The sequence below is a fragment of the Lutra lutra genome, chromosome 13, assembly GCF_902655055.1.
Source record: "Lutra lutra chromosome 13, mLutLut1.2, whole genome shotgun sequence".
Classification (NCBI taxonomy): domain Eukaryota; kingdom Metazoa; phylum Chordata; class Mammalia; order Carnivora; family Mustelidae; genus Lutra; species Lutra lutra.
The window spans coordinates 23,889,386-24,033,564 of record NC_062290.1 but is presented as its reverse complement, the minus strand read 5'-3'; the positions used below and the strand labels follow the sequence as shown (position 1 = coordinate 24,033,564).

Genomic DNA, 144,179 nt, shown 5'->3' with positions numbered 1-144,179 from the left:
GGATGCAGAGAAAGGGGAACCCTCCTACACTGTTGGTGGGAATGCAAGCTGGTGCAACCACTCTGGAAAACAGCATGGAGGTTCCTCAAAATGTTGAAAATAGAACTACCCTATGACCCAGCAATTGCACTGCTGGGTATTTACCCTAAAGATACAAACGTAGTGATCTGAAGGGGCACGTGCACCCGAATGTTTATAGCAGCAATGTCTACAATAGCCAAACTATGGAACGAACCTAGATGTCCATCTACAGACGAATGGATAAAGAAGATGTGGTATATATACACAATGGAATACTATGCAGCCATCAAAAGAAATGAAATCTTGCCATTTGCGACGACGTGGATGGAACTAGAGGGTATCATGCTTAGCGAAATAAGTCAATCGGAGAAAGACAACTATCATATGATCTCCCTGATATGAGGGAGAGGAGATGCAACATGGGGGGTTAAGGGGGTAGGAGAAGAGTAAATGAAACAAGATGGGATTGGGAGGGAGACAAACCATAAGTGACTCTTAATCTCACAAAACAAACTGAGGGTTGATGGGGGGAAGGGGGTTGGGAGAGGGGGGGTGGGGTTATGGATATTGGGGAGGGTATGTGCTATGGTGAGTGCTGTGAAGTGTGTAAACCTGGCGATTCGCAGACCTGTACCCCTGGGGATAAAAATATATATTTATAAAAAATAAAAAAAAAATAAAAAAAAATTATGGCAAAAAAAACAAAAACAAAATCCTTACCAAACTCACAAAGCCTTCCTCTCCCCAGTCCTTTACACAGCCCCTGCTCTTTGTACCATGCAGAACTATTTGCGAGTCTCAAAACATGCCTCTCCCTCTGCCCTTTGTGGGCATGCATCCATACTGATTCTTCTGCTCCCAAAATGATTCCCTACTTGTTTCCTGGCCAGTTGCACCAACTCAACCTCAAATATCAATTTATATTTCCTCCTTCTGGGTCAAGTTTCTGAATGGTCTCACCCAAACTCAAAGAAAAGCATGGGCTAGCGTTCTCATCAGGGTCTACAGCCCAAAAAGGTGTCAAGAACTCATTCTGCAGTCATACAGCAGTGTTTGAACTATCCCTTACCACTTAACAGCTGAGTCAACTTAAAGCAAGTTACTGACTTCTCTGTACCTCAGTTTCCTTGTCTAGAAGATGGTTATTAATAGGACCAAACTCAAAGGTTATTGTAAGGTTGAATGACAACATAAAGAACTTAGCACGGCACCTGAATCATTATAAGTTCTCCATAAATATTAACTAATAATCCCTGATCAGTAACACTACATTGTTTTAGCATATTTATTGTCCTATCTCTCACTAAACTGTGAGCCAGTGCAGGTCAGTAACTGATCAGGGATTATTAGTTAATATCTATGGACTTGGTTAATATTAACCATTAGTTAACATTTTGTCTTGGTTTTCCTTTGTGCTCAGCACATAGTAGGTGCTCCAAAATGTCTATTAAATGAGTGAAAATTAAATATCATGAAGATGATCAATGAATGAACAAGATACCCATGCTTAAATATGACAGTTAGTTAATTATTGTGTTAAACATGCCTAGAGTTCTTTAACATTCTCCAAAGGTATGCTCACCTGGTGGAACTTTGACTTGATCCACTTCACATAAGTCGCATCTTTAACATGTGAGCGTGAGAAAATGGCCTCTTTATCAAAACAGTATAGGGACACCTGGGTGGTTCAGTGGGTTAAAGTCTCTGCCTTTGGCTCAGGTCATGTTCCCAGGGTCCTGGGATCGAGCCCTGCGTTGGGCTTTCTGTTCAGCAGGGAACCTGCTTCCCTTCCTCTTTTTCTGCCTGCCTCTCTGCCTACTTGTGATCTCTGTCTGTCAAATAAATAAATAAAATCTTAAATAGATAATTAAATAAATCTTAAAAAAAACAATATAAATCTAACTGATATGGAAGCAGGGAACAGCTTCAGGATTAGAGCTTCTAGGTGGAAAAGGATCATTAGTATCCTGGTCCCCAATTCTTTTCCCCTCTCCCCTGCACTATATGAGATCATTTCTACTGCCACAAACCAGCATGCAGGGTCTCCCACCTGAAAACCCCACTACCTCTTGTAAACACCAACCTGAGCTATATGCTGAAACCATTCTTTGCATACTCACAGTAGCTGTCCAAAACGACAAAGAATATGAAAACCCCCAAGTTTCTCTAGTATAGGTTTATGATAATAGAACTAAGAAGTCCTAATGTCCTAGTACGCTTTGCCATCCCATAGAAGCTGTGGCCAATTGGTTATTTCGTTCAATGTCTGCCCTGATTTCCATCTATACTGCAGAAATTAAGAAGATATGAATTACGTTTCCCAGATGCTGTTGCCTCTGGGTTACAGATGTGACTGCAGTTCTCCAGTCAGTTTCATTGAATTCAGAGAGGGGAGGGTAGAGAGAGGACTGGCTCAGGCAGTGTCCATTTTGTCTGCAAGGTTAAAGCTCTCTCATGCCTAGAGGCCAGCACTGGGGCCAGTGATGTTCTTAGTTCCTGGATATCTAATGGCAGCAGAGCAGTGTTATTTGTGCAACATTGTGTTGAGAGTCATTACTAGGGGCCTGGTAGGGAGCCCACTTCCTTCAGCCCAACCACACTTCTGTAAGCATTTTAAGTCTTGGGATTAAATACTTTTCTGCCTAAAATAACTAGACTTGTATGATACAATCCCCTTGGCAGCCTTTCCCCCAGCTTTGTTGTTGCTGTGGTCTTGTCCTCTAGCCAACATCTTCCCCCTTCCTGACTCCCCTTCCTCCTTCCTCCAACCCTGTGCTAGAAACTGACTTAAACGGCATTGCCTTTCTCCAGATAGAGTCTCCAGATATCTCTTAGTTCTCAGATCCCAGTCAAGATTATAACCCATTGCATTCTGATTTCCAGGCCAAAGTTTCACCTTCTCATTAGGAAGGACACTGCTTTTTACAAACAGCCTGCACACGCTCACAGAACCCTAGGGAATACCTTGCCCAGGGAGGGCTTCTGGATCTACTCACTTTGGGAAAAGTTTTTCCCCTTTTTATGACATCAAATAATTTCACCCACTACTAATCCCTCATAGAAGAATACACCAAAAACACAAGCCCTGAAGGATTCCAAGAACACAAACTCAGTCACAGGCAGTGATAACCACCACGTGTAAAACCACAGATGGCCACAGGAATAGAGCTCCAGCTTTTTATTACAATGTGTTTATTCATTCATACATGCGAACACCAAGGGGCTTTTGCTTTCTCCTCACATTTCACTCTTCCCTTTCCCTTCCTAAGAGAGGAGGTTTACTCTCTACTGCTAAGATCACATTCTGAGAATGCTAAAACGTCACACAGCCAGGATGTGAGCACTTTGAGAACAAGAACTGTCTTAACCGTCTATCCAACCTCAGCACCTAGCATTGACCTACTGGACCACAGTAGCCACACACATTCCCACAACAATTCTGTGACACCCAGTGGAGGTCCTACAACTTAATTAAATTCTGACACTAACTCCTTGGAGTTCACACAGAACCCACAGGTTAAGGACTCAGTCCCATAAGACTGACCCAATTTCAGGTGCTCGTCAAAAGTCTCAGCTGTCTAGAACATACCCACACTACTTCCCATTGGGCTACAAATTCAAGCACTCTCACAACACCCTTCAGGTTTGATCATTCACTCAGGAGCTACAGACTCACAGAATGCACTACACTAAAAATTAGCATTTTGTTATAAAGGATAAAACTTAAGAACAGCCAAATGGTGAAGATGAGCAGGGCCAGGTCTGGCAAAGAAGAGTACAGAGCTTCCATCCCTATGGACTTGGGGTGGGGGGCGGTGGACACCACTCTCCTGGTATATTGATCAATATGATCACCACCCTGGAAGTCTTCTGAACTTTATTTGAGTTTTTATTGGGGTTTTACTAGGTGGACATGACTGATAAAATCAACAGTCTGACATCTGAATTCAATCTCTAGTCCCCCTTCTCTCCCTCAAGGTGTGGAGCTAAAAATGCCAACCCCCTCACCAAGTGCTTAGTCTTACAGGTGGGGCCAGCACCACCCTTGAAAGATCCAGGGGCTCCCCTTGAGTCACCTTCTTAGCATAAACTCAGGTGTGCTGGAAAGGGGCTGCTTAGGAATAATGAAAGGGACTCCCATCAGGAAAATTCCGAGAGTTTTGAAGCTCCATGGCAGAAAGCAGGGACAAAGACTGATACCATCTTTGTTATTTCACACTATCTGAGACATTTACCAAATTGAGTTTAGCTGGCTACCCCCAAGTTTCCGTTAGTCACTTTATAAAAATTAAAAGAAAGGGTCTTCAATTCTAGGATTAAAATTCTCCCATTGGAAGTAATGGTCTTTAAGCTCTTCCCTGAATATTCATTTAAAACATAGTTAAATAATCCCCAGTTGAAAGCCTGAATTTAAGTCCCTTTTTAACTAAGATGATAGGAGATGAATTCTGCCACCCCAGATGGGCATTTAAGGCTTTAGTATATTTACTACTAGCATTTTTATATCACCTTTGAAGTTGCTATTGTAGGGATACCAGATAACTTTATGGCCAAATTCTGGGTGAAAATACAGCCCTGCCAACCAGAGTAGGTATCACCCAGTTTGAGTTTTATCAAGGTAAGCACACAGTAGAATAAAACATTTCTTCGTGTATCTGACCAGTGTTGTTTTTAGCAATGAAAATGGAATGAGGGTAGAGATGTACAGTTACTATGCTTCAGGTTTGTACTACTTTGATTAGAAGACAGAAAATCTGCCAGGAAGGGTTTGCTTTTGTATATAAGGAAAATTTAATGGTAGATAAATAGTAAATAGATCCATAGGTAGATGATAGATAGATATTTATGTTTACAGATATACATATATGTGGATATATATAAATGCATGTATTTGAATATACAGGGAGTCAATGAGCTGTTTTACTACAAAGGGACAAATAGTAAATATCGTAGGCTTTCTAGGTCATACATCACAATTACTCAACTCTGCCATCATAGTGGGAAACCATGCCTAGACATTACATGAAGGAATAGTCATGGTGGTGTTCTAATAAAGCTTTATTTATGAACACTGAAATCTGGATTTTATATAATTTTCATGTTTCACACAAGAATATTCTTCTTTTGATTTTTTTCAACTATTTAAAAACATAAAAACCTCTCAGCACAAAAATGCTCTCAGACAATTACTGTAGACAATCTGATGATGTCTCATCGCTCTGGTTGCATGACCTGAGTGAAACTGCTTAACCTGGGGACTCTTCTTCCAGTTTCACTCCTCTATCTCATTCTTGAAAGACAAGATGGGTTTAATGGCAAATGTGCCCCAGATAACTTCCAACATTGACTGTTCATGCTATTAATATCAAGGCAACATAGCTGGTGACAGTTTCTTTCATTGATTCATAATTCATGTCCCCATTAAAGGGTATCTGATCTGATGAGCTATACATATTTCAGTCAGAATATGCTTAATGGTGTCAGCTGATATAAAAATAAAACTACAACTTATTTCTTTCCTGACTAGGGAATTAAGGGAGAAAATGCCACCGTTGGGGGTGGGTGGGAAATCCCATGGCCTGGAAAACAGCTCTGATTTTTGAAAGCTCAAATCTTATTCAAATCACAATCAAACTGCCTCTTAGAGATTATGCCCAAGTCAGTGGTGGGTGTCCTGTGGCAATATGGCAGTATTTCTTATGTACTAGCTTCATAGAGTTTCAAGCTTTGCAAATATATTTCAGAAAGTGGTTGTATTTTTTAAAGCAATTTTAAAAATTCTCTGTTTAAGTGAATAGGTTCATCAATCAGAAAGCCCAAAGGCAGGTGGGAAAAAAAGGGCAATTTTTTATTGTTATTAAAGTAGGAGACATAATATCTGAGGCCCGAGGCTCAATTTGCAAAGAGCATGATCCACGGGACTCCTGTTCAAGGTAGACAGCCGCTGAGACACTTCAAAAGATCATCTTTATTGCAGAACAATTGCCTGACCCAGTTTCCTGGTCAGCAACACGCTTTTGCAGAAACTTCAGGAGCTGAAGAAAAAGCTCAGCAAAGTTAGCATGTGTACTTTCATCTGGGGCTACTGGGAGGGGAAATATGAAAACGTTTTCAGGTCCCTTGGATTTCGTGCTGACAGGTCTATGGCCATAGGAGCAAAGAATGAAACAAAAGACATGAGCCTGTTTTAAAAGACAGTGTCTAATTTCTTGGCAAATGGGCTTGCTGTTAGGGTTTGTAGAACACAGAGGTCTTTCTGTATTCATAGTCTTTTGCCTATCAAGATATTTTTATATTGAAATAAAATCCTACTGTAAAGTACATTTTGACCATTGACTAAGGACTCACTGCCTCGGTATAAAAAGATATTCTTCTACCCGGTTTTATGTCTTCTTGAGAAAGAATTCTTGGTGCATAAGCATCTAAACAGTATTTAATTTGGAATCCCGACATGCATCATAAAACTAACATAAAGAGCAACAATGTATGTTTTAATGATTTCAAGGGGGAAAACACATTTTCTCAAATGGCTCTAAGTTAAGTTCCATTCATTTCATTCTGGAAAATATGACATCTTTAAGCAAAGAGCTCTTCAGCTTTTTATTTTAAGCATCTGTGTACTTACATTTATCAGCAAAAAGAATCTTTCAAAAGAGCTATTCGGTTTTAGAATTTCCTCTTCCAGTTTTCTTTCCCCCCTTTAGGTTGTTTTGGAGAATATCATTTTAATTCATTTTTAACCCTACTTTTTGTAGTATTAGTTTCCCAGGTTGCTGTAACAAAGTACCAAAAACTAAGTGGTTTAAAACAATGGAAAACTACATCTCATGGTCCTAAGAGCTTAAAATCTAAAATCCAGGTATCTACAGTGCCATGGTCTCTTTGATTGCTCTAGGAGACAATCCTTCCTTATATCTTCTAGCTTATAGTGTTTTCTGGCGGTTCTTGGTCTTTCTTTCTTATAGCTAGCTCAGTACAGTCACATGGTCATTTTCTCCTTATGTACCTTCACCTGGTCTTCCCTCTGTGAACACTGTGTCCAAACTCCCCTGCCCCCCTTTTTTTTATTTTATTTTTTCAGTGTTCCAAGATTCGTTGTTTATGCACCACACCCAGTGCTCCTCTTGGAAACACACAGTCTGAATGAGCCAGTGTGTGCCCTCCTTAATGCTCACCACAAGGCTCACGGTCCCCGCTCCCTTCTCCACTCCAAAACCTGTTTGTTTCTCAGAGTTCACAGTCTCTCATGCTTCATCTCCCCTCCAATTGACCCCAGTTCACTTTTCCTTTCCTTCTCCTAATGCTCTCCATGTTCCTTATGCTCCACAAGTAAGTGAAACCATATGATAATTGGCTTCCTCTGCTTGATTTATCTTACTCAGCATAATCTCCTCCAGTCCTGTTGATGTTGATACAAAAGTTGGGCATTCATCCTTTCTGATGGCTGCATAATATTCCATTGTATATATGGACCAGATCTTCTTTATCCATTCTTCTGTTGAAGGGCATCTTGGCTCTTTCCACAGTTTGGTGATGGTGGCCATTGATGCTATGAACATTGGGTTACAGATGGCCCTTCTTTTCACTACATCTGTATCTTTGGGTTAAATACCCAGTAATGCAATTGCAGGGTCATATTGTAGCTCTATTTTTAATTTCTTGAGGAATCTTCACACTGTTTTCCAAAGTAGCAGCACCGACTTGCACTCCCACCAACAGTGTAAGAGGGTTCCCCTTTCTCCACATCCTAACACTTGTTGTTTTCTGTCCTATTTATTTTGACCATTCTAACTAGTGTGAGGTAGTGTCTCAATGTGGTTTTGATTTGAATTTCCCTGATGGCTAACATTCTATGAGCCAAATCAGGCCACAAGATCAAGCTCAAAGTCAAGGATGATTAAATATACTCCGCCAACCAAGGCCAAGGTAATGGTGTGAATATACAACAGTATTTAAAAAGGAGTGAAAAATTACATCAGTTATATGATCTACCACACTCAAGTTCTATCAGTATATTTTTAGAGGTTGATTGGTCATGGATTTATTCTTAACAAATGAACTTCAGACTAGGGACTTACCATCAGGCATATCTAGAATAACTGTATAGACAACATACTATGAAGCAGTCACTTGCCATTGCTGAGCCTTAGTTTCTGTAAAAAAAATATTTGTCTAACTAGATTGGCAATTATAGCAACCACTTGGCCCACATAGTGTTTTATTTGTTTAATTAGTTGCAAATAGTCCAAAGGATTTTGCATTAAAATCCTGTTTCTCTCAATAAACTGAAGACTCTGACTACCATGTGCATGAAGATAACAATCGCCAGGAGTAGAGCTGCAGTTCCCCCTTGACATGTCTGCCCTTTCCTGATGCCACAGTCCCCACCAGACTTCTTTTTTTTTTAATAGTTATATTTTTATAAACATATAATGTATTATTAGACCCAGAGGCACAGGTCTGTAAATCGCCAGGTTTACACACTTCACAGTGCTCACCATAGCACATACCCTACCCAATGTCCATAACACCACCACCCTCTCCCTACTCCCCTACCCCTGACCACCCTCAGTTTGTTTTGTGACATTAAGAGTCTCTTATGGTTTGTCTCCCTCCCCATCCCATCTTGTTTCATTTATTCCTTTCCTACCCTCCAAACCCCCTATGTTGCATCTCCACCTCCTCATATCAGGGAGATCATATGATAGTTGTCTTTCTCTGATTGGCTTATTTCATTAAGCATAATACCCTCTAGTTCTATCCACATCATCGCAAATGGCAAGATTTCATTTCTTTTGATGGCTGCATAGTATTCCATTGTGTATATATACCACTTCTTCTTTATCCATTCATCTGTTGATGGACATCAAGGTTCTTTCCATAGTTTGGCTATTGTAGACATTGCTGCTATAAACATTCGGGTGCACGCGCCCCTTCGGATCACTACGTTTGTATCTTTAGGGTAAATACCCAGTAGTGCAATTGCTGGGTCATCGTGTAGCTCTATTTTCAACTTTTTGAGGAACCTCCATGCTGTTTTCCAGAGTGGCTGCACCAACTTGCATTCCGACCAACAGTGTAGGAGGGTTCCCCTTTCTCCACATCCTCACCAGCAACTGTCATTTCCCGACTTGTTAATTTTAGCCATTCTGACTGGTGTGAGGTGGTATCTCATTATTGTTTGGATTTGTATTTCCCTGATGCTGAGTGATGTGGAGCACTTTTTCATGTGTCTGTTGGCCATCTGGATGTCTTTTTTGCAGAAATGTCTGTTCATGTCCTCTGCCCTTTTCTTGATTGGATTATTTGTTCTTTGGGTGTTGTGTTTGCTAAGCTCTTTATAGATTTTGGATACTAGCCCTTTATCTGATATGTTGTTTGCAAGTCGTCTTTTGGTTTTGTTAACTGTTTCCTTTGCTGTGCAAAAGCTTTTGATCTTGATGAAATCCCAATAGTTCATTTTTGCTCTTCCTTCCCTTGCCTTTGGCGCTGTTCCTAGGAGGAATTTGCTGCAGCTGAGGTCAAAGAGGTTGCTGCCGGTGTTCTCCTCCAGGATTTTGATGGATTCCTGTCTCACAATTAGTTCCTTCGTCAATTTTGAGTCTATTTTCATGTGTAGTGTAAGGAAATGGTCCAATTTCATTTTTCTGCATGTGGCTCTTCAATTTTCCCAACACCATTTGTTGAAGAGGCTGTCTTTTTTCCATTGGACATTCTTTCCTGCTTTGTCAAAGATTAGTTGGCCATAGAGTTGAGGGTCTATTTCTGGGCTCTCTATTCTGTCCCATTGATCTGTTTCTGTTTTTGTGCCCACCAGGCAACTTCTGTCAGTTAGGCTGTGGGCTTGCCTTCTAACTGAGCTTGGAACCCAGTCTAGAGTGTCCAGCTACAACATTCTGATATTCTGAATTGACAGGTTATACTTCCAATACAAACTCACTCCCAGTATTGCTCTTCAAATAGTCTCTGTTTTTGTCAGTGTTTAAGTCTGGGGAGAATTTCTTACTACAAATTTAATCTTGCACATAAAATCCATTCTCCACACCCTTTATTCACAGTCAGAAAGGAATGCCTTCTGAGTCACCAGTGTTCCAGATTTCTGTGCAGGGATGTTCTCTTAAGGACTGAAAGCTGTGTGGCACTAACGGCATCCTGTTTGGGGACTAGTTGGGAGCTTATCCTGAATAGAAACACAGCTTCTCTTTCTTTCTTTCTTTCTTTCTTTCTTTCTTTCTTTCTTTCTTTCTTTCTTTCTTTTTTTTTTTTTTAAGATTTTATTTATTTGGGGCGCCTGGGTGGCTCAGTGGGTTAAGCCGCTGCCTTCAGCTCAGGTCATGATCCCAGGTCCTGGGTTTGAGCCCCACATTGGGCTTTCTGCTCAGCGGGGAGCCTGCTTCCTCCTCTCTCTCTGCCTGCCTCTCTGCCTACTTGTGATTTCTCTCTGTCGAATAAATAAATAAAATCTTTTAAAAAAAAGATTTTATTTATTTGACAGAGAAAAACAAACAAGAGAGGGAGCACAAGCAGGGGGAGTAGGAGAGGGAGAAGCAAGCCCCCTGGTGAGCAGAGAGCCCGATGTGGGGCTCAATCCCAGGACCCTGGGATCATGACCTGAGCCAAAGGCAGACGCCTAGTGACTGAACCACCCAGGTGCCCCCACAGCTTCCTCCATCCACTGGTTGTTTCATCAAAAGACTCATATCCAACCAGCTGCCCTACTGGCTTGTCTTCAGGACCAAGTCGGTGGGCTTTCAGGCATGCTGTGCTCCCCCACAATTTATCACGATGAGCAAAGCTCTATGAGGGGTGCCTCTCACAAGAGAACCTCAAAGAAAAGTTGTCAAAAGCTGGAAATAAAACAACAGACAAGAACTCTGTGGTAAAAGTTGAGAGACTGAAAGGTAGGTGATTTTGTTATTGTTGTTTAGTGTTTTGGGCTGGGCAGGTGCTCTAGAAGACAAAAAGGAGAGAAAGAAGAGAGTCCCAGGAGCAGTACATGAAAGAGAGCATGAGAACTATAGCAAGTGAGAAACCCAGGCAAGCCAGAAGTACCATGAAAAATAGCTAAAGAGATTCCATCCATCTTTCCTTCTTTGACCTATCTGAACACTGAAAAGTACCCTTAGGTGAGGGCACCATTACTGGGGCTTGAAATAACATTTGCAAAGTCTTTCATAGTTAAATATATTCATATATTTTTACCTTATTTAACCTTTTTTAAATGTCTGATCTTATTTTTTGTGTGTGTTACTCTTAGAAAATCCTATTTTTAGCTGGACTCAGACTTAGATATAAATGCTCTCAAAATTTGGCCTCCTTCATTCTCTTCTCCAAAAATTTATCAAATTCTGCAGCCCTGCCCTTATTTTTCTTAGTATACCATTTCTTCAGAGCAAATCACTGATGTTTGTGTTGCAGGACAAGTGGAGTAACAAAACACTGAATCTTGAATAATTTAGCCCTCAGTTTCTTACCTTCTTTGTGCAGGGGCTTCCTTATAACACACCAGTGGGCATCATTTTCTTTAGAGAATTTTTGAAAATTTGCAAATTCTGCTAGTTCTTTTGGGGCCACAGTGACAAAGAGCAGTATATCAGTATCAGTCAGTTCAGGGATAGAAATCTTATTTTTTTAAAAACAATAACCAAGTTGAGAACAGTCAGATTGGTGTTTACAATGAAAGCTTGAACCGATTTGTGCTTCCTTTCTCCAGTTCTCCTGGGTCTAGAACAGGAATTCCTCTACTCAGTGACGAGCAGACATAGTTATGGTCAAGACAGCCTACTTCATGGGGAAACCTTGTTTGCTGAACTGGACCATACTTTCCACTCTTCACTAGAGCATCAGCAGCAACTTCTGTGTCCATACCTTTTTCATAAAGGTATGTTGTTTGCATTCATCATCCACTGCAGCAAGTTTCCAGCAGCTGGTGACTGGGAAGGAGATTTTCAGTTTCATCCTGAAACAGCTCATCATCTCCAAGATGCCCTGAAAAAGAGACGACCTCATTTCATCTCTACTACAGTCCTTCACTGTACATCATTATCTCTCTTTATACATGAGAAACAGAAGCAGAAAGAGAGATTTTTCTCAAAATTTTTCATTCCATAAATGGTAGAAACAAGATTTGAAACTATGTCTCTGCTGCCCCAGACCACGCTCCTTCCACTGCATGAACCTGCCATCTTTAGATAAATAGGTGGGGATGGAACAAAGGCCTAAAACTGTTAAAACACTTGCCAAAATTCACACAGCTACCAAATAACAAAGCCAGGATTTGAAGCCAGTCTTTCTGACTCCAGGCCCTAAACTCTTAAGCACTTTGATGACTAAGACTTCAAATCTTTCCACATAGGTAGATATCAATCTGGAGCTTAAATATATCCTGGGAAAGGAATTATATAAATTTATAATTATTGAGAGAAAATAAAGGAAAAATTATTAATATTCCTAATTAAAATGAATCCTCCTAGCATACAAGCATACTCCTTGGCAGTATGCGGGTGTAGTTTAAGGGAAGGAACCTCTGTGTGCACTCCAACACCGTGTGTGTGTGTGTGTGTGTGTGTGTGTGTGTATGTATGCATGCACGTGTATTGTGTGTGGTACTGTGTGTGTGGATGGATGTGGATGTGGATGTAGGAAGGGAGCTGAGGTGCTCTGATGGAAACAGGGGTGCTGAAGTCAGGAAACACACCTGGGTCTGATACCTGATGTACAAACACAAGCAAGTCCAACTAGTGCAGTGGAAAGGAAGGTCCAAGCTCCAGTAGGATCAGAAACCAAGAATTAGGTTAAAAATTTATGATCATAACCAAATTGAAGAGAATTCTCTGTGTATTATTTTGTAAACATTTTGTGTTCTACTTTGTGGATATAGAAATTGAAGTTGAGAAAATATAGACACATTGCCCAGTGCCAGAGACAGAATGTAGCAGAACAAAGATTCAAACCTCCTCAAGTAGCAAGATGAAGACAAACGCTTCCATGAGTAGGAGAGTTCAGATGAATCTAAGCTATTAGGAAATTTACCAAGGTTCAGTGAAAGCAGAGGGCCAGTTGCCCTTAGCATGGCCTTCAGAAGGAAATACTCACATCTAGCATCCTATTGTCACATTCTGAGAAAGGAGAGAGCACTTGTTTTTAAATGAAGCCACTTAAATTTCAGAATAGGAAGACAAGGAGAACAAAACAGTAGATTAAAAGCTTTACTATCTTGGAGGGAAATGTTCAAACTATTCAGGCAAAAAAAAAAAAAAAGAATAAGATGGAAGTGGGGAAGAAGGAGGGAAAGAAAGGAAGGTGTGGGGAAGAAAAAGAGCAAGCAACAGAGGAAGAAATGGTAAAATGAAAGAAACAAGGAAAAGACAAAAAAAAAGAAAGGAAGGGGGGACAAAGGAATGAAGGAAAAACAGTGAAATGTTAAAGGATATGGGCCCACCACAAATTAGAGCCCTGAGCAGTGAATCTATAGACAGCTGTCACTGAAGGTTATTTTCAGATACTGAAATAAAATATACCCTTACCTTCTGTGCCGCTGTAGATCATGAGTTCTGGAGATCATGGTCTATAATACATACAAATTTTGATAATTCTCCAAGGACTTAGAACTATACTGTGCATACACTGGGTGTTGAATAAAGGGTTGACATTGATTGATAATCTCTTCCCTAAAGGAAACTGATCTCCAATTCAAATCTCCAACATAACACTGAGCAAGGTTAATCTTCATATCCCCACAGATGGAGACTAATGGGATAGGCCTAAGTAGGCAGAAGTGCATCAGGAAACCAAATTGGGAAATGATAGCTATTGTCACCCAGGGAATTGCCAAAAATGGACGTCAGTCATGGCCCCCAGCTCCAATGCCTGAACACTTTTATCCCTGCAGATATAAATACACTAGTGAAAGAATACTGACCAAAATAAAAAACGCATAATAAATAAAGTTTTAAACAAATTATTGAGAACTGACTTTCGGGGCACCTACGTGGCTCAGTTCATTAAGCATCTGCCTTTGGCTTAGGTCATTATCCCAGGCTCCTGGGAGCCAGCCCCATACCGGGCTCCCTCTGCTTCTCCCTCTCCTTCTGCCTTCTGCTCCCTCTGCTTCAGCTCTCTCTCTGTCAAATAAATAAATAAAATTTTAAAAAAGAAAAGAAAACTGACTTTAGCAAGTTGGTCATGAACAGCTCTTAGGTTATGAAAAGCTCTTAGTTTCTGAAAGATGGCAGTTGCCAAAATGCTAAAGGAAGGTGACAGGCACTTCCTCCTCATCATCCTCAAACCAAATCTCAGTCAAAACACTGCAATACATGCACACAAGTATTGAACAAATGCATGTCAGCAAAGTGGTTCAGGTCCTCCGTAAACAAACCTCACTTAGCAAGCTGACACTAAGCTCATACACCCTGCTCTGTAAACCTGAAGAAGCCCTAACTCTCTATCCTTTCAGGGACTCCTAAATACTTTAGCCAGTCCCTGCATCTTAATTAGCATTCATTTCACCAATGAGAGCCCATTTCTAATACCCAGTATGCTGACTAGAAGTTGCCAGTTTCTCCAAAAAGCATTTATTTCTAATATCCATTATGCCAGTTAACAAATAAGGACATAAGGATAAAAACTATGACTTTAATACTTACCTCCCGAAGTGTGGCCTTTGTTATATAATGTTAGAGGATCACCTCTGAAGTGTGGATTCCTGTTTATAACAACTGACTGCCCCTTGGGGGTAAGACCAGCACTTATGTTTACATTATACTAGCTTTCTGTTGCGTATTTACAGTATATAACAACATAACGTAAATGATGAACCATATTAAAATACTCTACTTTTCTTTTTAATAATAATGATTTTAATAACTGGCAAGTAAATACATTCCGATTTTCACATTAAATATATTCAATATTTTCTTCTTCTTGAATGGGACAGAATATGAGACATAATTGTCTATTATTCATATATACACAAGAAAACCCACCCCAGCCACTGCAAGATAATTTCATACCCTGTGATACGACCTATACAATATTTTGAGCAGCTACTTTCATGTTTGTCTTTTCAGTTGAGGGAACACACATCAACAGGAATCACTCTGCTTTCTAATTTCTAGGTGTGGCTTAGTCCCCAAGACCACAGGCCTTGGAAAGCCCATTGTCCTCCATAAAACTTCCGTAAACTCCAAGAGAACCTTATAGTCCTCTGTCCCCTCAGGCTCTTGCAGGCACATGAAGCTATATGCCTGGACTCACTGTGGTTTAGGTTATGGGTCTCACCTGCCCCTGTATCCCAAACCTTTTCTCATCACTTGACCCTAATATGGAAGTCAGTTCCTTGCACCGATTTTCAGAATATGCCCACATGCATTTTCTTATTCATTCACTTACTCACTCATTCAATGTCTTTACTGAAGATCTGGAAAAATTGAGATGTTTATATTTCCCAAATACAAAACTATAAAGTTTAAAAAGAATACTTATTTTGGCCATTCTACCACACAGACCAATGTCCCACATCTGGCTGCTTACTGGTCCTCTGCGACAGTAGAGTTACTGGTTTTATGACATTTTACATTATTTTATAGAGCAGGGTTCCATACTGTCCTTCAAAATCTCTCTTCCCTCAACCCCAGTCAGTGCTTTCAAATTTTGCACCATTGGGTGGTCTTGATTTTTCCAGGAACACATGACTTTTCACAGTTGGAAGGAAAAACAAACAGCAAAGATATGCAACATAGTGGCCATTTGAAAGTCACAATATATGTGAGAAAGAAATACCAGGAACATTCAAATCACAGGACAATTATCTAGAAATCTCTAATACACATTTTCTAACTTTCAATCTCTGAGTTATTCACATAAGAACTATTCTCCAGGAAGGGTCATTTCTCCATTCTTCTCCTCTAATGTTGAAACAGTACATTATTATTTTTTTCCACATCTAATTTTGTGATACATGACCTTTCTTCAGTTTTCTAAAGAAGAAAGATTACTTTACTTCCTACATGATGAAGATCTTACTCTCCTAGAGACAGCTTTTCTCATTCTATTCAACTCTCTGAAGATGAAAAACCCTTTGAGATTATAAAAATCCAAGAGTATGTTTATATTCCCCCTGGGGTCTGGACTATAAGGGGACACAGAAGAAGGCTGGCATATTTATTACCAATAAATTTCTCAGGTTTGTTCCCTTTATTATTATAAAAAAGATGACTCTGAGGTCCATTTGCCTATCCAGATGCAAATGAGGGAAATGTGTGTGGGTGCCTGTGTCTTCTGATGCCCGAGTAGTGCAGAACCAGAGAGCTCTAACCCAAGAGGCATGGGGAAGCCATGTTTGCTTCAGAGCAGTCCTGCCCAGATGTGTGTGAGAAGTTTGGGAAGCATGAGTTGCCTAGAACTATACTTTCGACTGTGTATAAATATGTTTTGTGAAAGATAAGCAGCAATGAAATACCAAATTTATAGAGGCACTACTTCTCAAACTCTAATGTCTAAAGGAATTAGCTGGGATCTTATTAAAATATAGTTTCTAATTCATCAGATCTAAGATGGGGCCAAGAGTCTGCATTTCTAACAGACTCCCAGGTGACGTCAAATGCTACTGGTCCAAGACATTAGAAACCAGTGGAAGTCTTTGCATGGACTCCAGAGGACATTCTAAACACAAGTTATTTTGAGTTTTATTTCGCTGTTACTAAGGACCTCAATAGCTATATATATTTTTTAAATGTCTGGATGAAGTCAAACTGTTTTAAAGGTTTTTGTGGAAGCAAATGGCCTATGTAAAAAGTGAGGAAATCATGTTTCATGGATTTTTCAGAAAGCCATTTAACCACCATCCAGACCAAAAAAGAGCACATTACCAGCATCCCTGAAGCCTCTTCACACCCACATCTAAATCACTACCCTCCCTTCCCCCTTCTCGAAGGCAATTAGCATCCTGACTCCTGTAAGCAAGATTGGTTTTTGCCTCTTGTAAACTTTGGAAAACAAAATTGTGCAGTAAGTCCTCATATTTCTGGTGTCATTCACCATTATGTTTGTGATATTCATCCTCATTATTGTATGTAGCTTGTTATGTTTGGTTCCTCTGTTACAGGGGTTCAGCAAACTTTTTCTTTACAGAGCCAGATAGTAAGTAGTTTTCGTTTTGACTGCCATAAAGACTCTTTCAAAATTACCCAACTCTGTAGAATAAATACAGCCCTAGATAATCCAGAAACAGACCTGGGTCTGTTCCAGTTAAACTTTATTTACAGAAGCAAGGTCATAGTTTACTGACCCCCTCCTCTACTATACTCCATCCTAAGTATGTATCATCATTTATGTCTCCATTTCCTTCTTAATGAGTAAATCAGTTTTCTATTGCTGCTGTAACAAATTACCACAAATTAAGCAGCTTAAAGGAAAACAAATTTACTATTTCCCACTTCTGTAGGTCAGAGTCTGTGTGGCCTCAACTAGTTCCCCCGCTCTGGGTCTCACAAGGCTGGAATCGAAGTATCAGGGGACCGGGGATCTTATCCAGAGGCTTTGGGAAGAATTGCTTCTGAGCTCATTCTTGTAGTTGGGAGAAGTTGGCTTATTGTCATCATAAGATTAAAGTCCCTGTTCCCTTCTTGGCTATCAGCTGGAAGCTGCCTTTAGCCCCTCAAGTTCTCTCTTTAGTCCTTGTACACGGCCCCCTCCATCTCAGAACTGGAAACAACACAGCAAATGCATCTCACACTTGGAATCTCTCTTCCAGGGCTTTCATTTTTTTATGTTTTACCTTTAAATTATTTTCCTCGTCAACAGGTTTAGGGTATGGTATGAAGGACAGATGAACAATTACTTTTTTGTGGGGGGGAGGTCTGGATATCCAACTGACCCAGCACTGTTTATTGATAAGATTGTCCTTTCTCCTTTGCTCCGTGGTGTCCAACCGCAATAAGTCAGTGGCCGTGTATATGTGAGTTTATGTTTGGACTACTTGTTGATTGGTCTACTTCTCTATCCTTACACTACTGATGACTATAGCTTTATTACAAACTATCTGATAGTGTAAGTCTTTGAATTTTGTTCTTTGAGATTGTGAGTCTGGCAGAGTTTGACCTGAGACTGATTTTGATTGGCGCGTGCCACCTGGTAGAGGGATTGTAGGGATGGCTTCCGTCTGCCTCTTACCACTGAAACCACCAATACTCACTGTAAAGAAATGAGGATTCACTCTATGAATTGGTTTGCTATGCATTGCTAGGTAATTTTGAACTTTATCCTGAAGGCAAACAGGAGTCAGTAAAACAATTTAGGCAAACAATTAAGTTTTTTAATTGCTTTTTTTATAAAGAAGTTAGGTGAGAACAACATGGTTAAGTTTTACTTTAAACAAATACACTAATAATCATAAAGTAGATGGGTGAATCTGGAGTTTATTGAAGTGGTTAGATTAGAGATGACAGGACCCTGAGATAGACCTGTGACAAGAATAGTATAGGAAGGTGGTAGAGGTAAAAAAAAAAAAAAAAAGAAAAGAAAAGATTTAATGAATGCTACTTGGAGATTAATTATAACTGTAGTGTTGACTCCAGTAATGAGGGACATGGTTCTTAGCCAATACTACTGACAAAGAATTCAGGAAAAGTTATATATAAAGGTAATGGGTTGAGTATTGAGTACATTGAGATTAAGTTGCCTACAACCTATCTAAATGGGAACATTTATCAGAAGGAAGGGTTGGTGCTCACCAGAGAACTCAAAGCTGGAAATACGTTTTTGGTGGGGTGGGTTTCTGCAATTAGGTAATAATTGGAGCTACGACTAAATCAGATCACCCAGCAAATGTGTACAAAGCAAGAAGAAAAGAGTACTGTGGATAGAATCTTGGTGAATTTCAACATCTGTATAACATGCTAACACAGACAGAGAGAGAATGACTTGTTTTAGAAGTGGAGAGGGAATCAGGAACAAACAATAATCTTCGACGCACCTCATGTTACAACTTACTCTACAATAATAGAACTATTGCCATCTCTACATAGCAGCTACTCTACTTAAAATACATAATGTTGGGAGGAGTCAAGATGGCGGAGAAGTAGCAGGCTGAGACTACTTCGGGTAGCGGGAGATCAGCTAAATAGCTTATCTAAAGATTGCAAACACCTACAAATCCAACGGGAGATTGAAGAGAAGAAGAACAGCAATTCCAGAAACAGAAAATCAACCACTTTCTGCAAGGTAGGACTGGTGGAGAAGTGAATCCAAAGCGACGGGAAGATAGACCGCGGGGGGAGGGGCCGGCTCCCGGCGAGCGGCGGAGCAACTGAGCAAAATCAGGACTTTTAAAAGTCTGTTCCGCTGACGGACATCGCTCCAGAGGCTTAACTGGGGTGAAGCCCAGGCGGGGTAAGCGCGGCCTCAGGTCCCGCAGGGTCGCAGAAGGATCGGGGGTGTCTCAGTGTCGCAGAGCTTACCGGTATTAGAACGGGGAAGCCGGCTGCAGAGACAGAGCCGAGGAGTGACTCTCAGCTCGGGGTTGCCTTGAACCGGTCGCAGGCTCGGTCAGCTCGGAGCGCGGCCGGAGGCCAGGGTGACGGGAGTCATTTGGCGCTGTTCTCTGAGGGCGCACTGAGGAGTGGGGCCCCGGGCTCTCGGCTCCTCCGGGCCGGAGACCGGGAGGCTGCCATCTTTATTCCCGTCCTCCGGAATCTACGGAAAGCGCTCAGGGAACAAAAGCTCCCGAAAGCGAACCCGAGCGGATGACTCAGCGCGGCCCCGGGTAAGGGCGGTGCAACTCCGCCTGGGGCAAAGACGCTTGAGAATCACTACAACGGGCCCCTCCCCCAGAAGATCTACGGGAAACCCAGCCAGGACCAAGTTCACCTACCAAGGAGAACAGCAGAATTCCAGAGGAGAAGAAAGCAAAGCACGGAACTCATGGCTTTCTCCCCATGATTTTTTAGCCTTGCAGTTAATTTAATTTTTTTTTTCTTTTTCAATTTTTTTTTCTTTTTCTCTTCTTCTGCTAAATTTTTTTTAACTTTTACCGTTTTCTTTTTTTAACGTTTTTTAAATAGTTTATCTAATATATATATATTTTTTCCTTTTTTTATATTTTTTCTTTATCGGCTTTCTTTTTTTTAATAGTTTTTTTTTTCTTTCTTTCTGAACCCCTTTTTATCCCCTTTCTCCCCCCTCACAATTCAGGATCTCTTCTGATTTGGCTAAAGCATATTTTCCTGGGGTTGTTGCCACCCTTTTAGTATTTACTTGCTCCTTCATAAACTCTTATCTGGACAAAATGACAAGGCGGAAAAATTCACAACAAAAAAAAGAACAAGAGGCAGTACCAAAGGCTAGGGACCTAATCAATACAGACATGGGTAATATGTCAGATATAGAGTTCAGAATGACGATTCTCAAGGTTCTAGCCGGGCTTGAAAAAGGCATGGAAGATATTAAAGCAACCCTCTCGGGAGATATAAAAGCCCTTTCTGGAGAAATAAAAGAACTAAAATCGAACCAAGTTGAAATCAAAAAAGCTATTAATGAGGTGCAATCAAAAATGGAGGCTCTCACTGCTAGGATAAATGAGGCAGAAGAAAGAATTAGCGATATAGAAGACCAAATGACAGAGAATAAAGAAGCTGAGCAAAAGAGGGACAAACAGCTACTGGACCACGAGGGGAGAATTCGAGAGATAAGTGACACCATAAGACGAAACAACATTAGAATAATTGGGATTCCAGAAGAAGAGGAAACAGAGAGGGGAGCAGAAGGTATATTGGAGAGAATTATTGGAGAGAATTTCCCCAATATGGCAAAGGGAACAAGCATCAAAATCCAGGAGGTTCAGAGAACCCCCCTCAAAATCAATAAGAATAGGTCTACACCCCGTCACCTAATAGTAAAATTGACAAGTCTTAGTGACAAAGAAAAGATCCTGAAAGCATCCCGGGAAAAGAAGTCTGTAACGTACAATGGTAAAAATATTAGATTGGCAGCAGACTTATCCACAGAGACCTGGCAGGCCAGAAAGAGCTGGCATGATATATTCAGAGTACTAAATGAGAAAAACATGCAGCCAAGAATACTATATCCAGCTAGGCTATCATTGAAAATAGACGGAGAGATTAAAAACTTCCAGGACAAACAAAAACTGAAAGAATTTGCAAATACCAAACCAGCTCTACAGGAAATATTGAAAGGGGTCCTCTAAGCAAAGAGAGACCCTCAAAGTAGTAGATCAGAAAGAAACAGAGACAATATACAATAACAGTCACCTTACAGGCAATACAATGGCACTAAATTCATATCTCTCAATACTTACCCTGAATGTAAATGGGCTAAATGCCCCAATCAAAAGACACAGGGTATCAGAATGGATAAAAAAACAAAAACCATCTATATGTTGCCTACAAGAAACTCATCTTAAACCCGAAGACACCTCCAGGTTTAAAGTGAGGGGGTGGAAAAGAATTTACCATGCTAATGAACATCAGAAGAAAGCAGGAGTGGCAATCCTTATATCAGATCAATTAGATTTTAAGCCAAAGATTATAATAAGAGATGAGGAAGGACACTATATCATACTCAAAGGAACTGTCCAACAAGAAGATCTAACAATTTTAAATATCTATGCCCCTAACGTGGGAGCAGCCAACTATATAAACCAATTAATAACAAAATCAAAGAAACACATCGACAAGAATAAAATAATAGTAGGGGATTTTAACACTCCCCTCACTGAAATGGACAGATCATCCAAGCAAAAGATCAACAAGGAAATCAAGGCCTTAAATGACACACTGGACCAGATGGACATCACAGATATATTCAGAACATTTCATCCCAAAGCAACAGAATACACATTCTTCTCTAGTGCACATGGAACATTCTCCAGAATAGATCACATTCTTGGTCCTAAATTAAGTCTCAACCGATATCAAAAGATTGGGATCATTCCCTGCATATTTTCAGACCACAATGCTCTAAAGCTAGAACTCAATAACAAGAGGAAATTTGGAAAGAACCCAAATACATGGAGACTAAACAGCATCCTTCTAAAGAATGAATGGGTCAACCAGGAAATCAAGGAAGAATTGAAAAAATTTATGGAAACAAATGATAATGAAAACACAACAGTTCAGAATCTGTGGGACACAACAAAGGCAGTCCTGAGAGGAAAATATATAGCGGTACAAGCCTTTCTTAAGAAACAAGAAAGGTCTCAGGTATACAACCTAACCCTACACCAAAAGGAGCTGGAGAAAGAACAAGAAAGAAACCCTAAACCCAGCAGGAGAAGAGAAATCATAAAGATCAGAGCAGAAATCAATGAAATAGAAACCAAAAAAACAATAGAACAAATCAACGAAACTAGGAGCTGGTTCTTTGAAAGAATTAATAAGATTGATAAACCCCTGGCCAGACTTATCAAAAAGAAAAAAGAGAGGACCCAAATAAATAAAATCATGAATGAAAGAGGAGAGATCACAACGAACACCAAAGAAATACAGACAATTATAAGAACATACTATGAGCAACTCTACGCCAACAAATTTGACAATCTGGATGAAATGGATGCATTCCTAGAGACATATAAACTACCACAACTGAACCAGGAAGAAATAGAAAGCCTGAACAGACCCATAACCAGTAAGGAGATTGAAACAGTCATCAAAAATCTCCAAACAAACAAAAGCCCAGGGCCAGACGACTTCCCGGGGGAATTCTACCAAACATTTAAAGAAGAACTAATTCCTATTCTCCTGAAACTGTTCCAAAAAATAGCAATAGAAGGAAAACTTCCAAACTCATTTTATGAGGCCAGCATCACCTTGATCCCAAAACCAGACAAGGATCCCAACAAAAAAGAGAACTACAGACCAATATCCTTGATGAACACAGATGCAAAAATTCTTGCCAAAATACTAGCCAATAGGATTCAACAGTACGTTAAAAGGATTATTCACCACGACCAAGTGGGATTTATTCCAGGGCTGCAAGGCTGGTTCAACATCCGCAAATCAATCAATGTGATACAACACATTAATAAAAGAAAGAACAAGAACCATATGATACTCTCCATAGATGCTGAAAAAGCATTTGACAAAGTACAGCATCCCTTCCTGATCAAAACTCTTCAAAGTGTAGGGATAGACGGCACATACCTCAATATTATCAAAGCCATCTATGAAAAACCCACCGCAAATATCATTCTCAATGCAGAAAAACTGAAAGCTTTTCCGCTAAGGTCAGGAACACGGCAGGGATGTCCGTTATCACCACTGCTATTCAACATAGTACTAGAAGTCCTAGCCTCAGCAATCAGACAACAAAAGGAAATTAAAGGCATCCAAATCGGCAAAGAAGAAGTCAAACTATCACTCTTCGCAGATGATATGATACTCTATGTTGAAAACCCAAAGACTCCACTCCAAAACTGCTAGAACTTGTACAGGAATTCAGTAAAGTGTCAGGATATAAAATCAATGCACAGAAATCAGTTGCATTACTCTACACCAACAACAAGACAGAAGAAAGAGAAATTAAGGAGTCCATCCCATTTACAATTGCACCCAAAACTATAAGATACCTAGGAATAAACCTAACCAAAGAGACTAAGAATCTATACTCAGAAAACTATAAAGTACTCATGAAAGAAATTGAGGAAGACACAAAGAAATGGAAAAATGTTCCATGCTCCTGGATTGGAAGAATAAATATTGTGAAAATGTCTATGCTACCTAAAGCAATCTACACATTTAATGCAATTCCTATCAAAGTACCATCCATTTTTTTCAAAGAAATGGAACAAATAATCCTAAAATTTATATGGAACCAGAAAAGACCTCGAATAGCCAAAGGAATATTGAAAAAGAAAGCCAAAGTTGGTGGCATCACAATTCCGGACTTCAAGCTCTATTACAAAGCTGTCATCATCAAGACAGCATGGTACTGGCACAAAAACAGACACATAGATCAATGGAACAGAATAGAGAGCCCAGAAATGGACGCTCAACTCTATGGTCAACTCATCTTCGACAAAGCAGGAAAGAATGTCCAATGGAACAAAGACAGCCTCTTCAATAAATGGTGTTGGGAAAATTGGACAGCCACATGCAGAAAAATGAAATTGGATCATTTCCTTACACCACACACGAAAATAGACTCAAAATGGATGAAGGATCTCAATGTGAGAAAGGAATCCATCAAAATCCTCGAGGAGAACACAGGCAGCAACCTCTTCGACGTCAGCCACAGCAACATCTTCCTAGGAACATCACCAAAGGCAAGGGAAGCAAGGGCAAAAATGAACTTTTGGGATTTTATCAAGATCAAAAGCTTTTGCACAGCAAAGGAAACAGTTAAAAAAACCAAAAGACAACTGACAGAATGGGAGAAGATATTTGCAAATGACATATCAGATAAAGGGCTAGTGTCCAAAATCTATAAAGAACTTAACAAACTCAACACCCAAAGAACAAATAATCCAATCAAGAAATGGGCAGAGGACATGAACAGACATTTCTGCAAAGAAGACATCCAGATGGCCAACAGACACATGAAAAAGTGCTCCATATCACTCGGCATCAGGGAAATACAAATCAAAACCACCATGAGATATCACCTCACACCAGTCAGAATGGCTAAAATTAACAAGTCAGGAAATGACAGATGCTGGCGAGGATGCAGAGAAAGGGGAACCCTCCTACACTGTTGGTGGGAATGCACGCTGGTGCAACCACTCTGGAAAACAGCATGGAGGTTCCTCAAAATGTTGAAAATAGAACTACCCTATGACCCTGCAATTGCACTGCTGGGTATTTACCCTAAAGATACAAACATAGTGATCCGAATGGGCACGTGCACCCGAATGTTTATAGCAGCAATGTCTACAATAGCCAAACTATGGAAAGAACCTAGATGTCCATCTACAGACGAATGGATAAAGAAGATGTGGTATATATACACAATGGAATACTATGCAGCCATCAAAAGAAATGAAATCTTGCCATTTGCGACGACGTGGATGGAACTAGAGGGTATCATGCTTAGCGAAATTAGTCAATCGGAGAAAGACAACTATCATATGATCTCCCTGATATGAGGGAGAGGAGATGCAACATGGGGGGTCGACGGGGTAGGAGAAGAGTAAATGAAACAAGATGGGATTGGGAGGGAGACAAACCATAAGTGACTCTTAATCTCACAAAACAAACTGAGGGTTGATGGGGGGAGGGGGTTGGGAGAGGGGGTGGGATTATGGATTTCGGGGAGGGTATGTGCTATGGTGAGTGTTGTGAAGTGTGTAAACCTGGCGATTCGCAGACCTGTACCCCTGGGGATAAAAATATATGTTTATAAAGCTGTAAAAAAAAAAAGAAAGAAAGGATGAATCCCCAAGTTTTGTAGCAACATGGACGGGACTGGAAGAGATTATGCTGAGTGAAATAAGTCAAGCAGAGAGAGTCAATTATCATATGGTTTCACTTATTTGTGGAGCATAACAAATAGCATGGAGGACAAGGGGAGATGGAGAGGAGAAGGGAGTTGAGGGAAATTGGAAGGGGAGGTGAACCATGAGAGACTATGGACTCTGAAAAACGATCTGAGAATTTTGAAGGGGTGGGGGGTGGGAGGTTGGGGGCACCAGGTGGTGGGTATTGTAGAGGGCACAGATTGCATGGAGCACTGGGTGTGGTGCAAAAATAATGAATACTGTTATGCTGAAAAAAATAAAATATTAAAAAAAAATACATAATGTTGTTTGGAAAAAAAATATTAACCTTGTCTTTGTCCTTTCCAGAAGAATTCATTAAAATAGTGTTTTCTATAGTTGAAGCATTACCTCTAATGTTAATCAAATTATATGACCACACCAGAGATTAACTGAAGAACTATTATAATTTTCATGATGCAGTGAGGTAGCCTCATTTTAATTAAAAACTAATAATGACAGAGAAGTGGGAAAGGAAATTTTTCAGCTGGAATCATGTGCTCAGGACTACAAAGAATAAAGGAGGATTTTCTTGGAGCATGGAGATGGTTAAGGGGAGATGCTTAGACTGAGAGTAAGTTGGGGTACCCTGTCTTCAATCCAGGGTTCTATTTGCATGTACTGATGAGTACTGGGTATCTGCAACTTCTGAAGATGATGTCGCTAGTTCCTAGTGATCTCCCTGCAGTTTCCTAGCAGGGCCCCTACAATGAAATGCAAGGCATGCTGGGACAGGAAAGCCACTCTGCCAGCCAAGCTGTCCTCAACCTGTGAAGAGTCTGTTGCCCTCTGGGCTCTTGAAAACAACAACCAAAGGCTATCAGTTCATGGGTTTCATGTTCATTTCATCCAGTAAAGGAGTTGCTTCATCTACAGGGCAGCAACACAATATAAAATTAGAGGAGGGAACCAAATCAATAGTCAGTCCAGCAGGAGACAGTGAGTGTTCTCCTTTGAGCTGTTAGCAGGTGCACTGGGTGAATACAGATAAGTTGATAAATGTCTGATTCGATAGACTGGTAGCAAACACATGCTTTGCCAGAGATGACTTTTTAAGTCACCATACCTCAAACAGTGTCAGCCTTTGAGGATAAACCTGTGAAGGCTTGTTGTGCTCTTTGAACTACCTCTGAGACCCATAGACTGAAGAAGGGCCAGAGTGTTCCTCTGAATCCATTGGGAGGATTGAAAGCTTCAAAGAGAAGCGCCATCATATCCAAGGGGAAATACACTGATTGAAAGAACCAGTGTGAAATAGTCTTTAATAACTACCAGAAAGCTGGAATCGACTGGTGTTTTGCTGAGCTATATTTTATCTTTATTGGATTAACTGTGACACAGTAGGTTATGTCAAAGGGAATCTACATGAATATTAAAAGTAAATGTGGTGTGAATAATAGATAACTTACATTAGATGCACCAGCATGCAGTAATTTTTATTCACCTACATAATTAGATTAAAGCAAATCTGCTGAATAAAATACATTGTCTTACTATAATCTGGTTTGAAAATATCCAAAAGTTATGGACATAAGGATGTTTGTTGGTATTTTACATATAAATACATAATTCACCCTAAGAAATGTTTTCCAAAAGGTCCTTGATAGCTACAAGAGTGGGTAAGAGTGAATATTAACAATCTGAAGCCAGTAAGAAATACCCTTAAGGTCAAATAAGACTTCCACAATGTTGCTAACGGAGTAAAACCACCAATATGTAAATTTTATGTTCATCTCTGGGAAATTATGTGGGATAATAAATTACCTAGGAAGATTAACTTCCAAAAGGCCCTTATCTGCAACTTAAAAGCCCGCCATGATTATTTTTGTATATCCATTTTCCTTTGTCTACTCTAGATCTGGAAGATAAACCTTATTTTTAAATGAAGCTACACTCCTCTTTTGAGCTGGACAAAGCTGACATCGAGATTCTTCTGGTAGATCCCAAAGCCTCCTGGTCTTTAGGCTGGTAGCTTCCCATCCTCCACCATCATCTCTCCAGAGGGTATTTTCCATTGCTGCAGAAATACAGCGAGACTCTGTTGTTAACAATGGGCAGGTTCCAACGTGGATGCTGGGGACTCCCCCTCCCGTCTTTCTCTCTGCTCCTGGCAACTTCTGAATATCCTGGGCCATTGCAAAAGAGTGTCCATAAAGAGGAGTCTAAATGTGGCTAATGTGGCTAAAATGTGGCTCAGCAAATATGTGGGAGGAACGGACATCACTTCTCCTGGTTATGCTGGCAGTTGTAGCGGGAAGCTCTCCCCAGAGGCCACATGGCTCATCAAGCAGGTGATGTGTGGGCTTTATGCTCATGCTGAAGGCTGGGCTGCCTGTCTTCCCTGGTCCCCACAGCTCTTCAGTGTGGCGAAGAGATGGTGCTGGGCTCTTTCCGCTGATCTTGCTTTCCTCCACGTAGTATCCTGGACTTTATTTAGTTCCCTCCCTCACCCAGCTCCTGTTCTCCCTTCCCACCCCAGTGCCCTTGGACTAGGTGGCCACATGCCCTGATCTGTCTGAGTCCTGGCCTGGCCTACTCACTTGGTACCAGCATAATAAATAATAATGCTTCCTTTCATACTTATCTTTTTTTTTAAACATTTTATTTATTTATTTGACAGAGATCACAAGTAGGCAGAGAAGCTGGCAGAGAGAGAGGAGGAAGCAGGCTCCCTGCTGAGCAGAGCCCGATGCGGGGCTCGATCCCAGGACGCCAGGATCGTGACCTGAGCCGAAGGCAGAGGCTTTAACCCACTGAGCCACCCAGGCACCCCTCATCCTCATCTTTTACCTCTGTGGGCATTAAGTGTTGCAGTCACCCTAATTTTGCCCAGTCTTGCCAAGAAGGTTGTTTTCTGGCCCAGTCTTCCCTTGCAATCTGCTGTTACAGCACAAACCTGATTCCTTGTTTCTTGTCCTATGCTCAATCCTTAAGAGCCTTTTTCACACCCCTCTTCACAAAATCAACTCTTGCAAATGAATGTTTCAGTATCAAAGTTAGGTTTCTGAAGCTAGCAGCACACACTTATGGTGGAAGTCCAAGACAGAACATTAACTGCTCTGCTCTCTCTTTATGGTCTACCACTATAATTCATCTTGAGACAATGGAGATGGTGGATAGTGGAAATGTCATATACAGAAAAGTCCAGAAAGGAAACCCCAAGGGTTCACATTAGAAGCTATTTCCTCACTATTTTCCCACTTGCAGGCCCTCATTCTTGTCATGCTTTCTGTGCCTGCTGTAAATTTTGGGGAAAAAATAATAATCGCTGTTAATTCTTGAGTATTTACTAGTACTCAGTGCACAGGTAACCTCCAGTACTTGCCGTAAGCCTGTAGGGTGGATATTATTATCAGTATCCGTATTTAACAGATGTGGCAGCTGGTAAGCAGAGAAGCTAACTCGGCTGTAAAAGGTTATGTAGCTTGTCAGTGGTTGCGCCAGCAGGTAAGACTGTGCAGTCTGACTCCAGAGCTCATGCGCTTAAATCAAAAGGCATTCCTAAAGACACAAAGGTTGCAGATCTATAATGTGGCATATTAATCAAAATACAGTATAAACTTTCATTCCTGAGAGAGAAAAGGATATAGGAAGTGCTGTCAGAAAACCCATTTTCACTTGTGTAGTTTTCCCCAAATGACCCTAAAATCCTCCCAAGAGCGGCTTCCAAAGAAGCCCTTGCCTATCCTCTTCTGACAGGATGGGCCAAAAGTCTTCCCCCAAGAATTGCTCTCGCCTCATAATTATTCAAATCTGTGTGCATCTCAGCTCCGAAGCAAGCTCTCTGCATGGAAAGGGTCAGTGGAGGAGACTGGTTAAAAGCAGCAGCAATTATCATATGGTTTCACTTATTTGTGGAGCCTAACAAATAGCATGGAGGACATGGGGAGTTAGGAGAAGGCAGTTGAGGGAAATTGGAAGGGGAGGTGAACAATGAGAGACTATGGACTCTGAAAAACAATCTGAAGGGTTTGAAGAGGTGGGGGGTGGGAGGTTGGGGGAACCAGGTGGTGGGTAATAGAGAGGGCACGGACTGTATGGAGCACTGGGTGTGGTACAAAAACAATGAATACTGTTATGCTGCGAGCAGAAATCACTGAAGCCAGGCTCTCATGAGAGTTGATTATAGCGTGTAACAGATAACTAGCCATTATAAACGGAGAGTGCTTTAGGATTGTCAAAACAATCGCACCGAAATGACCCCGGTGCTATCTAATCTCCATCGTACATTCAATACATGCGTGGATCTGTATCGATAAGAGGGAATTAATATCTCAAAGGCAGGGCTGTTTTTTCCCTGATCGAGTTAGGTGTTTTTCAGTGACCGGCAGAATTTGTCAGAATTAACACAGATGTTCCTACGTGTGGCCTTTGGGTTGCGATTTTCATTTGTGGTTTTATTGTTCCCTTCTCAACATTTCATGGCACTAGCAGATGTTTCCTAAGTGCACACCCCTTGTATTATGTTACATCCCTTTGCAGAATGATATTGGGCCACGGCATCCCATGAGGTTACAGCTAGTGAATCTTGTATAATTTTTTTCCCCTTGATCAATGTAATGTATGCATGTAGTAGAAAATCTAGTAGAATAGACTGGCTTATAAAATACAGTGAGTGTCTGTCAACTCCCAACTCCCCACTCCACTCTCCGAGGGCAATCATGTTTCTTCCTGTTTCTTCTTCTTTTGAGAGTTAGACCTAAAAACAAATTATTCAGATCCTTGTCTAATTCTTGATGTAGAAACTTCATGTATTTTCAGTTTAACTCCCTGATTGAAAAGGATCCTCTTTAATATCACCTTCCATACTCTTTTCCCCTTTTCTCAATTCTTAATTGTTATATATTGTTTTTAGTGCTTTAACAGTTATGTTTGAAACTGAAAATGAAATACACAGCCCCTGATTTTATGTTCCACAGAATTTTGAAAATATAGAATGAATCCGAGGCGCCTGGGTGGCTCAGTCAGTTGGGCGTCGCCTTTGGCTCAGGTCATGATCCCGGGGTTCTGGGATCCAGCCCCACATTTGGCTCCTTGCTCAGTGTGGAGTCTCCTTCTCCCTCTGCCACTCCCCTGGCCCATGCTCATATAAATAGATGAAATATTTTAAAAATATATAGAATGAATCCTAAGAGCAAATTTGTAAAATAAGAATTTTAAATGTGTCTATCCTTCCATCCCTCTCCCGCCCACCCTTCCACTTCCCAATCTATTTTAAACATTTAATTGTAGCTATTGTTTTGGCTACAGGTTGGCTACAAAAGTTTACAAGCATGGCTGTAACAATAAATATTGCTCATTGTGAAGTTAGAACATGCTAGAGTTAAACTTCATTGTCTGCAGTTCCTATGACACCACCATCCCCCCCCCCGGCCCCCCAATCATTTAAATCACAATGCTCCTAGTAACAAAGTCACTGACTGGTAAAATTTCTCCTTTCTTTCCCTCTACCTCTAAATCAAAACCATGCCATATTATGGGCTGTTTTGTATTCTGGCCATGAGTTGTATTTTTTTTTCCTGGGCATTTCCTACTGCCTTTTTTTTTTTTTTTTTTTTAATAGTTGAAAGAATTATATCCCTTCATTGTGTGTCAAATGTTTTGGAGATTCTCATTCTCTTTCACTTAATATACATCCGTACCTCTTGAAGATATTTTACTTGGATCACTAACCCATGTTCTAATTTGGACTTTTATAAGCTTACTACTCAACTAGTCTTTTAGAATTTTATTTTATTGGATTTGTAATGTCAAAAAATTCCCTCCATTGGGTGTTGGGGTATATCCACAAGTAATTTCCTCAGATATGGTAAATAAGAAATAAAGTTCTTGAGTTCTTGCCTATTTAGAATGATTTTGTTTTGCTCAGAATGTGATTTGATGTGGGTTAGGGTTTTTTGTTTGTTTTATTTATTTTTTGTTTATTTATTTATTTATTTATTTATTTATTTATTTTCAGCATAACAGTATTCATTGTTTTTGTACCACACCCAGTGCTCCATGCAGTCCGTGCCCTCTCTAATACCCACCACCTGGTTCCCCCAACCTCCCACACCCCCACCTCTTCAAACCCTTCAGATTGTTTTTCAGAGTCCATAGTCTCTCATTGTTCACCTCCCCTTCCAATTTCCCTCAACTGCCTTCTCCTAACTCCCCATGTCCTCCATGCTATTTGTTAGGCTCCACAAATAAGTGAAACCATATGATAATTGACTCTCTCTGCTTGACTTATTTCACTCAGCATAATCTCTTCCAGTCCCGTCCATGTTGCTACAAAAGTTGGGTATTCATCCTTTCTGATGAAGGCATAATACTCCATAGTGTATATGGACCACATCTTCCTTATCCATTCATCCGTTGAAGAGCATCTTGGTTCTTTCCACAGTTTGGCGACCGTGGCCATTGCTGCTATAAACATTGGGGTACAGATGGCCCATCTTTTCACTACATCTGTATCTTTGGGGTAAATACCCAGTAGTGCAATTGCAGGGTCATAGGGAAGCTCTATTTTTAACTTCTTGAGGAATCTCCACACTGTTCTCCAAAGAGGCTGCACCAACTTACATTCCCACCAACAGTATAAGAGGGTTCCCCTTTCTCCACATCCTCTCCAACACACGTTGTTTCCTGTCTTGCTAATTTTGGCCATTCTAACTGGTGTCAGATGGTATCTCAATGTGGTTTTAATTTGAATCTCCCTGATGGCTAGTGATGATGAACATTTTTTCATGTGTCTGGTAGCCATTTGTATGTCTTCATTGGAGAAGTGTCTGTTCATATCTTCTGCCCATTTTTTGACATGATTATCTGTTTTGTGTGTGTTGAGTTTGAGGAGTTCTTTATAGATCCTGGATAACAATCTTTTGTCTGTACTGTCATTTGCAAATATCTTCTCCCATTCTGTGGGTTGCGTCTTTGTTTTCTTGACTGTTTCCTTTGCTGTGCAGAAGCTTTTGATCTTGATGAAGTCCCAAAAGTTTATTTTGGCTTTTGTTTCCTTTGCCTTTGGAGACATATCTTGAAAGAAGTTGCTGTGGCTGATATCGAAGAGATTACTGCCTATGCTCTCCTCTAGGATTCTGATGGATTCCTGTCTCACATTGAGGTCTTTTATCCATTTTGAGTTTATCTTTGTGTACGGCGTAAGAGAATGGTCAAGTTTCATTCTTCTACATATAGCTACCCAGTTTTCCCAGCACCATGTATTGAAGAGACTGTCTTTTTTCCACTGTATATTTTTTCCTGTTTTGTCGAAGATTAACTGACCATAGAGTTGAGGGTCCATATCTGGGCTCTCTACTCTGTTCCACTGGTCTATGTGTCTGTTTTTATGCCAGTACCATGCTGTCTTGGTGATCACAGCTTTGTAGTAAAGCTTGAAATCAGGTAACGTGATGCCCCCAGTTTTATTTTTGTTTTTCTAAGCAGTATTGGTTACTGATTTCTTTTATTGCAAAGATTCCTTGTTCTCCATAGCTTTGGGGTTTTGTTGTTGTTGTTTTGCTTTCTTATTTCTTTAATACTTTCCTCTTCTCTTCTACATTCTCCCTGCTTTCCCCCTCTCTGGATATCCTATTAGATAAAGGTCTGAACTTCTGGGCTGATCTTCCATATCTTTTATTATTCACCTAGTATTTTCTTTGTCTTTTTTTTGCTTTATATTCTGAAATCTTCCAAATTTTCTATTAAGTTTGTTATTATGGCTATCATATTTTCAGTTTCCAAGAGTATTTTGTCTTCTCTGATCATTTGTTTGCAACCTATTCTTTTATGGGTGGCATCCCATTTTGACTCGGAGAATCCCAATCACATTTTTTCAAAAAATATTTTATTAATTGAAATGTTTACTGAGATCTTTGGGATTCACATGCAATCATAAAAATAATATTCACAGATCCCAACTATACCTTCATTTCCCCTAAAAACATTGTGAAACTATAGTATAATATCACAACCAGGATAATGATAATCCACTAATCATATTCAGATTTCCCCAGCTTTATTGAACTCATTTGTGTGTGTATGTTTAGTTCTATATGATTTTATCACATGTACAGGTTTGTGCATCTGTTAGCACAGTCAAGGTATTGACTCATTATCACCACAAGGATCCCTCTAGTTTCCTTTTTACCCTCCACTTCCTTTCCTACTCCCTTCGTCTACTAGATAACCACTAATCTCTTCTCCCATTTCCACAATTTTGTCATTTTAAAATGCTATATAAATTAGATCATGTAACTTTTTCCTTTTTTCACTTTGCATAAATTACCTAGAAATTCATCTAAGCGGTATGTATTTTTATTGATCTCTCGTTAATTTTTTTTAAAGATTTTATTTATTTACTTGACAGAGATCACAAGTAGGCAGAGAGGCCAGGCAGAGAGAGAAGGGGAAGCAGGTTCCCTGCTGAGCAGAGAGCCTGATGTGGGATTCGATCCCAGACCCTGAGATCATGACCTGAGCCAAAGGCAGAGGCTTAATCCACTGAGCCACCCAGGCACCCCCTCTCCTTCATTTTTGAGTAGTATCCCATGATACGTATGTAACACAGTTTAACCATTCTCCAGCTGAAAGACATTTGGGCTACTTCCAGCTGGGGGCTACTGTGAATAAAGCTGCCATGAAACACTCATGTATAGGTTTTGTATAAATATACCTTTTTATTCCTATGGGAAAAATACCTAAGTGCAATCACTGGGTCATATGGTAGTTGCATTTTTAGTTTCATGAGAAACTGTTGAACTCTTTTGCAAAGTGGCTGTGCCATTGAACATTTCTACCAGTAATGTATGAGTATGCTGGTTTCTCTGTATCTTCACCAGCATTCTGTATTCACTTTTTTCTTTCTTTAGCTGGTCTGATAGTTGTATACTCATATCTCATAATTTTTAAATTTGCATTTCCTCAATGACTAATGATGAATATCATTTCATGTGCTTATTTGCTATCTGTATATCCTAGTGAAATATCATGACATATCTTTGACCCATTTTCTAATTGGGTTCTTTGGTGTTTTTCCTGCTGAGTTTTGAGAGTATTTTATATGTTGTAGATATTAGTTCTTTATTGGATATGTGGTTTGTGAAAATTTCTCCCAGTCTGTAGCTGGCTTTGTCAGCCTCTTTAAATGGATGTTTACAGGACAAAAGTTTTAAATTTTGATGAGGTTCAATTTATCAACTTTTCCTTTTCCCTCCCATTGTTTTTCTTATTTACTGATTTATTTATATTTATTAACATATAATGGATTATTTGCTTCAGGGGTACAGGTCTGTGAAGCATCAGGCTTACACATTTCATAGCATTCACCATATCATATACCCTCCCCAATGTCCATAACCCAGCCATCCTATCCCTCCCTGCTCACTCCCCAGCAACCTCAGTTTGTTTCATGAGATTAAGAGTCTCTTATGATTTGTCTCCCTCCCTGATCCCACCTTGTTTAATTTTTCACTCCATACCTCCCCCAAACCCCTGCCCGGCCTCTCAAATTCCTCATATCAGAGAGATCATATGATAATTGTCTTTCTCTGATTGACTTATTTCGCTTAGCATACTGCCCTCTAGTTCCATCCACATCCTTGCAAATGAAAAGATTTCAGGGTTTTTTGATGGCTGGATAGTATTCTAGTGTGTGTGTGTGTGTGTGTGACTCACATCTTCTTTATCCATTCATCTGTTGATGGACATCTAGGTTCTTTCCACAGTTTGGCTGTTGAGAAAATTCCTGCTATAAATATTCAGATGCATGTGCCCCTTCGGATCACTACATTTGTATCTTTACAGTAAATACCCAGTAGTGCGATTGCTAGGTCAGAGGATAGCTCTATTTTCAATTTTTTGAGGAACCTCCCTGCTGTTTTCCAAGTGGCTGCACCAGCTTGCATTCCCACCAACAGTGTAAGAGGGTTCCTCTTTCTCCACATCCTTGTCAACATCTGGCATTTCCTGACTTGTTAATTTTAGCCATTCTGATTGGTGTGAGGTGGTCTTTCATTGTGGTTTTGATTTGTATTTCCCTAATGCCCAGTGATGTGGAGCACTTTTTCATGTGTCTGTTGGTCATCTGGATGTCTTCTCCGCAGAAATGACCATTCATGTCTTCTGCCCATTTCTTGATTAGATTATTTGTTCTTTGGGTGTTGCGTTTGCTAAGTTCTATATAGATTTTGGATACTAGCCCTTTATCTGATATGTCATTTGCAAATATCTTCTCCCATTCTGTCGGTTGTCATTGGTTTTGTTGACTGTTTCCTTTGCTATGCAAAAGCATTTGATCTTGAGGAAGTCCCAATAGTTCATTTTGCCCTTCCTTCCCTTGCCTTTGGAGATATTTCTAGGAAGAAGTTGCTGTGGCTGAGGTCAAAGAGGTTGCTGCCTGTGTTCTCCTCAAGGATTTGGGTGGATTCCTGTCTCACATTGAGGTCTTTCATCCATTTTGAGTCTATTTTTGTGTGTGGTGTAAGGAAATGGTCCAGTTTCATTCTCTTACATGTGGCTGTCCAATTTGACCAACATCATTTGTTGAAGAGACTGTCTTTTTTCCATTGGACATTCTTTCCAGCTTTGTTGAAGATCAGTTGACTATAGAGTTGAGGGTCCATTTCTGCACTCTCTATTCTGTTCCATTAATCTATGTATCTGTTTTTATGTCAGTACCATACTGTCTTAATGATGACAGCTTTGTAATAGAGCTTGATGTCTGGAATTGTGATGCCGCCAACTCTGGTTTTCTTTTTCAACATTTCTCTGGCTATTCAGGGTCTTTTCTGGTTCCATATAAATTTTAGGATTGTATGTTCCATTTCTTTGAAAAAAGTTATGATATTTTGATAAGGATTGCATTAAATGTATAGAATGCTTAGGTAGCATAGACATTTTCACAATATTTGTTCTTCCAATCCATGAGCATGGAACGTTTCTCCATTTTTTTTTTTTTTTTTGTTATTTCCTCAATTTCTTTCATGAGTACTTTACAGTTTTCTGAGTACAGGTTCTTTTCCTCTTTGGTTAGGTTTATTCTTAGGTATCTTATGTTTTGGGGAGCAATTGTAAATGGGATCAACTCCTTAATTTATCTTTCTTTTGTCCTGCTGTTGGTATATAGAAATGCAACTGATTTCTGTGCATTGATTTTATATCCTGACACTTTATTGAATTCCTATATGAGTTCTAGCAGTTTTGGAGTGGATTCTTTTGGGTTTTCCACATAAAGCATTATATCACCTGCAAAGAGTGAGAGTTTGACTCCTTTTTTGCTGATTCAGATGCCTTTTATTTCTTTTTGTTGTCTGACTGCTAAAGCTAGGATTTCTAATACTATGTAGAATAGCTTTTTATCTCTCTTTCTATTTTCAATGATAGCCTAGCTGGATATAGTATTCTTGGCTGCATATTTTTCTCGTTTAGTGCTCTGAATATATCACACCAGTCCTTTCTGGCCTGCTAGTTCTCTGTGGATGGGTCTGCTGCCAGTCTTTTGATTTTGAGGGGAGCTCTCTTTGCCTCCTGGATTTTGATGCTCATACCCTTTGCCAAATTAGGGAAATTCTCTGTTATAATTTGCTCCAACATACCTTCTGCCCCTCTTTCTCTTTCTTCTTCTTCTAGGCTCCCAATTATTCTAATATTGTTTTGTGTTATGGTATCACTTATCTCTCAAATTCTCCCCTTGAAGCCCAGTAGTTGTCGATCTCTTTTTCCCTGCTGCTTTATTCTCCATCATTTGTTCTATATCACTAATTCACTCTTATTGCCTCATTTATCCTAGCAGTAAGAGCCTCCATTTTTTTATTACACCTCATCAATAGCTTTTTTTTTTTTTATTCAACTTGGTTAGAGTTTAGTTCCTTTATTTCTCCAGAAAGGGATTCTCTAGTATCATCCATGCTTTTTTCGAGCCCAGCTAGCACCCTGATAATCGTCATTCTGAACTTTAGTTCTGACATCATACTAATGTCCACATTGACTAGATCCCTAGCTGTCAGTAATGCCTCTTCTTTTTTTTGAGGTAAGTTTTTCCACCTTGTCATTTTATCCAGGTAAGAATAGATGAATGAGAGAAAATACTAAAGGGTGTCAATGACCCCAATAAAATATATACTAACCAAATCGGTAGAGACCCAAACCCAGGTGGCAAAGAAAGGAAGGGGAAATAAATAAATAAATAAATAAATAAATAAATAAATAAATAAGACTGGTGAATAGAACAGGGCCACACACCTGATTTGGGGTGTATTTTAGTCTGTTAGAAGAAACTGCATCCCAAACATTAAAGAAAGAAAAAACATATATGTCACACAAAAAAATAAGGGTAAACATGACAAAGTGATGGAATATGACTGTAAAGATGAAAATTTTAAAAGATTCTAAAAAAGGAATTGATGATAAGTTGGTTGAAAAAAGGAAAAAAAAAAAAACAGGGAAAGAATGTCATCATGCTGGAGACTAGAACAAAGCCATGCACTAGATTTAGGGTATATTTTGATCTCAGAAGAAACTGTATTCCAAACTTTTTTTTTTTAAGATTTTATTTATTTATTTGAAAGAGAGACAATGAGAGAGAGCATGAGCGAGGAGAAGGTCAGAGAGAGAAGCAGACTCCCCGTGGAGCTGGGAGCCCGATGTGGGACTCGATCCCGAGACTCCGGGATCATGACCTGAGCCGAAGGCAGTCGTCCAACCAACTGAGCCACCCAGGCATCCCTGTATTCCAAAAATTTAAAGAAAAAATTGTATGTATACAAAAATAAGGTTAAATACAATTAAGGGATAGAATATGACTATAACAATAAAAATTTTAAAAGATTTTCAAAAAGGTATTGATAAGATAAAATAGTTAAAACATTAAAATAGGAAAGTGGAAAAAATTTTAAAATTAGAATAAGAAAAAATAAAATTAAAAAAAATTTAACTTTGAAAGACTAAAGAATCATGGCGGGGGGAGCCATGAATTCTATGTGCTGTATTCCTGTAGCTCTGAAGTTTTGCAGTTCTCATTGATCAGTGAACTTGCTCTTGGCTGAATGTTGCTGTTGACCTTCTGGGGGAGGGGTATGTTGCAATGATTCTCAAATGTCTTTATCTGAGGCAGAATTACACTGCCCTTGCTAGGGGCCAGGCTAAGTAATCTGCTCAGGTTTACTCTCCGTAGCTTTTGTTCCCTGATCACTTTCTGTACTGCTTTGGAGGAGGAGAATAAAATGGTGGCCTCCTGATCTCTGGCCCCATAGGGGCCAAGAGCTTGGGACCTCACTCAGTGCACCCTCAGAGAAAAGCAGTCAATCCCTCCTGTCTCCCTGGTCTCTGGCCACGCTCCAAGCTCATCCAGCCTGTGACCGATCGTTTCTATCTCTGGTGCACAGCCCCATTTGGAGTCTCCAAACCTAGCAGATTCCTACAGTGCACTCCTGCACTGCTCCCCCTTGGGGAGGAAGGTGAGTCTTTCTGATCTGCCACTTGTGGGGTCCCTGCTCAAAGAGCAGTGGTCCAAATGTGCCTTGGATCACATTTGGACCCCGAGCTGAAGGCCCATCCCTCATATCTGTCTCTGCAGCTGGCTTTCTCCCTCTGATACCTGGGGGCTCTGCCACACTCGGGCACTCCTGGTCTTTTTGTGAGTCCTGAGTCCATACTGTTTGAGGGTCCTGAGACCATACTATCCCCTCAAGGGCTCCACCACGCTGCTTAGCCTCTGGAGTGACATCCCTCAGGGGAGAAAACTTATAAAAGTTCTGATTATGTGCTCTGCTACTCTACCGCTTGCCAGGAGCCAGCCACGCCCCCACAGTCTATCTTCCTGTATATCACCTCACATTCACTTTTCTGCACATCCTACCTTCCAGAAAGTGGTCGCTTTCTGTTCCTAGAGTTTCTGCTCTTCTTCTCTTCGATCTCCTGTTAAGTTTGTAGGTGATCAGAACGGTTTCATAACTATCTAGCTGGATTCCTGTGACCTGACGAAATTTAGGTGTCCTACTGCTCCTCCCTCCCATTGTTTTTCATACTTTTTGTGTCAAGTCTATGAAAGGCCTATCTCTAATTCTTATAAATTTACATTTTACATTCATATCTATGATCTATTTTAATTTTTAAAATATTTTATTTATTTGACAGAGACAGAATGCACAAGCAGGGTGAGCAGCAGGTGGAGGAAGAAGGTGAAACAGGCTCCCCGTTGAGTAGAGACCCTGACATGGGGCCCAATCCCAGGACCCTGGGATCATTACCTGAGCAGTAGGCACATGCTTAATGGACTGAGCCACCCAGACACCCCTATTTTGAGTTAATTTTTATACAAGGTGTGAGGGTTCAGTCAAGGTTCATTTTTTTTTACCTATGGATATCAATTACTCCAGAACCATTTGCTGAAAAGGCTGTCCTTCCTTTAGTGAATTACTTTTGGATCTTTGCCTAAATCAATTGGGCACATTTGTGTGGATCTATTTCTGGGTGATCTTTTCTGTTCCATTGATCTTTGTGTCAGGTATCCCTCTGTCAATACCATACTGTCTTGATTACAGTAGCTATATAGTAAGCATTAATATGTGATACAGTGACTCCTCCCACTTTATCCCTTCTTTGTCAAGGTTGTTAGCTATTCTAGGGCTTGTGCCTATCCATATAAATTTTAGAACAAGCTTGCTTATGTGTACAGAAACACCTCCTGGGACTTCGATAGGACTTGCATTAAGCTGACAGATTAGTTCAAGGAAAATTGACATCTTTACTATGTTGAGCCTTCCAATTCATGAACACTGCATGTCTCTCCATTTTTAGGTCTCCTTGGTTTCTTTCATCAGCATTTTGTAATTTTCAGCATACAGATCTTATATATATATTTTAACTGTATACCTAAGTATTTCCGTTTCTTTGGAGTGATTATAAATTGTATTGTGCTTTTTATTTTGGTTTCCACATGTTCATTGTAGTATACAGAAATGGGGTTGATTTTTTTTTAAGATTTTATTTATTTCTTTGACAGAGATCACAAGTAGGCAGAGAGGTGGACAGAGAGAGAGAGAGGGAAGCAGGCTCCCTGCTGAGCAGAGAGACCGATGCAGGACTCCATCCCAGGACCCTGAGATCATGACTTGAGCTAAAGGCAGCGGCTTTAACCCACTGAGCCACCCAGGCACCCGGGATTGAGTTTTTTGCACGTTAACCTTATATACTGTGACCTTGCTGAACTTATTAGTTCTAGATGTTCTTTTACAGATTTTCTGGAATGTTGTATATAGAATCTGTGAGATAATTTTATCTCTTCCTTCCAAATCTGTATGCTTTTTTACTTCATTTCCTTCATTGCAGTAGCTAGAATTTTCAGTACTGTTGAGTAAGAGTGGTAAGAAAGGCCATCTTTGCCTTGTTCTTGATCTTAGAAGGAAAGCATTCTGTCCCTCACCGTGATATTAATTGTGTATTTTTTGGTACATGCTGCTTATCCAACTAATTCTGCTCAATTCCTAACTTGCTGAAATTTTTATATCATTAATGTGTGTTGAATTTTGTTAAATGTTTTTTCTGCCACAAAAATATTTTTTTTTTCTCATATAGCTTGTTGATATGGTGGATTACATTGATTAATTTTTGAAAGTTGAACCTGTCTTCCATACCTGGAATATATCCAACTTAGCCATGGTGTATATTTCTTTTTATATATTAGTAGATTCAAATATTAAGGATTTTTGCATTTAAGTTCAGAAGAGATATCAGTTTATAATTTACCATCTTTGGCATTGATATCAGGGTAAGAGGGTCTATGTCATCTTGTCCAGAATGGAAGTCTTCAATCACAATGCTGGGGGCGCCTGGGTGGCTCAGTAGGTTCCTCTGCCTTCAGAGGCTCCAGTCATGATCCCGGGGTCCTGGGATTGAGCCCCACATCAGGCTCTCTGCTCAGCGGGGAGCCTGCTTCCTCCTCTCTCTTTGCCTGACTCTCTGCCTGTTTGTGATCTTGTCTGTCAAATAAATAAATAAAATCTTAAAAAAATAATAAAAAATAAAGTTCTATTCTGTTACTTACAAATTTCCTCATTTGTCTATTTTTGTCTCTCCTCTTCCATACTTCAAGATTTCTTAAATGCATAGTGATTCTTAATTTTCTATTCATATTAAGTATGGAGTATGAGGCAGCCTGAAAAGACACTCCATGTAAGTGGGTGGGGCTTGTCTACTTCACTTTATCATGTATAGCCAGAGAACAAGCCATCAGTACATGAAGTATTATTAACAACTTTCTGAAGGACAGAAGGCTATTTTAAAACTCAGAAAGAACAGAGCAGAGATGCTGGCCCTGTAGTATGCACAAGGAAATCTGCTGATCAGAAGGAAAATGAGAGGTGTGAGTCACAGCAAGTGAGATGGAAAGGAGAGGTGAGAAGAGGTCATGAAAGCACAGGATTATTTCAAGTTCTACAGTTGCAGTTGTCCACTTTTTCTTCTACCTCTTCCCTTTTCTGTTTTATCTGCAGATAAGATCATCTCAAAATTAGGTGACAATATGATTGACAGAACTTAGGGCAGCTATCTTAGTGGCTGGGCTCAAGAAAAAAAATTCTACTGCATTACAGCTTTATAGATATCCAGATATTAAATGGCTATCTCCTAGCTTACACACTCATGTTTTCAGGTTGCTATTTTGAATCAAAGTCTAGTAGAATATGTTACAAAATTTCTCTTAGGAAATATTGATCTACCCCAATGCCTGAAGAGAATGATAGAGTTTTCATCCAGTTTTCCTCTTTATAGCAAGAGTAGGAAACATCCCTCCGATTTTTAAAGCACTAACCAATTAACAAATTCTCCTACTGTCTCATCTGTAAATAACATGATACTTAAAACTTTACCTTCATGGTGCCTGGGTGACTCAGTGGGTTAAATAAGCCTCTGCCTCTGGCTCAGGTCATGATCTAAGGGTCCTGGGATTGAGCCCTGCATGGGGGGGGGGGGTCTCTGCTCAGCAGGGAGCCTGCTTCCCCCTCTCTCTCTCTGCCTACTTGTGATCTCTCTCTCTCTCTCTCAAATAAATAAATAAAATCTTAAAAAAAAAAAACAAAAACAACTTTACTTTCAATCTCCGATCTTAAGGTCCTCATTTATTCTCATCTTTGTGATTCTAGTTCCATAAGGCTGGGGAGTGCCTGGGATAGACAGCTGAGGCTATCCAAGCCTTGACCAATGGCAGAATGAGTCTTCAGTTATGGAATGTGCTGAAACCTGAAAAAGACCAGAAACAAGGTTATCAAACACCAAGAACTATATCTATCAGCGTTGCCATTATTGTTGTTGTTGTTGTTGTCGCTGCTGTAATGAAAAGGGCTTTTTATAGCCAAGCAAGACGCTGGAATGCTGTAATGGCTTTACGTGTGTTTCAAGAAGCAGTGCTCTTGGAGATTGAAAAGGGGTTCTCAGATGTCATCATATCATTGCTGAAAGTCTGATTGAATACTTCCAATGTCAGGGAAGTCATGATAGTAGGAGATTGCTCACACTGTCAGAAAATATTTCATAAATACATCAACACACACACCTCCCTAAAATAAGGGTGCCTAAATGTTTTGGTTTGCCCAGAGCAGTTCCAGTTAATAGTCGTGTCAGGGTGATGGGTATAAAGTGTGCTCTCTTTCATTCTCAAAAGTTTCCTGGTCATCTGCCTACAATTGCCATATTTTAGTTCTAGTTTTGTCCCTGAAAGTACAGAAAGTTCTCAGTATATGAAGATAATCATTACTCAAAAAGAAGACCACCTTAAAGTGAATCCACTTTAAGTGGGCACCAAAATCTCACGGTGAAAATGAAAAAAAAAAAAAAAAAAAAAAAAAAAAAGATTGGGCCAGTACTATGAAAATGAAACTTAACAATATAGAAAAGAGGTGTGTTTATCTTGTGCCATTAATGAATTTAGGTAAGAAATGCATCTCTATGCTAATTCTTAGAATTAGTTTTTCTTAAGAGGCAAAAAAAAAAAAAAAATCAGAGGTAAAATATTGATAGAAACTATCAATCAGTGCTCAATCAGCACTGCCCTCACCACCACCTCTAAACTATGATACTGAGGCACTATCTTAAAGTTTTCTAACCTACTATTTCTTTATTAGGTCACATCTTACTTTTAAAATATTACTATAAAGTGAGTAATTTTTCCAAAAGTACTCAAAAGATTCAACCATTTTTCCAAGGGATTTTCCTAATCTTTATTATTATACTAATTATTCTTACTTGAATTATCACTCAAACTGTCTTTGCATTTATCTTCTTCTGTCTTCATTTGTATGCCATGCTTTTCAACAGCTTCACACAGAATCTAGTAGTCCTCTAACATCACTTTCATCAATTCTATGAAATCCTGTATGGTTTGCAAGGTAATCTGCAATTTCCCCATATGGTAAATTACATTGATCTGCATCGTATTGTGGACTACTGATAAATATCAGAGAATGTGGTGAATAAAAGACAAAAAAAAATTGATGTGATAGGTATGGTTTTATGTCTGTAAAAAAGTGCTTTATGTCTGAGCTTTTGAAACTGGCAGAACTTAATTAAAATTCAGGTATGTGCTCTGTGTCCACTTTTAAATAATAATAAGCACCATTTTTGAACAATTACTTTATGTTAAGTTGTTTGTTAGGCAGTATGAGTACAGAACTGAATATACATTCTTTAACATCAAACAAACAACTTAGAGCAATTCAGATAAAAGACAAGGCTCTGGGCAAACATAATGCAATGGCATGTATAGGTAATCAGCAATTTCCTAGTGGGTGGGATATCTCATGAGTGAGTGGAGTTTGGCCATACAAAAATGTGAGCTAGCTCCAGGCAAAGGGAGCCTGTGAACCTGTGTGAAGTTTAAAGATGAAAATAGTAGGGCACCTTCTGAGAACTGCATTGACATTTTTCCAGAAATGGATGGAGCATAGCATACAAAGGAATAGTGCCAAGAAATGTGACTAGAGAGGTTGTCATAACCAGGCATTATTAGGCCCAGTAAGTGCAACAGAATAAAGCCAAGTTATTGTGGATGCATAAGAATTTAGAAGGAGCAGCCCACTCAATCAGCACTGCCCTCACCACCACCTCTAAACTATGATACTGAGGCACTATCTTAAAGTTTTCTAACCTAGTATTTCTTACAGTGTATTACTGTGTTGCTTTCTCACTAGCAATAGTTATGTTAGCCTAGTAAAAAAGAGCCTGTGTGAGTATAAATACATGCAAAACTAGATAGATTAGACAGATCAACAAATAGGTAGACAGAAAGGCATTTTTTTATACTCAAAAGATTTTTAAGTGCTCCAATTTTTCACTCTTTATTTGCTAATACCTGCAGAGTGCATTCCGTAGTCTTTAACTATTTCCAATTCTTACCTTCAGTTAATTAAGATAGCCTCAGACCCACCATTCAAACATAAAATTATTTTGGCAAGTTACTTGGGCTAAAATTTCCATATAGCAGAGTTACAATTAGTGAAGAAAACAGAATCCTCAAATATGACCTTGACTATGACTGACTATAAAATATGATATGAAAAAAAACCTTTTAAACCATAATTTTGACTTGTCCTATCTTTTGAGGAAATGAGAAAATGACCTTTTTTTTACTGTAAAACTATGTAAATCTCAGAAAATAACCTACCTGTGTAATTGAGTGTCATAGGTCAAATTCCCTTGAAGCATACTCTGTGACAGGGATTTGAAGATGCATGAGTTGAGGGAGTGCTCTTGAGAAAAAGTCTTGTAAAGGAGGAAGTGAATCAGGATAGAGAAGAGGTTATAACTGAGCAAGGATATGGTTTCACATCCACAAGAGCTCTGGAACATAAATTGTACCAGAGTGCTGTACTTCCTTGAGGCAGGAGCTGATGTACTCTCCTATCACTCAGCCTTTGGCTATGGCTCTTCCTTGGGATGCAGGATGATATTTAAGAACCCACCAGATAAAAGTAATTTCTACAAAGTAGAAAGTCATCTGTGAGCATTTACAGCATCCTGCTAAAGAAGGTGGGGTGGGGCACCAAAACGTCTAATACAGTCCACCCCTTGTACTGAGCAAATGTACTTGTTTCTCACGTTCCATTCACTCTATCCAGCATTTAGGTGCAGCTACTCCAGGATTCTATTGCCATAGTTCCTAAGAAGATTTACAAAAGGGAATTTGTGGGTCAAACTACCATACCTGATGTTGCATTTATAATCCGAGATCATGCCGATACTATTTCCATCCCTTGCCATCTAGATTTCTCTCACTCTTAGTTCATCATTCTGATACTCTAGATGGTTTGTCTGATAGGATGACCCAGATCTTCACCACTAAGGGATCGAAGGCCATTATAATGCTATGGTTGCCAATTTACTGAACATATGAACACGAGGACCCTAATGGATTACTTTAATACCAAATGTATTCTTCCTTGCCCAATATATGGCACCATTTACTACCTATGATATTCAGAGACAATTACCCATGCCAATGGGGTAACTCATTTTTGTGTCTACTGGACTACTAGCACAGGAACTCAGAGTGATGAGGTGGCAACCTTAACTTTAAATTGAATGAGACTCTGGCTGTGTTTTCTGGTGGAAGAGTTTCCCCATCTGGGAACTGGAACCACGAGACTGACAATCTCAAGTTGTGGGGTAGGGAAGCACAAAGCCTCTTAAAGTCTCTGGGAGTAATAAAAGCAGGACCTTTTCTACTTCCACCTTTTGGTTCCCAGATCCATTTATCTACCTATTTGGAACTCAAACCCATATAATAGTCACCCCTCCACTTGTGTCTCAATGTTCTATGAGCCAGTGGTATTTAGATGTAGGGGAAACTGGAAAGGGAGTATCTTGGACTGATCCCTCCAAAACAGAACTTGAGATGTGTCCAAAAGCAAGGGGCTTATGTGGGTGGTAATTATAGGAAGCTGTCATAAAGGAGTGGGGAAATGAAACAGGAAAGAGAAGGAAACCAATACACATGCATTAAGGAACATGTTAGAGCTGTGGGCAACTCTGAATCAATCCCAATAGGAACCTGTGGAGAGACTGTGAAATATACCTTAGTTTTCTACCTGAGGGACTAGGAAGCTAATGTACTTATTTTTTAGCTCTCATTTACAGTTGGCTGAGGGTTATTCCATTTTGCCCTCTATGTGGGTGAGAGAGCCCTCAGGTAGAGAGCTGTAGAAGTTGGCATATGGGAATGGTGAGTGCCAAGGGGCTGTGGTGGGAGCACTGATACAATTTACTGGTAGGCATCCTAAACACCATGAAATTAAGTTTCTAGCGCCCAGGGGAACGGGGGCTTATAAGAGATATTTAGCCAGAGTTACCTAAGGGGAAATATAGTTACATTTGTTATAGACTGGATTTTGTGGATGAATGTTTATATACCTTACAATTACATTCATAGTTCACTTTGATATGGGAAAACCAATCCAAAATGTTGCTATGTATACCAACCAGAGCCATGAGAAGAACAACTGGTCGGGAGCTGAGAATCTGCATTACAGTTCCTAGTGGACCTCGTTTTCTCCCTTGGTAAAAAGGCAAACACCTAATTCCAAGGAGTTTAGTTTCTGTAAAAAGCATGAAAGTTCTGGGGTAAGAGGAACTATAAAATGACACCATAAAAGTTGACAGATCTCAATTTACTGGTAAAGAAGTACAAATGGCACATATCAAAGCTATGTTAGCCAAGACCCTGTAATTACAGATATTTAATAAAATTAATGGCCAATAATCCCAAATTTTAAAAGCACATGTGAGAATCAAATAAAATGGAATAAAAGCAGAGTTAATTTTAGACTTTTAAGGAAATTATGGGCTAATGATTTCTGCAGCAACCTTGTGAAAAAACAACTCCAGACCTCATAAATACTAAATGAAGTCTGAAACTCTAAGGCAAACCAGATACAGAATCTTCCATGTTTAAGGGTACAATAGTAATTTTAATTTACTTATTTGAGAGGAATAAGCATAAAGAGCTCCAACAAAGACAGTAGTATGGTATAGTAAAATGAATATGAGGTGTTAGTCAGATTTGGGTTTTAGTCTTATCTTCAGCACTTACTTGACTAGGAAAACCTGGAAGTTTCTAAGCATTGCTGAGTCTATTTCCTGACAGCAATCATGATACCCTTCTACACACATTATTGCAGGGTTATATTAACTGAGATAATATGTAAAAAAGTACTTTGGAAATGACATATGTTCAATACAACTAGGCCTTAGTTTATGTTTCAATGATAAAAATGCAGAGCAGAGACAATTTACCAAATATAACAAAAACCACCTACTATCCAATCATAAAGAAAAGGTAGATGCTAGGTAGGAAAAAAAATTTTGTGTAAAATATTGAAGAAAGGAAATTTTGTCTGAATCACTGTAGCAGGTGGTAAGACTTCTAGTCCTCCCATTTATCTCGTCCTCTCTCCTCCTGATTGATTACCTTTCCCTGCCACTTTCAAACTGGGCAGAGCGATGTGACTGTTCTAGGCCAACAGTCTGCTAGCAGAAGTGCTATCTAGTCCAGGGCCAAAGCTCTAATTACCAGTGCAAAGCACCCCCCCCCCAACCCCCCGGCGACATTTCCTTCACCTACAAAGGTGACTGAGAAGCCTTAGTTGAGACAGTGGAACCAAAAGATCCAGGCCACTTGGGTAAATGATGTGGGTAAATAAGGAATATTACCCTGAAGAGCCATCTGGACCCACAGTAGATTTTGCATGAGCAGGAAACAAACCTCTATGACACTTTTGAGTTTGTTTTGTTTATTGGTTTTTGTTACCACTGAATAACTCAGCCTATCCTGACTTGTATAATCACTGAGGTAACTGGCAGGGGTTTCTACGCTCCTACCTATGACACAACCACAGAATTCCGCTGATGTTAAACTTTAGATATCAGAATCTCCTAAGTGCTATTAATCAAGAAAACTTTGTTGAATATATTCAAACCCTTCAATTCACTAACTTGCCTTTCAGCTGCATTTTAACAATGCTAGAAAAATTGGTTGGTTTAGCAAATTCAGGAAATATAAGTTACTTTCCTTCACTCATGAGTGTGCTTCCACAGAAATGTTTAGTCACTACTGAATTCTTCCACCATCTCAAATTTATATTATATACAAACTACATAGAAGGAATGGAATTAAGTATAAGGATGGATGTGTCCATTTATATTATAAATTATGGATTATAAATCCATAGAATGAGCACCCACACATATAGCTGCCATTACCACAAAATTTCCATGACTTTGGGTAAATTATTTATAGTCTATTGCCATTTCTCTGTCTATGAAATTGGGAATGTTGGTCATTCCAAACATACTATATTGACAGACAGGTAGCCTTGGGGAAAGGGAATGTGTATAGAGAACACATTCCAAAGGGCACTCAGCTCCCTAGGAAAGAGACAAAGTAAAATAAAAAAGAATGTGTATGTTTAAAAATTTATTTATTTATTTATTTGAAAGAGAATAAGCATGAGCTGTAGGGAGGGGCAGTGGGACAAGCAGACTCTCCACTGAGTGAGGAGTCTGAGATCATGACCTGAGCCGAGTCAGATGCTCAACCAACTGAGCCACCCAGGCACCCCAAGAATATTTCATTTAAATTGCAGTGGCTCATCAAGTATATAGTTGGTTTTTAATTTCCCTTTTATTTTGAAAGAACGGACTAGAAAAGACTCCCTGCCACTTAGAGTGGAGAGGAGTCACAGGGTGGATTTCTGCAGAGGACGCTTTGTTTCCTACACGACATTGGATTAGTTTTTCAAATACTAATCAATGTCACTAACCTCTGAGATGTGTGGTTCTGTGATTTGGAATTTTGTTATTGATCCTTATCATGGTTGTCAAAGTGTGGTTACCTGGACCAGCAACAGAAGCTGTTTTCCCAATCACTTGGGAAATTTTTAGAAATGTAAACGTGGCCCTACTCCACCTATTGAATAAGTACTTAGGTGGAGCAAGGCAGTCTGTTGTAACAAGTCCTTCCTGTGGTCGTTATGCATGCTCAAGTTTGAAAAACATTGGGCAAAAGGGGCTTTCCTTAGAAATCTGCAAAACATAAAATGCTTTAAATGCATTCTAGCATTCAGACATCAGATACAAATCAAGCACCTGTTAAGACCTTTTTCTACCAGAGAGTCTATATTTTCTGATTCTTTTAGATTAAGATCTGACTCCCTAAATTTCAAAATGGAGCTAGTTTTTATGTTTAAGTAATAAACCCTTGAAAATATGCGATGTATATTGGAAGTGCTGACACAATCTTAATGATAGCATTGCAAATGGCGATGCTATAATTAAGCTTCGATCTCCTTTGGAAAAAAAAGAAGGGAGAGAGAACGTGAAGAAGGAGGTTACTGTTCAATGAACTGCTCTGTCACTTGCTGCAGTGATTCTTAATTGTGTCTCATTACGGCAGGATGATCATTACTCTACTTGTCTGTCTGATTTAGAGACCACTAAAAGTGTCTTGTAACACGCAGCCGTCTCCCTTGCAACAGTCCTTTGGCTCTCACCCTCATTACTCAGAATCTGTCCAATTATTTGTCATTAAAGTAATAAAAAGGACTGCAGCAGAAAATGTGGGAGGTAACTGCTGGAGGTCTGCTCCAGGGAGGAAGAAAAAAATGCAAACTGTTTTCAAGGCGCTGGGAAGGTGACATCGTTAATTAAGTGTTAGGGAATATGCAAATCAGTCCCACTCTCAAGAGACTGTAATAAAACTGAGAAAACATTATTATCACTGCAAGTAAAAGAAGGCCACATTACCCCATCTGGAAGGCGATGTCATTTTCTACTGGAGACTCAGGAAAGGAAGGGAGGGGGCTGGGAAAGAGATGATGAAGGTGGAGTTGTTCAGGGCCATTGAGTGTGCTCAGGCTGTTAAGAGTTCAGAATTAAGGTGTCAACACAGAAGGCCAGTGGATTACAACTTTTAATGAGGGATGTTTGTCTAATCACAGGATTTGCACACCCAATTTCCTCTGCAAAATGACTTACAACTCATCAGCAGGCAGTGTTTTTGTAGGTGAAAGGAAGGGGAGAGGAAGTGAGGGGGAGGCTGACAGCTGGCATAGTAGGCATCTTGGGGGTTGTTCCTAAGATGGTAATGAAGCAAAGTACTAAGAGGTACATGGACATTTGCTTATTTATTAAAAATATACTGAGTACCAACAAAGGACTCGGGGACTTTTCTCAAGCTAAAGCCTCTCCTGTCCTCCTATAACTTGTTGCCTTGGCCAACTCATTGCTCATCTTTGGACTTTGTAGTTAATGTCAATTCCTGTGAAAACTATCCCTTATTCCCACCCCCAGATAAATATACCAAAGCAAAAAAAGTATGCTTGCTATACATACACAGTTTCAAGGCAAATTCTCTTGCTTCCTTATTCCATCCAGTTTCAGATATTTATATGAAACCTTATATGGAAATATTGGAGCCATACCTGACCCTAGAGTTTCTCAGGTGGACTTTATTTCATCACAAGGAAATTAAAGTCTTCTCAATAACCTTTAGGAAAAGTCTTCTTGCATACTGCATTAGTTAACGACTCCTTCATTTAGATACTTAATTAAAACTCAGAAGTCTATATGTCAGCTGGGCTTACTCATGAGCTTTGGTGACCTGGAGATTGGGTTAGGTGACCCTGCTGTTGGGTAGGCTGGGCTTGCTCACCTACTTGGCTCTAAGTTGGCTGAGGAAAGCCTTAGTTTGGACAATTGGGCTCTTTTTTCCCAGGGTCTCTAATCGTCTAATAGGCTAGCATATGTTTGTTCACAGGCTGGGGATAGGGTTCTGGGAGAGAGTAGAAATATGCAAGAGGTTAAGGCATAGGTTTGGAACTTGTGTGCTCTCACTTTTGTCCCATTTTATTAGCCCAAAGATGAATTCTAGAATCAAGGGATGGGAATTAACTCTACCACTTGATGGGAGGAGCTACACCGTAACAATTCAAAGGGCTTAGAGGCAGGCAGGGTTGAAAAATCAAGGTACTCAATTCCTATCTGTGGGTGTGGATAGAGCTGAATGTCCTGTGCTATATGGATCATGGGGATATGGGGGTATCTTATGGTAACTTATGCCAAAAACCACTGTCAAGAGATTGTGATAAAACTGAGAAAACAGGTTCCTTCCAACCACAGAATGAACTTCCTTGCTATATTAATTTCCTAAGCCGCTATAGCAAATTATCATGCACACAAGAGATTTTAAAAAGGTAAATTTATTTTCCCACAATTCTGGAGGATAGAATCCTGGAATCTTCCTCTTCTGTCTCTTTTAAGTATATCTGTCATTGAATTTAGGGCCCAACTGGATAATTCAGGATGGTATTCTAATTCCAGAATCTTCAACTAAATTATATCTGCAAAATAAAGTACTATTCACAGGTTCTGGGATTAGGAATAGACATACATTTTCAGAGGTCGCTATTCAGCCCACGGCCACCTACTGTCTGGCTCCATTCAAAATATGCACATCATTTCCACATGCAAAATACATTCACCTCATCTCAAGATCCCTGAAAGTCTCAGCTCATTATAGGCATCAGCTCAGATTTAATTCTCATTGTATATCATCAACTCAAACGTCAAAAATCACATCAAAATCACCTAATCATGTCTGCATGAGACTCAGTATGAGCCATGATGGGACAAAATTCCACTCTTATCTGTGGACCTGTGAAATGAGTAACCACAAGTTGCCTGGTTCCAAAACCCAATGGTGGGACACACATAGGGTATAAGAGTTAGAGACATTACCATTCCAAAAAAGAGAAAATGGAAAGAATAAAGGAGTCACCAGTCCCAAGCAATTTTAAAGTCCAGAAGGGAAAAATTCCATTAGGTTTCAAGACTGAGAATAACCCTCTATGGCTCAAGGTTCTCTGCTCCGGGCCAGAGGCTCTGCCCTGCAGGCCTGTGGCAGCTCAGCTGGCTTCTGCACCTGCTCAGCTCAGTAGACCTGTGCCTCTCAATCTATCAACCTCTTCAAGTCATTCTGCTTTTTGGTGTTGTTTTATTTGAAGACTAGCACAGGCTGAGCATTATAAAGTCGCTCTATCAGCTTGTTTCTTTTCTATAGACTTTTGTGAGCCCGAAAGACCACTTTCACTTTGTCCCGTCTCTGTCCCCTTCAGGATTCCCCTTCAGTTAGCAGTGTTTCTGCTGATACAACGGTCTCAAAAACCTTTCAGGTCTTCTGTGTACATCACAGGATCCACACCATTAGACAAGAGGATTCCCAACACATCTTTCCTGGAAAACCTCATCTCTATTACTGGATTCTGCTGAGATGATTGAATGTGTGAGTCACATGCCCAATCTCCTCAGCAAAAGATTGTTCAGACACACCCCTGGCCTTCTCTCCAGGACATTTTCTTAACAGCGAATCTCCCAAGTTTAGAATCTTTTGCAATGAGAATATGCTGAGAGTTTCCCAAATAAGAGCTTGCTCCTTTTTACTTAACAGTTTCTTCCTTAATTTATCTCTTTCCCCTTGCACTTTACTATAAGCATTAAGAAGAAAACAAGCCACACCTTCAACACTTAGATTGGAAAACTCCTCCACAAGTAGTCAAGTTCATCCCTTAAAAGTCTATGTTCTACAGATTTAATGCAATCCTTATCATGATACCAACTGCATTTTTCACAGAACAAGAATAAACAATCCTGATATTTGTATGAATAGCCAAAGCAATCTTGAAAAAGAAAAACAAAACTGGAGGGATCACAATTCTAGACTTCAAGTTATATTACAAAGTGGTAGTAATTAAAACAGTATGGTACTGACATAAAAAAAGACACTTAAATCAATGGAATAGAATAGAAAACTCAAATAAATCCACACTCATATGGTCAGTTAATCTTCAACAAAGGAGGAATGAATATGCAAAGGAAAGAACTCTCTTCAGCAAATGGTGTTGGGAAGACTGGACAGCTACATGCAAAAGCACCAAACTGGACCACTTATCTTACACCATACACAAAAACAAACTCAAAATGGATCTGAGACCCAAATGTGAGACCTTAAACCACAAAAATCCATGAAGAGAGCATAGGCAATAATTGCTATGACATCAGTTATAGCAACATTTTCTGGATACGTCTCTTGAAACAAGGGAAGCAAAAGCAAAAATAAACTATTGGGACTACATCAAAATAAAAAGTTTCTGCACATCAAAGGAAACAATCAACAAAACTAAAAGAATGGTAGAGGATATTTTCAAATGATATATCTAATAAAGGGTCAGCACCCAAAATATATAAAGAACTGATATATCTCAAAACCCAAAAAACTAATCCAATTAAGGTGGTCAGAAAACATGAACAGATGTTTATCCAAAGAAGTCATACAGAAGGCCAACAGACATACAAAATGATGTTCAACATCACTCATCAGGGAAATGCAAATTGAAACCACAAAAAAAGTATCTCAAGTATCTCACACCTGTCAGAATGACTAACATCAAAAATACAAGAAACAATGTGTTGACAAGGATGTGAAGAAAAAGGAACCCTCCTGCACTATTGGAATGCAAACTGGTGCAGCCACTGTGGAAAACAGTATGAAGGTTCCTCAAAAAATTAAAAATAGAACTGCCGGGGCACCTGGGTGGCTCAGTGGGTTAAAGCCTCTGCCTTCAACTCAGGTCATGATCTCAGAGTCCTGGGATCGAGCTCCACATCGGGCTCTCTGCTCAGCATGGAGCCTGCTTCCTCCTCTCTCTCTGCCTGCTTCTCTGCCTACTTGTGATCTCCGTCTGTCAAATAAATAAATAAAATCTTTAAAAAAAAAATAGAACTGCTGTACATTCCAGTAATCACGCTACTGGGTATTTACCCCCAAAATACAAAAATACTAATTCAAAGGGATACATGCATCCCTATGTTTATTATAACATATGCTACAATAACCAAACTATAGAAGCAGCTCAAGTGTCCATTGATAGATAAATGGATAAATATGTGGTACACACAGACACACAGGAATATTATTTGGCTATAAAAAATGAAATCCTGAAGTTTGCAACAACATGGATAGACCTAGAAAGTATAACATTAAGCAAAATAAGTCAGTCAGAGAAAGACAAGCACCATATAATCTCAGTCGTATGTGCAATTCAAGAAACAACAACAACAAAAAATGAGCAAAGAAAAACAGAGAAACCAAGAAATAGACTCTTAGCTAGAGAGTATATACATGGTTATGAGAGAGGAGGTGAGTGGGGGAAAGGTGGGGGTAATAAGTGATAGGGATTAAATAATATACTTATCAGGATGAAAGAAAAAAATCTATGTTCTACGCAAGTATAGAACACAAGTCAGCCATGTTTTCTGTTACAATATAACAAGGATTGCCTTTTCTCCAATTTCCAATAACATGTTCCTTATTTTCTTCTTAGCCCTCACTAAAGACTATCTTTAACATCCAGATTTCTTCCAATAGTCTATACAAGGCAATTGATTTATCATGCATCTCGAGATTTTTCCAACCTGTACCCATTATCAAATTTCAAAGCCACTTCTGCCTTTTAGGTGTTTATTTACATTTTAGCACCCCATTTCAAAATCTGTATCTATTTCCTACAATAAATTACCACAAACTAGATGGCTCCAAACTACAGAAATGTATTTTCTGATGGTTCTGGAAACTAGAAATTCAAAATCTAGTAGGATCATATTTCCTCTGGGGATCTTGGGGAAAATCCATTTCTTGCCTCTTCCAGCCTCCGGTGGCTTGAAGCATTTCTTAATGCGTGTAGCCACATCACTGCAATCTCTGTCTCCATGGTCAGAGTTGTCATTAGGTTTAGAGCCTACTATGATGATACCCTCATCTCAGATTCCTTAGATTAATTACATTTGCAAAAACCTCTTTTCCAAATAATTTGACACAAGTTCTGAGGACTAGGATATGGACATAGATTTTTCAGGGCCACCAACCAGTCCACTACACTAGTCACCTCATTATTATAGCTAATTCACTTGTGAGGCTAGTAACAGCTCTGGTCATTTGTGCCCCAGTTCTCATTAATCCATGTGAATTTCTTTTTAGTTAACTATTATTTTACAAAGCAACCCACAACTTTATGTCTTAAATAATATTATCTAATGATTCTGGGAGTTGACTACATAGGTCTATTTCACTTCAGGTCAGCTGGGGCACTAGGATGGTTGGAAAAATCCAAATGACCTAATTCTTATGGGTGCCAGTTGGTACTAGCTATTCGCTGAAGCTCAAACAGGGTTGTGGCTGGGGACCACAGTTCTCCACTGTGTGGGCCTTTCCTTATGTTTTTTCGGGGTTCCTTATAGCATGATGACTTGATTTCCAACATGGAGCATCAAAAGGAAAGAAGGATAAGTTGACAGTTCTTTGAAGGCCTGGGCTTAGAAATATTAGACTAATTCTGACAGAATTCTCTCAGTCAGAATAGTCAGAATATCAACCCATATTTAAAGGGAGGAAAAACAACCTTCAGTTTTCGATGGAAGTACATCATGAGCATACAGAAGTGGGAGTAAATGTTGACAACTATCTTTGGAGGCCAGTTCCCACAGTCCTCCTTCCTTTACCCCACCAGCCAGTCTACCATGAGTGTTTCACAAGCTTGTCTGGCTGAAAGGGTAAATGAGAGCTGAAATCTAGCTCATGCTCCACTTGCCAAACCAATTATTGGCTACAGCAAGGCTATTTCCATTCACAGAAAAGCATGCTTTCCCCCACATTTTCCCTATGGAATAATAGTAGCTTTGTCTACCAACAGATCCAGAAGTTAGCTCTATAGCTTCCAGTATGATTACTCAACAAAACCAAGACTGCTAGCACAGGGATTTTGTATTTGAATGGAAAGTATGTTGATCTTTTTTTTTTTTTTTAAAGATTTTATTTATTTGTCAGAGAGAGAGAGAGAGCGAGCACAGGCAGACAGAGTGGCAGGCAGAGGCAGAGGGAGAAGCAGGCTCCCCACAGAACAAGGAGCCCGATGTGGGACTCGATCCCAGGACGCTGGGATCACGACCTGAGCTGAAGGCAGCGGCTTAACCAACTGAGCCACCCAGGCGTCCCGAAAGTATGTTGATCTTAAAGTTGGAAGTCCTTTACTTGAGACTGGCACCTGCTACTTACTAGCTAAGTTGACCTAGACAAGTCACTTAACTCTTTACAGTGGAGTTTCTTCATCTGCATAATAGAGATAGTAATTATTGCCCTTTATCACTCTCACAGTGTGGTAAGGGTCACGTGATAATACATGTAAGACTACTGTGGAAAATACAGGCTACCGTGTAAATTTAAGTCTTCATCCAGAAAGTATGCTTACTCCCACCTAGTTTTGCAGATGCCAATCCCCTATCTTCATTTGGGAATTAGAGCAACAAAGGGCCATGAAACACTGGCCCACAGAAATCTAACTAGAGGAAATTAGTAAGAAGGCACCTTTTGTGATGAAAAGAACTTCTTATTGGAACAAAGATCATCAGATATTATCACTCCTATACTTCATTTGCCAGGTCCTCCCAACTATGGAACATGAAGAGCTAAGAAACAGTCCTAGTTCCTACAGTGTTCTGTATTTATTTTCCAAGCCCTCCAGGAGGAAGAATACCACCTGCTCACTTTAAATGAGCGCAGTGCATATTGAAAACACAAGGCACTAGGTAAATGATAGATAATTACCAAGCACACATTGACATTATGTAAAACACTCTGGCATTTTTCTGTGCTGCGATCCATTGAACTGTATCACTCTGATGACCAAATAATGAATTACAGTCCATTTATGAATGCTCTGTATTTAATGCTAACCTTCTGCTACGTCTCCTCAGTACCTTGACCATGACGACAAGTGCACACACAGGGTGGGTGTGAATGCATCAGATTTCTCATTTTTATAGTTAATGAATATGCTTTTCAGACTGATGCCTCCAAGAATAGTTTTTATACCCAAGTTTGACACACAAAAAGGATTTATCTGCAGAGTTGCCTTGTTACACAGTTGTGTGGTAGAATGAATTCAGTGTCAATACATAGCTATAGTTATTCTTGGGAGTAGGGACAGATTCCATCCATTGTCCAGCATCATATTAATGCTGCACAATAGGACTTTGTGTAGTCCAATGCTGTAGTGTTGAACTTATTATCACTTATAATTGATAAAAAGCTGTTACTTACTATATGCCAAAGTCTGTGACAAGTGAACTATACATATTTAGTTACTTAACCCTCACTCTAAACCCTGCAAGGAAGTTTCTCTATCTGCAAGGAATATCTCTATCTATGTTTTATAGATGAGGAACTGGGAGGTAAGAGTTCACCTAGCCTGTCCAATGTCACTCAGGATAATAAATCTTGGAACTGGGGTTCAAATCTGGGTCATATTACATCTAAACCCCAGGCTCTTATATAGCACTGACTTCCAGGAAATAATGTTAGTTTTTCCAGTAAGCTTCTTATGGATTTCCAAACTCTATAGTCTTTGGGTTAAAGGAAGTAACAAGTCCCATTCAGTTCTATCATTCCGCACCTTATCTCTAGACATGAAGTTCTAGGTATTACCTCTCATCTGAATTTTAGTGATTCCATGTGACTTAGACTTTCCAAACTCAAAAATGCAAAAAATTCTTCAGAGAAGCAGAGAATGTCTCAAACATGCCAGCCCTTTGGGTAGTCTTTGTTTGGACTACTCAAGTCCATTTTGAGGCCAGAATCAGTAGTGTTTAATATCCCAGAACAAACAAATCCAACTCTAAAAGCACTAGCAAGTTGATGCTAATTTTACTAATTTTTTAAAAAGATTCTATTTATTTATTTGACAGAGAGAGATCACAGGTAGGCAGAGAGGCAGGCAGAGAGAGAGAGGGGTAGGGGGAAGCAGGCTCCCTACTAGCAGAGAGCCTGACACGGGGCTTGATCCCAGGACTCTGAGATCATGACCTGAGCCGAAGGTAGAGGCTTAACCCACTGAGCCACCCAGGCACCCCTAATTTTACTAATTTTTTATGGGGTGGAGAGAATTCACATCACACACCAGATGGCCATAACCTAGAAGAACAATTGTATTAGACATCTTTTTTTGACCCCAGAGTTCTCTCCCCTTTATCATCCAGTTTCTGACTTGCTTCTCCCCCTTTCTCTAGTTCTCTCAATTTAGTTCTCCCCTCAGTTTGAGTACCTAACTCAGTAAAATAAGGCCATGTTAAAAAGGAGAGTTGGCCACTAAATAATAATTTTGATTTCTTCCCTCTCACGTAAGTTAGTGATGATACACAGACTCCATTCTACCTACACACACACACCACATCCCCCATGAGCACAAGCACACACCCTATATAGCACATACTTTGCACATACACACAACACACACACCTGACACGGCCCATTGTACATACACCGCATTCCACACAGACGGGCACTCTCATTGTACATCACACGTTAAACACACACTGCACCACACGCACATCCCGTCTGTATCACAGATGCCATACACATGAAACACACACACCACAGTATACCAGGCAACATCCCCCAGGCTAGACCAAACCTATTAAGAGGAGTGAGTTAAGATCGGGTGTGGCTTCCAAAACATATGAAAACTTCCATTTCTCCAATATCAAGTTTCTCAAAGTAAAAATTACTTTAAAGCAACTATAGAGTCCGGATAATAAAGCTAAAACACTGTTACTCCCTTACAAAAATATAAAATGATCAGGTTAATTAAAATTCTTTCCTAACCTTGAATTTTGAATTTATTGTTATTGTGCCTATTCAAAACCATTTGGAATTTAAATAAGAATAAAATAAGAATAAGAATAAAACATTCATGGGTGCCTGGGTGTCTCAGTGGGTTAAAGCCTCTGCCTTCAGCTCAGGTCATGATCCCGGGCTCTCTGCTCAACTGGGAGCCTGCTTCTTCCTCTCTCTTTCTCCCTGTCTCTCTGCCTACTTGTGATCTCTGTCTGTCAAATAAATAAATAAAATCTTTAAAAAAAAAAAAAAAGAATAAAACATTCACAAAGGATATCATTTGCCCCAAAGCCAAATGGCCCAAAAGAATAACTATAACTGCATTAATTTGCAAAATGAACTGAATATAGCATAATACTCATTTCACTGACAAGGACAGGGAACAATGAGAAGGTAGAGTGATAGGAAAAATCAGGTATTGATTATTTTTTTTTACAACTCCCACATGACTTGCAGTTTTGTTTTCTTTCTTTTTTTTTAAGCTAATTAAGCTATCAGAATCTTAGGCTCTTCGTTTTCAAAGTCAGTACAGACATATAAAAGCTTTAATTATTTAGCATTTCTCTAGAGAAAAGAATCTGTATTATTAAACAACCTTCTGGTCACACTCATTCACAGAGTGAGTATCTTAAAAACAACTTTTCTCGCAGGCTGAGCTGTGATTTACATCTCCTGGGGTTCATCTTGGTTTCACCTTTGCCGGACAACCAGAGCCTGAGCTCTCCGCACACTGTGGTTCCCAGAATGAACCAAAAGGGGTTCATTGACTTAAAACCCAGTGACTCTTGCAGCCTTCTCCACACTGGTGTCTGCCACTGGGGTCACTTTGGTGACCCCCAAACTGCTGTGACTCCTGACCTTCCTAGGCACCTGGGGATAGTTCTGAGCAGTACCCTAACCTAGAGACAATGAGGAATGTAAGTTAAAACCCATGTGGTGATTACAGTGGATAACACTGTATGTATTAATTCACTTTTGCTAAGAGTAGAACTTATATGGTCTCATCAAAAAACAAATTTTTTTAAGAGAGAGAGAGAGTGTGTGTGTGTGTGTGTGTGTGTGTGTGTGTGTAGTGATGAAAAGACTTAACTAGACGGAAGAGATCCTTTCACAGTGTGTATGTATGGCAAATCATCGCAAGGTACACTTTAAATATTTTACAATGTTGTCAGTTACACTCCTATTAAGCTTAAAAATACACACCCAAGCCCTGACTCACTTGGGAGACGACAGAGGCTGAAGGCTGGGATAAATGACTTTATTTAAAAGAACAAACAAGTATCATTTTGCTTCTTATTACCAAGATAAAACATCCACTGTGGAAATTTTAGAAAACTGATGAGTAAAAGGGAAACAAGGACTACCAAGCTGTAATTTTCTGCCAAAAGATAACCACCACGGGCCTCTGGGTAATATCTGTCTCATCCCATTTTTTCCCCTTTACTTACAAACATATTAAGTGGCCTTAACTGTATACCTTAGGCAAAGGGCATTTACTATATCGTCATCTATTTTACTAAAAATGAATAACACAGGGTGCCTGACTGGCTCAGTCAGTGAAGCGTCTGCCTTCTGCTTGGGTCCTGATCCCAGGGTCCTGGAATCCAGCCCAGCATCGGGCTCCTTGCTCAGCGGGCAGCCTGCTTCTCCCTCTGCCTCTGCCTCTCTCCCCTGCTTGTACGCTCTCTCTCTCTCTCTCAAATAAATAAATAAAATCTTCTAAATAAGTAAATAATAATAAATAATTTTATAAAGAATTAGTGAGGAAAGTTTATGGATCTGGAAATATTCTAAGATACCCAGAATTATGTCCTACGATATAAAGAGAAATAAAACTTTACAGGACTATATTTAAATGAACTAGAAGAGAATCTACCACCTTTCCCAGAGGAAAAAAATCATATTTATAGACAGCATTATATTAAAAGAACATTTAATATTTCATACCAAAGGGTACCTTCACACATGAGAACTCCAAATCAGGAGCAACGAAGCCCTGTGAGTGATGCTGAGTGCCTGCAATTTATAATACAAAATGCTCACCCCATGCAAGTTTCAAACGAACAGGGTTTGCTTTTTTTTTTAACCACACTCAAAATTTAGTACGGCTTATAATTTTTATATAACTCAATATAAAAAACAGATTAGTTTCATATAAAGTACTAGAATTGAAAACTGAGGGGCGCCTGGGTGGCTCAGTGGGTTAAGCCGCTGCCTTCGGCTCAGGTCATGATCCCAGGTCCTGGGTTCGAGCCCCACATCGGGCTTTCTGCTCAGCAGGGAGCCTGCTTCCTCCTCTCTCTCTGCCTGCCTCTCTGCTTACTTGTGATTTCTCTCTGTCAAATAAATAAATAAAAATCTTTAAAAAAAAAAAAAAAGAAAACTGACATCAGTCTTAACAGTGGTGAGGCAGCCTTTCATAAGCATCTCTGTGTTGATTTTCTGCTTGGAGCTACTGAGGGAACAAAAACGCAGGGTCAAGAGAGCCCAGGAAAGGGGGGCTAATGGAAACACAGTTCATAAGTCCTGGTGACCACAGAACAGGGGCTATTATAAGAAGCCCGGCCCACAGCAGGATTTGCCTGGGGCTAGAAATACACAGAGAACACACAGGCAAAAAATGGCACGGTTTCTGTGTCATCTGCTTATCCATTGACATCACATGGTCTCCACACACGAAGAACTGATGAATAGATTTCATTTATTTTTCTTGGGTGTATGTGAGAACATTTGGATTCTACTCTTAGCAAATGTCAATTATATAATACGAGGTTATCAACTAAAGTCACCATGTGATAATTAGATTCTCAGACCTTATTTATCTTACAACATAAAGCTCGTACTCTTTTATCAACCTCTCCCTACTCCACCCTCCCCACCCCAGACCCTGGCAGCCACTTTTCTACTCTTAATTTAACTTCTTTTATCTTTTTTCTTTTTTTTTTGATTCCACATATAAGTGATACCATGCAGTTTTTGTCTTTCTGTGCCTGGTTTATTTCACTCAGCATAATTTCCTCAAGGTTCATTCATGTTGTTGCAAACGTGTCAAGATTTCCTTCTTTCTCATGGCTGAGTAATTCATTCATAGACATATAATATTCATTCATGTATATAAACAATACAGGTTTGCACTGTGTGGGTCCACTTATATGAGGATTTTTTTCAATAAACAACAGTTCAGTACTATAAATGTATTTTCTCTTCCATTTGATTTTAAAATTTTCTTTTCTATAGCTTACTTTATTATAAGAGTATATAATACATATAGCATACAAAATATATGTTAATCAACTGTTCATGTTATCAGTAAGACTTCTGGTCAACAGTAGGCTATTAATAGTTAAGTACTAGAGGAGTCAAAAGTTATATGGAAATTTCTTCTTTTTTTAAAGATTTATTCATACATATATAAATTTATTTATATATAAAATATATATAATAAATATATAAAAATATATAATAAATTTATTTTATTTATTTATTATTTATTATTATAAAACATATATAAAATAAATTTTTATATATATAAATAAAGGAAATTACTTCCCATTTCCAACTTACTAGGAATGTCACGGCAAAGGGAGGATTAATGATTTCTGCACTCTGGCTGGCAAATGGTCACTTGCAAGATAAGATCTTGGCCAAAAGATCCCGTTCTGTTCTCGGATTTTCTCCTGGCCTCACATGCATGCTTCAAAGGAGAAGTGTTTTAGATGTCATTTGCAAGACAAGGATGATATGAAATAACCACGTGAAGGAAGTCCCATGAATGCAGCCAGTAACGGCTCCAAAGGAAGCTCCATGTTTGGTCACACAAACATTAGGTTTGCGTTTTGATAGATTTGCTAGCGGAAGGCATTATTGCATGTACGTAATGGGCTTCTGAAGTCTTTAGCAGATCTTTTGCCAGATCGCCTTCCTTACAGGCCTGGATTTGGAGAAGTGTCCCCCGAATCTCACCTCGGCAGGAGAAAGCTCCCTTGTACTCCACCAGAGTGCGTGGCCAGCTAAGGCTCGTCTCCCAACAGAGCATGACCCCCCCTTGGACACTGGGTGAGTGATGAGGGCAGCTCAGCATCCCAGGGGTACCGAGCAGTTGTTTCTGGACTCACGGAGCCAGCAGATTCAAAGAGCAGCCCTAGGCTGGGATCTGAGAGGGTGAGATGAGCGTCAGAGACCCAAGAGGTCCATCTCTCCACGGCCCTCGTCCTAACAAAGAGAAACTGAAGTACACAGAGTGTTGAAGATGACATTGTCAAGGTCAAAATCCAAGTTTCCTCAATGCCACTCTTGGGATGTTTCCAGCTGCTGGGAGATAGAGAGTCGCTCGAAATGACACAACCTGTCATATACCAGGCTTTGCTGCAGAATTCTGTTCCTATCAGCCAAATAATTATAGACAACCAATGCCATCTTTGGCCCTCCACCCTTCAGGTGTCCACTTCCCCAGGCTGCTCGAGACAGATGTCCTCAGGGAGTTCTTTCTAGCCCCTCCTTCTTGGCCCCACAGCGAAGAGCCTCCCGCATCCCGCTTTGAAAAAAAGAAACTGTGTCAAACTATCTTCCAACTGTCTTTGAAGTGGAAAACAGCATATGGAGATGGTTTAGTTTGGGTTCTGAGTTTTCAGAGAAATGCTTTTAGAACATTTCTAATTGGCCTCCACATGAAAGGAGTTATGTCCCTCAGGAGAGGGAGCAGGAGAGAATAATGGAAGATGGCGGAGGTGGTGAGGTGTCAACCAGATGGGGCCATGGCGACACCACTAGTAAGGCCATCATCTTAAAGGACCATCCAGTGCAATATCATAGAGGGTGTCTTGCAGGACGCTGCCCAAAAAACTCTGCTCTGAAGAAAGGTACCAAATATACTTGGTTAGTACCATAGCAATTCACTAGAAAGCTTCCCACCCACTAACAGATGTTAACAGTCAAAATACTAATAATACACTGGAAAACCCTGAATGTCCTTCAGTTGATGAATGGATAAACTGTGGCATATTCATCCCAGAGAATACTGCTCAATGATAAAGAAGGGATAACAGATATATCAACAATGAAGATGAATCTCTAATGCCCTATGCTAGTGAGACTCGCAAGGGACAGATGCTATGTAGGACTCCATTCCTATGTCATTCTCAAAAAGGAGACTACGGGAACAGAAAACTGATGAGTGCTTGCCGGATGCTGGGGGAGACAGGGTGCTGGCTACAAAGGGCACAAGCAAATTTGGGGAGATAAGGGAACCGCTGTGTATTCTGACTATGCTATAGGTTACATGACAACATGCATTTGTTAAAACTCTTGGAATGGCACAATAACTAGTGTAACGGCACTGCATGCAAATTATACCTGGAAAAAAATGCAAAAACAAACAAAAAAAACTAGTAATCAGGAAAAAAAAACAAAACTCAACAAAGAATTTAAATATTTAGTGTGTCCAGGTAAATCTCATTTTAATATTTCAAAACAAACGTATATCTCTGTACAGTTATGGCTCAACTTACTGGTCATGTCCTTCAGAACAACTGACTTCTCACCCTGTGGTGAGAGCAAAAGGGACAGGGAATTAAGCTCCTCAAACATTCAAGCTTCCAGGGGTGTCAGGCACCGTGGGCAGGAAGCTGGACAATGAGCAGAGAAGCCACAGTAACAGACCTTGAGAGCTCTTGGGAGGGAAGATATGAAAACATACTGAAAGGGAGGTAGACCAGAAGTCCCCAACCTAGACACAGCTGCCTGGACAAAAGAACCACTTCTGCTTTATTTTGGAACTTGGCATTTTGTCATTCATTAATTCCACTCATTTCTGAGCTAAGCACAGTGAAAAATAGAAACGCAGAAAGTCCTAGAACTCCCTGCCCACACAATTGCCCACAATCGCTTCCTTCAGACGACCTATAAGTTACCAGGGGATAAAAAGGGACTCAGGGAAACCACAGGATATACCAGTCACACCGTTGGGGATGTGAATGGATTGTGACTGGTGCCCCCTGGAATTCTTTGACGAGGTGCTTCTACCAGGAAACCCACCCCTCCTTCATCTCAGGCTTCTAAGAAGGAATGCAAGTTCAAGGCTTCCCAACCTTTCCTACCCCACCTCATGGAACACACAGAAATGATGTCTCTGCTGCCTGCCACCTGAGATAACCAGCTTGAGGGAACTGATGCCCTAGCCCTGACACCTACGCCAAGGGTGAAGGGTTCAGCAGTCCAGCACACCTGGAATGCAAGGTTGCCCCTGGATGCTCCTCTCAAAGAGCCTGGGAGAACAGATCCAGAAGGGTCCTTGCTAGTGGGTCTAGAGACTCAGGAAACTGGGTCAAGGCATCTCTGCACTATTCAGAGCCTTTGGGTGAATGACAAACAGGTGCTGCCTCTTCCAGGCAGAGGTCCCTGATCATCAGCTGGATTTGAGCCCTGATGCCCGCCCGTTCCTAGCCTCCTTTAGAGCCTCTGGCAGGACACGAAGTGCGGTCCTTGCCTGAGAGATGGGAAGTTCTGTCCTGTGTGCTGCACAGATCCTATCCAACTGTGTTAGCAGGGATACAAATAGACCATCTTTCAGCAAGTTCAGACAAAGTACTGACGAGCGTGTCTGGGATTCTATTTGAGGTTAGCAAACATAATACCCAGGAGCTCGAATTTTCCTAGAATGAGATTTCCTCAATCTAGGTCAGGCTTATTTCTGAAGCCCCCCACAATTCACATGGACTACTCCAAAAGGCTTCTTTGTTGCTTCCCTATAGCGACTGAGGTGCCAGACACCACCCCCCCAACCCCTCCCCAACTGAATCCAGTTTGTTTCTCAAACTGCGTTTGATGACCAAATGGCAAAGGGCTCACTATCTGGAAAAAATGTATTTGGAAACATACCTCATCCTTAACACCCGAATGAGTTCCAGATGGATCATATATTTAAATTTAAGTAACACACCACAAAAGTACTACAAGAAACTATGGAGCCCATTTAATAAACTCCAAGTGGGAAAGGCCTTTCTAACTGTGAGACAAAACCCACAAATGATGAAAATAAACAATTTGATAAATTTGACATGTTAAAAAAAAAATCTGTCTGAGATGATAAAAAAGTTCTGGAGCTGCTTAGTGTGATGGCTACACAACCAATGTGACTATACTTCATGATCTGCACACTTAAAAACGGTTAAAATGGACGGGGCGCCTGGGTGGCTCAGTGGGTTAAGCCTCTGCCTTCGGCTCAGGTCATAATCTCAGGGTCCTGGGATCGAGCCCCACATTGGGCTCTCTGCTCAGCAGGGAGCCTGCTTCCTCCTCTCTCTCTCAATCTCTCTCTGACTACTTGTGATCTCTCTCTGTCAAAAAAATAAATAAAATCTTTAAGAAAAAAACAAAAACAAAAAAAATTGGTTAAAATGGAAAATGTGATTTTATGTAATTTTACCATAATAAAAATGTATCCGTGGGAGGAAAAACACTAGAAACAAAGTCATAAGACAAATGACAGCCTAGAAATAAAGATGTACAAATCATGTCATAGACATAAAGCTTTTTTTTTTTTTTTTTTTTTTTTTTAGGGAGGGAGAAAGAAAATCTCAGGCAGGCCCCACGCCCAGCACAGAGCCTATCTTGGGGCTTGATCTCATGACTCTGGGATCCCCACCTGAGCCAAAATCAAGAGTTGGACGGTTAACCAACTGAGCCACACGGGCACCAATGAAAGCTCTTTTTCATATATAAAGAGCCCCTACAAATGAATAGAGGTCTACAGAGCTATAAAAAAATTAGCAAATAGTATGAACTGAAAGTTCACAACAAACACAAACAATTCTTAAACACATGGAAAGAAGCTTCCACTCCTTCATATTTAGAAATTAATGAAACCATGCTCAACAAATGGCAAGAACCCAACAGTTGTGGGAGGAAGTAGGGAGATCGGTTCTCGATTGTGGGTAGCAGCATAGTTAAAAACAACAACAACAACAACAACCGGGCAATAGCTACCAGAATGACAAGGGCTTATAATCTTTGACCCAGCATTTCCACTTTCAGGAACTTATCCTACAGGTAACTACAACATTTTACACAAGGGTATTCATTGCAGCATTATTTGTAATACAAAACTTAGGGGGAAAAGTGCATAGATTGGGAGAGAGACAAATACAGTACATCCATAGAACAGAAAGAGGCATTCCTTTTTGTACACTAACAGAATGATTTCTGAGATATGTTGAGGTTAAAGGAAACAAAACAAAACAAAACAAAGTGCAGAACAAAGTGAACAGCATGATACCATTTCAGTAAAAAATATGAAAATATTTAAATGTTTATTGACTTAAATGTGCAGAGACTATACCTGGATGGATCCCTAGAAGCTGAGTTGCTGGTGCCTGGAAGACAGACAGACAGATGCCACTTCTCCCACACACACACCCCCCCCTTTGATTCCATGATATGGGAATGCACTAACAACTCCAGAAGACATAAACGGATCTAACTCTGTGTTCCCGAGAACTGGTCATCCCCATTGGCTTACTGATGACTAATGGAAGTCACCACCCTGCTGGACAAGAAGGCCTCCCCTTACCTAGAAGATGGGGAGGAAAAATGTCAGTCTCCATGATCTGGAAGAAAGGGACACAGAAGAAGACGCTGTCTCTCCCTTCCTGTTTGACTGCATCCCACCAGAGGGCAGGACTCTGTCGGCCTGTTCGGATGACAGACACAGTCTCAGTTTCTGGAACCCCTTCTTTCCTGAGTTTCCTCATTGCCCACCAGGGACAACGGGATACAAACTAGAGTCTCAGGAACTGGCTCCCAGTCCCAGCTTCGAAACCTCACTCACCGAAGCTACCCCATACTTCCTGAGTCTCAAACCAGACACTCACTCAGCACTGGGGACTGAGTGAGACAGGCAAGCACCTCCTTCTCAGATCTGAACAATGGAATAGGGGAAGTGTTCCAGCCAGCCTTTGCCAGCTCACGAGAGGGCGCTGTTCATTTCGCAGGAATCTGGAGAGCTGCTTGTTGAACATAGCCACTGTTATAATAATATAGAATCAAACAAAGTCACAATCCCTGCAATTTCACCAAAAGCTAAAAAGATAGTTAGCACGACTGTAATTGGCAGTGAAGTTGAAAAATGGCTGAGTGTAATGAATATAATTTGTACCAGGAGGAGAGAAGGTCCAACAGGAGATCACATGTCAGATTTAATGGTGATAAATTTATTGGGAAAAGAATTAGCGGACAGGGATGCAACTCCATTTTGTCAAAACATTGTGGACTGGAGGTCAGCCAACACAAAAATCAAGGAAAGTGTTCATGAGACTCGACTGGCTATATGGAATTTACAACACACTATGCATATTTCACTGTTTGTAAATTGCATGTTATGCATCCTTTATATCAAATTTATAATACATGTGTGGACGTGTATATGCATACATGTGTACCCATATTACACGCATTTATGTGTGTACGTGTAAACACACATGCCCACATTTTAATCATCGAATTGAACTCTGCTGCCTTGAGCTCTGTTTCCCAATCAGTAAAAGCAGCATAAAAAAAACACTTCCCACCTACCTTCAAGGGTCCATAAAAAACAATAAAGTTAGAATTCCAGTTGTTACCAATATCCTGACTCTTCCCACCCTTCAGGGGCTGATTTTAAAATACCTGCTCTCAACCGCTTCCCCCTTGTTGTGGGGCTTTCGAGCACCTGTCATCTTGCCTGTAATGTCTCACTGCAGAGGAAGTACAACCCGAGGAACCAGAGCTGTACCCCACTAAAAACGGGTCTCAGGCGGGGCCCCGTCCCCATCTGCTCGGGGGTCCCCCAGGGGTCATCTGTGGGTGCTTTCATAGCCCCTGCCCCGGCTGTCCCCCCACTTGCCCCAAGCAGGGGAGACGTGTGTGGCCAGTGCCTGTTTTCCCATCAACCCTTTACACAATCCTACCGGAGCTGCCGTTTCGTCTCTCAAAGTGGGATTCCAAGCACTTGCCGTAAAATTAATTTGAAACCGGAATTAAACCCTATCCTTTCAGAACAAACGACACACCTTTCTACCGGTACTAGAATCAATTCACATCGGCTGAGGAAGAAGTCAATTCTAGGTTAAGACTTCCCTTTTTCCTTTGTGAAGCCCTAGTTTTCAAGCATTATAAAAGCATTATAAAAAGAGAGCAAATTTGACAGACAGATAGACGGGCAACTGCAGACTGCAAGAAGGTTTGACTCCAAGTCCCTTAGGTTTTCCCTCGGAAACTGCTAATATTCCGGGGCACACAGCTGGGCTGGGGAGGCTCCATTCCCAGGCTTCACACAGCCTGGTGCTGCTTTCTCTGAGAACCACACTAGCTGTGACCGGGGACAGGTCGGTACCTGGTACACACGGCCTCTGCTTCCTAGCTCCCCTTCTGTCACTGAAACGGGGTCAACCCCATTTTACTCCCACTAGACTCTCACATTTTTAAATACATAGGACACTGAGAATATGCTGCATGGTCAAAGCACCGGCAGAGTCTGGGGACATCATCACTGCGCTACGGTAGAAAAGATATAGCTCTTCAGTCCACGTCCTTCCCTGCAGAGAGCAGTGTGATATGGGGACCTTTACGGGACTGTTCCCTGTCAGTGTTATCCCAAGGATGAAAACACACGATGCATCTTCAGGAACTTTTTCGTGATTATTTGTCCGCCTTGGAAACTCCGGAACTGTGGCTGCAGTCCTTCCCTGCAGAATTTTGTGATTATGACAAGTTAAAGGAACTGATCATCAAACAAGAGATATTTCTGGAATACCTTCTTGCAAGATGCTGCGAACAAAAGAACTGTGACATCTTGAAGGGGTTCCAATCCAGGGCACACGCGCACACACACACACACACACACGGAGAGCCAACAGTGCAATGGTGGGGAGTGTAAACGTTGTATGAATGTGCTAGAGAGGAACTGCCCCCAAGGTTCGCAAAAGGAGGGCATTGCTTTGAAGTGGGATGCTCTGCTCAGGATGACCCCCTGGGGGAAAGAGTAAATACATCCAGAATCAGGAGGGGCGATGAGGGTCCCCCACAGTGACGGGGGGGGGGATACTGACCACCTGCACCACACAGGGGAACAGGGACACACAAGCCCATCATCAGTCCACCGCTGCCACTGATGGATGTCCTTTTCCTGATTATCCTCCATTGCCTCCATCTGTCCACCTCCACCCGCACCCCCAGTGCATTCTTCACTCTTCTCTGCCCAGGCAGGTAGCTGTCCCCCCCCCACATACTGCATCACTGGGTCTCCCCGCAGGCGGTTAACAGGAGGTGCTGGCAAGAGGTTGGAGGGGAAGAGAGGGAAGTCAGGGTGTTTCTTCCCTAAAATGGTGTGTGCTGGTAGCTCTCCTCGGGGGTCCAGCTCAACCTCGGCAGGTATGAGACCCCCAGACTGTTGTATACGTGGCCATTCCATAACCTTCACCTGAACCCTTGGGAGTGGACTCATTTCCTGCCAGCACCCTGACGGACACATTTCCTTTTTCCACAACACCCCCAAGCCACGGCCCTTTCACACCCTCCCCCACTGGCAAGCTTCCCCCAGGTGACTTCTCCACTAGTGGCCCTGTCCCCAGGGAGCTGGGAGCCCTGGCAGGGCACTCGCCACACCTCCTGTCAGGGAAGCTGCCAGACCGGATCTTCTACCTTTAAAAGCCCCTGCTAGGAGGAAGGGATTTAGGAGCCAGTACTCAGCCATAGGGGCCCCCCACGGTCACACAGCACGCCATACTATCCACTCCGCTAGAGAGGCAGAAACCGGGGGCTACAAGAAATGAAAAGAAAAGTAGGAATTCTCTAGCTTTGATTTAAAATTAGCGACCAGTATATTTAAAAAAAAAAAAAAAAGCCAATACCTATTAAGCAGGTTAAAAACAGAGTCCTCAACACAGGAGCAGAAAGCCTCCCCTGGGAGAGAGCAGGGTGGACAGGGGTCAGGCAGCAGGGGGAGCCTGGCTGTGACTCCCAGCAGCCTGGTCAGCATGCAGGGGCACAGCGCAAACCAGGGCATTAGCCACAGGTGGCTCCCACGGCCAAGGAGGGAGTAATATCTGGAAGTCTGACCAGCAGCCTCTCTAGGTCTTCCTCACTGTCAGCCCCATGCCAGGCTTCTAGGACATGGCAGACCCATGCGCTCCAGGGACAGCATGTCAGAGAGCACCTATCCCAGACCTCCTGCTCACACCACCTGGCCGCCCGCCATACTCATTCCCCAGCTCTGGATACTAATTTCAGTAGCTTCCTTCAAGGGCATTTTCATTGCTCCCTGGGTGCAGGATCCTGCTTACCTATGACTAGCTCCAACCCTTGGGCCCGTGAGTCAACGCTTCCCTGTCTCGATCCTGGAGCCCAGTCATTCTCAACAGGAAGTGGGGGGGGGGGGTGCCCCTCAACAGACACGGACCAATGTTTACAGACATTTCGCATTGTCACACCTTGAGGGATGGAGGGCACTACAGGCATCCAGTGTGCTGCTAAGCATCCCCCAGTGTACCAGACAGCACCACCACAAAGAAGGATAGCAACCAAATGGTCACTAGCCCCACGGAAGAAATGACTCTCACAGGAGAAATGACTGGTGTCGAAGGAACAGAGCGAACCCACACTGAACGTATCAGAGGAGCTGGCATTCTGCTGGATGTTTCATGGATGTTTTAAGGTTTTTTAAAACCTCGAGGAGCCTGGATGGCTCAGTGGGTTAAGCCTCTGCCTTCAGCTGGGGTCATGATCTCAGGGTCCTGGGATCGAGCCCCACATCGGGCTCTCTGCTCAGCAAGGAGCCTGCTTCCCCCTCTCTCTCTGCCTGCCTCTCTGCCTACTTGTGATCTCTCTCTCTGTCAAATAAATAAATAAAATCTTAAAAATAAATAAATAAAGTTCTTTAAACCTCCCTCCCAAGACGGTGACCAAGACAACACAAAGTGAGCAGCACCGCCCACCACCCAATTTCCAGACACTGCTTAGCGGTTTGGGCATCCAGTGGTTGCCTCTGCCACTTTATACACATTATCCAAGGGCGAGATCTTCCTGAACCTCAGTTTTCTGATCTGTAAAATGTGGGTAACAATACCTACCTCCAGCTCCCGGTCTAGATGGGTTCCCCGTAAATCTGTTTCCTCGTCTCCTGCGTCACGCCTGATTTCCACTTGCTTCCCGGGAATATAGGGACAGAGACACAGGGACACAAACAGCTACTCAGGCACCCACCCACTTACATTATTACACCCCACAAGAATCTGAATAAATGAATGAAAAAAAAAAATCAATGACCCCTCTAGGTCCGAATGACAGTTCCCTGCCCAAACTCCAAAAACGGGTTTCTGCACTTGGTTTCTCTCATGTCTTACTTGGGCTTTCTATTATAATTGGTTGTGCAAAGTCTGTCCACTCTGCGTGGTTGGAAACTTGTTGAGATTAGGTCAAACGAGTGCTAGGCCCTTCGCATGTCCAGCCAAGCCCGGGGGAAGGAAGAGACAATGAACAGATAATACGGCTCAAGCGACAGTTTTGTTTCATGGTCCACTTATGTAGCCTGTTTATAGTCACTACGCCATTCCCTGACATTTCATCTGAACTCACCTTCTAGACTCAGCTTCCAAGTATTTTCCTTTACAAATCTGTGAGCAAAGGGACGCCTGGGTGGCTCAGTGGGTTAAGCCTCTGCCTTCAGCTCAGGTCATGATCTCGGGGTCCTGGGATCGAGGCCCGCATCAGGCTCTCTGCTCAGCAGGGAGCCTGCTTCCCCCTCTCTCTGCCTGCCTCTCTGCCTACTTGTGATCTCTCTATATATCAAATAAAACCAAATTTGTGAGCATCTAATGTCACTTTCATAAACTAAAACTATCCACTCAATGGGCCTGAAGAATAAAGCATCGCCCTTTAAAAGTGGCCTCTTGGGCAGCAGCCATGTTCCCTGCACAAATGAGACCCCAGCCCAGGGGAACAAGGACGGGCACTCCAGTGTGTAAGTGGGCATTCACTCCCAGCAGCTGGCAGAGCCTCCTGGCCATTAAGTGAGTCCTAACAATTCAGTCTTTCAGCCACCAACCTAATAGGCTTTTCTTGGCATGGGCAATTTGGGCTTCGCCAAACACTCGTTTCACATCTTAAATCAGTACGTGTCAGAGCTAAATGGAGGCTCGGGTCTACCACAGGTCTTGTGTTCTGAGGCAAGTTCGTCTTGCTCAGGAACTCGGGGGCCCGCACACGCACTGCACTGCAGACCTCTCTTTCCATAAAGATCTGTGACAAAAAGCAGTGGTTTTTGCCTCTGATCAAATGCCTGGGGTCTTCTCTGGCTGCTTAGGACTACTTTTAACTTAAAAAGCAGCTAGAAAAATGAAATAGGCTTTTCGGAAACTCAAGGCCAGCACAGGAAAGCTGAATCTGCATACTGACGCGTCCTGGGTTCCCAGTAAATGCCAGGAGGGCTAACCCTCGGAGCACTTCTGAGCAGCTGACAGCTGGCTTCCCTGGACACATCTCTTTCACAGAACCTCCTTGACAGAAGCTTCTCCCTCCCTCTTCCCATGGCATCTGAATGGACTTTCTTTTCTTTCTTTCTTTCTTTTTTTTTTTTAAGGATTTTATTTATTTGAGAGAGACAGAGAGAACACCAGCAGGGGGAGGGGCAGAGGGAGAAGCAGGTTCCCCGCTGAGCAGGGAGCCAGATGGGGGCCTTGATCTCACGACCCTAAGATCATGACCAGAGCCAAAGGCAGACGCTTAACCCACTGAGCCACCCAGGCATCCCTGGGTGGACTTTTAAGATGGTATCTTATCCCCAACAGCCCACTTTTTTCTTTTTTTAAAGATTTTATTTCTTTATTTGACAGAGAAAGAAACAGCAAGAGAAGGAACACAAGCAGGGGGAGTGCAAAGGGAGAAGCAGGCTTCCTGCTGAGCAGGGTGACTGATGCTGGGCTCGACCCCAGGACCCTGGGATCATGACCTGAGCCAAAGGCAGCCACTGAACGACTGAGCCACGAACGTGCCCCAGCAGCCCACTTTTGAATGCCCAGCTAAATTCCTTATTTGTTTCTCAGGAACTCCGAAGAGCCATTTACCACAACATGAGGCCAACTTGCAGAGGGAGCCCAGCACATAAACCGAGTCCTGTGTCAGTGCCCACCAGCAAGGGGCAGGCACGCCTACAAGGGTGGATCAGATGAACAATCAGATGAACAAAGGCGAGCTTGGCAGAGTGAGCCCACCCTGCAGGCTGAGTCAAAGGTGGAAGAGAATAGAGAAGAGAAGGCGGAAGAAGGGAACTAAGGAGTGAGCCCTCACCCCCCACCCTACCGCTAGGTGTCCAGGCCAGAACCTGAGCAGGGAAAGGAGAATGAATGGAGACAAGGTACAGTCCTGTCACAGAGATTCAGAAGCGTGTCATATAGTCCCCTCTCCCTCGTTCCTTCTCACTGTCTCCATCTTGTTAACCAGCCACCTTCTTAAGCATTTACTGCAGACCAAGCACTTTACACACATTACCTACAATCTCACAACGAACTTAGGAGACTGGTATGATTACTGTTCCCATTTAATGGATGAAAAAACAGAGTCCAATGAGTTTCCCGAGGTAACAGCTGATGCATTGTGGAATCAGGGATTTGGGTCCAAAGCGCTGAACCATCTTCTAATTTCTACATATGTACCTTCATTAAGCAAATAAGTAAGACCTACTGTGTGCTTACCTTAATCCCACCCAAGAGTAGTGACATAAGAAGCCACGTCCTCTACTCAGAAGACGCACAATCCATAGGGAGAGCGGAGAATCACAGGCAGAACCCAGTTGCGTAAGCCCACCAAGTGGCCGCTTCTTCATTCCGAATTGTTAAGGAATACAGAAACCAAGGAAGACAGGCTTCCTGGTGGACCAGCGGAGGACATGCTCTGGAGAAGGTGGGGCTGCCACTCCAGGTCATTTCTCCAGGTGATCGTTCTTCTCTCATGTAGATGACTTTTTTAACTTCTCTTCATCAGAGAGAGAACAATGCTTCTGAAGAGGAGATGAGACCTACACAGGGTGGTCCCTACAAGTCAACGATATTCAGAAAACAGGACATACTCGTTCAACCCTGGGATCACATTCGGCCAAACCCAGGGACTTCACGCTTCCACACACACCACCCCGAGGCCTGCTTCACCTGCCCACTGCTGTATTTGCCACGCACTGCCAACTCTGTGTCAAGGGAGCGGTGGGGAGAGTATGGACCGATAAAACTTTGTCCTGGAAAATATTCTGCTTGTACTTACCCACCTCCTCTCCCAGACAACTGAGCCAGCCGCCTGCAGCTACATGAGGGAAAATATGGGGTGGTACCCAGGACCAGCCCTCACCAGTTCTCGAAGGGAAAACTGTAAATATCCTCCAGCTATCCCAAAGCTTGTTCGGATTATGGTGCAAAGAAATGCCAAGAACAGGATACCAAGTTGTCACCTTATAGGCTCACGGCCAGATGGGATGACAGGTTCCAGCCGCACAATGTTGGACAGATGACATCTGGGAGAAAAAGGAGCGGGAGGGCCTGAAGTCAGCCCGGCCTCGCTCAGAGCAGCCCAGTGCCACAGCACTCACGCCGGGAGAGGGGCTACTCATGTCTTGTGGAGGGGAAGGAAGCTAACCCGTGCTCAGCAGGAGCCAGACGAGCTCCTGAGGACTAACTCGGTAGAAGTTTCTGGCTTCAAGGACAACAGCTCACATGCTGATTCTAGATACTCTGAGTGGCAAAGACAATATTTAGAGAGACAGCTTTGTATAATCGCGCCCCAGGTGCACAGGAGAAACCCCAGGCAGGCTCTGCTTTCAAATTATACTGATTTATATCCCAATAAAATGGCATTTGTAAGGTAGCAAGTGACCTGTTAGTGGTTTGGGTTTGGGTTTTGCTTACCAAATTTCTACAGACAGCTCCTCTGTGTATCATGTACGAGTGAGCATCTCAGACATCAGCAGCTGGCTGGTCCAAGTCTCTTCTCAACTGCGTCTGAGACACACGCACATGCCTACACTGCTCACCTAGAAACCACAGACGGCACCACCACCAACAAAAAAATTGGAGCTCTGCACAGATGAGGCAAAGCAACTTCTCGGAGGAGGGTGGGAAGCAAAGGCCTTAGTCAGCTCCAACAACTGATCTCTTCTGCCCCAAGCCACTCCCTCTCTGTCCCAACAGATTCCTCCATCTTGTTCCTTGCCTCACCCAAGTCCTACCTACCTGCACATGCAGCCTGGTCACAGGCTGAGGAAGAGCTAATCCTTTTCATGACAGATCGGAAAAGGGGCACTGCTTATTTTTCCTACATTTCTTTTTATTTTTTTTTTTAAGATTTTATTTATTTATTTGACAGAGTGCGAGTGACCACAAGTAGGCAGAGAGGCAGGCAGAGAGAGAGGGGGAAGCAGGCTCCCTGCTGAGCAGAAAGCCCAATGCAGGGCTGGATCCCACCATCCTGAGATCATAACCTGAGCCGAAGGCAGAGGCTTAACCCACTGAGCCACCCACAGGCCCCTTATATTTATTTTTCAACTGGAAAATTCTACCCTTAAGGGCCTGCAACATGAGCATGGAAGATGGAAGTAAGGTCTCAAAACTCCTGATTTTTCAAGTTACAAAGAAAAGTATGCGTGGTTTCAAAGGCAGGAAATGCCGAGCTGCAGAAAGAGCTCTTGAACTATGGGAAAGAATGGAAATTAGCTCATTCCTTGCAGGTGAACACTTACAATATCCATACTACTTGAGAGAAACCAGCCTCATTCGTCACATTAGATCATAATAACAATAATTAGGTAGTTTTGACAGAAAATATGTCCCCAAAGAGAGGCCACACTCAGAGCCAAATTTCCCAGCTGAAAACCATCAATAAAAACTTTTCAAACACCAGAGATCAGCAGTTTCCAGCATCCATTTGCTCAAACATGTTCTTCATCCAAAGTTTAATGTGTTTATAAAGGGAAAAAAAATCTACAACATTCACCCCACCTCCTGTCCTGACATCTCTGAACATATACAGTTGAATAAAATTCCTTAAGCTCACACTTGAAAGGTCATAGAACAGGGGGGTGAGCCCCACGGTCATTTCTCAGGGGGAGGTAACATGACACTTAAGTGACCACAGTGTGACCTGTAAGCCATACGAGCTTCTAATGTCACCTAAAAATTTTGAGAGAGGCAATAAACAAGGTGGTTACCTAAGAAAGATTTATTACACAGACCCAGTTGTTTTAATCCCATTTAGATATTGTAGACAAACTGGATGGCAATTTTTTTTGCCCTCCTCTCTCTCCTAACTGCCCATTTAAAGGAATTCATTTAGAATGTTAATAAAGTAATAAATTGGGTTTACTATAATTATACTGGCCATATCATCTCTTTCAAGGCTGAAAGATGAGGCTTTCTGTTGTGAAAATTTAAAAACAATTAAGTATTGCCTGCCACGTAAAGGCTCAGGCAACTGCACAGCAGCCCTACCCCAGACAGACCAGCGCCACTTCGTGAAACACGAAATAGTTTGTCACTTAGGGGATGGCCCACCGGGCAGAGCCGTGACTCTCACACGTGATGTTACTCAAAGGTTCAGTAATACGAAGAGCGTTCTGTGAACTTTCTAAAAAGCTGAACTATTAACTTGGGGAGTTGGGTCAAACCATGCCACACACGAACATCACTCATAACTGTGGGGCACAAGGGAAAACGAAATAAGTTTCTGTGTGCAACAAAGTGGCCAGGAGAGTTCTGAGCTCAGAGTAAGCCTCTGGCTGGGGGGAAGAATCCAGCCTTCAGGGAAGTTGGCTACTAGCTGCTCCTAACCACCCTCTCCAAAGCAAATATTAAAAATGGATTGGCAGTAGCCGGCTGCCCAGGTCACCTCTCTTAAATATCTTGCCAAATCCTAACTAGCGTAAAGAACATTCGAAGCAGGCCTGGCCAGGGTTCCGGCCCACCTCTTGCTACCTACTAACCAGCTGCTTGAGACACCGACCCTTTCTAAGCACTGACCAGATGAAATGGGAAGGGAGGACCCACAGATGACTCTCAGCTTCTTCCAGGTCCGGGTGCAGAGGGGTCTTCAATAAGGCACGCCTGTCCTTTCCACCAGGATGTGGCTTCTTTGTCTCATGATCAGCAATAGATTTCTGCTAAAATCATGTTTTATTGCATTCATACAAAATACCTGGCTAGCGTAGGTACACACAGCACCTGCCTAGAATTCAGGGTGAAAGCTGGTAACACATCTCCCTGTAGGAAGACAGGGAGCCTTCAAAGAGGTCAGACGATGTAACTGACCTTGTAGCTCACAGGGCTTAGGCCTTGCCCTCCCACCATACTATCTCCAAGGATATCCGGCAACCCGTCTTTGTCTCTCCACCCAGATGCCCTCCTCAGCCCCACTCCACCTGGGAGGAAATGGTCTTGCCTTTAAGGGATCACAACTTTGCTAGAAGGTCAGAGAACATATTGATCCTTCACCTCCCCTTTTAAAACCTCCATATGTAGTATTTTGACATTGTTTAATAATGTGTCGGCATGGGCGCCTGGGTGGCTCAGTCGGTTAAGCATCTGCCTTAGGCTCAGGTCATGATCCCATGGTCCTGGGATCTAGCTCTGTTGGGCTCCTTGCTGGGCAGGGAGCCTGCTTCTCCCTCTCCCTCTGCCTGCCACTCCCCCTGCTTGTGCTCTCCCACTCTCTCCCCCTTTGTTAAATAAAATTTTTTAAAAGAATCTTCAAAATGTGTCAGGAAAGAACTGAAGAAGGGCACTACCAGAGGCCTCTAGGAGGGAGTGAGTGGTGGGCAAAGAGTGCTCATTGCACGGACTGGAAGCAATCTGAGCACCCATCTCTGTGAGCCTGCTGTGTCTTTTCCAAGGCTTTGGAGAGGCAGCCAGTGTTATGGGGCCTTAGGTTTCCAAGCGGCTTGGTAAGATTCAGGCTTGGGGTAACAGGGAATGGGGGGACTGAAGAGTCAGGTTCTTGCTTCTCGCCTCCCTAGCAATAAAACCTCAACCCCCTATGTTTCTGGCCCCATCGGACCTAAATGATGCCCGCCTGGGTGGTCCAGGGATGCCTTTCCAGTGCTGGCAAGCAAGCATCCAGCCAAACTGCCCCCAACCGCCATCACTGTGCCCTCCCTTTACAGCCTGGAAGACCATGATTAGAACGTCCTAAAATGCACAGAATTCAAAGTCACTGAGTGCAGAATGTAGTCAATGATGCCATAATGGTGCTGTACAGTGGGTGACAGAGGACAGCCAACCTGTGAGTATATCATAACACACAGAGCCGTCAATCACTATGTTGTACACCTGAAATGAATGTAACATTGTGTGTCGACTCCACTTCAACTAAAAAAAAAAAAAAAAGTCACTGAACATCATCTGTAATGCATCTATTTGAACCTTATCTCTCTTAAAACTTTGCAGCCTCTCCTATCAGAGGAAACATCTGAGGGCACACGGAAGCAGAAAGGCAAATAAAAAAAAAATCACATTCAGCACAGTCCTACTGGATGATCTCACTAACCAACCCAGGTGGGCCTGAGATCCCCCCTTCCAAAGGGAAAACAGGCCAAGAAGTCTTTTCTCCTTCCAGCCACACAGGACTGCCGTAATTCTACGAACCCCCAGTGATCCGCAGCAAACCAAATGAAAGACGTATGCTGACTCCTGGAGTTTAGGACAAAGCCTTACTTCAATTAAACCGCCTATGGATCGTATGTCAGAATGAGAAAGTCTTAAATTTGAATTATTAAGCTTCCAGCCACCATCCGAACTGATGTAAATTATCTAATGCTCCACTTTGTTTCGTTTAAAATGGACCTTGGGCTTGGACATTTTGGCTGCGGTGCATATTACTGTCCAGGCACAGAGAACACAAACGGAAGAGCAGTTTCCACTCTTAGGAGTCGCAGCCCTTGACCTCCTAAGTTCATCCCCACCGGGGTCATCCCTTACTGAGGGCCATACGTACACACATGCATGTGTGCATGCGTGTGTGTATGTGTGTGTGTGTGTGTGTGTGTTCACAGTACTTCACATACAACAATATATTCATCCCATCAAAAGCATTTACTGAGCAGTGAGTATCTAAGTTGGCCTTAGAGATACACACCGATGAGCAAGTCCAAGGTCACAGCCTCAGAACAACCTGTGAGGAAAGCAGGTAATCATCTAAACAATGATTCTACAATGTGGGAAACACTGGGATGGGGACAACAGGTTATTAAAAATAATACCTCAGGCAGGGACAGTGTGTCAGGTGTTGATGGCCACAGTCTCTCATTTCCACAACACCTTACAAAGGTAGGTCTCTCCCCACTTTCCAAATGACTGTCCCGAGGCTGTCTTACACTGCCTCTCTATCAGCATGAGCGCCCACATCATCATTTAGGTCTTAAATCCCCATCATCATTTAGGTCCTAAATCCCCATCATGGTCCCAACGCCGCACCTGGCCACCCACATGGCTTGTCCAGGTACTGATCAAGATGTCGCCCGGTGTTACACAGCACACTGCATGCCCTGGGAAGAAAAGACCACGGAGCTCACCACAAGGAGCGCTCCAGCGGGCCATGAGAAGCAAGAGAATAATGACGGCACAAAGCAAGGATCCAGCACAGCACGACAGTCTGTGGTCGAGTACCAGCAGAGCGGGGTGCTTCAAGGCAGCAAGTCTGAAGGAGAACTCACTGTGGAGGGAAGTTCTTCAGGAGGCAGGATCCCGGTCTTAAGATCATGTGAGGTCAGATGGCAGGAGAGGAAAGCGGTGCTCAGCGAGATGTCCAGAAGGCTCCCATGTTAGGCTGAACCACCATGTAAGGGGAGCCCGAGGGCGGGACAAGCCAGCCTGCTCCAGCTGCTAAGAGAGGCAAGGGTACCCCGGGGTGTTAAAAGTGATGCAGCTATTATGGCTCCGTTCACAAGAACCCCTCCCAGAAATCACTCCATGGGATGGAAGCAGTGCTTTGTGGATGGACAGTGAGACCCCAAAGGGCCTCCTGGAGTCAACACAAAGTTGAAGACTCACCAAACAGTCTTCCAAAGGGGCAGGGGGGTGCTCACGGACTCAGGAGTTTGGACTCAGAGTGGGGAGGACAAGGGCAACATCAATGTGCCTCCCCCAGCATGACCCTTTTCCCAGAAGGCCTCCATTCCTCAAATTGGCAAACAGAAGCCTGAACAAAAATTGACTTGCAGGCCAAGTTATTAGCCTGCCTGGAACACCCACATGTGTCGGTCAGTCCTGCAGATCATATCTGCCTTGGTTTAATGCTTTACTGCAGATTAAAATACTTCTACATCTGTTAGACTATGGGATTTTCAAAACAGCCACAACATAAGCACTGAGCCTCTCACTTTATTTTTTTCTAAGTTTCTATGTATTCATGTAAGTAATGTGTACACCCAACATGGGGCTCAAATTCACAACCCAGAGAACAAGAGTCACATGCTCTTCTGATTGAGCTAGCCAGGCACCCGTATGCCACTTGTTTTAAAAATGAAGATCCTGAGGGGAGCCTGGGTGGCTCAGTGGGTTAAGCCTCTGCCTTCGGCTCTGGTCATGATCTCAGGGTTCTGGGATGGAGCCCCGCAACTGGCTCCCTACTCAGCAAGAAGCCTGCTCCCCCCCCCGCACCCGCCTGTTGCTCTGCCTACTTGTGATCTCTCTCTGTGCCAAATAAATAAATAAAATCTTTAACAACAACAACAACAAAATGAAGATCCTGAGGGTCAGAGAGGGTAAGGGACTTACTCAAGGTAATTAGCAAGTTGCAGAGCCAGATTTTGAACCAGGATCTCTGTCCCGGGGTCTGTCTGCTGGATCATTACTGTGACAATCAGAGTACTTTATAAAGTTCTTTAGAGGGACAGAGAGCTTTTATGACAGTCCTGGGGAGTCCACACAGACACACAGACACTCATACATAAGGTACTCTGTTGGTTTTCCTAAAAGTAAAGCAATAATAGTAATAATACCGAGCGCACCCATCTCACCTCCTCTGGCTATGGACTTGGTCTCAGCATATGCATAAGCGAAAAGAGTACCTATTATTTCGATGACTCCTAAAGACATGCCGGTCAAGTGTAGGATGTACATCAGTCTGGGTATAACTCACTGCTCACAGGGGCCCTGCATCTGTGCTCCTTATCTGCCCATTTCCATTTCTGTGCTCTTTCCTTCATCTCTGTCTTAGCTCAGAACTTGTTTTCAGGAAGTGGTTATTTCCAAGGCAGATGTAAAAACCGCAGGGCTTGGGGAAAAAAAAAACAAAACTTCCCCCTCAAATCAACCATTTTCCTCATTTTCAGGCAAAGCAAAAGCAGCTGTATCGGATGGATGGAATATATATTTTATATTAAAAAAACCCAACTCCCAGTTTCTCAGAGCCTTTCTCTCAAATCCACAGGTCACACAAATTAAATCAGCCCATCAACGAGGTGTCAATTAGTCTTACATGGCGGAGAGAAAGTTCTACACAGAAACGGAGACCAAGACAAAAGTCAAAGCTAAATGTAGTGAGAACGGAGCACGCCACCTCCCAGCTCAGAGGCAGAGGGCCTGTCATCTCAGCCCACTAGGTGAAGATCACAAATCCTCCCCACCAGCCTTAGGGAGACTTCGGGGTTTTTTTTCTTTCTTTCTCATAACACACAATTCTACCAAAAGATCTTCCTGAAAATAAGGTCATATACTTAATCCATAAAGCAATCGGCTCACCTAATTTTAATCACCCCTCTTTCTAAGAGAATTTATATAATGAGGCCACACTACACAAATGGAATTAAAATATATTTTTTCACCATCATTTTTTTTTCCAGTGGGGAAACTCAAAGGAAAACTCCATATACCACTCGCTTTGCTGAAAACCACAGGAATAAAGTGATTTAATTCTAGTTAAAACAAGTACTTCAACCACACACCCTTAAACCTTAATCTTAAACATATCCGTGAAATATGATTTTTCAGAACTTTCCTTCTTCCTTATTCCCTCAGAAAATCTCCAATATAGGGGCGCCTGGGTGGTTCAGTGGTTAAGCCTCTGCCTTCAGCTCAGGTCATGATCCCGGAGTCCTGGGATCGAGCCCCGCGTCGGGCTCTCTGTTCAGCGGGGAGCCTGCTTCCTCCTCTCTCTCTGCCTGCTGCTCTGCCTACTTGTGATCTCTGTCTGTCAAATAAATAAATAAAATATTAAAAAAAAAAAAAGAAATCTCCAATATATCATAAGCTCCTCCTAAATGCAGGCTCTCAGTGACATCCTGAGTTGGTATTAAACACATACAGAAATACTGTTACAGTAACCTTTTAAAAATGGCTTTTAGGGGCGCCTGGGTGGCTCAGTGGGTTGGGCCTCTGCCTTCGGCTAAGGTCTTAATCTCAGGGATCTGGGATCAAGCCCCAAGTGGGGATCTCTACTCAGCGGGGAGCCTGCCTCCCCCTCTCTCTCTGCCTACTTGTGATCTCTCTCTCTTGGCCAAATAAACAAATCTTTTTTAAAAAATGGCTTTTAGGGGTGCCTGGGTGGCTCAGTCAGTTAAGTGTCTGCCTTCTCAGGTCATGATCCCAGGGTCCTGGGATTGAGCCCTGTATCCGGCTCCCTGTTGGGGTGTTGGGGGAAGCCTGCTTCTCTCTCTCCCCGTCCCCCTGTTTGTGTTCCCTCTCTTGCTATGCCTCTTTATGTCAAATAACTAACTAAAATATTTTTTAAAATGGCTTTTGTTCCCCCATTCTTATCTCAACTTGTAAAAAATTTTTGTTAAGCTCCACACTGGAAATTCCCATTAGGTAACCTAGGGTGTGGGTGCTTTTGAATTTCCTTCTTTAAAAAAAAAAAAAAAAAAAAAAAGAAGACCTTAGGATTGGGACATCAGGTGAATATGGAAAAATACATATTTTGATACAAGTGTAAGTAAATACACACTTTCCGTTTGTTTCAAGATCATTCACTCAAAACATATGCACTAAAATCAAATCCTTATGTTGAACCTAAATTTAGGTGTGAAAACTGGGTTTTGTGCTACTTAGGCCAGAGCTCAACACATCCTGTCAAATAACCAGTCAAGGGGAAACTGAGCCAGCCCTGAGACGCCTCAAAATAATCATTCTTTGTCCACCAGAAACTGAACGACTTTGCCCTCAGAATCACAGCTCCCGCAACCAATGGAAGTATGCTCTGAATCCAGATAGCCATATTAGATTCTCAATCTTTTATCTGTTACAAATTTAACATTGTAAAGGAAACCAAAGCAACCAGGAACACCAACGGGGTAATTAAATCCCTGGATGGAGGAAGTTTCAAAATCCAAACCCAACACCAACATCGGGCAAGTCGCCATATATGACCTACCCATACTTGCTCGCGTTACTCTGAAAATTCAAAGAGGGAAAGCATGAATATTTTAAATCCTACTAATTCGTCGGTACGCTGTTCAAGTCATGTACAAGACCTAACAGCAGATGCAAATATATCTTACTAAGCTTTTGCCTCATCTCGGAACTGCAAAAGCTGACAAGAATTACTGCAGACAATTAAATCTGTTCCTGTCCAGGGGTCTTGATCAATACCGTATGCAGCATAATCTAGCACTGAAATTGCCTCTTCCATCATAGCCCTTTGGATTAGCGGCTTTATTTCTGGACCCCAGGACGCGCTGGGCTAGCAACTCTTCTCTATAATTTGCACATCTCTTGGAAGGGAGAGGGAGCCGCCTGATTCAAACTGCGTTTGTCTACCGCCCACTGCCCCCAATATTAGGCATTCGCACAACCCAGTAGCATGCGCTTCCGGCACCCCCCACCCCGTACCTGCCAAGTTCCTCGCCGGTGTCGTAGTAATCATCCACGTTTTCCTGCCTGAACACAGTCATGATAAACTGTCACTCCTCACCAAAGCCCAGCGCACTTCAGCTCCGCTTCCCACACCATCACCACCGCTCCTGCGCCTCCGTGGGCCCCTCATGCATCAGTGTCCAGTCCTTTAAAATAATAGCAATAATAATAATACAATGACAACCGAAAACGAAGGAGTCCTCCCCAGCTAAAAGCCCCTCCCGAGGACCACCTCTGCCCGGCTGCCCGTGGAGAGGCGCACCCTGTTAAACCCGCGCCAGGGATGTCCCCCGGCCCTGCATCGCCGGCGCGCGCGTGGAGCCGGGCACAACCGCACCCCGAGGTCCGCGTCGGCGAAAGCACGGCGCTCGGCGCGGATCAGAACCGGCTCCGGAAGTGACTGGCCTCCCCGCCTCCCCTCTCTCCACACACGCACGCCCACCCAGCTCGCCACCTCTGGGAGCGCCGCGAGAGAATGAAGCCCTTGCCCGGGCGGAACGCGCCTCGCTGGAAGCATCCCCCTCCGGCCTGCGGCGGCTCAGCGGCCCCCGCGCCACCTCTCGGCTCCCGCACTCCCCGGCCGCCGCGGCCACCCCCGCTCCTCCCCCGAGCCAGGCAGTCCCCAGAGGCACATTCCTGGCTACTCCCGCCCCGTTACCCTGCCGACCCGGGGGAGCAGGGGAGGAAAGGGAGCTGCCTAGGGAGGCGCGGTCGCCCACTGCTGGTCTCCGCGCCCCGACACAAAGCGCCCAGCCGGGCCCACGCCACCTGTTCCCACCCGGCCCTCGGGGCAGGGGGAGCCTCCTGGCTGCGACCCCATTTCTCCCCGCAGTCCAGCCGCCCCCTCCTGGGTCTTCCCGGTTGCCCTGGGGGCTGCCCGGGCAAACCCCGCCCCGCCGCCGCCGCGAAAGCAAAAGCAGGCGGCGGGGCCCGGGAGGGGCCGAGTAGCGCGCGCGCGGCCACTCACCGCGGGCGCCCGGGAGCTGCCTGGGTCCCTCTGTAGCTGTCGGAGGCCGACCGAGGGCGCCAGCGCCGGAGACCGGCGGGGCGGCGGCGGGAGCGCGGGGAGGGAGCGAGTGGGGGGCGCGGATCCCACGCGTCCGCCCCCGGCGTCGGCTCGGTCGGGCGCTCCCCCTCCCGCTCGCGAGCAGCCCCTCGGCTCCTCGCCGCCTTCAAGGCGGAGGGCGGCCGGCAGGCGGCCAATGGGGACCCCGCGGGCGGGCTGGCGGCACGGCCCACCCACCTCAGAGCTGCCGGGCCTGGCGGGCGCTGCGTTTTCTGCCCAGCGCCGACTGCTCCTCCCCGCTCCGCGCTCGGGGCTCCCTGGCGCGCTCTACCGCGCACACCCCCGCACAGACCCACTCACCCACACCCACCCTGGAGCCGAGGGAGCGCCGCGCGCGTCGTGGGCGCCCCACCTGTGCACGCCGCTCGGCTGCCCCCTTCCGCCGCATTCCAGAGAAATGCGACTCCTTTGTCCAAAGAATGTGCCCTGAGCGCCTGACATGTGCCAGGCATGGTGCTGGGCCCCCGGAACTCAAGAGACCAAAATAAATTTTTAAAAATCCCTGCCCTCGTGAAACTTAAATTCTGGTGGAGAAGATAGAAAAGAAATATGTAAGCAAATGAATAAGACCATTTCAGAAGAGATCAGTCCTAGGGATACAGTAACACAGGAGAATGGGATAGCGGAGGGCAGGGAGGGAGTGGGTCGAATTTACTTGCCTTTCCTCTCCGGAATAGGTGTTTTGAGCTGAGATCTGAATGATAAGAAGGTATGCAAACAGAGAAAAGATTGAGGTCTCAGAGGACCAGTGAGCAATAGAAACGAAGGGTTTATGTGTGCTCTTCAATATGGTATAGGCTTGAAAAGTGGCTAGTCCCAAATGAAGTGTTCAAGAAGTGTGAAATGCACACCAGATTCCAAGACTGGGTATAGAAGTAAGAATGAAAAGTATCTCGTGGATTTTTTTTTAATAACTACATGTTCAGATGATAGTATTTTGGATATACTGAGTTAACGAAAATCTATTATTAAAATTAATTTCACCTTTTACTTTTTAACTAGAAAATATGGCACTACCCTTGGGGCTTGCATTATGTCTCTGAAGAGTGTGCTGGTCTACACAGAGACCCCACACAGAGATCTCCTGGAAACTCCTCCACTTTCTCTTTTTCTTACCCCATGTTCCCATCAAGATTTTGGGTCTGGGAAAGAGGAAGGATAGTTTCCCATAGAGACTCCTGGGGATCCCTAAACAGGAAAGCTCCTACATGGAAATATACCTTACTGCTTAGAATTGTAGGCACTATGTGAGCCCTCTGAGATTTCAGAGTTATATCACTGTTCAAGTAACCCAGATTTTCTAAAATGAGTTTTAAACTCTCTCTGGGTCAACAGAAGTTTCAATTCTAGAAATGTTGGCCTATTGCCAAAACAAAACAAACAAACAAAAAAACCCACAATGCCCCTCAGACCTATCAGACTGTCTTCTTTTAAAAAAAAAAAATTCATTTATGGGCGCCTGGGTGGCTCAGTGGGTTAAGCCTCTGCCTACAGCACAGGTCATGATCTCGGGGTTCTGGGATCGAGCCCCACATCGGGCTCTCTGCTCAGCAGGGAGCCTGCTTCCTCCTCTCTCTCTTCCTGCCTCTCTGCATACTTGTGATCTCTGTCAAATAAATAAATAAATATCTTTTTAAAAATTTCATTTATTTTACTTATTTTTAGACAGAAAGAGAGAGAGGGCACACTAATAAGAGCAGGGTAGAATCTGAGGGCAAGGGGGAGGCACTGAAAATCTCCTCCAGACTCACCGCTGAGCAGAAGCCCAAGGTGTGGCTCAGCCTCATGACCCTGAGATTATGACCTGAGCCAAAACCAAGAGTAGGATGCTTAAGGGACTCAACCACCCAGGTACTCCTCAGATCATCCGCTTAAAGAACATTTCATTTAGTGGCCCACAGGAAGGGCAAATGTTCATGATAACAGAAGAAAGGGAAGGTTCCAAATCAGGAGACGGTACCAACCTAAGTGGTGGGTTTGAGAATTAATACCAAAGGATCGTGAGTGGTGAGAAATACAGTAAAAAATTAACAACAAGAAAAGTGATTCATCTGGGGGAAGTGCAAATGAATACATCTGTTGGGGGGAAAATTTTAAACACAGATGTTTGGGACAAACTTGGAAAGTGCTCATGGATGACTGCTTTATGGGTAATATTTTTCCTCCAAAATAAATGTAAGTGTGTTTTCCAAGGCAATGAGCATTGGGTCTGTTTGGGGGCTAGCATGTCTTGCCTACCAGGTTCTGCATGCTAATTACGTGAGATTTTCTAGGATTCTGGGAAGTGCATGGAGGTAGGAATCACAAAATTGGATCTAATATTGGTGGAACCATTTAAGGGCTGAATGACCTTGGATGTGACCCTTACATTCTGAGCTTTGTGTTTGCATTCATTCAGGCAAGCATTTTAGAGAAGGAAAATGTGGTAGTTAAAAAAACATGGCCAAAAATTCAATCAAGAAGTGGAGTCTGATTTTTCTCCCCATGACCATGAGCTGGCCCTTACGCTTTGCCTCTCAGAAAATGTGATGGAAATGAGACAGCATAATGTCCTTCCAAGGCTAGGTCATAAGGCATTCCAAGCTTCTGCCTCACCCTCTCCTTCTTTGTAACTCACTCTGGCTCTCTCTTTCTTGCTCTACTCTCTCACTCCCTCTGCTCTCACTGGAAGCCTTCAGCTGCCATGGTTACCCTGGGGCTGCCATGTGGAGAGACCATGTAGAGAGACCACAGAAAGAAAGAAACCCAAGGAAGCTAGCTGTTCCAGCCTCAACCCACCCCCAGCTACTCGGGTTTTCATAGCCCTGGCTCTGGGAGCAGCATCAATGATTGTTACTCTTTTAAGTCATTATTTTGGGGTGTTTTGTCACACAGCAATAAATAACTTATCAGAGAGTTAGGAAGAATAGAAGAAAAGTCTTAACGTGTACCAGATGCCAGGTAGACTAAATTATTCTCTTGCTTAATCTTCAAAAAAATCTGTACCCTAGCTGTCACCACCTTTCTTTTTTTTTTTTTCTGGTTTATACTTAATCTTAGTGTCAGTTTCATCACCTGCAAAATGGGGACAATAACAGACCCTTGAATTATTCCTCTGATTTACTGGGAGAATATAGAGAGACACTGCATGAAATAGGACTTCGCACATTATAAAATACATCACAATATTGTATATTTTCTATCATGTTCCAAGCAAGAAGGACTCTGAGAGGTATCTCTCAGAGGGAAGGCAGCAATACAGTAATTCTAAAATCATGAGATTCAAGCTGGAAAGGACTTCTGTGAAAATAACTGATTATGAATATGGACAATGGATTATGATAATCATGGTGACAGCATTTAAAACAAACTCAGAGGGGGGCGCCTGGGTGGCTCAGTGGGTTAAGCCACTGCCTTCGGCTCGGGTCATGATCTCAGGGTCCTGGGATCGAGGCCCGCATCGGGCTCTCTGCTCAGCGGGGAGCCTGCTTCCCTCTCTCTCTCTCTCTGCCTGCCTCTCCATCTACTTGTGATCTCTCTCTCTGTCAAATAAATAAATAAAAATCTTTAAAAAAAACAAACAAACTCAGAGGGGCACCTGGATGGCTCAGTGGGTTAAGCCTCTGCCTTCCACTCAGGTCATGATCTCAGGGTCCTGGGATCGAGCCCCACATCGGGCTATCTGCTCACCAGGGAGCCTGCTTCCCCTTCCCCCTCTGCCTGCATTTCTGCTTGTGATCTCTATCTCTCTGCCAATTAAATAAACAAAATCTTTAAAGAAAAAACAGACTCAGACATAGGAGTTAGAACGTTTTTTTCATATCTGTAAAATAACTGCTGGTATAAAGCCCAACAAAACTTAAAGAGTTCTAACAAATTAAAAGTATATTTCTTGCTCTCAGCACAGAGGTTTGCAGGAGGTAGAGAGGTAGACAGAGGGCTCTGTTCCCCCATAATCATTCAGGGAGCCAAGTTTCTGCCCTCTGATGGATCCATGGTCCCTCAGTGCATGCGAGTTCCTTCGTTGATCCTTCTCCTCTGTTGGCTGGTAAGAGAAGAGAGACCCAGCAGGGATGCAGTTGAGGCTTATTTAGGGGGTGAGGTTTGAAGTCTGAGGCCAAACCACGTAGAGGCAAGATATTCTAAGATCTATCAGAGTGGACCACATTAGCTCAGTTCACCTTCTGATTACTTTTAGTAACAAGTCTTTGGCTTTTATCAAGGGCTTCTTCTTCTCCTTTTTTTTTTTTTAATTTTAATTCCAATGTAGTTAGCATATAGTGTTGTATAAGTTTCAGATGTACAGGGGCATATATTTTTTTTTTTAATTTTTAAAAAAGAATTTATTTGCTAGAGAGAGAGAATGAGAGCAAGAGGGAGAGAGTATAAGCAGGGGGGTGGCAGGCAGAGGGAGGGAGAAGCAGGATCCCTGCTGAGCAATGAGCCAGATGCATCCTGGGATCAATCCCAGGACTCTGGGATCATGACCTGAGCTGAAAGCAGATGCTTAACCGACTGAGCCACCCAGGTGCCCCTTAAATTTTTTTTTAAAGATTTATTTATTTGGGAGAGAGGGCCTATGTGCGCATGAGCATGAGCAGAGAAAGGGGCAAAGGGAGGAGGAGAGAATCTCAAGTAGACTCCAATGCCCAGCATGGAGCTATATTCAGGGCACAATCCCAAGACCCTGGGATCCTGACCAGAGCAGAAACCGAGTCAGATGCTCAACCAACTGAACCACCCCGGCACCCCCAAGGGGCTCATAGTTTTTAAACAGCCCTATGAAAACTGTTCTGCACCTGTGGCTTCCCTTGGAGGAATTGTCCATTATGCAGCTGAGTGTCTCTTATGTAGGAAATCACAAGACTGCATCCAATCCCTCCCAGTACTGAACACTAAGGTAACTCATCTCTCTTGAACAAATGATGCTTCTTCTTTGTGAGACAATGAAAATCGTAAAACTCATTCTGTTTCCCATTTTCCCTGGATTCCAAAAAGCATGTGGGACATGCTCAGTAAGTACAGCCCTCTAAGTAATGTCCAATTCCCCGTATTCCATAAGCACGTGTTATCTAGTATATATTAGATACCGAGGATGCAGAGATGAAAGAAATATTTTCTATCTTCAAGCAACTCAGGCTAATGAAGGGGCCCGATGAACAAAGAAGACAGTTTCATTACCATATGATTGTGCTAGATATAATCCGTTCAGTTCTCTAAAGCCTATCTCTACCCTTCTCCAAACTTACAGGTCACTAGGCTGGGCTATGAAATTATTTAACTCATTTCCTTGACCTCTGCCTGCTGGTTGGTTTGGCCAGTGGGAAACCCTGGTATGAAGTTCAGTAGAAAAGAGGAGAATGAAGCCAGGAAAGTTACTCTTCTGTTTTCTTTTTTTTCTTTCTTTTTTTAAAAGATTTTATTTATTTATTTAATAGACAGAGATCACAAGTTGGCAGAGAGGCAGGCAGAGACAGAGAGAGGGGAAAGCAGGCTCCCCGCTCAGCAGAGAGCCCAATGTGGGGCTCCATCCCAGGGACCTGGGATCATGACCTGAGCCAAAGGCAGAGGCTTTAACCCACTGAGCCACCCAGGTGCCCCACTCTTCTGTTTTATTCATAAAAAGGTTGCCTTTGGTCACTGTCAAACAAAGGTCACTGGTCTTCATCAGATAACCTCTCCCACATGATTTTCTCTGTCTAGGCTGTCAGTAACCACTCTCTCACCTTGTCTGTTTGGACCTAGAGTGGGTGCCAGATCAACTGTTACTAACCTGGGTTCCTACCCTGTCCCTTATGGTTCCCCTGCCCCTCTCCAACACCTTTCTGAATGATCCTAATTAGCAAGCACCATCTCCTTCCTCTGGGACCCTGATTGCTAGTGTAATGAGAGCAGAATCTCAGACTGCTGTGAAAACACAAAGTGAGTGCATGTAATTCAATAAAGGCCAAGGGTGGAGGGTGATGATAGGGTGGGCCTGGGGTTTTAGGGAAATTTCCTAGAAGAGCTGACATCCTAATAAAACATTAAAAAAAAAAAAAGATTAAGAGTTGGCAGAATAAAATGGTGTGTGATGGGGTGATGGATTGGGGGGCCAAGGGTGGGAAAGAAGGGCATCTAGACAGAGGAAAAAAATAGTGAGGGTAAAACCACAGATTTGGGATAGATAATGGATCATTCAGCTCTAAGCAATAGAGCTCAGGCTGTGAAAAGGCAAAAAGGAAGAGTAGAGTGATAGAAAGGGTCTTTCCCACCATGTCCAGGACTTAGGTAAGAGCAGAGAGGTAAACCAAGGTAGATTTTGACAGCCTTGTCTATTAGACTTGCCCATTATGTCATTAATTTGGCACATACTCAGAGATGATAGGTAGAGAACAATAACAAGATACTTTAAGGAGGTGGAAATAAAAAGACTTTGTACTTGAGGAAAAGTATAGGGTCAGGGTGATATCCAAGCTTTTGGTGAAGTGATTAGGTAGATATTGCTGTCATAGGGGCTGAAATACAGGAGGACAAGTTGTTTGGGGAAGGGAAGATGAGGTCAGTCTCGGGGATAAGAAGTTAGAGGTGCCCTGGGGTAGGGATGGGGACCCGTGGGATAGACAGGGTGAATCTGGCGTCCACCAGGGAAGCCAGGGCAGGAAGTAGATGGGAGTAGGATGCAGGACTAGAAAGAGCACTTGGGGCCAAAACTCTTGGGAACAGAAACTATCAACCCAAGCAAATACACAGGGGTAAGTATGCTTGGTCAGTAGCTATAGGTTGCCAACTAACCTGAAAAGCAGGTTTTACTTTGCTTACTTATTTACTTGTGTTTCTTGGGACCAGAACAGGCACCACCAGTGGGTAGTGAATTAAGACCTTGTGAATCCTGAGTACCTTACATGCCTCTCTATATAATGCTCAATGAATATTTGCTGTCTTCTTGGTCTTATATGGTTACTAACTTCCTTATCCATGCTAATAGATGTGAGTTTCATCCATCTCATTTATTTTGTTTTCTATAAACTTCTTTATCCATGCTAATAGATGTGAATTTCATCCGTCTCATTTATTTTCTTGTTTTCTATAATAGAGTTGAATATGCACACACAAAAAAATACCAAGTGCAGGTTACACACGTGCTTCTGAACTGTGAATTATTCGAAGCAACTTTCTGACCCCTTTTCCCACCATTGCTCCAGACTCATCTTTTATCTTTTTTTTTTGTAGTACAAGGGTATAAAGATTAAGGCTTCCCATCACCTCCCAGGGCCTCTGAGATGGAGTACATGACTTCAGATTTAAGAGCCCCTGGAATGGATTTTGCCTACTTCTCTGCCCCTGCTTCCCCTCTGACTCAGCTTCTTTCCAATTTTCATTTATTGTACCTGAAGTGATGAATGCATCTCTGGCCCCCATCAAATTCTTTGTGAAGACAAGCAGGGTATACATAAACACACGCAAATCACTGACCAGGATCTGAAAGGCCAGAGGACATTATAAACATCTGGGGCTACAAAGTTTACTCTTGCCCTTAGCCTGATTTCTTTTGTGCATGGCCCAGTTTCTTCTAGGTTCTGACACTACCCAAAGCAAAGATTGGTGACACGGACAACACTTATAAAGCTCATGGCCCAGAATGTTAGTCAGGTCCCTAACTAAAGGCACACAGGGCTCCCTCTACACAGTACACTTAGCTCTCTTGGTTATCATATGCAAATGTGGGATTTGTGGGACAAGTACCCTTCTCTCCCCACGAGAGTTACCCGCTGGTGAGTTTTTAGTGTAGTTAGCTACCGGGTTCTCCATTTCCCCATGAGAATATGTGGCTATAATTGGAAAGAAGAGTAGATCATTCAAAGGAGTTTCTCCTTTGTCCAACAAATTCAAAGCAAGACAGAAAAAAAAAAAAAGTCATGCAGAAAGAAACACTCAAGATTATTCATCCATTAGAACTGGATGTACCAATCACGATTGCAATAAAATCTGAACTTAGAGCCACATCAATTTAGTGAATGTGGTTATACTTATTTTCTACTGCTTCTAATTTTTTTTTCCTCTGCTGTTGACTAATAAACCTCTTTAAAACCATCAGACCTAATACCATTGATTTCTATTAGTTTTTCCTTTCAGCAAAAATTATGTTAAAAAATATTTTCAGTAATTATCAAAATTCATCTTTTCAGGGGCAGATAGGTATTAAATATTAAAGAAGATTCAATATCAATGAAAGCCTCTGAGTTTCTTGGATTGGTTTCATGAAATACAAGTCCCATTACTCAAGTCAGTGAAGTGATTTACAACCTTATTCATAGCAGTTTGGTAGGACTTATAGAAACATCGCTTTTTAAAAAGACAAACTTGTCATAAAACTTCCAGAAGTTCCTGTCAGTTTGAAGATCTGCAAATAGAGCAATAATCTTTGACCCATTCAATGCTGTATTCTCCCACCAAGAACTTAAAACTTACACACCTATAAATCAGTGTTTTCTGCTTGTATAGACTTAGTGATTCTAAAATTACTATTTTTTTAAAGACTGTATAAGAATAAAGGGTGTAATTAAATTTGCTAAGTATTTCTGCAATTTTCTCTCAATTTTAAGAAATTTTGAGAAGATGAAAATTTCTGAGAAAATACTCTTCAAGAACACTACACTGGGTTTATAACATATTAGAAATCCAGGATTACTTCTCATGATCTAATGCTCATCATTAACTTAATTATTTATTGCATGTTAGTAATAATAGTTAAGACAGACCCAGGAATGGATGATATAGAAGGAGCTACAATTTGTATTTCTTTAGAATTTTCATTTATTTATTTATATTGTAATAAACATATAATGTATTTTATCCCCAGGGGTACAGGTCTGTGAATCGCCAGGTTTACACACTTCACAGCACTCACCATAGCACATACCCTCCCCAATGTCCATAACGTCACCCCCTCTCCCAAACCCCCTCTCCCCATCAACCCTCAGTTTGTTTTGTGAGATTAAGAGTCACTTATGGTTTGTCTCCCTCCCGATCCCATCTTGTTTCATTTATTCTTCTCCTACCCCCTTAACCCCTCATGTTGCACCTCTACTTCCTCATATCAGGGAGATCATATGATAGTTGTCTTTCTCCAATTGACTTATTTTGCTAAGCATGATACCCTCTAGTTCCATCCACGTCATCGCAAATGGCAAGATTTCATTTCTTTTGATGGCTGCATAGTATTCCATTGAATGAATATATATATATATATATATATATATATATATATATATATACCACATCTTCTTTATCCATCCATCTCTTGATGCATATCTGGGTTCTTTCCATAGTTTGGCTATTGTAGACATTGCTGCTATAAACATTCAGGTGCACGTGCCCCTTCGGATCATTACGTTTGTATCTTTGGGGTAAATACCCAGCAGTGCAATTGCTGGGTCATAGGGTAGTTCTCTTTTCAACATTTTGAGGAACCTCCATGCTGTTTTCCAGAGTGGTTGCACCAGCTTGCATTCCCACCCACAGTGTAGGAGGGCTCCCCTTCCTCCGCATCCTCGCCAGCATCTGTCATTTCCTCACTTGTTAATTTTAGCCATTTGACTGGTGTGAGGTGATATCTCATTGTGGTTTTGATTTGTATTTCCCTGATGCCGAGTGACGTGGAGCACTTTTCATGTGTCTGTTGGCCATCTAGATGTCTTCTCTGCAGAAATGTCTGTTCATGTCTTCTGCCCATTTCTTTTTTTTATAAGTTTTTTTTTAAAGATTTTATTTATTTATTTGACAGACAGAGATCACAGGTAGGCAGAGAGGCAGGCAGAGAGAGGAAGGGAAGCAGGCTCCCTGCTGAGCAGAGAGCCCGATGTGGGGCTCGATCCCAGGACCCTGGGATCATGACCTGAGCCGAAGGCAGAGGCTTTAACCCGCCAAGCCACCCAGGTGCCCCATCTTCTGCCCATTTCTTGATTGGATTGTTTGTTCTTTGGGTGTTGAGTTTGCTAAGTTCTTTATAGATTTTGAACACGAGCCCTTTATCTGATATGTCATTTGCAAATATCTTCTCCCATTCTGTCAGTTGTCTTTTGGTTTTGTTAACTGTTTCCTTTGCTGTGCAAAAGCTTTTGATCTTGATGAAATCCCAATAGTTCATTTTTGTCCTTGCTTCCCTTGCCTTTGGCGATATTCCTAGGAAGATGATGCTGCTGCTGAGGTCGAAGAGGTTGCTGCCTGTGTCCTCCTCAAGCATTTTGAGGGATTATATTCTCACATTGAGGTCCTTCATCCATTTTGAGTCTATTTTCGTGTGTGGTATAAGGAAATGGTCCAATTTCATTATTCTGCATGTGGCTGTCCAATTTTCCCAACACCATTTATTGAAGAGGCTGTCTTTCTTCCATTGGACATCCTTTCCTGCTTTGTCAAAGATTAGTTGACCATAGAATTGAGGGTCTATTTCTGGGCTCTCTATTCTGTTCCATTGATCTATGTGTCTGTTTTTGTGCCAGTACCATGCTGTCTTGATGATGACAGCTTTGTAATAGAGCTTGAAGTCCGGAATTGTGATGCCACCAACTTTGGCTTTCTTTTTCAATATTCCTTTGGCTATTCGAGGTCTTTTCTGGTTCCATATAAATTTTAGGATTATTTGTTCCATTTCTTTGAAAAAAAATGGATGTTACTTTGATAGGAATTGCATTAAATGTGTAGATTGCTTTAGGTAGCATAGACATTTTCATAATATTTATTCTTAAATCCAGGAGCATGGAACATTTTTCCATTTCTTTGTGTCTTCCTCAATTTCTTTCATGAGTACTTCATGCTTTTCTGTGTATAGATTCTTAGTCTCTTTGGTTAGGTTTATTCCTAGGTATCTTATAGTTTTGGGTGCAATTGTAAATGGGATGGACTCCTTAATTTCTCTTTCTTCTGTCTTGTTGTTGGTGTAGAGAAATGCAACTGATTTCTGTGCATTGATTTTATATCCTGACACTTTACTGAATTCCTGTACAAGTTCTAGCAGTTTTGGAGTGGACTCTTTTGGGTTTTCCACATATAGTATCATATCATCTGCAAAGAGTGATCGTTTGACTTCTTCTTTGCCGATTTGGATGCCTTTAATTTCCTTTTGTTGTCTGATTGCTGAGGCTAGGACTTCTAGTACTATGTTGAATAGCAGTGGTGATAACGGACATCCCTGCCGTGTTCCTGACCTTAGCGGAAAAGCTTTCAGTTTTTCTCCATTGAGAATGATATTTGCAGTGGCTTTTTCATAGATGGCTTTGATAATATTTAGGTATGTGCCGTCTATCCCTACACTTTGAAGAGTTTTGATCAGGAAGGGATGCTGTACTTTGTCAAATGCTTTTTCAGCATCTATGGAGAGTATCATATGGTTCTTGTTCTTTCTTTTATTAATGTGTTGTATCACATTGATTGATTTGCGGATGTTGAACCAACCTTGCAGCCCTGGAATAAATCCCACTTGGTCGTGGTGAATAATCCTTTTAATGTACTGTTGAATCCTATTGGCTAGTATTTTGGCGAGAATTTTTGCATCTGTGTTCATCATGGATATTGGTCTGTAGTTCTCTTTTTGATGGGATCCTTGTCTGGTTTTGGGATCAAGGTGATGCTGGCCTCATAAAATGAGTTTGGAAGTTTTCCTTCTATTTCTATTTTTTGCAACAGTTTCAGGAGAATAGGAATTAGTTCTTCTTTAAATGTTTGGTAGAATTCCCCCGGGAAGCCGTCTGGCCCTGGGCTTTTGTTTGTTTGGAGACTTTTGATGACTGTTTCAATCTCCTTACTGGTTATGGGTCTGTTGAGGCTTTCCATTTCTTCCTGGTTCAGTTGTGGTAGTTTATATGTCTCTAGGAATGCATCCATTACTTCCAGATTGTCAAATTTGTTGGCGTAGAGTTGCTCATAGTATGTTCTTATAATCGTCTGTATTTCTTTGGTGTTCGTTGTGATCTCTCCTCTTTCATTCATGATTTTATTTATTTGGGTCCTTTCTCTTTTTCTTTTTGATAAGTCTGGCCAGGGGCTTATCAATCTTATTAATTCTTTCAAAGAACCAGCTCCTAGTTTCGTTGATTCATTCTATTTTTTTTTTTTTTTTTGGTTTCTATTTCATTGATTTCTGTTCTGATCTTTAGGATTTCTCTTCTCCTGCTGGTTTAGGCTTTCTTTCTTGTTCTTTGCCCAGCTGCTTTAGGCGTAGGGTAAGGTAGTATATTTGAGAACTTTCTTGTTTCCTGAAAAAGGCTTGTACCTCTATATATTTTCCTCTCAGGACTGCCTTTGCTGTGTCCCACAGATTTTGAACCGTTGTGTTTTCATTATCATTTGTTTCCATGAATTTTTTCAATTCTTCTTTAATTTCCTGGTTGACCCATTCATTCTTTAGAAGGATGCTTTTAGTCTCCATGTATTTGGGTTCTTTCCAAATTTCCTCTTTGATTGAGTTCTAGCTTCAGAGCATTGTGGTCTGAAAATATGCAGGGAATGATCCCAATCTTTTGATACCGGTTGAGGCCTGATTTAGGACCCAGGATGTGATCTATTTGGGAGAATGTTCCATGTGCACTAGAGAAGAATGTGTATTCTGTTGCTTTGGGATGAAATGTTCTGAATATATCTGTGATGTCCATCTGGTCCAGTGTGTCATTTAAGGCCTTGATTTCCTTGTTGATCTTTTGCTTGGATGATCTGTCCATTTCCGTGAGGGGAGTGTTAAAGTCCCCTACTATTATTGTCGATGTGTTTCTTTGATTTTGTTATTAATTGGTTTATATAGTTGGCTGCTCCCACATTAGGGGCATAGATATTTAAAATTGTTAGATCTTCTTGTTGGACAGACCCTTTGAGTATGATATAGTGTCCTTCCTCATCTTTTTATAGTCTTTGGCTTAAAATCTAATTGATCTGATATAAGGATTGCCACCCCTGCTTTCTTCTGATGTCCATTAGCATGGTAAATTGTTTTCCACCCCCTCACTTTAAATCTCGAGGTGTCTTCAGGTCTAAAATGAGTTTCTTGTAGGCAACATATTGATGGGTTTTGTTTTTTTATCCATTCTGATGCCCTGTGTCTTTTGATTGGGGCATTTAGCCCACTAACATTCAGGGTAACTATTGAGAGATATGAATTTAGTGTCATTGTATTGCCTATAAGGTGACTGTTACTGTATATTGTCTCTGTTCCTTTCTGATATACTACTTTTAGGCTCTCTCTCTGCATAGAGGACCCCTTTCAATATTTCCTGTAGAGCTGGTTTGGTGTTTGTGAATTCTTTTAGTTTGTGTTTTCCTGGAAGCTTTTTATCTCTCCTTCTATTTTCAATGATAGCATAGCTGGATATAGTAATCTTGGCTGCATGTTTTGCTTGTTTAGTGCTCTGAATATATCATGCCAGTTCTTTCTGGCCTGCCAGGTCTCTGTGGATAAGTCTGCTGCCAATCTAATATTTTTACCATTGTACTTTACAGACTTCTTTTCCCGGGCTGCTTTCAGGATTTTCTCTTTGTCACTTAGACTTGTAAATTTTACTATTAGGTGACGGGGTGTGGACCAATTCTTGTTGATTTTGAGGGGGTTCTCTGACCTCCTGGATTTTGATGCTTGTTCCCTTTACCATATTAGGGAAATTCTCTCCAATAATTCACTCCAATATACCTGCTTCTCCTCTCTCTCTTTCTTTTCCTTCTGGAATCCCAAATATTCTAATGTTTTGTCTTATGGTGTCACTTATTTCTCGAATTCTCCGCTCGTGGTCCAGTAGCTGTTTGTCCCTCTTTTGCTCAGGTTCTTTATTCTTTGACATTTGATCTTCTATATCACTAATTCTTTCTTCTGCCTCATTTATCCTAGCAGTAAGAGCCTCCATTTTTTATTGCACCTCATTAATAGCTTTTTTTTATTTCAACTTGGTAAGATTTGAGTTCTTTTATTTCTCCAGAAAGGGCTTTTATCTCTCCAGAGAGGGTTTCTCTAATATCTCCCATGCCTTTTTAGAGCCTGGCTAGAACCTTGGGAATCGTCCTTCTAAACTCTATATCTGACATATTACCAATGTCTGTATGCATTAGCTTCCTAGCCTTCGGCACTGCCTCTTGTTCTTTTTTTGTGGTGAATTTTTCGGCCTTGGCATTTTGTCCAGGTAAGAGTATATGAAGGAGCAAAGAAAATACAGAAAGCATGGCAAAGACCCCAGGAAAATGCACTTTAACCAAATCAGAAGAGACCCCAAATCGTGGGAGGGAAAAAGGGGAGAAAAAGAAGTTCAGAAAAAAAGAAATTAGAAAAGAAAACAAATAAAGAATAAGTTAAAAAAGAAAAAAATAAATATATATATGTATTAGATAAACTAGTTAAAAAATGTTAAAAAAGGAAAGGGTAAAAGTTTAAAAAATTTAGCAGAAAAAAAATAAAATTAAAAAAAAATTAAATTAACTGCAAGACTAAAGAATCATGGAGAGAAAGCCATGAGTTCCATGCTTTGCTTTCTCCTCCACTGGAATTCTGCTGCTGTCCTTGGTAGGTGAACTTGGTTCTTGCTGGATTTCTTGTTGATCTTCTGGGGGAGGGGCCTGTTGTAGTGATTCTCAAGTGTCTTTGCCCGAGGCGGAATTGCACCACCCTTACCAGGGGCCGGGCTGAGTAATCTGCTCATGTTCGCTTTCGGGAGCTTTTGTCCCCTAAACACTTTCTGTAGAGTTCCAGAGGACGGGAATGAAAATGGCGGCCTCCTAGTCTACAGCCCAGAGGAGCTGAGAGCTCAGGGCCCCACTCCTCAGTGCGCCCTCAGAGAAAAGAGCCCAATCACTCCCATCTCCCTGGCCTCAGGCTGCGCTGCAAGCTCACCCAGCCTGCGACTGGTTCAAGGTAACCCCGAGCTGAGAGCTCACTCCTTGACTCTGTCTCTGTAGCCGGCTTCCCCACTATAATACCTACAAGCTCTGTGACAATCAGACAACCCTGATCCTTCTGTGACCCTGAAGAACCTAGGGCCATGCTGGCCCCGCGTGGGCTTCACCCTGGTTTAGCCTCTGGAGCTATGTTCCTCAGTGGAGCTGACTTTTAAAATTCTGATTTTGTCCTCCGTTGCTCCACCACTTGCCAGGAGCCGGCCCCTCTCCCCATGGTCTATCTTCCCGTCTCTTTGGATTCACTTCTCCGCCGGTCCTACCTTTCAGAAAGTGGTCGATTTTCTGTTTCTAGAATTGCTGTTCCTCTTCTCTTCCATCTCCCCTTGGATTTGTCGGTGTTTGTAATGGTTTAATAAGCTAGCTAGCTGATCTCCTGCTACCTGATGTAGTCTCAGCCTGCTACTTCTCCGCCATCTTGACTCCTCTCCCCAAATGCATTTTCACAGGCTATTAGAATCACTGGAGGGAACAAACGCATAAGTCACAGAACAGAGTGAGGAGGGTCTCTTGGAAACAGGGTAAGATTGAAAAACAGAAAGGTCAAAATGATAGAATTTTTAAGATCTTGTACCCATTAAGCAGTCAGTATTAAAGAAACAATAGCACTGCTGAAATAAGTGTTTAAAATCAAAAGGGTAACATGCACTTGGACATAAGATTTCCCTAAGATTTATCTAAAAATTTTTTAAAAATCACCCTAGTTTTTAACTGTCGCTGCCTGACAAAGCATTTTGATTACTAATTCTTTCTCAGGTTGTGGAGACAAGGACGGAGAAGAATTATTCGGATACAGGGATCTGGAAGATCTGTGTGATCTTCCAGTTGGAACTTAATGTTGGAAGGACATGGATTAAGGAAAGCCAGTAAATCAGAAAATGGCGTGTTCTGGTAAATCTCGTAGATTAGTTTGCAAGAAAACTTATATATGCAGACGTTTACCAATGTTCCGGAATAACAAGAGACTGAAATACGCATAATGTTAACCAATTCGGGAGTCCTACCCCTATCTTCCTTTTCTCTTTTTTTCCAGGTAGCTTTGCACACTCCTGCTAGCTCTTGGCTTTACCTGAGCAACCAGTGTTTTACTCCAAAGACCCTGGCAAACGCTACCGCTGCAGCCCAGTTTTGGCTGGTTGTCCCAAGTCCAAGAGGCCCCAACCCGGGCTCTGCCAGCTGGAGCCTGGCACAGAAGGAACAGCGGGCTCCGGAGGCATGGGAGCTCGAGCCACGCGCCCCCCTACCTGGCTGGGCGGAGCCTGGCGGGAGCGGAAAGTGTGAGAGCCGCCCCGGGGCCCTCAATCTCTGAGGGCTGCTACCACACTGTATGCAGAGTCCTGCTTCGGGGCGGGAAAGGGCCACGCAGGAGACCAGCGTTGGAGGGCTCTGCCCGGCCCGCGCGTGCGCTCCGCCCAGACATTCCTGCAAGCAGCCCAAGCAGCCAGAAGAGACCAATTTGCCCTGGCGCCCAGCGGCAGCGGGTGGCCCCGGACTTCCTGCCTTCACCATTGCCCTGGTGGGCCGCGAGCCCCGTCGCGCCCCAGAGCCGTCTGGGCTACACTAGCCCCTCAGGGTGGAGGTGGACGGGGACTGGGAGGAGCTGGCCCACCTGAGCTCGCTCTTCGCTGACTGCAACGCGAACCGCTCGGGGCGCTTGGAGCGCGAGGAGTTCGGCGCGCTGTGCGCGGAGCTGCATGTGCGGCCGGCCGACGCCGAGGCCGTGTTCCAGCGGCTAGACACTGACTGTGACGGCGCCATCACCTTCCAGGAGTTCGCGCCCGGCTTCCCTGGGTTCTGCCGCGGGGGGCGGCACTGAGGCTGGGCTCTTCGGGAGCCTGCGTCCGCCTCAGCCCAGGTGGGACCCGACCCCGAGGACAGCCAAGAGGACGAGGACGACGGGGATGCGCTGGCAGCCCCCTGGGGTCGCGAGCACCGGCCACGCTTGCCAGGACTTACAGGCGCGACTTGGAGAAGAGGCCAAATTCATCCCCAGGTGCGTGTGTGGGTTGGCAGGCGGGAGGTGAGGAGGGTGTTACCTGTGCTCACCGGTGCGCTGGCATCTCCCTCTTAACCCGCAGAGTGAACAGACCTACCGGACCCAGCTCTTCTTTCTGAGTTGCTTTTCTCCGTCCAACTATTCCGAGGGAAGAACCCCTAGAGTTGAAGAAAGGGAGTGCGTTCAGAGTCAGGGTTTGGGGAGAAAGTTTTGCTTGCTCACTTCTGAGCCTTGCAAAAGTCACTTTATTAATTACCGGGGTCACAGTGAAATCCGCAGCATCAAGAGTTTGTTCCCAGACAGAGTTTAAGAGCGCTGTCCAGATCTCATCGCACCTTCTAGTAAGGCCCCCTGGCTACAACCCGGAGCTGTGAGCTGCGGATTGTCAAATTGGCATCCCTGGTATGTTCTTGTATTTGTTGTTTTCCTACAACATAGAAGACGAAACATGTTGGGCATTTGTATTGCTGGACTTGCATACTCATTGATACCTACCATGTATTAGGCATTTTACAGAGTTCATTCATTTAATTTTTGCAACAACCCCGGGATGTGGATTTTCTCATTTCTAATTGGAGAAATTTAGACCCAGAAATATAGACTCGTAAGACGTTAAGGAACTTGACTAATTAATGAAAGAGCAGGGATTTGATCCCATATGTTGTTGAACTGAAAAACTCTCTTTTATACAATGGAATAAAATGATAAAGTTATATAATAAATTCTCTACTCTATGGCTCTGACAGAAATGATACCAAGTTACTAACTTAATTCTCAGGGGGGGAAGGAAATGCCTGCAGGGCCAGGTGTGGAAAGATGCTTAGGTTTTATTCAAAAGTAATTTGTGTCTATGCTTTCCTTCCTGTCATGGTGTGTCTTGAACTGCTGTATTCACTTCTTCCTCAGACACACTAAATATGTTAATGCCGTAAAATGTGTTCCTGCTCTCTGTTTGGATTATGGATGAAAGGCAGCTTGCATATCTTAAACATAAAACTCAGAAAACCAAATAGCCATGGGAGGATCAGTGATCTTGCTCACCCATTCATAGCTTGGACCTGCTAGCTTGGGAGTCCCACTTCCTCCTCCCAGCTCCTCCCTCCTGTTTGGAGAGTAAGGCATGGAGAATGACTCATTACAACTATGAGAAGGATGGTATAGAGAAAGTGGGTGTGATACTCACCTTTTCTATTATTTACAAATGAGTTAAAATACAGTCTCTCTACTGGGGAAGTTGTAAGCATTGCTATAAACTATATTCTTGGAATTATCTTTTATCTGTAACTTGGTTTAGGTCCAACTAATTACCAAAGGCAACAATTTTTAGAATCAAGGAAGGTGAATCCATGCGATGTTTTACACACGAACCTACACACATATCTACTTTTCACAGTTGTTAAGTCTCAGCAGCAAATATTTGACACTTAACCTTGAAATGATTAGGAGGGTCTTCTTAGTATCAGTATAGAAATCAGGTTTTAATATTACTGGTGACATTGTTATTATCATGATGCCTTTCCAAACTCTTCAAAGGTTATTAAATTCAATGGGCACCAGTGTCACCTGGTAGACTTGTATTTTAAGCCACACCCCCTTGTGATTGGAGATTAACAAGTACAGTATTTGCCTTCCTGTGCTTGTTCAAGTGGAAAAGAACTAAACTGAGTTGCTTCATCTGATTGTTACCATGGCAGCCAGTAACTGTTTTTGGTAAATTTGATTTCTTCTATTCCACTTCCTCATACAGCTGTTCACCTTCCCTTCCTCTCATCTGAATGCAGTAAAAATCGTTTACTATCGATAATGCTGTTGGCATTATTTCAGCCAAATTAATTCTGCAGACGTTAGTGAGTGCTTATTTTGTGCCAGACACTGTCGTAGGTCCTGCCCTAGGTCCCTGGGGACAAAGAGAAGGATGAGATGTAGTTCATGCCTGCAAGAAGTTTATAGTGTGGGTGAAACATTTCCAAAAATTTCATCAAAGAACATTTAAAGATAAGAGGGTTATTTGCAAGAAATTCCATATATAGCGAACATAGCCCAGTAGTAACCAGGAGCGATCTTTGAAGCCTTGAGTTTTTATTTTTAAAAAGTTCATGTGTTTGTTCATTTTAACTCCATGGTATATTGGGGCTTATTTTACTATAAAATATCATGTTTTCCTCCAATGGGGGAATTGTTTCTTTAGGAAGGTGTGCCATTTCATCGGGTGGCTTTTTTTCTCATCTGGCACCCCTGGTGGCTTCTTGTCCAATGCTTATCCAGCGGGTTTTCATGTCCAGGTTGAGAAGATTAATTATCAGATATTAGAATGTTTGGCTCCTATAAGGCAAAATGTGGTAGTGTTGACAGTATTTCCAGTTGTAAGACGGATCAAACACCTGGTTTAAAAATATTAAACATGTTTGGGTCAAACTTCCTAGTCATCAACATTGTGGTCTCAGAGAAGAAATAAGGTTGCACTGTAAAAGGATGAAAATGGTCTCTGGGATGTGTGTCAACTCACTCTTCAGTTGGTTTTTTTTTTTTTTTTTTTTTTTTTTTTGTAGAAGATTGAAAGACTCCTTCCCCTAAAGGGGAATGTCTTCTGTAGTCAAGTGACTGTTAGCCTGAGCTAGGGAGGTGTAAATCTTCTGCCGGGACAGGATGGCCATCACCACTTCCTGGTGACCTGGAATTAGGTCAGCAACAGGTGAAACCACAATGGGCAAGGCAATGGGGTTATAGAAGAGAATTCAGGAAGGAAGACTGTACAAGGCCAAGAACAATCCATGAAGTGGGAGAAAATGTTGGGTGAGAGAGAACGGACTTCTAATAACCAAGTCTGGCCAATTTTTTGTGTTAGGGGTGTTCTGAAAGGGAGTTTCATACCTAGTAGATACTTAATAAGTGGGCTCAGTAATGTTTGCAAAATGAACAGAATAAACTGATGTTCTTTGATTCCTTGATTCATATACTGAGAATGCAGTTCGTGGTATGTGTATTTTCTTTATTTCTTCTTTTTTTTTTTTTTTTTTTTTAACATTTTGCTGTGACCTGGTCATGGTGTTCCAAGATTGGCAAGAAAGGAGGGAAATGGGATGTGTGTGTGTGTGTGTGTGTGTGTGTATGTATGTATAAACATTTTACCAGGGTAGTGTGATGGCAAAACTCTCACCTCTGGTTGGACCTAAAGTTTTTCAGAGTTTTCTCAACTCCATCTCTTGCAGTTTTAAGTATTATTTGTGAATTGATTTCACTTCGATAAATCAAGTTAGAACCGCATGTTTTTCACAAACAGAATCACGAGGATCCGGCTGGCACGAGCGACACCCTGGATTTGCGCGTGGACGCAGGTACGGCCACAGTGGCCAGATCAGGGACACCCCAGGCTGGTGCTTGTAATGTAAAAGGGGTTAGTGTGATTGGTGACCTGCCAGGCAGGGCTAGGCTGTTTGTCGTTCAGACAACAAAATCTATGCCCTCTACTCCGCTGTTTCTCTTGGTTTCTGATCTTCACACACGCGCGCGCACACACACTCTGTTGAAGGGGAGGCTTTTCTTTTGATCATGTAGAAACTGAATTTAATTGAGAAGAACCAAAACTACCCACTTGTGAGCTGTGTATCGTTTGTCAAAAAACAGTGTACTTCAGCATATTCGTGTAACTGTAGTGATGATTATAAAAATCAGGAGAAAAAGATCAGTGGCTGAACACCAATCCCACTTAAGCAGGACATTTTTAAAACATGTAGCTACAAGTAAGCAGAAGGATAGTTTCCACAATGGTTAGGATTTCTTTTACGTTTCCCCCTCTTGGTTCCACATTAGCCCTTTCCAGTCTGATCGCCTTTTTCCCTAATAACATGGTTGCTTCACGAACCCCCTTCTCTTCCATGATGTGCTTCCTCAGATGGGAAGGCAGAGGGGAGATAGAGGCAGAGAAAGAGAAACTGAGAGGGCTGGAGACAAGGAGCAGGAAGGGTGAGGGGAAGGGAAAGACAGAGGTCAACGGACAGATGGACAGACTGGATAGTGCCTCAGTTTCCTGTCTCTTTCCACTGAACAAGTTCATTGCCATGAGCCACCTTGTGATGGGGGAGGCAAATCGCCTCTCCTCTACTTTATTTAAGCTCTTGAGTATCCTCAGAATGTGAGCATCTTGATGCTTTGGATGGTGTTTGTAGTATTTGAAGATACATTTTTCACTCATGTGGCAGGAACATTATCTGGTGTTCATCCAAGGAGGTACAGACTTGTTCCAGTTGGACCCCCAGTCCTGGAAGAGGATTAAGCATGTTTTTGCCAATGTGTGATATTTACCTCTGGCCCTGGCTTTGGGATCTCTCAGTGTTCTGACCATATCCTTTCCAGAATGCTCTGCTTTTTCTGGGTTCAGAAGTGGAGTCTTTATAGATACATATTTTCTAACTGTTGTTGGCCTGCTGCTTTTCCTTTATTCCTCTTGAGTGTATTCTCTACTATAATTCTGAGTGTCATTACCCCACTGCTGAGTAGAAGAAGCCTGTCTGTTGAAAAGACCACAGCTGTGCCTTGGACTTTATGAGCCTTGCTCCTGGGCTCTGTAGTAGTCTGTACATGGCTTGGTTTTTATGAGCTCCACTTGTTTGTGGTCCCTCCTGGTTTTGATATTTGAATTTTATTTCAAGGTAACAATTTCATTTTGGCCTCCCGGCCCCAGAAACATGTTCTGGCCATCCCATCCTTGGAGGATTATGTGTCTGGCCAGATGGTTAGGGGCCCTGCTCAGACTGTGAGGTTCAGTGTTTTGTTGTCAAGTTCTTGATAAGAGATTATTTATCCTACCCTTATGGTGTAGACACAAAGAAAAAGGCTTAAAGTGGGGTATCCTGGGAAGACTGCATTCCAGGAACCACAGACTGTTCTCTTAGCTGTCTTTTAACCTGAAGTTTTGATTGACTCCTCTCCTGAATCACTGATCAAACTCATGGTCCTACTACTCCTGTCACTTTGAGAATGGAGACATTTTTGCCTGTTTCTTCATTTCTGTCTGGGTTACATAATCTTAACTTCATTTGGAAAATGGAAGTAGCTGTGTCGTGCTGATCTGCCTTGAATGGAGGTTTGGAGGCTGCCAGCAGAAATGGAACCCTGTCGGGGATGAGAAAGAGATTCAAATGCCCAGGGTTTTTTCCTTCTAAAATGGTGTATAGAGTATACATTCTTGCTTCCTGGGTAATAACTTGTTAAAGCTTGGGTAGCTCCCCATTGCAGTATGTAGTTGGATGGGAGAGATGGGAAGAGATCCCTCATCATGGATATTCAGGCTCCTTCTATCTGATGATATTAGTCTTATATCAGATTGCAAAATAGAAAGCAAACACTATATTCCAGAGGAAAGTTGTTACGGGGGAATATATGTATGACACATGACCTCCTTATTAGTTCCTCAAAAAGGAATTCCATTGCTTCAACTTGTAAATATTTGGGATTTCCCAAATTATAATTGCTTTTTGTCAGAGCAGTTATAAAAGGAGCACAGTGAATTTTGACCCTTAAGGGCTTTGTATGTCTTATAAAAAGATCTACAGATGCAGTAGTTTGGACACGTTTCTTCAGTTCTTTCTCTCATTCACCCGGTGTGTCTGCCAGCATCCTAGGCACTAGAGAGACTTTGTAGACTTGACCCTGACCTCCAATGAGCGTATTGTCTCAGTTTCTGAAGTACGTGGGAGTTGATCCCTAAGGACCTGGGATTGCATTATAATCAATGAAACTATACCTCCTGGTACATACCCCAGCCTATGCACATTTCTGAGTGGTTCTCAGATCAGGGGCTATAGACCTTTTGGGGTCTTTACACGTATACTTGGGAATCTTAGAATACCGTATGTTTTTGTTTTCATTTTGATGAAATAAAATACAAACTAATTTGCACATTTGGAATCATGTGGATGACTCGTAGCTTACAGAAACTCCCATGGTCATTGTAGCATTATTCACTGTAGTCAAGAGGTGGAAGCAATCTAAGTGCCCATTGACAGATGACTGGATGAAGAAAAGGTATATACGTACAATAGAGTATCATTCAGCTTTAAGAAATAAGGAATTCCTACAATAGGCATCATAGATGAACCTTGAAGAATTTCACTAAGTGAAATAAGCTAATCACAGAAGGACAAATAATGCATGATTCCATTTATATGAAGTATCCTTAGTAGTCAAACTCTTGGAAGGAGAAAGTAGAAAGGTAGGTGTAGAGGCGAGGCAAGGGGAGAATGGGGAGTTTTCGTTTGATGGGTATAGCATCTCAGTCATTCAGGATGAAAGGAGATTTGCTTTATGAAAAGGTGTCAACAGTAGTGTCCTATAAAATTTTTGTTAAGAAGGTAGAGTTCTGCGGCACCTGGGTGGCTCAGTGGGTTAAGCCTCTGCCTTCAGCTCAGGTCATGATCCCAGGGTTCTGGGATCGAGGCCTGAATTGGGCTCTCTGTTGGGCAGAGAGCCTACTTCCTCCTCTGTCTCTCTGCCTGCTTGTGTTCCCTGTCTGTCAAATAAATAAATAAAATCTTTAAAAATAAAGAAATAAAAGAAGGTAGAGTTCTTGTATGTTTCTCACCACAAGAAAAAAACTTAAAAGAAATAGGAAATTTTTTTACAGAGATGAGAAATTGAGAAGGTACCAAAGTTCTCTGTCTTAGCTTTTGTCTTTTGTTTTTGAGCTGTCCCAAGTACAGGTTCTTTCAAGTTTTGCCCCTTTAATGTACCCTTACTTGCTGTTTGTGGGTGAGCAAGCAGAAACACTTGAGATAATGACACATTCTTTTATTTATTCATTTTACAGATTTTATTTATTTGAGAGAAAGAGCACGAGCAGGGGGGAGGGGCAGAGGGAGCAGGAGAGGCAGATTCCCTACTGAGCAGAAAGCCTGATGCAGATTCTGGGCTCTGTCCCAGGACCCTGAGATCATGACCTGAGCCAAAGGCAGACACTTAACTGAATGAGTCACCCAGGCACCCTGAGATAATGACACATTTTAAGGGCACCATCCCTACACACAGACACACATATCAAGGGCAACCACTCCCTTCAATTTCAATTTTTTAGAATTTAGTTTGGGACATTTTATGAGAAGGTTCAACCATGAAAGCCCATTGTGATTATTTACAATAGTAAAATTATGGAGCATGTTCAAGTGGCTGTTTTGTTATAGTGATGTCTTTGGTCAAGAATATATTTTAAATGTCTGGATATAAAGCAAAAAACACAAGTCAGTTATTCATTAGAAAACCCGCGTGCCAGGGTGAAAGTGATGCCTGCTCTCAGTGCTTTCAGCCACTTCGTATCCACAGAACAGAGTCACAGTCTGCTCTGGGCTGGGCTGGATGAATTCCAGAAGAGTCACCCGACATTTGCTTAGAATATCCATGTATGATAATTGACTCTCTCTGCTTGACTTATTTCACTCAGCATCATCTCTTCCAGTCCCGTCCATGTTGCTACAAAACTTGGGTATTCATCCTTTCTTTTTTCTTTTTCTTTTTTTTTTTTTACAGCTTTATAAACATATATTTTATCCCCAGGGGTACAGGTCTGCGAATCGCCAGGTTTACACACTTCACAGCACTCATCATAGCACATACCCTCCCCAGTATCCATAACCGCACCCCCCTCTCCCAACCCCCTCCCCCCATCAACCCTCAGTTTGTTTTGTGAATTAAGAGTCACTTATGGTTTGTCTCCCTCCCAATCCCATCTTGTTTCATTTACTCTTCTCCTACCCCCTCAACCCCCCATGTTGCATCTCCTCTCCCTCATATCAGGGAGATCATATGATAGTTGTCTTTCTCCGATTGACTTATTTCGTTAAGCATGATACCCTCTAGTTCCATCCACGTCGTCGCAAATGGCAAGATTTCATTTCTTTTGATGGCTGCATAGTATTCATATGGTTTCACTTATTTGTGGAGCATAACAAATAGCATGGAGGACAGGGGAGATGGAGAGGAGAAGGGAGTTGAGGGAAATTGGAAGGGGAGGTGAACCATGAGAGACTATGGACTCTGAAAAACGATCTGAGAATTTTGAAGGGGTGGGGGGTGGGAGGTTGGGGGCACCAGGTGGTGGGTATGGTAGAGGGCACGGATTGCATGGAGCACTGGTTGTGGTGCAAAAATAATGAATACTGTTATGCTGAAAAAATAAAAAATTAATTAAAAAAAAAAAAAGAATATCCATGTAGGAGTCTGCTGTTTCAGCTTTGGGAATGGACTTGCATTTGCATTTGTTACTGGGCGGGAGGGGGAGGCACAGCATTAATATGTTGGGAAGTATAAGTTCTACCTTAGCATCACTCACCTATGAGCTTATTAATGCTCTAGGAACACAGTTGTGGCAGAGCAGTCCTGGTCTTGAGTACAGATTCACGAGGGGCTAGAGCAAGGCACAAAGCCAGGATCTTGAGTGAGGTTGGTTCCGTGTGTATAGATTTGGAGGCTTTGTACTGGACTAAAGGGATAATGCATCACCTGCTGCTAATAGATTACAGTGAATAAGCTGTCTCCAGGCCAGTGAAAATCTGTCAGTCCGCAAAAGTCTGCTTATCTTTCAGACAGGTTGTTACAATCCTAATGAGCCCTGGCAACAATTAAAAATATTATGTCTAGCTGAGTGTTTGGGCCTTAAAAGTGACCTGCTCTGCCTAATGACACTTCAAGTTCTTGCTCAGCAACTGAAAAGTAATTCAGTTCTTATTGAACTCAATTTATTCAACTGAGTAAGTTGAATAATCTTTTTTAACTCTTTTAGGCAGTGCTAGTTTGCATATGCTGTGAAGCTGGTAAATTTTTGTGTGTGTTTTTAGCACCAAAGTGCTATGATTCAAATCACCATGTTATTTAGGGTTCCCTAGAGAAACAGAAACAATAAAGTGTGTGTGTGTGTGTGTGTGTGTGTGTGTGTGAGAGAGAGAGAGAGAGAGAGAGAGAGAGAGAGGAAAAAAATTATTTTAAGGAGTTGGCTCATTGATTGTGGAGGTAGGCAAGTCCCAGCTCTGCAGCGGGGTAGACCAGGAGGCTGGAGAGCAGGGAAGAGTCAGTGTGGCTCCAGAGTGTGATGGCAGTCTGCTGGCAGAATGCCTTCTTCCTTGGCAGAGGTCAGTCTTTATCTTACTGTCTTCAGTTAATGGGGTGAGTTGTGCCCACATTATGGAGGGTAATGTACTTTACTTAGAGTCTACTGATTTAAATGCTATTCTGATTTACAAAATACCTTCACAGCAATATCTGGACATGTATGATGAATATTTGAGTACAGTAGCCTCACCAAGTTGACACATAAGATGAACCACAGCCACTAAGAAACTTTTTCAGATATTCTCAGTTTTTGAGATTACCTGTGTCTTGGGAATCTGTTTTGAAAAGATCAAAGAGCATTTTTTAAATGTTTCTAGGCTGTAAAAGATGTACCAAAAATCTTTCAGTTATTTATCAGAATCTAGAAAGATCCCTGTACATCTCTTGTACCCCCTTCCAAATGCCGAAACATACCAAAACAACATACCACATTTCTGTGGCAACTTTAAAGTTACTCTCATTTTTCTATCAGCCAAGAAAAGACTTGCCCTCTATGTATTTATGGTTCTGATATCGGCCCTGAAGAAATGAGCTTATTTTTCTTTTCTTAAAAGATTTATTCATTCATTTTAGAGAGAGTGGGAGAGAGTGTATGCACGATCGAGGGGAGGGACAGAGGGCGGTGAGGGTGAGAAGTAGACTCTGCGCTGTGTGGGGAGGCTGATGTGGGACATCACATGATGTGATGTGGGGCTCAATCCCAAGATTAAGAGATCCTGACCTGAGTCAGGATCTGAAAGTTTCAGGTCTGAAACTAAGAGTCAGACACTTTATCTCCTGAGCCACCCAGCTACCCCCAAATGGGCTTATTTTTCAAGTTCGTCTCTACCACTCTATCCTTACCCTGTAGGCCCATTCTTTATCTCAGTATCTCTATGTCTGGACTGAGCAACTGACAGAAGAGGCATTTTGGATTGAAGCAGCCTTTGCCCTGTGGAAGGTATGCCAGCATTCCACACTGCAGCCCTTGTCTGAGCAAACCATCGCTTGCTTGCTCACTTCTTTCTTCCTTCTCCTCCTTCTCCCTCATCCCACCCTCCCTCCTGAAAATGCTGTGGGAAAGACATTATGCCAAGAAGTCCAAAGGCTGAAGTTTTAATGAGAAACAGTAGGAAATTCCTTAGAGTAGGGACACGTTCTTTCTTTACCATTTCCAACTACTAGTATAATAATGAATGAAATAATATATAATATAATTATATATATTACAATTATATTATATGGTAATATAATATATAATATATTAATATATATGATATAATAATAATAATGAAAACACAACTTTCAAAATCTGTGGGACACAGCAAAAGCAGTCCTGAGAAGAAAATATATAGTGATACATGTCTTTCTCAAGAAACAAGAAAGGTCTCAAGTATACAACCTAACCCTACACCTAAAGGAACTGGAGAAAGAACAACAAAGAAAGCCTAAACCCAGCAGGTGAAGCAAAATAATAAAGATCAGAGCAGAAATCAATGAAATAGGAACCAAAAAAAAAAAAAAAAAGAACAAACCAATGAAACTAGGAGCTGGTTCTTTGAAAGAATAAAATTGATAACCCCCTGGCCAGACTTATCAAAAAGAAAAGAGAAAGGACCCAAGTAAATAAAATCATGAATGAAAGGAGAGATCACAACCAACACCAAAGAAATACAAACAATTATAAGAACATATTATGAGCAACTATATGCCAGCAAATTTGATAATCTGGAAGAAATGGATGCATTCCTAGAGACATATAAACTACTGCAACTGAACCAGGAAGAAACAAGAAACCTGAACACTCATAACCAGTAAGGAGATTGAAGCAGTCATCAAAAATCTCCCAACAAACAAGAGCCCAGGGCCAGATGGCTTCCCAGGGGAATTCTACCAAGCATTTAAAGAAGAATTAATTCCTATTCTCCTGAAAGTGTTCCAAAAAATAGAAATGGAAGGAAAATGTCCGAACTCACTTTACAAGGCCAGTGTCACCTTGATCCAAAACCAGACAAAGACCCTATCAAAAAAGAAAATTACAGGGCGCCTGGGTGGCTCAGTGGGTTAAGCCGCTGCCTTCGGCTCAGGTCATGATCTCAGGGTCCTGGGATCGAGTCCCGCATTGGGCTCTCTGCTCAGCAGGGAGCCTGCTTCCCTCTCTCTCTCTCTCTCTGCCTGCCTCTCCATCTACTTGTGATCTCTCTGTCAAATAAATAAATAAAATCTTTAAAAAAAAAAAAGAAAGAAAATTACAGACCAATATCCTTCATGAACACAGATGTGAAAATTCTCACCAAAATACTAGCCAATAGGATCCAACAGTACATTAAAAGGATTATTCACTAAGACCAAGTGGGATTTATTCCTGGGCTGAAAGGTTGTTTCAACATCTGCAAATCAATCAACGTGATACATTAATAAAAGAAAGAACAAGAACCATATGATACTCTCAATAGATGCTGAACAAGCATTTGACAAAGTACAGCATCCTTTCTTAATCAAAACTCTTCATAGTGCAGGGATAGAGGGTACGTACCTCAATATCATCAAAGCTATCTACGAAAAACCCATAGCAAATATCATTCTCAATGGGGAAAAACTGAAATCTTTTCCCTTAAGGTCAGGAACACAGCAGGGATGTCCACTGTCACTACTGCTGTTCCACATAGCCTCAGCAATCTGACAACAAAAAGAAATTAAAGGCATCCACATCGGCAAAGAAGTGAAACTATCACTCTTTGCAGATGATATGATACTTTATGTAGAAAACCCAAAAGACTCCACTTCAAATCTGCTAGTACTTGTACAGGAATTCAGTAAAGTGTCAGGATATAAAATCAATGCACAGAAATCAGTTGCATTCCTACACACCAACAGCAAGACAGAAGAAAGAAATTAAGGAGTCAATCTCATTTATAATTGCACCCCAAAACTTAAGGTACCTAGGAATAAACCTAATCAAAGAGGCAAAGAATCTGTACTCAGAAAACTATAGTGTACTCATGAAAGAAATTGAGGAAGACACAAAGAAATGGAAAAACATTCCATGCTTATGGATTGGAAGAATAAATATTGTGAAAATGTCTATGCTATCTAAAGCAATATACATGTTTAAGGCAATGCCTATCAAAATACCGTCCATTTTTTTTTCAAAGAAATGGAACAAATAACCCTAAAATTTATATGGAACCAGAAAAGACATTGAATAGCCAGAGGAATGTTGAAAGAGAAATCCAAAGTTGGTGGCATCACAATTCCAGACTTCAAGCTCTATTTCAAAGCTGTCATCATCAAGATAGTATGGTACTGTCACAAAAACAGACACATAGATCAGTGGAACAGAATAAAGAGCCCAGAAATAGACCCTCAACTTTATGGTTGACTAATCTTTGACAAAACAGGAAAGAATGTCCAATGGAAAAAAGACAGCCTCTTCAACAAATGGTGTTGGGAAAACTGGACAAATACATGCAAAAAAATGAAACTCAACCATTTCCTTACACCACACACAAAAATAGACTCCAAATGGATGAAGGATCTCAATGTGAGAAAGGAATCCATCCGAATCCTTGAGGAGAACACAGGCAGCAACCTCTTTGTCCTCAGCCACAACAACTTCTTCCAAGAAACAGCACCAAAGGCAAGGGAAATAAGGGCAAAAATGAACTATTGGGACTTCATCAAGATTCAGATTTTTTGCCCAGCAAAGAAAACAGTGAACAAAACCAAAAGACAACGGATAGAATGGGAGAAGATATTTGCAAATGACATATCAGATAAAGGGCTAGTATCCAAAATCTATAAAGAACTAATCCAATTCAACATCCAAAAAACAAATAATCCAAGAAATGGGCAGAGGACATGAACAGACATTTCTGCAAAGAAGACATTCAGATGGCCAACAGATACATAAAAAAGTGCTCCACACCACTCAGCATCAGGGAAATACAAATCAAAACCACAACAAGATACCACCTCACACCAGTCAGAATGGCTAAAATTAACAAGTCAGGAAATGACGGATGTTGGCAAGGATGCGGAGAAAGGGGAGCCCTCCTACGTTGGTGGGAATGCAAGCTGGTGCAGCCACTCTGGAAAACAGAATGGAGGTTCCTCAGAAAGTTGAAAATAGAGCTACCCTATGACCCAGCAATTGCACTACTGGGTATTTACCCTAAAGATACAAACGTAGTGATCCAAAGGGGCACGTGCACCTGGATGTTTATAGTAGCAATGTCCACAATAGCCAAACTATGGAAGGAACCTAGATGTCCATCAACAGATGAATGGATAAAGAAGATGTGGTATATATATATACGATGGAACACTATGCAGCCATCAAAAGAAATGAAATCTTGCCATTTGCAACCATGTGGATGGAATTAGAGGGTATTACGCTGAGCGAAATAAATCAGAAAAAGACAATTATCATATGATCTCCCTGATATGAAGAATTTGAGAGGCAATATGGGGGGTTTGGGGAGTAGGGAAGGAAAAAATGAAACAAGATTGGATTGGGCAGGAGACAAACCATAAGAGACTCTTTTTTTTTTTTTAAGATTTTATTTGACAGAAAGAGGGATCACAAGTAGGCAGAGAAGCAGGCAGAGAGAGAGGGGGGAGCAGGCTTTCCGCTGAGCAGAGAGCCAGATGTGGGGCTCGATCCCAGGACCCTGGGATCATGACCTGAGCTGAAGGCAGAGGCTTTAACCCACTGAGCCACCCAGGCGCCCCCATAAGAGACTCTTAATCTCACAAAACAAACTGAGGATTGCTGGGGGTAGTGGGGTAGGGAGAGGTGGTTGGGTTATGGACATTGGGGAGGGTATGTGCTATGGTGAATGCTGTGAATTGTGTAAACCTGGTGATTCACAGACCTGTACCCCTGGGGCTAATAATACATTATGTGTTAATAAAAAATAAAAATAAATTTTTAAAAATATTATAAGCAAACTGTATCTAGCAAACATATAGAGAGAATTTTTGGATTTTTTTTTAAAGATTTTATGTATTTATTTGAAAGAGCGAGTGAGCTAGAGAGAGCATGAGCAGGGGGAGGAGCAGAGGGAGAGGGAGAAGCGACTCCCTCCTGAGCAGGGAACCAGACACAGGGCTCAATTCTGGGACTTTAGAATCATGACCTGAGCCTAATGCAGATGCTTAACCAACTGAGCCACCCAGGTGCCCCCATATAGAAAGAATTATATACCATGACCAAGAGTGGGATTTATCCCAAAAATACACAGTTGTTTAACATATGAAAATCAATAAATCTAATATATGATATTAGTAGAATAAAGTATAGAAACTGCATGTTCAACTCAATAAATGTAGAGAGGATATTTAAAATAACTTAACACACTTTTGTAATAAATACTCAATAAACTAGGAAATGAAAAGAATCCACTTCAACTTGATAAAGATGATCTATGAAAAAAATCCACAGCTAATATCATACTTCATGGTCAAAATATGAATTATTCCAACCATCCTTTTCTTGGGGTTGTGCTAATGTCCAATGAGCATGTAAAAAAAACAAACCAAACCAAACCTGATTTTTGCCAAGACTGGAACAAGACAAGAAGGTCTCTCTCACCACCGCTATTTGACATTGTACTAGAAGTTCTAGTCAGGGCAATTAGGCAAGAAGAAGAAAAGACATCCAGATTGAGAAAGAAGGAGATGTTAATATAGAAAATCCTAAGGAAGGGGCACCTGGTTGGCTCAGTGGGTTAAGCCTCTGCCTTTTGCTCAGGTCATGATCTCAGGGTCCTGGGATCAAGTCCTCATCGGGCTCTCTGCTTGGCAGGTAGACTGCTTCCTCTTCTCTCTCTGCCTGCCTCTCTGCCTACTTGTGATCTGTCTGTCAAATAAATAAATACATCCTTAAAAAAAAAAAAAGGAAAGAAAGAAAAATCCTAAGGAATTCACAAAAACCCTATTAACCTGACAAACAATTTAAAGTTATAGGATGTAAGATCAATATATAAAATCGATTGCATTTATACACTATTAATAAATAATCAAAAATGAAATAAAAAAATCATTCAATTTATAATATTATTAGAAAGAATAATACTTGGCAATAAATTTAACAAAATAAGTACAAGCCTTACACACTGTAAACCATAAAACATCATGGGGAAAAAATTAAAGATGACCTAAAAAAATGAAAAGAAATCTTAGAAGATTTAGTACTGTTAAGATGGCAATATTCCTAAATTGATTTCCAGATTAAAAACAATTCTTATCAGAATCCCTCTAGCCTCTTTTGCAGAAATTGACAAGTTGATCCTAAAATTTCATATGGAAATGTAAGGGATTCAGAATAGCCAAAATAATCTTGAAAAAGAACAACAAAGTTGGAGGATGCATATTTCCTTATTCCAAAATGTAATATAAACTATGTTAATCAAGATAGTGTGGTACTGGCATAAAGATAGTTAGATACATGGAATAGAACTGTGAGTCCAGAAATAAAGTCACGTATTAGCAGCAACATGATTTTGACAAGAGTGCTAAGACGAATCAACAGGGAATGGATAATCTTTGCTTAACAGCTGAATATCAACATGAAAAATAATGATTTAGACCCATAACCTTACCCCACATATAAAAATTAATTGAAAATATCAAAGACCTAAGTTTAAGAGTTAAAACAAGAAAACTCCCAGAATAAACATGGAAGTATATAATTGTGACCTTTGATTAGGCAATGATTTCTTACATATGGCAGCAAAAGTGCTAGTGACTGGATAATCTGGATAGTAATAGGTTAAAAAGTTTTGTGTTCCAATTGCCTCAACACACAAAAAAGTGAAAAGAAACCCCAACAAATGGGAGAAATAATTACAAATCACGTACGTGTTAATGGTTTTACTTCATAATAAAGAACACTTAAAGCTCAATAATAAAAAGACAACCTAGGGTGCCTGAGTGGCTCAGTCAATTAAGCGTCTGACTCTAGATTTCAGCTCAGGACATGATCTCAGGGTTGTGAGACTGAGTCCAGCATCAGGCCCCATCCTGGGTGTGGAGCCTGCTTAAGATTCTCTCTCTCCCTCTACTCCTGTGCCCCTCCCATTCCCACTCCCCACTGAAAAAAAGACAACTCAATTTTTTTGATGGGCAAAGATCACGATAGTCATTTTTCCAAAGAAGTTATACAAATGGCAAATATATGAAAAGATGCTTAACTTCATTAAACATTAAAGAAATACAAATCAAAACCACAGTGAGATTAACACTTCACACCCATGAGAATGGCTATAATAAAAAAGACAGGCTGTAACAGATGTTGACAAAGATGTAGAAAAATTGGATCCCTCACACATTGCTGGTGGGAATATAAATTGTACAGCCAACTTGGAAAATTATTTATTGGTTTTACGAAAAAAAAAGTTAAGCATAAAGTTAGTAAATGAGCATAAAGTTAGTAAATTAAGCATAAAGTTAGTAAATTAATAAAGTTAGTAAACAAATGAAATGTGATCCATAAAATGGACTTTGAAAACACACCAAGTGAAAGACACCAGAAACAAAGGCTACATGTTATTTAATTCCACTGATATGAAATATCCAGAATAGGCAAATCTATAGAGACAGAAAGATTACTGGTTTCTCAGGGCTAGGAGCAGGGAGGAGGGGGGAGTGACTGCTAACAGGTATAGTTTTTAGGTGATGAAAATGTTCTGGAATTATGTAGCGGTGATGGGGAGAATTGTACAACTGTGAATAGACTAAAGATCAATGGGTCATACACTTTAAATTGGTGATTTAATGGCGTGTGTATTGTATCTCAATAAAGTTGTTATAAAAATTACATTTGTTTATAGTTCTTTATGTTGTTTTTGTAATATTTTGTAAAGGGTTCATGAATTGAGTGGCTCTGCTATAACCACATCTTTCCATTTCCATCTACTTATCATGTCTTCTCAGCATTTAATTCTATCACAATGAGAAATAGGTTGATACTGAACGCATATGTGCTGTAGCAGCAGTAGTGTTTCTCCTTGGATAAAAAAGAATAATCTCATTTGTAACATTCAGAGATAAATTTCTAATAAAATTTTCTTTTTATTATTAAGCTATTTTAATAATTACTTACTATATCCCTGATGAACATGGATGCAAAAAATTCTCAATAAAATACTCACAGATAAAACCCAATAATGCTTTAAAAAAATAATTCAACACAATCAAGTGGGATTTACTTCTGGGTTGCAAGTGTGGTTCAATATTCACAAATGAATCAATGTGATATTCCGTATTAGTAAAAGAAAGGGTAAGAACCATGCAACCATTTCAATAGATGCAGAAAAGGCATTTGACAAAGTACGACATCTATTCATGAGAAAAACCCTCAACAAAGTAGGGACAGAGGAAATACACCTCAACATAATAAAGGCCATCTATGAGAAACCCACAGCTAATATCATCCACAATGGGAAAAAACAAGCGTTTTTTTCCTGTATGGTCAGGAACACAGGGGTGTCCACTTTTACCACTGTTATTTAACACAGTACTGGAAGTCTTAGTCACAGCAATCAGACAACAAAAGGAAATAAAAGGTATCCAAATCAGTGAGGAGTAAGTTGAAATTTCACTATTTGCAGATGACATATTATGTATAGGAAATCTGAAAGACCCTACCAAAAACCTGTAGAACCGATCAACGAATTCAGTAAAGTCACAGGATACAAAATCAATGTACAGAAATCTTTTGCATTTCTATGCACTAGTAATGAAGCAGTAGAAAGAGAAATCAAGGAATCAATCCCATTTACAATTGCACCAAAAATACAAGACACCAGGAATAAACCTAACCAAAGAGGTGAAAGACCTGTTCTCTGCAAACTGGAAAACACTCATGAAAGAAACTGAAGACCACACAAATAAATGGAAACACATTCCATGCTTATGGATTGGAAGACCAAATGTTGTTAAAATGTCTATACGACCCAAAGCAATCCACACACTTAAGGCAATCCCTATCAAAATACCAACAGCATTTTTCACAGAGCTAGAAAAAACTATCCTCAAATTTGTATGGAACCACAAAAGACCTGAACTGCAAAGCAACCTTTGAAAAAGCAAAGCAAAGCTGGAGGCATCACAATTTTGGATTCAAGTTATATTACAAACCTATATATAGTGGTCAAAACCTGACGGTACTGGCACAAAAACAGACACTTAGAACAAGAGAAAACTCTGAAATGGACCCACAACTATATGGTCAACTAATCTTCAACAAAGAAGAATATGGGGAAAAAAAGAGACTTCAACAAATGGTGTTGGGAAAATTGGACCTCAACGTGCAAAAGAATGAAACTGGACCACGTTCTTACACCATACACAAAAATTAATTCAAAATCGTTTAAAAACCTTAATGTAGGGGCACCTGGGTGGCTCAGTGGGTTGAGTCTCTGCCTTCAGCTCAGGTCATGGTCCCAGGGTCCTGGGATCGAGCCCAGCATTGGGCTCTCTGCTCAGCAGGGAGCCTGCTAACCCCCTCTCTGCCTGCTGCTCTGCTTACTTGTGATCTCTGTCTGTCAAATAAATAAATAAAATCTTTAAAAAAAAAAGGCAACTTACAGAATGGGAGAAAATATTTTCAAATGACATATTGGATAAAGGGGTTAGGATGTAAAACATAGAAACTTGTAAAACTCAATACCCTAAAAATGAATTATCCGATTAAAAAGAGGCAGAAGGGCGCCTGGGTGGCTCAGGGGTTAAGGCCTCTGCCTTCGGCTCAGGTCATGATCCCAGGGTCCTGGGATCGAGCCCCACATTGGGCTCTCTGCTCTGCAGGGAGCCTACTTGTGATCTCTGTCTGTCGAATAAATAAAAATCTTAAAAAAAAAAAAAAGAGGCAGAAAATATGAATAGACATTTTTTCAAGGAAGACATACAGGTGACCAATAGACACATGAAAGGATGCTCAACACCACTTATCAGGGAAATGTAATCAGGAGCTACAATAAGACATCACCTCATATGTGTCAGAATGACTAAAATTGACACACAAGAAACAACAGGTGTTAGTGAGGATGCGGAGAAAGGAACCCTCTTACACTGTTGGTGGGAATGCAAGCTGGTGCAGCCACTCTGGAAAACAGTATGGAGGTTCCTCAAAGAGTTAAAATTAGAGCTACCCTACGACCCAGCAATTGCACTACTGGGTATTGACCCAAAGGATACAAAAATTCTGATTTAAAGGAGCACATGCACCCTGATGTTTACAGCAGCATTAACTACAATAGCCAAATTATGGAAACAGCCCAAGGGCCCACTTACTGATGAACGGATGAAGATGTGGTGTGTGTATATACATACATGCATACGGACAGACATATACAGTAGAATATAACTCAGCCATAAAAAATGAAATCTTGCCATTTGCAAGGACATGGATAGAGTTAGCATAATTCTAAGTGAAATGAGTCAGAGAAAGACAAATATTGTATGATTTCACCCATATGTAGAATCTAAGGAAAAAAAAAAAAAAGCAAAGGGGGAGAAAGAAGGAGGCAAACTAAGAAACAGACTCTTAACTATAGAGAACAAACTGACAGTTACCAGGTAGGGGAAGGTGGGTGGGGGGCTGGGGATTAAGGAGTGTGCTTGCTGTGAGGAGCACTGGGTGTTGTATGGAAGTGTTGAATCACTATACTGTCACTTGACACGACACTACATGGTATATTAACTGGAATTTAAATAAAAACATATTAAGAAAATATTGCATTTTTAATAAAAAAATAACTGTAATGAGGATAGTGATGGTTTAGTGCTTTTATAATATGACAAAAAGCCAGAGCATCAGAGTGTCCCTAGAAGGCAGTAATGAAAGCAATCTGTATACCTGGAGAAGAAACCATTATAGTAGGATGATGAAGAGCTTGGGCTCTGAGACAGATGACCTGGGCTCTAAGCCCAGCTTTGCTGTTCTAAGATGTGACCTTGGGCAGGTGGTTTCGTCTTTCTGTCTTGATCTCCTCACCTTTAAAATGACATGATTTATAGCACTTCTCTCAAGAGGTGTGAGGTTTAAGTGAGTTCTTATTGTAAATCCTTTGGAAGAGAGCTGACATACAGTAACTGCTTTAGAAAGGTTAGTGGGATGGGGCGTACAGTCCTGCACCCCCAGGGCATTGCAGACTCATGGTAACCTGGTCAGTTATCTAGAACCTCTGTTGTACCAAAGCAATAGCACCTCTGAAACAAAAATAACAAAATTGGATTTGGAAGTTTCAAAAAAGGATATAACCATAAAGAATCAGATTTGCTTTTTAAGAACAAACATCTCTTTTCTTCTACCTCCACCTATAAACCAAACATTTTGTGATCTGTAAAGTCAAATTGGATGCATATGCATCCAAAAGAGTTTTAATTCTTCTCAAAGTTCAAGTGCTAATGTGTCCACAGCCAGATGGTCCAAAACCACGGGACACTTGCAATTTTGGTATGGAATATGTCAAGAGTAAGGGAGACTCTTCCAGATTATGGATTCCTGTGGAATATTAAAGCACAAGATGGAGAAAATGTAATACACCAAAATTCCTTTCAGGAAGAAACTATATTCATAAAGAAGAAATGCTTGGACAAGTTGTTTTGGGGCAGGGAGTGTATTATAAAATAAAAGGTCAAGTTACAAATGGAAGTATAAATGGCCTCTTAAGGAAGGGGCTGTCCAGCTGCTGGAACTCTTAGTTTCTGTTCACCCAATGTTTGGGGTAGAAACTGGGTCAGATCTCAACTACCCTGCAGAGTAAAGTGGAAGGTGATAGAGGTGGGGGTAGAGAAACTCAAGGACGGTAAAGAGAGAAGTCAGAGGGGCTTGATGCAGTATCTCTATGAACCAGAAAGAAAAAAGTAAGAGAAGCAAAATACGTTTGTTTTTTTTTATGAAAGAAAAAAAGACAAGACAGGAAGCAAACACTAAAATCTAAGTAACAGAATGGTCAAATAGAAAATCTGCAGAAACGAAACATTGTAGAAATATATAGTTTTTTCTCTGGGTCACATGATCTCAGCTCCTACTAGTTTGAACTACAGAATCTTTTTTTTTTTAAGATTTTGTTTTTATTTTTTTTTAAGATTTTTTTTTTTAAATTTATTGATTTGACAGAGAGAGATCACAAGTAGACAGAGAGGCAGGCAGAGAGAGAGAGAGGGAAGCAGGCTCCCTGCCGAGCAGAGAGCCCGATGCGGGACTCGATCCCAGGACCCTGAGATCATGACCTGAGCCGAAGGCAGCGGCCCAACCCACTGAGCCACCCAGGCGCCCCTAAGATTTTGTTTTTAAAGATTGTATTTATTTTAGAGTGAGAGTACAAGCACGTGTGCGAGTGGGGGGAGGGGCAGGGGAAAGGGAGAGAGAGAATCTGGAGCAGGCTCCTTGCTGACCACGGAGCCCCATCACGTAAGGCAATTAAATTCCCAGTCCAATTATTCTAACACGTGTGTTGTATCTTCATCAGATTCTGATGCCTGCTTTAGGTTATACTTCAGGCTCCTCAGAGTATGTTTTTTTATTGCATTTTTATCAGGCTTTAAATTTTTGCTGAAAGTCAGATACGACGTATCAGATGACAACAAATGCCACCGGTGGATCTTCAGCATGAGTTTTTACGGTGATCTGCCTGACAGCTGGGCTGGGTTTGATGTTTGCTGTAGCTGTAAGTGCCAGAAGATTCCACTTCCTCCAGGGTCCTTGTTTTCACCTGCCCTGTTTATAGCAGGTTGCCTTAAGTACCTCTCTTCAAAAAGAGACCATGTCTCTCTTGCTGCTGTAATTCACGATTACGATACTGGGGTCCTGTCTGTTGGTGGTACGGTATAGTGGAGGAGAAGCATTCCAATATTATGGTTAAATCTCAGGGTTTTTTGTCCCTGGGCTGTGACCTTCCATAGGTCTTTTCTTCCTTAGATGAGACAGGAAAGCTAGAGGGGGTGAAGTGGGAGGAATGTTTTTCACCAGCTGGGAAAAGCTCTGATAAATTCTTTCTTACCCACCAGAGTAAGCCTTCGCTATAAAGAATGCTTCAGATATATTTCCCAATGGTGACTCTTCCACTCTCATCTCATCTCTCATCTCATCACTAGAGACCTTTCTAGGTTCACCATAAGGACCTGATGGCATTTCTGGAGGGAAAGCCCACAAAAGCATGAGAGCTACCTCTAGGCAAAACCTGGAGATCTTCATGCTCATTTTGTCCACACTAAGCATCTGGCAAGTTGTCAAAATCACCATTCCTATGGGTTTATGGCTCTGGTCGCTTTTGTTCTAGGCACACAGATTCTAGCGGTGACTCCAGATTCCTCTCTATCTCCATATTCCAGGTCCCATGACCTCAGTTCCCTGATGGATCCGCTTTTAAAAGTTCCATTTTTGGGTCTTATTTTAATCTTGTGCATGATACCTATTGTAAAATCCACACGATGCAAAGTTTCTTGGACAGATGTGTATATACACTTCCTTTGATTATAATCAGAAGTGAAATAAACTCAGCCCATTAAAAAAAGGAAGGGGGGGAGAGAGAGAAAAGAGGGAGGAGGAGGAAGAGAAAAAGAAGAAAGAGTAACCTGTAAAAGTTCCAATTTCTCAATATCCTAGACACTGGCTGGTATAGTCTGTCCTTCCAATTGTAGTCATTTTAATAGTGGGCAGTGGTATCTCACAGTGATTTCATTTTTCATTTTCTTAAATGATTTTTTGTTGTTTAGCAAGAAAGAGAGAGAGAGAACACACGCAAGTGGGGCCAGGAAGCAAAGGGAAAGAATTCCCAGCAGGCTCCACGCTCAGCAGAGACCCCAGCTTGGGGCTTGATCCCACGACCCTGAGATCATGACCTGAACCAAAAGTCAATAGTCGGATGCCCAACTAACTGAGCCACCTTCATTTTTCATTTTCCTAATGATTAATGATATTGGGGATATTTTTATGTGTTTGCTTGCCATTCATACATCTTTTCTTGTGAACTGTGCATTCAACTTTTTCATCCAGTTTTTACTAGGTTGTTTGTTTTCTTACTATGGAATTTTGAGAGTTCTTCATATGATCTAGGTAGAATTACTTATCGTATACACTATGCAAATATTTTCTCCCAGTCTGTGGCTTATCTTTTTGTTCTCTTAACAGTACCCTTTGAAAAGTCTAAGTTTTAAATTTTAGTGAAGCACATTCTATTGATTTTTTTCTTTTATGCCTCACACTTTTGTTGTTACAGCGAAGTGGTCTTCACCTAACTGAATGGTAGAAAGCTCTGCTCCTGTTTCCTTCTAGATATTTTATAGTTTTGGGTTTTATATCTACTTCTGAGGTCCACTTTTCCTGCGGTCTTTTCTCTTGTTGGGGACTTCAGTTGCAAGTATAGTAGGCTGTTTATGCTCTTGTCATTTATTCAAATTCTTTTTTTCTCTTTGGGTTTCCTTTTGGAGAGTTTCTATTGTTTGGTCTTCAAATTCACTAATTTGTGTTCTATAACATATGATGGCTATTAGTCTTACCAAGAGTATATTGATTTTTTATCTTATATAATGTGATTTTCATCTCTAGAAATTTTATTATTTTAAAGATATACTGGGGCGCCTGGGTGGCTCAGTGAGTTGGGCTGCTGCCTTCGGCTCAGGTTGTGATCCCAGGTCCTGGGTTCGAGCCCCGCATCGGGCTTTCTGCTCGGCAGGGAGCCTGCTTCCTCCTCTCTCTCTGCCTGCCTCTCTGCCTACTTGTGATTTCTCTCTGTCAAATAAATAAATAAAATCTTTAAAAAAAATAAAGATATACTTATTTATTACATAGAGAGAAAGAGCATGCAAGCAGGAAGGAGGAGCAGAGCGAGAGGGAGAGAGAGTATCAAGCAGACTCCCTGTGGAATGCGAAGCCTGATGCAGGGCTCAATCTCATGACTCTGAGATCATGACCTGAGCGAAAAATTAAGAGTCAGATCCTTAACTGACTGAGCCACTCAGAACCCCTAGAAATTTTAAAATTTTTATCTTTCATATCTCTACTTAATCTTTGAACATATTAAAACACATTTAATGTTCTTAGCTTTTTTTTTTTTTTTTTTTAAGATTCTATTTGACAGCCAGAGAGAGCACAAGCAGGGAGTAGCATGCAGAGGGAGAGGGAGAAGATGTAGGGCTCCATCTCAGGACCCCGGGATCATAACCTGAGCTGAAGGCAGACACTTAACTGACTAAGCCACCTAGGTACCCCACGTTCCTAGCTTTTAATTACAACACCTTTGCCAGTTCTGGGTTTTATTTTTCTTCTCTTATGTGTCATATTTTCTTGTTTTTTTATATGCATGGTAACTTTTTAAATGGTAATCTTTAATTGGATAACACTATGAATTTTACTTTCTTGGGTGCTAGATAATTTGTATTCGTATAAATGTTCTTTTGCTTGTTCTGAGGTACAACTAGTTTTCTTAGAAATAGTTTGAGTCTTTGGGTCTTGTTTTTGAGATTTGTTAGGAATAGGGGAGAAGAATTTATTGTAGGGCTAATAATTCCCCACATCTGAAGCAACGATCTTCTATGTATTCTAGTTAAAGCCCCCCAAATTATGAGCTTTTCATCATTGCTGATGGGAGCATGCAGTATTCCCTACTCTATGTGAGTACCAGACACTATTTCTTCTAATTATTTTGGGCAATTCTTCTTGGTTATTAAGTAGCTTCCTCACGTAATGTGTTGATCATTACTCTGCTGCATACTAGAGCAGGGCCCTCTAGAGATCTACTAGATTTCTATTTCTGTGCAACTCTGTCCTATCTGGTATTTTGTTCTATGTTATAAACAAAAACCAATACATGTGAATTACGCAAATATCGCATCCTCATGTAGGCAGGAAGTGATAGGGCTATTTGGAGCCAGATCACCTTTAGTACCTGTCAGACCCAGACCCAGCACCAGGGCAGCCAGCAAGAGGGTGGGGAGAATAACAGGTTTCATTTTCATGATCATTTGAGTAATGGTGAAAAGTGGAAGTAGAGAGTGGTCAGCCCTTAAATAGAGAATCTTTAGAGCTGAAGAATATGATAATAGATAAAAAATACACTTGAGGGAATGAATAGCAGATTAGATGATGCAGAGAACAAATCAGCAATCTGGAAGACAGGGTAGTAGAAATTAGCCAATCAGAACAGCAAAAAGAAGAATGAACAAATGAGGATAAATTTAAAGGCCTCTGGGACAGTATCAACTTAACATTCATGTTATAGGGGTCTCAGAAAGAAAAGAAAGAGATAAAGGAGCAGAAAACCTATTTGAAGGAATAATGGTTGAAATTTCCCCTAACCTGGTAAAGGAAACAGACATCCAAGTCCAGGAATCACACAGGGAGTCTCCAAGAAGATGAACCAGGAGCCCCATACCAAGACACATTATGAACAAAGTGTCAGCAGTTAAAGAGAGAAAAAGCAGCAAGAGAAAAGTAACTAGTTTTGTAAAAGGAAACACCCATAAGATTACCAACCGATTTCTCAGCAGAATCTTTACAGGCCAAAAGGGAGTGGCAAAATACATTCAAAGTGCTAAAAGGAAAGAACTTACAACCAAACATGCTCTACTAGGAAGTTTTCTGGACATGCAAAAGCTTAAAAAGTTCATCAACACCAAACAAGCCTTACAAAAAATGTTAAAGGAACTTTTTTTTTTAATATTTTATTTGTTTATTTGACAGAGAGAGATCACAAGTAGGCAGAGAGGCAGGGAGAGAGAGAAGAGGAAGCAGGCTCCCTGCAGAGCAGAGAGCCCAACCCGGGACTCGATCCCAGGATGCTGAGATCATGACCTGAGCCGAAGGCAGAGTCTTAACCCACTGAGCCACCCAGGCGCCCTTAAAGGAACTTCTTTAAATTGAAAAAAAAAAAAAAAAAAGAAAAAAAAAGGCCATTACTAGAAATAAGAAAATTAAAAAACCTAGAAAAGGTAAACATATAGTAAAGGTAGTAGATAAACCACCTGTATAGCTAATATAAAGGTTAAAAGACAAAAGTAGTAAAATCTTCTAGACCTAAATTAATTTGTAAAGAGATACACAAAATAATAAGTTGTAAAATAGGATGTCAAGAAATAGGATGTCAAAAACTTAAAAAGAAGTGGCAGAGAGTAAAAATATGCTTTTAGAACACACTTGAACTTAAGTAATCATCAACAATAAAATAGATAGGTACACATATGTATACACATAGGATTTATGTGAACATCATATCACAAAACAAATACGTATAATAGATACACAAAAAAACAAAGGGATGCAAACATAACACTAAGGAGAGTCACCAAATTACAAGGGCAATAAGTACAGATCAATAATTACTTTAAATGGACTAAATGCTCCAATCAAAAAAAAAAGTATCTGAATGGATTAAAAAAAACAAGGTTCATATATATGCTATCTACAAGAGACTCATTTCAGATCTAAAGACATACACACTGAAAGCAAAGGGATGGAAAAGATATTCCATGCAAATGGAAATGAAAAGAAAGCTGAAGTAGCAATACTTATATCAGACAAAATAGACATCAAAACAAAGACTGTAATTTGGAAAACAGTGTGAAGATTCCTCAAGAAATTAAAAGTAGAGCTTCCCTATGACCCTGCAATTGCACTATTGGGTATTTACCCCAAAGATACAGATGTAGTGAAAAGACGGGCCATCTGTACCCCAATGTTTATAGCAGCAATGGCCACGGTTACCAAACTGTGGAAAGAACCAAGATGCCCTTCAATGGAAAAATGGATAAGGAAGATGTGGTCCATATACACTATGGAGTATTATGCCTCCATCAGAAAGGATGAATACCCAACTTTTGTAGCAACATGGACAGGACTGGAAGAGATTATGCTGAGTGAAATAAGTCAAGCAGAGAGAGTCAAATATCATATGGTTTCACTTATTTGTGGATCATAACAAATAGCATGGAGGACAAGGGGAGATGGAGAGGAGAAGGGAGTTGAGGGAAATTGGAAGGGGAGGTGAACCATGAGAGACTATGGACTCTGAAAAACAATCTGAGGGGTTTGAAGAGGCGGGGGGTGGGAGGTTGGGGGAACGAGGTGGTGGGTATTGGAGAGGGCACGGATTGCATGGAGCACTGGGTGCAGTGCAAAAACAATGAATACTGTTATGCTGAAAATAAAAATTTTTTAAAAAATTTAAAAATTAAAAACAACAACAACAACAACAAAGGCTGTACTGCCAGGATGTGTGCCTGGACTGTACCTGCCTTGAATCCAGCCACCTCATGAGGATCACCCTGTGCAGAACACCCCAAACTACTGCATTGGGCTCTACCTCAGCTCTAGCTGCCCTACATAAGCATGCCCTCAGCATACTGCTCCAGAGCCACCTGGTCCATGCCAGCCTCTGCTCCACCTGACCTGACAGCCTGCCCAACTGTGGAGCTCCCTGAGACACTCCAGTTTCAACCCACTTCAGCTTCAATCATCCTGCCAACATGCCTTTTGCACAGAGATCCCCTGGGCTGCCCAAGCTGCACAAAAAAAAGCTTTAGCTATCCTGCCAGAGTATGTTTAGAATAGAGAATGACAGCACCACTCTAGGCCATGCCCATTGTTGCTTCAGCTGTCCTGTTAGGGCACCCTCTGCACAGCAAGGCCTGGGATTGCCCCAGTTTGTGCCTGTTTTAGCTCTAACCATCCACCAAGATGGCTCCAGCATGGAGTGCCAAGGAAAAACCAGCACACAATAGCCATAACTCCAGCTAGCCCTCCAAAGTCACTAGGCACACAGAATTTACACAGAGGATGCCCATCCACAGGACCATCCCCTCAAGTTTAGGATAATTAGTTGTTCTGCCTAATACATAGAAACAAACACAGAAAGTCATGCAAAATGAGGAGACAGAATACGTTCCAAACAAAGAATGAGACAAAAACTCACAAAAGGGCACGGATTGCATGGAGCACTGGGTGTGGTACAAAAACAATGAATACTGTTATGCTGAAAATAAATTTAAAAAATGATTTAAAAAATTTAAAAAAAAGGGGCGCCTGGGTGGCTCAGTGGGTTAAGCCGCTGCCTTCGGCTCAGGTCACGATCCCAGGTCCTGGGTTCGAGCCCCACATCGGGCTTTCTGCTCAGCAGGGAGCCAGCTTCCTCCTCTCTCTCTGCCTGCCTCTCTGCCTACTTGTGATTTCTCTGTCAAATAAATAAATAAAATCTTTAAAAAAAAATTAAAAAAAAATAAAATGTATCATTGAATGTCTAGATTAAAAAAAAAAAAAAAAACCTCACAAAAAAACTAAATAAAACAGAGATAAACAATCTGCCTGATAAAGAGCTCAAAGCAATGGGCATAGAGATGCTCAATGGGATAGAGGGAACTGTGTATCAACTCAGTGAGAACTTAAACATAAGAAGAAAATAGAAAAAAAGAACCAAAGTTGAAAAATAACTGAAATGAAAACTACATAAGGAGAAAATAGAAAAAAAGAACCAAAGTTGAAAAATAACTGAAATGAAAACTACATCAGAGGAAATCAACAGATTAGAGGATGCAGAAGAACAGATCAGTGACCAGAAAGATAAGGTAATGGAAAGCACTAATGCTGAACAGCAAAAAGGAAAAAAGAATTTAAAAAAACGAGTATAGGTGTAAGTGACTTCTTAGACAACATCAAACGAAGAAACTACCACATTTCAAGGTCCCAGAAGGAGAAGAGACAAATGGGCAGGAAACTAATAGCTGAAAACTCCCCTAATAGGGAAGGAAACAAACATCAAAGTTCAGAAAGCATAAAGAGTTCCAAACAAGATCAACCCAAGGAGGTGCACACCTGACACATAAAAATTAAAATGTCAAAGATGAAAGATGAAGACAGAACTTTAGAAGGCAACAAGAGAAGTGTCTAGTTATAAACAAGGGAAACTCCATAAAGTTATCAGCTGATTTTTTTTTTTTTTTTTGGCAGAAACCTGGCAGGCCATGAGGGAATGGTATGATATACTCAAAATGCTGAAAGAAAGAAAAAAATCTACAACCAAGAATACTCTATCCAACAAGTTTATTATTCAGAATTGAAGGAGAGATAAACAGTTCTCTAAACAAACATTAAAGGAGTTCACCCCCACTAAATTGGGCTTGAAAGAATATGAAAGGGACTTCTTTAAGTGGAAAAGAAATGGTTCTAATTAGGACAAAACTATGAAAGAAAAATTTCGTGAGTAAAAGCAAACATACAGTAGAGTTGATCAACACTTTAAAGTTAATATGAAAGTTAAAAGTCAAAAGTAGTAAAATATATCTAAAAAACTAGTTCAGGAGAATCACACATGAAAAGATGCAAAATAGGACAACATATACACAAAATGTGTGGGGTACCAGGGAAGTGAAAATAAATATTTTTAGAATGTGTTCAAACTTAATATACATGAATATGTATATACTACGATATATTTAGGATGCTGTCTATGAACCCCATATAAACTAAAAATTTGTAATAGACACAGGATAAAGGGAAAGGTAAGCTGAACACTAAAGAAAAATCATAATTCACAAGGAAAAAGAGCAAAAGAAAAAAGGAAAAGAATGACGAAAACACCAAGAAATAATTAATAAAATGGCAATAAGTACATACCTATCAATACTTACTTTAAATGTAAACAGTGTAAATGCTCTAATCAGAAGACATAGGGTAATAAAATGAATAAAAAATAAACAAAACAAGACCCATCTGTATGCTGCCTATAAGAGACTCAATTCAGACCCAAAGATACATACATACAGCCTGAAAGTGAAAAGATGGAAAAAGATATTCCATGTTAATAGAAATGGGGGGGGGCGCTGAGGTAACGGTACTTATATCAGACAAAAGAGACTTTAAGGCAAAGATTATAACAAAAGACAGAGAAGGGATTACATAATGGTAAAACAATCAAACAAGAAGATAAACAAGTGTAAATATTGATTCATGCAACATTGGAGCACCTAAACACATAAAACAAATATTAACAAGCACAAAGATGAAATTGACAGTAATATAATAGACAGGAAATTTAATAACCTATATCTATCACAGGATAGATCCAGCCAGAAAATCAAAAGGAAATAGTGTATTTGAATAACATGTTAGACAATATCTGACCACAATATAAGACGAAAACTCAGTTATAAGGGGAAAAAAGCACGAACATTTGGAGGCTAATCAACATGCTACTAAACCATCAATGAGTCAATGATGAAAACAAAGGAAATTTTTAAAAAATACCTTGAGACAAATTTAAGGGAAAACAAATAGTCCAAAATGTAATGGATGAAGCAAAAGCAGTTTTAAGAGGTTTTTGGTGATATGGGTCCACCTGAAGAAACAACAACAACAACAACAACAAATCAAAAAAAATCTAAATTTACACCTAAAGGACCTAGAAAAAAAGACAAAAATCAAGCCCAACATTAGTAGAAGGAAGGAAATCATAAACATGAAAGTAGAAATAAGTGAAATAAAGTCTAAATAACAATGAAAAAAAAAAAATCAATGAAACTAACAGCCAGTACTTGGATAAGATACAATAATAAACCTTTATCTAGGCTCATTCTAAAAATATAAAATAAAATCAGAAGTGAAAGAGGAGAAGTTACAACTGACAACCCAGAAATACAAAAGATCATGAGACTACTAGGAAATAGATATATGCCAACAAATAGGACCACTTAAAGGAAATAGACAAATTACTGGAAACGTACAATCTTTCAGGACGGAGCCAAAAAGAAATAGAAAATTGAAAAAATTATCATGAAATTGAGCCAGTAATCAAAAAATTCCCAACAAATAAGAGCCTAGAAGCAGATGGCTTCACAGATAAATTCTACCAAACATTTAAAGATGAATTAGTAACTATCCTTCTGAAACTCTTCCAGAAATTGAAGAGTTCAGAATGCTTCCAATTTCATTCTTTGAGGCCAGCATTACCCTGATGCCAAAAATAGACACAGACACTACAACAAAATATTATAGAAAAATAGCCCTAATGAACACTTATACAAAATTTCAACAAAACATTAGCAAACCTGATTCAGCAATATATTAAAAGGATCATCTATTATGACCAAGTGGGATTTATTCCAGGGATGCAAGGAGAGTTCAATATCCACAAATCAATCAAAGTGATATACCACACTAAAAAAAAAAAAAAAAAAAAAGATAGAAGTAATATAATCATCTCAATAGATGCAGAAAAAGCATATAATTTGATATCCATTTATGATTAAAAACTCTCAACATGGCATAGAGAGAGAACAGGGAACATACCTAAACATAGTAAAAGCCATAATGACAAACCCACAGCTAACATCATAATCAATGGTAGGAGTATGATGTTAAAAAAACAAACAAACAAAAAAACTCAAAAGTTCAGGAAAAAGACAAGGCCACTCTTGCCACTTTTATTTACATAGTACTGGAAGTCCTAGCCACAACAATCAGATGAGCCCCCCGCCAAAAAAAGGAAAAATAAAAAGACACTCAAATTGGAAAAGTTAAGAAGGAACTATTTTCAGATGACATACTATATTAGAAAACCCTAAAGATGTCACGAAAAAACTATTAGAATAGAATTCAGTAAAGAAGCAGGATACATATTTAATACATAAAAAGATGTTGCAACTATACACTAATAATGAATATAGTAATTATTATAGCTGTACCAAAAAGAATAAAATACCTCAGAATAAATTTAACCAAGGAGATGAAAGACTGGTACTATGAGAAGTACATGATATTGATGAAAGAAATTAGAGATGTTGCAAATAATGTGAAGATATACTCTGCTCATGGACTGGAAATATTGATACCATTAAAATGCCCATACTACCCAAAACAATCTATGGATTCAATACAATCCCTATCAAAATACCAATGTCATTTTTCACAGAACTAGAACAAAAAAAAAAATCTAAAATTCATAAAAAACCACAAAAAAAAAAAAAAACCCGAAGAAGAGCAAAGCTTGATACGGTATCATGCTCCCTGCTTTCAAACTATATTTAAAGGTACAGTAATCAAAAGAGTATGATATTGGCAAAAAAAAATATACAGATCAGTGGGACAAAATAGATTCCAGAAATAAAACCATGCTCATATGGTCAGTTAATTTTCAACAAGGAGGCAGGAACATATAATGGCGAAATGATGTCTTTTTTCAACAAATGGTGTTGGGAAAACTGGACAGCTACATGCAAAAGAATGAAACGTATGACTTTCTTATACCATACACAAGAATAAACTCAAAATGGATTAAAGACTTCAATGTAAGACTAGAAACCATAAAACTCCTTGAAGAAAACATAGCTAATAAACCCTGGGACATCAGTCTTAGCAATATTTTTTTGAATCCGTCTCTTCAGGCATGACAACTAAAGGAAAATAAACAAACAGGACCACATCAAACTAAAATCTTTTGCACCATGAAGAAAACCAACCACAAAAGGAAAAGACAAAGTATGGAATGGGAGAAAATATTTGCAAATGCTATAAATGATAAGGGCTTAATATCCAAAATAAAGAACTCATACAACTTAATATAAAAATATCCAATTAGAAAATGGGCAGAGTAGACAGAATAACATTCTCCAAAGAAGGCATACAGATGCCCAAGAGATATAAAGATGTTCAATATCATTAATCATTAGGGAAATTCAACTCAAAACCACAATGAGATATCACCTCACAGCAATTGGAATAGCTAGTATCAAAAATACAATAAATAGGGGCGCCTGGGTAGCTCAGTGGGTTAAAGCCTCTGCCTTCAACTCAGGGCATTGTCCCAGGCTCTTGGGACCAGGCTCTCTGCTTGGCAGGGAGCCTGCTTACACTGCCCCACACCCCGCCCCGGATCTGTCAAGTAAATAAATAAAATCTTATAAAAAGTACAATAAATAACAAATGTTGGTGAGGATGTGGAGAAAAGAGAACCTTCAAGCACAGTAGGTAGGAGTGCAAAATGGTATAGCTTATAGAAAACAGTATGGAGGTTCCTCCAAAAACTAAAAATAGAATTACCATGGAGCACTTGGGTGGCCCAGTTGGTTAAGTGTCCAACTGCTAATTTTTGCTAAGGTCATGATCTCAGGGTCTGAGACTGAGCCCGGCATCAGGCTCTGTGCTCAAGTGGAGTCTGCTTCTCCCCCCATTTGCATGGGCTCTTTCTCTCTCTCTCAAATAAATAAAGTCTTAAAAAAAAATTATCATTTGATTCCATGATTCCTTCTCTGGGTATGTATCTCAACAAAACAAAAGCACTGCGTTGCAAAGATATATGTCCTACTATGTATATTGCAGCATTATTTACAATAACCAATATATGGAAGCAACCTATATATCCATCATTAGATGAATGAATAAAGATCGCCCCCACATGCACACCTGGAATATTACTTATCCATAAAAAAGAGTGAAATCTTGTCATTTGCAACAACAGAGAGACACAGTATCATGTTATGTAAAATAAGTCAGACAGAAAAAGAAAAAATACCATATGATTTCACTTATCTCTGTAACCTAAAAACCAAAACAAATGGGGAAAAAAAAAAAAGGGAAACAGACTCATAGATACAGAAAACCACCTTGTGGCTGCCACAGGGAAATGTGGTGAAGCAATGGGTGAAATAAATGAAGGGATTAAAATGTGCAAACTTACAGTTACAAAATAAATAAAACATGAGAAAAAAAAACATACAGTATAGGGAATATAGTTAATATTGTGTAACTATTTTGTATGATGCATGAAAGTAGCTTGATGAATCATAGCGATTACTTTATAATGTATTTAACTGCTGAATCAGTATATTGCACAAGCAAAACTAATATTATACACCCACTACACTTCAATAAATTGAAAATAGATTAGTAATCTTACACCTAAAGGAGCTAGAAAAAGAACAGATGAAGTCTAAAGTCTAAAGGAAATAATAAAGATTATAGTAGAAATAAATGATACAGAAACTAAAAAAAAAAAAGATCAATAAAAGCAGGAGCTAGTTCTTTGAAAAACTAATAAAATTGATAAACTCCTAGCCAGATGTATCAAAAAGAAAACAGAAAGGAAACAAACAAAATCACAAATGAGAGAGGAAAAATAACAATCAACACCACAGAAATAAAGAAAATTATAAGAGGATATTATGAAAAACTGTAGGTCAACAAACTGGGCAACCTAGAAGAAATGGATAAACTCCCTGAAACATATAAACTACCAAAACTGAAAAAAGGGGAGACATAGAAAACTTGAACAGACACTTAACCAGCAAAGAAACTGAATCCGTAATTTAAAAAAAAAAAAAAAAAAAAATCTTCCAACAAACAGAAGTCTAGGGCCATATGACTGCAAGGCAAGTTTTACCAAACATTTAAAGAAGAGTAAATACCTATCCTTCTCAAACTATTCCAAAAAATAGAAAAAGAAGGAAAACTTCCAAATTCATTCTATGAGGCCGGCATTTCCCTGATACCAAAACCGGATAAAGATTCCACTAAAAAGAAAAAACTACAGGCCAATATCCCCGATGAACATGGATGTAAAAGTTCTCAATAAAATCCAATGGTACATTAAAAGAATCATTCACCACAATCAAATGGGATTTATTCCTGGATTGCATGAGTGGTTCAATACTCACAAATCAATCAACATGACATACTGCATTAATAAAAGAAAGGAGAAGAACCATATGATCTTCTCAATAGATGCAGAAAAAGCATTTGACAAAGCGCAACATCTATTCCCAATAAAAACCCGCAACAAAGTGGGTACAGTGTCCCCTGTTCACCAGAACCTGGCCCTTCAGGTGAGTATCTTGTGTGTGTTGCTTATACTTTACTCTTGTGTCTGAGTCACTTTTCCTGACTTTTAAAGCTCCAAGGTCCACGTCCCACTACTTACAAAAACTCATGGAATTCTGTCCCAAACTCGTGGAATTCAGCCCCTCTGGTATGTATGTATGTTTGTATGTATTTTTAAGAATCTATTTATTTATTTGACAGAGAAAGAGAGCACAAGCAGGGGGAGCAGCAGAGGGAGAGGGAGAAGCATACTCCCCGCTGGGCAGGGATCCCAACACGGGGCTCAATCCCAGAACCCAGGGATCACGACCCAAGCCAAAGGCAGATGCCAAATGGACTGAGCCACCAGGCTCTCCTCTGGTTTTAAAAGCCAAACATTATGGGGATTAGTGTTCCTTATGTGAGCTCCCTGGTACCATGGCCTGTTTCTCTGCCCTCTGTATGCACACGGTTCCCCCTCCTGCTGTCAGCTTCTATTAATTTTTGTTTAGTCTATTTTGTCTGATATCAGTGGCTACACTAATTAATAGAGACAAAGAACGTTTTATAAGGATAAGAGAATCCATCCATCAGAAGATACAGCATTTACAAATGTACACATATTTACCAATAAAGCCCCAAAACACATGAAGCAAAAACTATCAGATCTGAAAGAGAAACAGACAATTCAGACTAATTGGGGACCTCAATATCCCTAACTGTAATAACGGCTAAACCACTAACAGAAGATCAAGAAGGAAATAAATATGTGAATTCCATTATCAACCAGTTAAACCATAAGACATGTTGAGAAGCCTATAACCAATGACAGCAGAATATCATCCTCCAGGATAGATCATATGTTAGTCCATAAAACAAGTCTTAGTACATGTAAGGCAACAAAATTTATACAAAATTTGTTCTTTTTAAGATTTTATTTATTTATTTGACAGAGATCACAAATAGGCAGAGAGGCAGGTGGGGTGGGGGAAGCAGGCTCCCCGCTGAGCAGTGAGCCTGAAGTGGGGCTCAATCTCAGGACCCTGGGATCATGACCTGAGCCAAAGGCAGAGGCTTTAACCCACTGAGCTACTCAGGTGCCCCACAAAATTTGTTCTTTAATCACAATTATAAATCAATTATTGAAGGAAATATGAGAAAAATCACAATAATGTAGAAATGAAACACATATTTTCAAATAACCATTGGGTCAAACAAGAAATCGCAAGGGGCTTATAATTTCAAAAAGAAATCATGCAGGCTTCTGTAGCTGCTGCTCATGGACATATAAGCTGGTAGGCTTAGGTTTATGGGTCCCCAGGGGAACAAACTGAACCACCCAAGTCTGTGTATGAGCGAGGTTATTAGTTTATGAGCATAGCTGTTGCCTGAGAGAGTGGGTGCTGCCTTTAGGCTCTCCCTCTGCTTCACTCCAGGTTGTTGGTATCTCCCAGAAAAAAACATGTGCACATGTCTGTTGCCACAGTTTTATTTATTTATTTTTTTAAGATTATTTATTTGACACAGAGAGAGATCACAAATAAGCATAGAGGCAGGCAGAGATTAAAGGGGGAAGCAGGCTCCCTGCTGAGCAGAGAGCCTGATGCAGGGCTTGATCCCAGGACCCTGAGATCATGCATGACCTGACCCAAAGGTAGAGGCTTAAGCACTGAGCCACCAGGGCAGCCCTTCTGCCACGGTTTTTGAGGCTGCCACCCAAGGGCAACCCTTTGCTTGCCAGGTTCTGGGAGCCAGCAGGGCTTGTGTTCACAGATTCAACCAGAGAGTAGCAAAGAAACAGTTCTTAACTGGCTACTGCCCCAGGGCTTAGTGCAGAGGGAGCACACAGAAACACCCATTTCCCATTCTTCCCCTGCAGGAAGTATATTTGCATACTTTAAAACTCTGCCTCAGGGTCTGGCTTTGCAGCAGCCAGAATTTAGATGCTGACTGAGATACTCCCATTGGGACCCTGACAAGCCTAGGCACCCATCAACTACTGGAAGCCACTAAGAATAAAGTAGGCTGCTTGGACAATCAAAAGTTTTGAGAGACAACCAAGAGCTAGGGAAGGGTTGAACTCTAAGGTTTATCTCCAACACAAGGCCACTTCCTCAAGACTGGAAAAGGTGGCTATTTCTTTCTCTCTTTTTTCTTTCTTTTTTTTTTTTTAAGATTTTATTTATTTTTTAATTTGACAGATCACAAGTAGGCAGAGAGAGACGGGGAAGCAGGCTCTCCGCTGAGAAGAGAGTCCGATGCAGGGCTCAATCCCAGGACCCTGGGATCATGACCTGAGCTGAAGACAGAGGCTTTAACCCACTGAGCCACCCAGGTGCCCCAAGGTGGCTATTTCTATAATGCGTAGAAACCAACAGAGAGTCAAGGAAAATGAAGAAAGAGAACTATGTCCCAAATGAAAGAGAAAAATCTTATGATTTGCCTATATAGAATTCAAATGGCCATAAAGATGCTTACCAAGCCCAGGAGAAGAATGGATGAACTAAGTGAGAAGTTCACCAAAGAGATATAAAAATATAAGAAAGTACCAAAGAGCAGTTACAGAGATGAAGAATATAACAACTGAACTGAAAAATACAATAGAGGGGCTCAACAGTAGAGGAGATGAAGCAGAAGAAAAATTCCGTGAACTCTAGCAGGCAGCAGAGGAATTCACCCAATGAGAGCAGAAAAAGAAAAAAAGAATGAACAAGAGAGAAGGTAGGCTAAGGAACTTAAAGGACAATATGAAACAGACAAACATGTGCATTATAGGACTCCCAGCAGAAGAGAGAAAAGGGGGCAGAAAACTTAATTGAAGAAATAATGGCCGGAAACTTTCTTAAACTGGGAAAAGAAATAAGCACCCAGAGCCAGGATTCCTAGATAATCCCAAATTGGGATGAACCAAAGGAGAGCCAAGTGAACAATTTGGACAACCTAAAAGAAATAGATAAATTCCTAGAAGTCTACAACCTACCAAGACTGAATCATGAAGAAATAAAAGATCCTAATAGATCAATTTGTAGTTAGGAGTGCTCATATAACAATAAAACATGATTCTGGCCAGCTGTGTGTGACCTACTTAAGTATCGATTATTTCTTACATGACTTTTTTTTTAAGATTTGATTTATTTATTTTTATTTTTATTTTTTTCCAGAGAGACACTGAGAGAGGGAACACAAGCAGGGGGAGTAGGAGAGGGAGAAGCAGGATTCCCACAGAGCAGGAAGCCCAATGTGGGACTCCATCCCAGGATCCTGGCATCATGACCTGTGCTGAAGGCAGACACTTAATGACTGAGCCCTTTCTTACATAACTTCTTATTATAGCTCTTCTTCCATGATAAATAAGTAACAGGGCAAATTACCTGGGGTATCCATGATCAAGGAGTAAGGTCGAGTTTCTTTCAGGGGCGCCTGGGTGGCTCAATGGGTAAAGCCTCTGCCTTCGGCTCAGGTCATCATCTGGGGTCCTGGGATCAAGCCCTGCATTGGGTTCTCTGCTCGGCAGGGAGCCTGCTTCCACTTCTCTCTCTCTGCCTGCCTGTCTGCCTACTTGTGACCTCTGCCTATCAAACAAATAAAATCTCTAAAACAAGTTTCTTTTAGCTTAATAATGGACTATGAAACATACACCATTCCATATTCATAAAATGGTGGGTATTTCAGCAATTTTATCTCTTCTTTGGATTGCTAACAAATGAAGAGATTACTTAAAATTGTGATCTTGACCTTTAATTGAACATCTACTTTCAATGGATGTCAAGGATGAGATTATTGCCTAAACCAATCATTTTTCCCCCTGGCTTCATTCAAGTCCCTGGTAGAACTGCATTCTGGTATGAATGGTGGCATAGGCTACCTAGAGAATGAGCAGGTGAAAACACACCTTGCCATTACTATAGCTATTAAATGTGGAAAGAGGGATAGGCATTTCTCTTCTTTGAATTACTCCAAATAGATGGAAAAATTAGATCCATAATAATAGATATGTATACTAATATTTAAACTCTGGAAAAATATAGATGAAACCAACTAATATAAAACTTGAAACATGCTAGCAATGGTTCTATTATATTTAAAAAGTTGGGGGGGAGTGGAAAATAAGAAAAAACATTGGGATGACTATAAACAAAAACACAACATATCAAAGTTCATGGATGCAACAAAAACAGGGCTCAGAGGGAAATTTAGAGTTATAAATGCTTATATTAAAAAAAAATCTCAGATCAATAACCTAACCTTTCACCTTAAACTAGAAAAAGTAGAATTAAACCCAAAGCAGGCGGAATTGAGTACATAATAAATATTAGACCAGAAATAAATGGATAAGTAATAGAGAAAACAAAACCAAAACTTGCTTCTTTGAAAAGATAAACAAAAGTGATTTTTTTTTCCCCCTGATTTGGATGCTTTTTATTTCTTTTTGTAGTCTGATTGCCGAGGCTAGGACTTCTAGTACTATGCAAAATAGCAGTGGTGATAGTGGACAGCTCTGCCATGTTCCTGACCTTAGCGGAAAAGCTCTCAGTTTTTCCCCATTGAGAATGATATTTGCTGTGGGTTTTTCATAGATGGCTTTCATGATATTGAGGTATGTACCCTCTATGCCTACACTGTGAAGAATTTTCATTAAGAAAGGATGCTGTACTTTGTCAAATGCTTGTTCAGCATCTATTGAGAGTATCATATGGTTCTTGTTCTTTCTTTTATTAATGTATTATATCACATTGATTGATTTGCAAATGTCGAACCAACCTTGCAGCCCAGGAATAAATCCCACTTGGTCGTGGTGAATAATCCTTTTAATGGTCTGTTGGATCCTTTTGGCTAGTATTTTGGTGAGAGTTTTTGCATCTGTGTTCATCAAGGATATTGGTCTGTCATTCTCCTTTTTGGTGAGGTCTTTGTCTGGTTTCGGGGTCAAGGTGATGCTGGAATCAAGGTGATGCGGGCTTCATAAAATGAGTTTGGAAGTTTTCCTTCCATTTCTATTTTTTGGAACAGTTTAGGTAGACATACATAAGAAAAAACAGAAAAACTCAAATTACTAAAATTAGGTGTGAAAGATAACTACTTCTAACCTTAAAAACATAAAAAGGACTAGAAGGGAATACCATGAACTATCAGAGTAGATAACGTAGATGAAGGGGATAAATTTCTAGAAAGACACAAAGTGCCAAAACTAAATCAAGAAGAAACAGAATATGTGAATACACCTATGACAAAGATTGAATTAGTCATCAAAAAAACTCCCAACAAAGGAAAGTCTAAGCCCAGATGTCTTCACTGGTGAATTCATTCAAACACTAAAAAGAGTTAACACCAATCCTTAAAAACTCTTGCAAAAAATGTCTGAGGGAGGCACACTTTCCAACTCATTACCCTGATATAAAAACAGATAAGGATCTCAAGAAAATTATAGATCAATATCACTTAGGAATATAGATGCAAAATCCTCAATAAAATATAAACAAACTGATTCCAGCAACATAGAGTAGGGGTTATACCCTATGACCAAGTAGGATTTATCCCAGGCATGCAATGTTGATTTAACATATGAAAAAAAAATCAATGCAATACAAAATATTAATAAAATACAGGATGAAAAAACCCATATGATCATTTTAATAAAGTATCTGACAAAATGCAACATCTTTTTATGACAGAAACATACAACCACTAGGAAAAGAAATTTTTTTTTAACTTTGTCAAGAACATCTAAGAAAAACCCACAGTTAACTTCATACTGAACCAGCATGAACTCAAAGTTTTCCCTGCCCCAAAGATCAGAAACAAGAATGTCTTCTCTCTTGCCATTTTTTTTTTTTAAAGATTTTACTTATTTATTTGACAGACAGAGATCACAAGTAGGCAGAGAGGCAGGCAGAGAGAGAGGGGGAGGAAGGCTTCCCACCAAGCAGAAAGCCCGATGCGGGGCTTCATCCCAAGATCCTGGGATCATGACCTGAGCCAAAGGCAGAGGCCTTAACCCACTGAGCCACCCAGGCGCCCCTCTCTTGCCATTTCTATTAAACATTGTGCTGGAGGTTCTAGCCAGGAAAACTGAGCAAGGAAATAAGGAATAGGCATATAAACTGGAAAGAATTAAAACTATCTCCATTTTCATATGATATGATCTTGTTCACAGAAAATCCTACAAAACACACAAAAAATTATTAGAGCTAATAAATGAGTTCAACAAAGTTATAGGATACAAGATCAATATACAAAAAATTTGTTGTATTTCTACATA

General features: G+C 41.1%; 1 protein-coding gene across 1 annotated transcript; it reads right to left on the bottom strand.

Moving 5' to 3' along the window:
- Positions 1 to 42,586: 42,586 nt before the first annotated feature.
- Positions 42,587 to 86,559, bottom strand: LOC125082945 (translation initiation factor IF-2-like). The gene is made up of 4 exons (XM_047698874.1): positions 86,524 to 86,559; positions 86,073 to 86,438; positions 85,082 to 85,251; positions 42,587 to 42,724 (listed from the first exon to the last, which is right to left on the bottom strand). Exons 1-3 carry the CDS (start codon positions 86,557 to 86,559, stop codon positions 85,201 to 85,203), a joined length of 453 nt encoding a protein of 150 aa, XP_047554830.1. The 3' UTR covers positions 42,587 to 42,724; positions 85,082 to 85,200.
- Between the last annotated feature and the right edge of the window lie 57,620 nt (positions 86,560 to 144,179).

Coding starts and splice junctions, on each gene's coding strand:
- LOC125082945 (XM_047698874.1), bottom strand. CDS start 86,559: ATGCGGCGGAAGGGGGCAGCCGAGCGGCGTGCACAG. Junction 86,439..86,523: donor CAGCCGAGCGGCGTGCACAG/GTGGGGCGCCCA, acceptor TGTGCGCGGTAG/AGCGCGCCAGGGAGCCCCGA. Junction 85,252..86,072: donor GCAGCTCCCGGGCGCCCGCG/GTGAGTGGCCGC, acceptor ATTATTTTAAAG/GACTGGACACTGATGCATGA.